Source organism: Crinia signifera, chromosome 8, assembly GCF_055691185.1.
Source record: "Crinia signifera chromosome 8, ASM5569118v1, whole genome shotgun sequence".
NCBI lineage: Eukaryota > Metazoa > Chordata > Amphibia > Anura > Myobatrachidae > Crinia > Crinia signifera.
Genome location: NC_139224.1, coordinates 19,606,619 through 19,715,496, shown reverse-complemented (window position 1 = coordinate 19,715,496; position 108,878 = coordinate 19,606,619). Strand labels below are relative to the sequence as shown.

The window sequence follows — 108,878 nt, the reverse complement described above, 5'->3', positions numbered from 1 at the left end:
TTTCAACCTGGGGGGTATGTAGTGTGTAGTGTTTTTTGTAGTGTGCAGAAAAAAAAAAATACTTTATACAAAAAAAAAAAATGGAGGGGTTAAAAATAAAAAAAAATTGAAGGGGTTAAAAAAAAAATTGAAGGGGTTAAAAAAAAAAAATTGAAGGGGTTAAAAAAAAAAAAAAAAAGGTCCTGCGCCAAAAATTGAGCACAGATGTTGGTCAGTAACGTCTGTCACTGAACAGCGCTCAAAGGCAACAGGAATCTGATCAAAAAAAAAAAAAAAATTGATCAACCCTGTGCCGAAAAAGCTGATCAGTGATGTACGTCACTGATCGGCGCACAGTGGCCACAGGACACCCACAAAATCAGTGTGTGTAAAAAAAAAATTAAAAAAAGACCCCACAGCACTCACAAAAAAAAAAAAAGGTGATCAGTGATGCGACACTGATTACCAGTGAGGGACAGCAGGTGCACAACCTTTGGTGCAACTGACAGTGCAACTGGCAGCAACTGACAGGTATATATATAAAAAAAAAACCTCTGCGCCCCCAAAAAGTTGCTGATCAGCACAGATATACTGATCAGCAAAAAAGGGGGGGTAGCAGACACAAAATATACACTCTCTATCACTCTCTGTCACTATCTCTCACTATCTATCACTATCTATCACTATCTATCACTCTAGGACACTGCAGCAGCAGCACTGACAGTTATATGTATAAAAAAAAACCTGCACCCCCAAAAAGGGGGGGTAGCAGACACAAAATATACACTCTCTATCACTCTCTGTCACTATCTCTCTCTATCTCTCTATCTCTCACTATCTATCACTATCTATCACTCTATGACACTGCAGCAGCAGCACTGACAGTTATATATATAAAATAAAACCCCTGCACCCCCAAAAAGGGGGGGGTAGCAGACACAAATCTCTCTATCTCTCTACCTCTCACTACCTCTCACTATCTATCACTATCTATCACTGTATGACACTGCAGCAGCAGCACTGACAGTTATTTATATATAGAAAACCCCTGCACCCCCAAAAAGGGGGGGTAGCAGACACAAAATATAGCTCTCTCTGTCACTATCTCTCTATCTCTCTCTATCTCTCTCTCTCTATCTCTCTATCTCTCTATCACACTGCAGCAGCAGCAGGAAGTCTCAGGAAGTCAGATCCAGGAAGCGTCCAGCACGCTACAAGCAGTGATAAGGTGATCAGGTAAGGTATTTGCAAGGATCAGGTAAGTATTAGCAAGGATCAGGTCGGTATTCACGGCAGGCAGGCACGGTGACCGTTCTGCACGCTATTCCAGACCGGAATGGCGTCTGCAGCGCAGTCACCGTCAGTTTAAATGTCGCGCCTTGGCTGTGATTGGTCCGTGGGTCCCACGGACCAATCACAGCCTTGGGGGCAGGTGGGGTGAGGGTGGGGTGAGGTGTCATCGTCACCGATGACCCCCTCATGCCCCCTGACGCCCGGCGGTGATTGACACCTGTGTTACCAAGCGTCCGATTCGCTGGTAACACAGGAAAACGCTGTAATTGGCTGTTCACACTGAACAGCCAATCACAGCGATCGCCGACGGGGGGGCGACATCGCAGCCCCCCCTGGGCATGCAGGGACATGTCTGCTGTCAGGGACAGCAGACATCGTCCCTCTGTCACTGCGTCTCGAGACGCAGTGACAGTTTAAACTCATGACGTACATTTATGCCATGTGTCGGGAAGTACATCCCGGCCATGACGTAAATGTACGTCAAATGTCGGGAAGGGGTTAAGGTAATTTTTTTTTTTTTTTTCCTCCTTGCATTCAAATAAGCGTAACTTTTTTAATTTTCCGGCTATATAGACACATGAGGGCTTTTTTTTTGCGGGACAAGTTGTACTTTGTAATGGTACCATTTACTGTACCGTATAATATTCTGGGGAATCAGGAAATAATTCAATGTGGGGTAAAAAAAAAAAAACCGCCATTGCACAATTTTGCGCTGGTTACGTTTTTTTTGGAGTTCATAGTTCGTTTAAAATGATGGGTTATCTTTATTCTATGGGTCGTTACGATTCTGGCGATACCAAACTTATATAGTTTTCGTTATGTTTTACCACTAAAAAAAAAAATCGCAACTTTTACGGTTTTTCTAATTTGCGTTGCGTCGCCATGTTCTGCGGCTTATAACTTTTTTATTTTTCCACCTACGGACCTGGGTGAGGGCTCATTTTTTGCGGGCTGAAGTGTACTTTTTAATTAATACCATTATGGGATATGGGCGACTTTCTGATCTCTTTTAGTTATTTTTTTTTGGGTACGCGATGCGACCAAAAAACGTAGTTTTGGCGTTGGGGATTATTTTCCGTTTACGCCTTTAACCGTGCGGGATAACTAATGTTATATTTTAATAGATCGGACTTTTAGGAACGCGGCGATACCAAATATGTTTATTTTTTTTATTTTTTATTTATTTTTATTTGGGAAATGGGGAAAGGGGGGTGATTTGAACTTTTAATATTTTTTTATTTTTTTTTTTATTTTTAAACTTTATTTTTTTTTTTTTTTTTTTTACTTTTACTACAAGGCCCCCTAGTGTACTTGACCACTAGGGGGCGCGATCGCCTGTACTAGGTTCAGCCATAGAGCTCTATGGCTGAACGTAGTGATTTTATGCACTTCCTATTACATCCTGCCTGAGGCAGGATGTAATAGGTATGCATACACGGCCAGCACAGGGGTCTACATTAGACCCCTGGCTACCATGGCAACCGATCGGCACCCTCCGATCTCGCTGCGGGGGGCCCCGATCGGCGCCGGAGGGGGGCGCCCCCCCTCCGATCAGCTATTTAAGCACTGCGGGCGCTTTGCCCGCGGTACTTAAAGGGTTAAACGGCCACGATCGGCGAACTCGCCGCTCGTGGCCGTGAGAGCAGGGACCTGGCTGTAATATACAGCCATTACCTGCTCTCTTTCAAGCCAGCTCACTCCGTGAGCTGGCTTGATTCCCCCGCAACGGACATATGACGTATATATACGTCATATGTCGTGAAGGGGTTAATGAGATGTTCAATTTAATATGGTTATTTAAATTATAATGAGTTAAGCCTAAAGGCCCATACACACTTGTAGACTTTCATTTCAAAAGACTTTGCCAAAATCTCTGATAGATTTATCTTTCACCAAAGTAGTGCGTACACACTGAACTATTTTCCCCAAAGAGCAAAAGATTTTCAGGAGGCAGAAGACTTTGCTGAAAATCTTTCAGTATAAGACTATTTACATAATGGGTGGGTTTGAATTCCAAGGGTGGGAACAGCGGCCATATTATTCTGTGCATTTCTGTTCTTGAGGCCTGATTCAGAACTGATCGCTGGGCTGCATATTTTCGGAGCCCAGCGATCAGGTAAACGCCACCTCGGTCAGGCAAAATCCCGCCAATGTGTATGGCAACGATTATTTGCAGCCTTGTATATAGGGAGAAATCCATTCGCCTGCGCCAGCAATGAATACGTTACCACCATAACATAATGTATATTGGTGCGCAGCAGTAGCGCACGCAGGGGGGGTTTCTGAGTACCCAGAAACCCCCCCAGGAGTCTAAGGACCCTCAGCTGAAAGCTGAGGGTCCCCTCTTTCCACAGATATAAGAATTGTAAAAATCGGACCTTGGGAACCGGAGATATCTGACTTCAAAGTAGTGGTCCCCATCCAAGCCTGTTAATTGTTATTCCCTGTCAGATATTTCAGGTTCTGTCTGACTTAGCATTTTTCTGAGGGTATATTGCAAAAGCTGTGACTCTCCCCCTTTGAGGGACATAAGTAGCTTGTCTCTACTGTTCCCAGAACCAGAGATATTAGCCGTCAAGCAGCTGGTTACTGCTCCAGCTCCACACACCTGGGGCGGGATGTTATAACATCCGCGGCCCCCCTTCGCCGGACATCGCATTTTTAATAACGGCATATGCTATAACATATGCCGTTATTCATGCAAGGGACAGCTCTTGCGGTAAGAGCTGTCCCTTGCGATGCGGTGCCGGCACTGGACTTCCGGGTCTGTGACCCGGGAGTCCATCTGCGCATGCGCAGACCCCGGCGCCGGCCGCAGGGCACGCTGGGAGGGATCCGTGACGGATCCCTCAAACAGCGCTGCGGTAAGAAGCCCATAGGCTTCTGCAGGGATTCGCCAGCTTTAGCTGGCGATTCCCTCCGCAGCGCTGACACTGCGGAGGCGCCATATAGCATATAGAAATGCGGTAGAAACCCCGAAAACGGGGTTTTTACCGCATTTCTGCTATATAGCATCCCGCCCTTTGTATGTAGTTTTATATACTCGTTGGCAGATTGCTCTGCCTCCTGAACTCTGATCCCCTAGTCCCCAATATCATTTGGTAGGTGGGATTCTCTAGTTTTTCCATTCCAATCTAAGAAATCTATTTCTGGGAACTGGAGATATCTGCAGTCAAGCAAGCTGTCCTCCCACCAGAAAATTATGAATGATGAACCCACTCCACTATACACCCCTCCTCTGCGTATTAAACATCCTCTACCACCCTGGAAGTTATATATCAGAGCCCCTTTATTCAGCCCAATGCCCCCTTCTCCCACCATCTGTACAGTAAAGGTGTAATTATTGGAAATTACTGATCCAGGCCCTACATGCAGAGCGGTTGATATAACACCCCCTACCACCCGCAGGACATCAAATCTTCCCCCACCCCTACCGCTGGATCGTTAGGGGCCCCAATACATTGCTATGCCCAGGGGTCATACACTGCTGTTGACTCCCCTGTATGTATGTATGTATATATATATATATATATATATATTATTTATAAACATTTGGTCTATCTATAATACTTTAACTGACCCGGCATATACTGGGTCACCTAAGTGTCCATCTCCGTGCTTTGCTCCGCCCCTCTGGAAACCCCCTTCTGAAAATCCTGCGTTTGCCACTGCGCAGTGGCGGCTGCAACGTTTACACTGCTGGCAATGTATACATTGTCGCCATAAAAAATACATTGGTGGGCAGTGGCCTGTGCCAGCAATGTATATACAACATACCCTCCAACATTTGAAGGGCCAAAATCAGTACACATTTAAGAAAGGGCGTGGCCATGGGTAACTTGGGTAAAGTGGGCGTGGTTACGTCCCCAGGCATCCTGACCCCAGTCTCAGCACCTGATGGAACTCATGTCACATGGTGGCTTAGTGGGCTGCTGGCATATTAAATCAGCATATATTTAAACTTATTTTTTGTAAGTATATTAAATATAAATATACTGATTTAATATGCCAGCAGCCCACTTATAAAAAACTAAACCAGTCAGACACTGCGCAGGAAAGGTGGAAATATGGCCAGGCTGGATTATTTGTGACAGACTCACAGAGACTCTGGAGGATGATGATCTCTGGTGACTCTCAGGAGGCGTTGCACTGCAGCTTGTCTTGAACAGCGGGGCTGAGCTCCGGGTCACCAGGCTTATTCTGCACTCCCACTCAGATCCCCCCTCATGCGCGCCCCGGCTGGCGGCCACCGCGTATCTGCCAGTCTGCCTCAGATGTTTCGCGCCAATGTCTGTGACAGGGTAGTACACTTGTCTCTCCGTCCCCTGAGCGCACAGATGGTGCGCAGGGTGCGGCGCTGGTGCGGCAGTGACGTCATGACGTCATGCAATGCCCGCCGGCGCCGCAAGGGACACTTGGGAACGGGAGGGGAGACGGCGTCGCAAGGGACACTTGGGAACGGGAGGGGAGAGCTGCCGCCGGGCACCGCACAGACTGCAGAGCTGACACTTGAAAAAAGGGTACATTCAGTACAAAATGATTTTGCCGGTACAGACTTTTAAAAAACGGTACTGTACCGGCAAAATCGGTACAGTTGGAGGGTATGATACAGATGGGGCCGCTGCATCGGAGCGGCTCTCATTGTGCCGTCCCACGTTGTTTGCCAGAATGGGGCGTGCGCGCAGGAGATGCTCAGCAATGAGTCACTCGTTCCACCGTCCACCATCTCCTGCCAGCTACAGCAATATGGCAAGCTGGCGGCAAGGGGAGAGCGGCTCCATCTGTATTACAGCCTTATAAATATCGTTGGTGGGCAGTGGTGACAGAAATATATACATGGCTGGCATGTGCCATCCATGTATATATTACTGACATATATATATCTCATTGGTGGGCAGTGGTGACAGTAATATATACATGACTGGCATGTGCCATCCATGTATATATTACTGACATATATATCTCATTAGTGGGCAGTGGTGACAGTAATATATACATGACTGGCATGTGCCATCCATGTATATATTACTGACATATATATATCTCATTGGTGGTTAGTGGTGACAGAAATATATACATGGCTGGCATGTGTCAGTCATATATATATTACTGCCTTTAGAAAAGTCATTGGTGGGCAGTGTATGGAACAGTGCAGGGGGCGGGGCGTTCCGGTGGGCGGGGCATCACGCAGGGATGTGAGGCCGGGGGAGCAGAGCTGCAGGCCGGAGCCAGCGTGGGAGAAGGTAGAGCGGTGTATGTGGCAGCGGCAGAGCAGCAGGAGCAGGTGAGTATGCTCCATCAACAGCGCAGGGAGCCGGGGGCGGGAGCTGGGGGAGGGCGCAGGGCGGCAGCCGGGCTGAAAGCAGCTCAGCGTTCAGCCCGGCTGCTGTACACACTCAGCGATGATGGCTGAGAAAGCAGCCATCATCGCTGGCATGCTGGTAAAACCAGCAGATGGGAGACTTTGCTAGCGATGATGCGGGAGCGCGCATCATCGCTAGTCTCCCATCGGTGGGCCATACACACTAGGCGATTTTCAGGTGAAAATCGTTAAGTGTGTATGGGCCTTTAGAGTGACTCTTGACTACATAGTTAATTATTTTTGTACTATTATGGAATATTATATATAACTAGTTAAAATCCCATCAAAATGAAGGCTTCGGCAATGTACTTCCACTTTGAGCTGTGACAGTTTTTACTTTGAGCTGTGACAGTTTTTAGCCTACAAACTCTTCACCCCAAGTTACTATCTGCTCTTACCTCCAATCTCTGTAATCATAGCTCCCTCTCTCCATACCCAGCAAGTTTGAAACATATCAGTGTCCCTGCAAAAATTGCTTTCACTTTCTGTTATGACGTCTTTTAGCACACACAGGAGTCATTTGGTCGGTTGAGTGACCTCTAGTGGTCAGTGGTAGTACTTCACCTCATAGAGGCGAGAAGTAGTTAGCTTTTTTATGTATATAACCATAATTGTATTACGAAACATTAGTTTCTACAGAATGTTATGTAAAATAGCTTTATAGCCCTTAGGGGTACATAGAAACATAGAAACATAGAATTTGACGGCAGATAAGAACCACTTGGCCCATCTAGTCTGCCCCTTTTTTAAACATGTTACCTCAAACCATATTTGATCCTTATTTTTTTTGTAAGGATATCAATATGCCTATCCCAAGCATGTTTAAATTGTACTACTGTATTTGCCTCTACCACCTCTGATGGGAGGCTATTCCACTTATCTACTACTCTTTCTTAAGCTCATTTATTAAGCTCGGTGAAGTGATAAAGTCTGGTTTTTATCACCGGCCAATCAGCTCCTACCTGTTATTTTTCAAACCAAGTATGTAACTTCACAGTTACAAGCTTCCTAATTGCTGATGGTACTCACAGTCGGCGTTAAGGGCCCTACATACGCAGAGATTTGTGGCAGAGATTCATAATTGGAGATTCAGCATGAGAGATTTCCTTTAAACTGTATCTCTCAGATAATGAGCCCACACACACACACACACACAGATTTGTGACAGAGATTCATAATGGAGATTCAGCATGAGAGATTTCCCTTAAACTGAATCTCTCAGATAATGAGCCCACACACACAGAGAGATTTGTGCCAGAGATTCATAACGGGAGATTCAGCATGAGAGATTTCAAATCTCTAACAGAAAGTGTTTAGGTGACTTCAGGGGAATAAAAAAATATTCAAATTTAAATAATGGGTTGGAATAAAGCCTGGGGGAGTGTCATCTTCAATTGTCTATAATAGAGAAATAAAGGTAAAAAAATGGCGTGGGTTCACGAGCATGACCAGCCCCAGGCTCTTGGACCGGTCCTGGTCCCCAAAATCGCTGGGGACAATGTGAGTGAGGGTCCCCATATTTTAGGGACCAGCCCCGGGTTTTTGAGCTGGTCTTGGCTCCCAAAATATGGGGGACAATGTGAGTTGGGGGTCCCCGTATTTTAGGGACCAGCCCCGGCTCTTGAGCTGGTCTTGGTTCCCAAAATATGGGGGACAAAGTGAGTGGGGGTCCCCTGAATTTTAGGGACCAGCCCCGGGCTCATGAGCTGGACCTAATTCCCAAAATACGGGGGACAATATGAGTAGGTGTCCCCCATATGTTGGGGACCGGCACCAGGCTCCACTTGCAGGGGGTGTAATGCCATAGCCGGGGGACACGCTTGATGGGGTCCTGTGGCCAAAGCATTGCCCACCCTAACTAGTCAGCCCAGGCCACGAGTGTATGGCCAGCTTTAGGTAAAATAAACTGACGGTTAATTTGCATAATTAAGACAAAAGATTTAAACTAAGGTACATTGGAATAGGAGAAATATATTCACCTACTTTCCAGCCCTCCAATTTGATGGAACAGTAATATCAGCGCCAGCGGCTGTGTGCTCCCAAAAGGAGCAACACTTGAATCGCTCCTTGAAGCGGCTGACGGCAGGCAAAACACTTGAATTCCCCCCATAGAGGTGAGGAGCAGCATCTGCCTTTTCTTATAGAGGATAATTAACCTTCACATTATTTGTGTCGTTCCACTTTAAGGACTAAATAGCTGTTTCATGTATCTCTAACCCTACAGACTCTCTGTCCTGTAATGAGCAGAGTCAACCTTGACCCGTTTGTATTATTTATTTATTAATTAGCAGTTATTTATATATAGCACAAGTGCTTCATGGGAAATCATTACCATCCACATCAGTCCCTGCTCCAGTGGAGCTCGCCATCTGCATTCCCTGCCTCGCAGACTCGCTAATGGTTACCCCAGAGAGGAATCCGGAGATACCAGCAGGGTCCTGAGGGGCACATGTATGAAGTAGGAATGGCCATCGATGATTCCAATTCATCGATGGTTCAGGGCCAATGTTGAATACTTTTGCCATCGATGGGGGAGAACCAGATGCTTTCCCTCCATCGATGAAATAGCAAAACGGTGTTTTGCTTTTTCTTTTTTTTTTTTTCAAAGTTCCAGGACATGGAGCATAGCTCCGCCCCCGACACCTGCAAAGCCCCACCCCCGTGTTTTGATTGGCCCACAGGCCAATCAATCATACTCAATAGATCCATCGATATGCAAAAATATCTATGGTCATCCATTGCACTGCAGTTAAGCACTATCGATGGCCAGTTGCAGAATTGCCATCGATGGCAACCATCGATGACAATGGCAACGATGGCCATCCCTAGTTTTAAGCAGTGATAACGGAGAAGAAGTGATAAAATGCCTGGTACATTATCACCGGCCAATCAGCTCCTGACTGTTAAGTTACAGGCTGGGTTTAAAAAGAGACAGTCATGAGCTGATTGGCCAGTGATAGTGTATCAGGCACTTTATCACTTCTCCCTGATCACTGCCTCATACATCTACCCCTGTGTCACATAAGCTCTGCGCTACTCCTGCTGCTGCCTCAGAGACCCGACCTAGGGCTGTGGGTGTAGCTCTGTGACAGGCAGGTAAGAGTCATCTCTGGGAGAGGCCAGCTGCCAGGAAATCCACAGACAAATGCATGAGAGAGAGAAAAACAGAGTGGGTGGAAGAAAATGACAGAATGGGAGGTATATCTGAGCCACGAGGCGGTGCTACCTCACAGGGGACAAAACAAGCTCCTGTAGGTTAGCCTGGGATGGAGACATGCGGCAGGTGACAAGCAAAAAAATGTGACCTGGCCGGCTGTGGCACGCCACCCGCAGCGCAGAGCTTTCAGTCACAGGATATGTCAGTGTGCAGCAGCAGCAGCAGCAGCAGCATGGGGTCGGAACTCTACATACAGGTCGGATGAGTTAAGGAATGCTATTAACTTTCTGAATCCATGGGGAGCCTTGGATCTGGTACCTGGCTTCTGATGGTCTTCCCCGCCTTGCATCTACTACTCCTGCCGAGCTTTGTCCGTTGCCAGAATTTATGCGCAAACGGCGAAGAACAAGTGCAAATTCTTCAAAAACGAGTCACCGCAAATTTCGTAAGAATTCCTTTTTCCTTATTGTTATGTTTCACTGAGAGAGGACACGTATATATGTGTAAGGTCATTGATGGGGAGTTTATGTGCGGCTGTTTACATACCTGATCCTTATCTGTGTGTATGCTGTAACTGATATAGAGAATGTCTGGTCACCTTTATAGGTAGCAGAAATGGTCTGTATGAATGTACTTATAATATAGTGCAGTGATGGCTACCCTTGACACGCCAGCTGTTGTTGAACTACACATCCCAGCATGCCCTGCTAACTTTTTACTATTTGGCCATGCTAAAACTGATGCAGGGCATGCTGGGATGGGTAGTTCAACAACAGCTGGCGTGTCAAGGTTAGCCATCACTGATATAGAGTGTGTGTATATGTATGTATATATATATGTATTTATGTAGAATTTATATATATATGTAGAATTTATTTATATATGTTTGCATATATTTATCTATAGACCTCTATATGTTTTTTGATGACTCTTATATGAGGCGGCATGGAAACTTAAGGCTTTAGAAACCAATAGGAAAGAGATTCCTGTTCTGGAGAGCTCGCAATCTAATCAGGCTGTCGGTTTCCAGAGCATGGTGCATTGAAATCTTGTTTTACTGTTGAATGTATGATCGCCGATACCCATAGGCGATCATACATCTTTTTTTTTTATCCATGTGCTGGTTGCTATGGGTTTTCTTGTACATTGACAGTGGTTGCATGTTCGGGTTCTTGGATTACATGCTTGTTGTCAGGGTTTTTTTGCTCATTTACAGAGGTTACATGCTCATTACCAGTGGTTACAGGCTCATTGTCAGGGGTTACATGCTTGATGTCAGGGGTTGCATGCTTATTTCCAGGGGTTACATGCTAATTGCCAGAGGTTACATGCTCATTGCCAGGGGTTACATGCTTGTTTCAATGGGTTGCATGCTTGTTGCCAGGGGTTACATGCTCATTGCCAGTGGTTTAAGGCTCGTTGCCAGGGGTTTCTTGCTCATTGCCATGAGTTACATGCTTGTTGGCAGGTGTTTCATGCTCATTGCCAGGGTTTCTTGCTCATTGTCAGGGCTTAGATGCTCGTTGCCAGGGGTTTAGTGCTCGCGGCACTTCCAGGAAGCACTGTACACCATCTGTCTCCTCCAAGGCACCAACAATTTTTGGAGGGCATCTTTCAGCAGATTTCTGAGGGCGGCCAGACTGCATGAAATCTGCAGAGACTTGGCGCCCCCGGTTTCCCCCTCCACCACTCTGGCTGGGGTGGCATTGGGGTAGATGTATTAAGCCTGGTGAAGAGATAAACTGGAGATAAAGTGGAAGGAGATAACGCACCAGCCAATCAGATCCCAACTGTCATATTTCAAACACAGCTGAAGGCGTGAGCAATCCATACGATAGGCAGGGTTAAGAATACTCGGTGCCCCGTCCAAAATACGCAACCGTCCGACTTAATCAGAATAAGGGCCAATGTGTAAGGAGCATTGCAGTGTGGCATAAAATGTAATAAGTAATACTATATATATTTCATAATGGGTAAATGGCATTACGGTGTGTGGCATAATATGTAAGGGGCATTGTGGGGTGTAGCAGAATATGTAAGGGGTATTACGGTGTGTGGCAGAATGTGTAATGGGCACTATGGGGTGTGGCAGAATACTCAACGGTCATTATAGTGTGTGGCAAAATGTGTAAATGGCATAACAGTATGTGACATAATGTGTAAGGGGCATTGTGGTGTGCGACAGAATGTGTAACAGGAATTATAGGAATGAAATCAGGAATGAAAACATAGTGCTATGTATTGTTGGAGGGAAGAGGGCATTTTTGCCTAGGGCCCCATGAGGTCTAAATCCGCCCCCCCCCCATATAGTTACCCTAACTGTCCCCAACTACAGCCTAACCCTAACTGTCACCCCCAGCGCAGCCTAACCCTAACCGTCCCCCCAGTGTTCTCATTCCTCCAATTAATCTTCATCTACCGAGACAACTGAGTAGGGCCCTCCTTCCTCACGTACTCACCCTACCTCTTAACCTCACCAGTGCTCCTGCCCTGTTCTTCCCTTCCTCTACTTCATCTTCAGCCTCATCGACAATTTTGACACCTACTTCAGAACTGATGCTGATTTTAGTTCTACCCTATTTATGCCGTATTTTATCAACACACCCTGTACATTACCTTAACGTAATTTGTTTTATGTTTGCTATGTACGGCGCTGCGGACACTTTGTGGCGCCTTATAAATAAACAAACTACTACTACTACAATTACTGTATATTCCCGTGAATCGTTTCCTCTCAGCTGAGGCGATTGACTTTTATTAAAAAAATTTTTTTTACTATAAATAACTTTCTGCATTTTTAACATAGTTTCATATACAGTATATGACATTTAAAACGTTGGTTAAAAAAAAAAACAACTGAAAAACTTGTTTTTCTACTGTCTACTGCTGAGTCCCTGCGTCGCCCAGTCCGTTCTTATACGCACTATGTAGTGTTCTTTCCACAAACTATATTAGGATTATTTTTTTCCATTTTATGCTGCTGTCATGATGTTCTAGTTCCTGGAAACGATTGTATTACTGACAGAACTGCTTCTGATTCGACACCTTTAAAGGTGACCTAGTTACAAACCTCAGCATTATTATTTTATTTTTTTGTCAGCGTGACATTCACCCTATATTTATTGCTGAGAAAATGACTCAGATCTCTCATGTGCAGGAGTCAGGTCACACACACACACACACACACACACACACACGGGCGTAACTACCATAGGTGCAGGGGATGCAGCTGCTATGGGACTTATAAGACTGGTTTGTACACAACAGGAGTAATGACTCAGTGGCGTAATAATAGCACCGCGGTGGCAGGAAGGCGCTGAGTAAGTGTGGTCACCTAAATCTGCGGGGTCTTACGCTGCCAGGACCAGCCTTATCCCGCCACTTGCCGCCACATCTGTGGCCGGTAGTCGGGACCCACAGATCTGCTAGTCTGCATCCTGGTGCTCCTCCTGGTGCTCCTCCTGGCACTCCTCCTGGTGCTCCTCCTAGTGCTCCTCCTGGCACTCCTCCTAGCGCTCCTCCTAGTGCTCCTCCTGGCTCTCCTCCTGACGCTCCTCCTGGTGCTCCTCCTGGTGCTCCTCCTGGCGGTCCTCCTGGTGCTCCTCCTGGCGCTCCTCCTGGTGCTCCTCCTGGTGCTCCTCCCGAGTGCTCCTCCTGGCGCTCCTCCTAGCGCTCCTCCTGGCTCCTTATGAAAAATGTCCCTCACACAGTGCATGTTGTGCAGGTCTCACAGAAACACAAGTGAAATAATTAACTCCACCTGTGGATCTCTTCAAATGTGTCTCTAAGTAATGGAAGCACCTGTGCACCTGCCGGGTGACCTGTAAAACATGAACTGTTTGGGGTCCAGAGGACCCAGTGGTAGGGTAATATGATTACATACCTTCTCCATGCAGTCAATGGCGCCAAGAGGATGGGTAGAGTAACAGACCTAGATTTGCCTGAGGGTGGCCAAGCCAGCCATGTAGGAGACGGAATACACCCATTCCAGGCACGTTCTACTATGAAGCATTTTATTTTAAGTCTATTGGGTGTGGCCACATCTCCTCTAGCACCTGAGCCTGCTCTATGTCTCAGTGGCCCTCCCTGCAGCCATGATGAAGTCCCCAAATGCCTTTGATTTATAGTGACAGTCCGGGATCTGTAAAGGCGCATACACACTTTAGCTTTGTATTCTTAAGGATGACCACCAAGGAATACTGTTGTGATTGTCATACCTACCCTACTCACACTCTCACAAGGGTAACTGCCTGTGCATCCCTCTCCTGAAAGTGTAGAAAGTATTGTGGAGTAATTCAGCCCTGATCGTACGGCCATGAAATTGCACGGCTGCTAAAGTGAAATCCCCCTGTGTAAATGATTGTGATCGCTGTGTAAATGGACGTCTATGGATACACATCCATTTGATGCCCAGCAAATCTGTCCAAAACACACTATTATTGTAGCCAGAGGCTTCCTCAGTGACTGCGATGAGCACAGGCATATCCGGCCTGGAGCTGACATCACACACCCTCCCGTGACAGTCTTTGGCGCGTCTGGCATTTTCGCTGTCACTCCCAGCATGCCTTGCATTTTTCTTACCACTCCCAGGAAACAGCTGGTTTTCACCCCCAACTATAAAAGAAGCAGGACGTAGGGCCGCATTTATCAAGCAATATTTGCGGTTAAATGGTTCACCACAAATATTTAGTATCCCCCAAATGTATTAAAGGGGGACCGCAGCAGGGATCTCCGATCCCTGCTGCGATCCTCCCTGCAGCGCCGCCAGCCGCATCCCCCATAGGTTTCTATGGGGGATGCGAAGCTGCTCGATGTATCAACATTGGGCAGCCCGGCATCGCACCCCTTTGCTATCGCCAGTGTAATGTGACGATAGCCCATTGTAGCCTATGACAACACTTGCAGTGCGGTAAGAGGGGTCGGCGGGGGTCAGCGCATAACCGTGCATGCGCTGACCTCCCGGCTTCTGGGTTAGGGCTTTGCAGGGACGGGCTCCTATCGGAGCCCTGTCCCTGTGCCCTTAAAAATGATACATTGCCCCGATATGATCGCATTTTACAATGCGATCCTGGGCGGTAATATTCCACCCAGATCGCATTGTAAAATGTGATCTTGATAAATGCGCCCCTTAATCACTGTCCAGCATCACTCAGGCGCATTCGGGCCCATATGCATGCACAGTGTACCAACAATTGGCCTCTGTGAGAACTCAGGCTGTGCGATCAGGTTTGAATGACCCCCCTTTGTTTCCAAAGCGAGTAAAAGAAAGATGAACATTGTCCTGTATTATTATCACAGTGTGTGCTTTATAACAAAGTACCTTTGTACTTTCTCTAGTTTCACTTCAATAAAATTCCGTTAGAACAAATAACTATTGTTTGGTTAAAGATACTAATTTTACTATATTGATGGATTTGACTGATGCTGCTTTGCTGTGTGCTGGGTTATTCCTCCCACGGGGGGACGAAGTGAAAAGAAGCTCTTCCTTCCCGGTCCTGTAAGACGCTTCTTCCCACGCTCTGACCACTGGCTGGTGTGCAGTTAATTATTGCAAGAGGGGTTCAGATATCAGGACATCATTAAGAAGCTGCACGGTCCATGTAGAAATATTTGTCTAAGGATTCATCCTGCACCATCTTACACAGGTCTTGTCATTCAGACAGCAGCATTTAAGATGGTAGCAATACAGATAACATTCTAGTGACTGATGTACTATACAGAGAGCACCCCAAAGATCATTATACAATACAGAGAGCATCATAGTGTGTAATATGTAAAATAAAGATCGTTCAGTGACATATACAATACATAGAGCTTTCTTGAGACCTCTTCACAAAAAAAAGAGTGCTCTCGTAGGACCTCTATACACAACATATTGCACTCTAGTGACCGACAAGCAATACAGAGTGCACTCTAATGACCTCCAAGCAATACAGAGGGCACTCAAATGGCCTCCAAGCAATACAGAGGGCACTCGAATGGCCTCCAAGCAATACAGAGGGCACTCTAATGACCTCCAAGCAATACAGAGGGCGCTCAAATGGCCTCCAAGCAATACAGAGGGCACTCAAATGGCCTCCAAGCAATACAGAGGACACGCTAATGACCTCCAAGCAATACAGAGGGCACGCTAATGACCTCCAAGCAATACAGAGGACACTCTAATGACCATTATGCAGTGTAGAGTACAATGCAGTGACCAACTGAAAAATAGGTGTAAGGGCACAATAAAAGAGTATGTTTTCCAGATATTATTTATATTATCATTACAATTTTTCCTGTATTTGTATCAAGTAGAACAGCACATAATGGGTTTAATAGAACAAACCTTCACAAGATTAAATATTATACTATTTTATTTTAAATAAAATATTAATATAATTTACCCAAATGATCACAAAATAGTCAGACGGTTCATTCGCTTAACAAAGGCCCTCCAGCTGTTGTGAAACTACAAGTCCCATCATGCCTTGCCACAGTTTTGCTATTTGGGAATGCTAAAACTATGGCAAGGCATGCTGGGATGTGTAGTTTCACAACAGTTGTATTGCCACATGCCTGGCTTAACACCTCTTTGCATGTTCCTCCACATGTACCAATAAACTGTGGAGGAAAAGTCCCACTTGTCTCCACAGCGAAAGGCTGATAAAACAAATGTCTTACCCCCTATTTGTCCTGGCTCTGGAATTGTGATGTAGAGATAAGGAGTTTGTAGGCTTGTGTGATGAGGTCACTCGGTAACAAACAAAATTTGTAAAAACAACTGCAAAATATGGAAGCGTGAGTTTAAAGTCCTACTGTCCTAGAAAGCTGGAAAAAACTTGTTTGAAAGAGGAGAGTTCCTCTTCCTAATGATGTGCCCCCATACTCTCCCATCTTGTGTGTCAAATAAAAAAACAGAGGTCCTCTGCTTTCATTTCATTTCATGGTATGCCTTGTTGGACTTATATTATTCCTACACATAGGGACAGAGTCATGTTTGAAAGAAAAGCGTCAGTGTCCGCATGTTTTTAGGATGGGGTGGTCCAAGAAATAATATCAGTTTGGCACCCCTGGGGGTGGAGCCACTGGGGAGAAGGAGCATGTAGCACCACGGCAAGGAGGTTGCACCACGGAGGAGGCCCTGAGTACTATCTGAATCTCTCAGCCACACCATCATCTCCTCCCAGTGTCTCTCTGCCATGCTATCATCTCCCACCTGCATCGCTCACCATCCCCCTCACTTTGGGGCTGATTTATCACCATCTGGACCCTCAGTTGCAGATGTGATAATATCGTCCAGTTTCGCAATGCGATAATTGACTACATCGCATGGATGTATTGTGACAAGGAATCACATACACTGGATCACGATCAAGTCGTGGTCTTTATTTTTGGAGCAGGTCACAGCATACCAGGTACACAGCATAGACAAGTATAGTTATGGCAAGCAGCATACAGGCAATCACAGCATAGTACTAATTCTCCAGAATGCTCCAGTGGTCCCTACACCCCGACCTATCACTTGGGCAGCTATTACATCATCAGGAACAATGACCTCCTGCCATGGAAACACATTTATTAGGAAGCCACAGGTGCTGCTAATCAGCTCAACCTTGATCACATCAGTTTTCTTGCTGCTGCTTTAAATCCTGGACTGGATCTTCCACATCCCTTTCATATGTAAAGATGGTGTCCTTACCACAGTATCAATCATTAGTTGCAGACAGGGCTGCCATCAGGTATTTTGGGGCTCGGGACTCATTTCCAGTCCAGGTCCCCCCCCCTCCTCACTCGGCTTACTGTAACCCGGCTCCTGCTGCCCCATCTCGTCTTTTGCTGAACTGCATCCTGGAGGGCCCGGAGCACGGGCTTACTCAACTGAGGATGCCAGTGGCCAATTCAAATACCAATCAGAGCTTGCCTACTGGCAGCCGCTCTGATTGGCTGCCGTTATGCCGAACTCTGATTGCCTCAAAAGCCAGTGCAGCCTTTTAATTGGCCGCCTGGGTCAGAACCTTCCCGTGTGATCCAGCTTTTTGCTATTTTAGACAGGTGAAGTAATGCAAAAACAAGATACGATGATTTTCTTTGAGGTTTTTATGTATTTGTAAATCCCGTTTCCTTGAGGTTTGTTGTAGAATGATGATTGGTGTTTTCTTTTAATTCAAAGTCTTCTGGAATAAACAAGGTAGAATTTGCATGGGTACAAACTATTGATGTTGGAATATGACGAGCGCAAACGGCGAACAATGGCCCCAATAGGATAAGCCCCGCAGCAGCTGAGGGCTCACGTTACTTCCATGGTTTATGATATATCCTCCTAAGCCCAGTATGGAATATCATGTTCTCATTAATTCCAGCATTGCATGTGTGTAGCTCGGCCGTACAGAGAATGAATCGTCATTACGCAGAATACAGCAGCCTGGCAATATTATATGGCATACGATCGACCTTATTAATGTTGACATACATTGTGTCGACTATTGAAGCTTGACAGGCCTTATGACGACACCTAAAATAGGTAGGCGTGGCTAACATCGACAGGGTCCTTAGTTGACATAACAATGTACCATTAATTAATTGCACTTGCTTCACTGCTCTGCTGGCCTTTGTGGTGGTTGGATCTGGGGGGGGGTAGGTGTTGGCGAACAGGATTGGAAATTCTCTATTATGTGGAGATTATATAGTATGAAGGGGAAGAGATGATGAAAGAAAGAGGGAGAGGTGGTTGGGGAGAGCTACATAATGGGACTGAAAACCCAGATTCATTTTTTTAGTTATAACCATAACCTTATGTGTGTGGAGTTTGTATGTACTCTCATCCATGGTGTGTGTGTGTGTGGGGGGCAGGGGGTGGGGATGTGCTTCAGTTTCCCCAACATTCAATAATTGAATTAATTGGTTAATTGGCTTCTGACAAAATAATAACCTGGAATATAGATTGTAAGCTCCACTGTCCCTGGGATATAAATGACTAAATATTGACCTCATGGCACTGTGTAATACAGTATGTGTATCCAATATAGGCTAACCATACTGCCCCTTTACATCAGGACACTCATTTTACTCATACTTGCCTACTTTTGAAAACTAGTTTCAGGGAGATTATAGTTGGTAGTAGAATGTTGCACCGCATCCCATTGAGGGGGCGTGTCATGCTCCTCCCCAAAGGGCGTATCTATTTCCATATATGGAGAGATTGTGAACCGAGATGGTGAACGTGGCACCTAGAAGCGTGGGTGTGTACTGCTACATGTGAGAGGAACCTTTTATAATGACTTATATCCAAATGTAGATAAGCCTCAAAGCAGTTAGTAAGAGCTACTATACTTGGTGAAGTGCTGGGAAATGGCGCTGATGATTCAATGTAAATGTATCTATCTCTCATTCCTTTTTACCCCAAAAAATGTAACAGTGTAATGTGGGCTAGGTGACATGAGGGAGATTGCTAGACAAATGAGGGAGAGAGGGAGATTGCTGTTATTTCAGGGAGTCTCCTGCAGAATGCAGGAGGGTAGGCAACTATGATTTTACTTGCGTCCTAGAATGACCTGGAGGCTCACTAAAATCGCTCTCACATGGTTTCCGAACCCCCTTCATCCTCCCGCTTCCCCATTGGCCAATGAGACAAATACCCGAATATGCGACTCTTCAGCGAGGAGCTAAAATTGCACAAATCACATAGGGCCTTATACTGGTTCACTAGAGGCAAATTCCTTCTCAAATGGACAAAACCATGTGCACTGCAGGGGGGGGGGGGGGTCAGATGGAATTAGGTTTGGGTGTGTTATTTTGTTTCTGTGCAGGGAAAATACTGACTGCTTTATTTCTACACTGCAATATAGATCTCACTTTGCAGAAAAACCCCACCCAAATCTAACTCTCTCTGCACATGTTGGGGGAAATTTACTAAAGGAAATTTGTAAAAAATAGGTGTATTTGTATCCAGAAATACACTTATTTTTGACATTTACTATCCCGAAAATATGGCAATTAGTATTCGTATTGATAGCACATCAATCCGAATTGCCGTATTTTCGGGATAGTAAATGTCAAAAATAAGAGTATTTCTGGATACAAAGGGGGAAATTTACTAAAGGAAATTTGTAAAAAATAGGTGTATTTGTATCCAGAAATACACTTATTTTTGACATTTAGGGGGAAATTTACTAAAGGAAATTTGTAAAAAATAGGTGTATTTGTATTTAGAAATACACTTATTTTTGACATTTACTATCCCGAAAATACGGCAATTCGTATTCGTATTGATAGCACATCAATACGAATACAAATTGCCGTATTTTCGGGATAGTAAATGTCAAAAATAAGTGTATTTCTGGATACAAATACATCTATTTTTTTTACAAATTTCCTTTAGTAAATTTCCCCCAAATACACCTATTTTTTTTTTACAAATTTCCTTTAGTAAATTTCCCCCGTTATATCTGCCCCACCTGCAGTGCACATGGTTTTGTCCATTTGAGAAGGGATTTGCCTTTGCAAATGAACCAGAAAAAGGGCCATAGTTTCACATTATTTTAGCCCCGCCCCCTCTCTGTAGACCCGAGAACCGCTGAATTTGGATGGAATGGGGCTTGATTACATCATCCTATGTTACAAACCCTCAACATGTGGACGCCCGTCTGGGAACCAGCAGCAGGGGGAGAGCCGACAGCTGCCAGGGACCCGGAGGTAGCAGGGGAGAGCCGGACGTACCACATGTGGACACCCGGCGGGGATCCAGCAGCAGGGGGGAGAGCAGACAGATGGCAGGGACCCGGCGGTAGCAGGAGAGAGACGGGCGCACCACATGTGGATGCCCGGCGAGGATCCGGCAGCTGACTTCCAGCTCTTAGTCTCTGTTAGCTGGCTCTCACTTGCTCAGGCTGCTGGCGGATGTCAGGCGACTTCCGCAGAGCAGTGATCAGCCAGCCTGGTGAGGGGTGGGAGGACGATGCGCCGCTTCCGCGGCCATGCATACAATAAGGATACCAGGGGCCCACAGCTGCTGCTGCATACAATAAGGGAATACCCCGGGAGGCAATGGAGCCAGTGCCCCTTTAAGGCTGGCGCCCGGCGGCAGATGACTCCATTGCCTCCGGGAGTTCCGCCACTGACTAGGGAAGCCAATCCCGGGGCATTATTTCAATACCGATATTCGGGATTGAAGAAATGCCCAGTCCCAAGATTCCCGGGATTGGCTTCCCTAATATGAAAAACACGCCTCAGTCACCCCACATATTTACTTACTTGCGTGGTGCGGCCGGGAGCCGGGTGGGTGGGTGAGCAGGGGAGATGGAGCTGGGTGGGAGGACGAGCTGTGTTGATGGGGAGCAGGCTGGTCCGCTCCTGGGCGGGTGGGCGCCAGTGGTCTGGTCTGTGACTGGGCAGGTGTACGTGCCGGGGTCAGTCACAGCTCACATCATGGAGACATCCTATGCAGCCTGCACAGTGTGACCTCTGACGTCGGCACGCTGCGCAGAGCCACGCTGCCCGAGAGAAGCCAGGCAGCTGCTGAGCACCTGCTCAGACGCTGCCCGGCATTAGACTGCACATGCGCAGTCTAATCCCGAAATCCCGGGATTGGAAACTCCAATCCCGGGATTGAAATCCCGGCGCTTTGGGGGCCAAATCCCGGGATTGGCCACCCTATATATAACGAACTGTTAGTACACAGAGAAATATATTCACCTAAGGATGCAGAAATGAGTTTAGCCATTGTTTAGCCTGTGACCTATATTACTGTTTACACTTACAGAGCATGAGTCTTCCTGTTCTTAGAGCAATGTTTTCTAAGCTTGGCTCTCAGTGCCCCCGAACACTCCAGTATATCCATGTTCAAGCACAAATCCTCAAACTCTAGGGTGCGCTGAGGACCGAGTTCCGTAAACCCAATCTTACAGTATATAAAGTTTTACTGTTCCGCTACCTTCCATGGGTATGGGCCATTAGGTCGACCAAATGAGGTTGACATACATTGGGTCGACCACTGAAGGTTGACATATAGGCCTTAGGTTGACACAGACAAAAGGTCGACATGCCTAAGGTTGACAGGGTCAAACGGTTGACACGTGCATTTGGTCGACATTGGAAAGGTTGACATGGGCTTTTCCTTTTTGGGGGGTCCGGAATGTCGACATAGACGACATGGACACCGTATAGGTACCGCGTCCCCTGGCATGGCTCGCTGTGCTTAGCATTCTTCGGGCACACTATTCTATTCTCCCTCCATGACCCTAGTGGATGGTAGGGCATGAAACACCGCCCGTCGGCACATTTCAGCTAAAAAAACACACGCGAGAAACCCATGTCGACAATTTGACTGTCGACCTTAGGCATGTCGACCTTTCGCCTGTGTCGACCCAATGCATGTCAACCTTAATTGTGTCGACCTAACGACTGTGTCCTCATTCCTTATTGTGTACCATAACCTCAGTGAAGGGGACTTTAAAATCACTATAGACCTGGCAAGGACTCCTGGGAGTTTAGAGCGACGGGATCGATGATTGTAGACAGACGTCATTATGTAAACGATTTAATCGCCATAGTAATAATATTTACAGTAACATCCACCTACGTCTGAATAACTGAAACATTGATTACAAACAACACATTGCAGTAATGAAACCATCACACACGCCCGCCTGTGTGCGCTACTCATCCTGGGGTATCAGCAACCTTCCCGGCCCCTGCTTTCATTTCAGTCTAAGTTTGTGTCCCTTGCTGTTGTTGTAAAGTTATTTATTAGTTTGTAAATAGAATCCTTTAACTACTGCACTGTTACTGTCTCTGTATAATGAACACCGCTATCCCTCTGTGGCCAGGCTGCGTTTGTCAGGGATTTTCAAGTACTCATCAAATAATTGTTCTTAGAAACGTACTCGCAGATAAAAACTTTTTGGCCCATCTAGTCTGACCTGGAGCCTGTGGTATACAGTTATTTATACCCCGTTCTCACTGCCGCAAAAACCCGGGTATTTGCCAGGGCAAGCAGTAATTTCCCGTGTCCTGTTTCAGTGTGAAAGGGTCTTTGTGAAATTCCCGGGTGTTATGTCCTGGGAATTACACACAGGTTTTTCCTGGGTAATACACGGGTGTATGGCAGTGTGAACAGCACAGACCCAGGTTTTTCTCACAAAATGCAAAAAAGCAAGTTCATTGGGGGACGTAATCATGTGATATGTGACAGCCAGCCAATAAAAGCTGGTTTTTAAACAGCCAATCGCAGCAATTTGTACAAATTTCCCAACACCCAATCAAATTCCACACACTTGTTGGAAGTCAGACAATGGAAAGCAGTGTGAAAGGGGCAGACACAGGAAATTCCCGGGTCTGAAGTGCAGTATGAAGGGGGTCTGTTGAGCTGAGAAGCTCTGTGTCCCGCCAAAAATCCGGAAATAAAAACCCGGGATTTTGCAGGGGCAGCAATGAGAACGCAGCATCAGTCAACTATATTAGGGTCGGAATGCATTGGGTCAACCACTGAAGATCGACACCTGAAATAGGTCGACATGGGTAAGGTCAACAGGGTCGGAAGATCAACACAAGCATTAGGTTGACAATGGGAAGGTCCACGGTCAATAGTTTGACATAGGTTTTATATGGTATATAGGTAGATAGGTTTTTTTTATCCGACATGTGTCGACAGACGGTATTTCATGCCCTACCACCGTCGACATTCGGGACAAAAAATGTGAAAAACTCATGTCAACCTTTTGGCCATTGACCTTCAACATTTGGGACATCTGTGTAAAGGTCTGTACACTCTGTGCGATCCACTATCTCCGGCAGCGGGGACCCAGCGTCGGCAAGTGCTTACACACTTTCTGGTGCTGGTGTGTGGCGAAAAAAGGGTGGACGCAGCCGTGGCAATGCTGCGATGAGCTATATCGCTCATTTTATCACCCATGTTGTATGGGGCTTAAATTCAGTATGAGAAGAGTATAGATTAGGGCAGTATTAGGCCGGATTCTTTCAGTGTGTATTCCGGATATGTGCGCCGTCGCCAGCGATATCTTCTGGATGGCCCTGCTGCACGGTCAGTCAGAAGGCATTGCCAGAGATGCCAAGAAGCTGATTGAAGCATGGCATCCCCCCCATCTCTCCATTGGCCCCCCAGCGTCAGCGAGTGTGAGTGCACTTGACGATGGAGGGTCCCATTGCCCGCTTACACAGCCAATTACCCACAGGTCACTGATCTCAGCAGAGGGGAGGAGGGAAATCCTAACCTGTGGGTCAGTTGTGTTTTCACTATTTACCCAGCATATATGTTCCAGTTCCTTCAAAGGAAAGAAAAGGTGGATAACCGTGACGTGTGACGGTGTGGCTCGAAATGTATGTGACAAAATGCAATTCAGTGGAACAAAACCTACACATTCCTCTCATTCCAATACGCTATCATCTGTTTTCTGGGTGGGGTAATTAGGACCTTTTTTTTAAAGAAAATAATAAAAAATAAATAAACAATGGGGTCTGTGACAGGAATTACTTTACCCATAATCCTTTGTAAACATCACCCTTTTTACCACATTCTTGTTCTTTGTTACCGCTGCTGACAGCTCTGGTGCACCTGCAATCTAAGGCGAGGGTCAGGAGAGTAACTACCACTATGGCTGCTATGGTACCGAGTGGTGTCTGTGTTTGTGTGTGGGGGGGGTGGGGTGGGGTGTAAGTGAGCGTGTTGTAGGGGGCGTGGGCTGGCTACGATACTACCCTTTCCCCCACTTTAATTATAAGTTCAGCAGGATACTGGCACTTTGCAGAGACAGGGGACATTTGATGATTAAGCTATGGGGGGAATCCACTAGCTAGCTTCTGATTGGATGACTTGGAGAGGGAAAAATTATCAACCAATCAGCTCCTAACTGTCATTTAAAAAAACAGCCTGTAAAGTGACAGTAGCTGATTTATATTTGACCTCTCTCCACTTTATCTCTCCCCAAGCTTTGGTGCGTATACGCCCCATTATCACTTTCGAAGCTTCGATACATATGCCGGTGCATGTAGGGATGCCAGGGAATAACCCCAAATTCTGTATTGGCGTGCTATCAGGGTGTATATAAACCCCATTAAAGATGGCTTTATAGGTCTGATACTACACAAGGAAGCAGAGACCTCTGACATGGAGGTTAAAGCCACTGATAGAAGAGGCTTCACCATACCTCCCAACTTTGCCAGTTCAGCAGGCGGGACGCGTGGCCTAATTTGGGGGCGTGGCCTATACTCGCGGCTCCCCGCGAGGCCACACCCCCATTTTGCTGCTATGGGGGCATGACCCAGAGGCTCTGTGATCCTCTAGCCATGCCCGCAGCCCCCTGGTTGCAGGAATAGACGCTGTGCGCGTGTGCACAGCGTTTATTCCCCGCTGCTTAGCAGCTGACAGGGGGGACTCCCAACAGCCCCCCCACACCGCGGGACACTGCTGAGGCTTTATCTCTCTCCATTTAATCCCTCTCCAAGGCTTAGTACATTTGCCCCATTATATAGTATTTGTAATTGATTTTCTGTAAGTTGGTTATTAATCATGGCTGAATCCTATTATTCCGCAGTGCGTGCAAACAAGTCATACCTGCAGCTATTAAATGCTCCCGCGCCACTGTGCCAGCCTGTTTCCTAGGCAGTCATTATTCTCCGAGTGGGGAGGGAAATGCAAAACATCTTCCTGAAATATTTCATGATCCCTATTTCCTGTGTATATAGGGATTCCTCCTAGTTTTTTTTTGCATTAATATGTTTGGGTGACCCCTAGATACTAAGGATATGGACATACTTTCCTACCTGCCGGGGGGCTCCCGAAAATCAGGTAACCCTCCCAGCCCCCCGGGGGTTTGGCAAGTCTCCTGTTTTCCCCCTGCACCCCCCATACCCATGGCACAAAGTCTGGGATTTTGTGGGTCCGCAGCAAAGGGGTGGGGCTAAAATGAAACGAATTGCATCATTTTGCGTAATTTTAGCCCCTCCCCCAATCCACGGATCCACAAATTGCAGCGTTTGATTGGAATGGGGGCGGAGTTTGCTGTCATCAGACAAGACCCGCCCCTCCTGGCAGCAGTATCTGCTATACTCTAGAAAAAAAGTCGGTAAGTATGGGTACGGGTCATTGGGACACGTTACACATTAACTGTGTCCATGTCGACTATGTCTCCTCCCTTATCACTGCTTATACATCTGCCCCTATTTTACCAGTGTGGGGTTTAACCCCTTGAGTGGTGGGTTTTCCTGGGCCACAAGAAGCAGCAACAGCAGTTCATGGGGGAGGGGGGTGCTCAGCAGCGGTGCCTGGCAGCAGCAGCAGTGGCGGCGGGGAGTGCGCTCGGGTGTTCGGGCGCTCGTTTGTTCAAGTGCCTGAACACAGGAACGCCAGAGTGCTCCTGAGAGGCTCCGAACCTCTGGGGGAGTGGTGCTTGGGGGCAGAGGGGAGTGACGAGCGGCAGCTCTGTGCTTCTGGGAGACCCTGCTCTTTCCCCAATATAACTCTCAGTCTACGACTTCCTGCTGCATTTAATTCCCCTCCTCACATCATGTCACTATACCTTTCATATGCAGCCCTGTCCTCACTAACACATCATTTATTTCCTGATATACTCTGTGCTTTTGGGGGACCCTGCTCCTCCCTCTATATAACTCACAGTGGTATTCTGCTGCTTTCATTCCCATCCTCACATCATGACACTGCCCCTGTCACATGCAGCCATGTCTTCAGTAACATTAGCACAGGAGCAGACATATCACCACCTATTAAAATCAGCTCACTTTGCCTCTGAAGCACTCTGTGCTGCTGTGATCACTTCTATAAACTGTTGGGCTATAGGTTGTACCATACTTGCCTACTTTTGAAAACTAGTTTCAGTGAGATTATAGTTGGTAATAGAATTTAGCAAAGCACCCCATTGAGGGGGCCTGTTATGCTCCTCCCAAAGGGCGTGTCTAGTTCCATATATAGAGAGATTGTGAAAAAGAGATTGTGAACGTGGCACCTAGAAGCGTGGGTGTGTACTGCTACATCTGAGAGGAATCTTTCAAAATGACTTATATACAAATGTAGATGAGCCCCAATGCAGTAAGTAAGAGCTACTATACTTGGTAAAGTGCTGAGAAATGTCGCTGATGACACAATGTAAATGTATTTATCGCTCAATCTTTTTCCCCCCCAAAAATGTAACAAGGTGACATGAGGGAGATTGCTAGACTAATGAGGGAGAGAGGGAGATTGCTGTTATTTCAGGGAGTCTCCTGCAGCATGCAGGAGGGGAGGCAGCTATGGGTTGTACTTTTCTTCCCACTTCAATAAAAGCTTACATACAGACGTGAAGGTAGTAAACTGAAGAACAGGAACTTGGGATCTACTAAAATCCTACAGACACATATTTTGTATGTGAAAGGCTGAGGGTCTGGGAAAAAAACTGCAAGTCAACAACAATGACCATATCATGTTTCCAGTAGTACGTATGTCTACTCCAGAGCTGTTCGTGTAGCTTACACAAGGAAATAGTCTTTATAACTGTAATAAAGAGAGAACTAGTTTTTATTACACTATGTTATATATACTGGTATATAATCAAGGTCAAGTGCCTTTTTTATGAAAAATTATGGTGTTTGCACATGAAAATGGTTCCTTCTGTTAGCATGCAATATTTTACAAAATGGCTTCTTCTGTTGACGTGCAGTGTTGTACAATATGGCTGCTTCTGTCAGCGTGCAATATTTCACAAAATGGCTCCTTGTCATTGTGTGACTTTGCGCATTATACCACCCAAATAGCGGATGCATACCTCCCAACATGACCCTCTCCAGGAGGGACACATTGCTCTGTTTCTGGGCTTTCCTCTAAATTTATGATTTCCATCGCCTGTGGTACCTGTGTTCCTAGAGCTGCCTAGTGGTGGCGCCGGCCCTGAATAGAGACAATATACATCTGGCTTGCTGAGAGGTGATACTGAGGTCGCCACAATCTGTATTCTGCAATGGCAGGAAAACAGCCTCTACCTGACACATCGCACAAATTATTTATCACTGTGCTCAGTAGTGAAGCCAGATGCAGCCCGTGTCGAGACTGCACTGACTTCACTGTGACTGGCAGTTACTTCCTATTGGAAGTCTGACCCGCCAGTCACTAAAGACAGTCCCAATGAGTGGTGTTCCCTTCCTCCAGGCTGCTTCTTTGGCTTCTATGGGCTGCTGCGGCTGCAGCCCATAGAACCTGGGGTATGCGTATGCACAGTACCAAGCCGATACTATGCATCTGTGCGGTCTCGGTGCCTGTCATCTGCATTGTATAGGCACTGGGACCTATGGCTTCTATGGGCTGTAGCTAAAGCAGCCCATTGTACAAGCAGCGGGGAGCGACAGGAGGGGGTGCCGGCATAGGGGGCAGTGGAAGCCCCCCTCCTAAAGTCACATACCTCCCAAGTTTTAGTTAAGCCAAGGAGGGACACAGCACGCCCGAAATTAGGGGGCCGTTTCAGTAGCGCATGCAGGGGGGTTTCTGAGTACCCAGAAACCCCCCAGGAGTCTAAGGGCCATAGGCTAAAAGCTGAGGGTCCCCTCTTTCCATGGGTACAATCATTTTAAAAATCGGCCCTTGGGAACCGGAGATATCTGACTTCAAAGCAGTGGTCCCCATCCAAGCCTGTTAATTGCTCTTCCCAGTCAGATATTTCAGGTTCTGTCTGACTTAAGGAGCCCATACACGCTCCGTTTTTTGGCTCCGTTATGTACTTTTACAGTACACATCGTATCGGATCGCATGCCTTGTGCATGCCTTGTGCATGCACTGCGATCCGATACGATGTGTAGCTAGTACAAAAAGTATGTGCAGCACATACTTTTTGTACCGTACTATGTGATGCGCGGGAGCGCACATCGCATAGTACAGAACGGAGCCGGACACAACGGAGCGTGTATGGGCTCCTTTAGAGTTTTTCTGAGGGTATATTCCAAAATCTGGGACTCTCCCCCTTTGATGGACACTAGTAACTTGTCTCTACTGTTCCCAGAACCAGAGATATCAGCCTTCCAGCAGCTGGTTACTGCAGCAGTGACGTGGGAACGTCCCCGAAAACCGGGCCATTCCCATGGTTATCGGGACGGTTGGGAGGTATGCAGTCAGGTAGGAGCCGCCACTGCTTGTACCTCTTTTGCAGTTGAATAGTGCGAGAGCACCATTTTGTTATAGATCTCCAACTTGTTCACAGATGATGATAGGGGGAGGCAGTGGGTGACAGGGAGAGGCAGAGGGTGGCAGGGGGTGACAGGGAGAGGCAGAGGGTGGCAGGGAGAGGCAGAGGGTGGCAGGGGGTGACAGGGAGAGGCAGAGGGTGGCAGGGAGAGGCAGAGTGTGACAGGGGCCCCGGTGCACTGCACTTGCTGCACCAATGGTATTGTAGTTCCATCTCTGTCCTCATTTATGGAGCAGGAAGGACAGAACAGCCTGCGGCCTATCACACCATCAATATATTTTGTTATTATTATGATTATCCGTTATTATTTATGTAGCACCACAGCGCCCAGAGTAAATAAACAATAGATAAGTATCAGGGTGGCAGAGAACCGCAGGACTTGGTTCCATCTATTCCCCGGTGGCAAGCGGGTGGCAGCGGGGACTCCCAACTACCCCCACCATGGGACACTGCTGGCTCAGGGCGGGCTGCGGGAACTTCCCCAAAAACCAGGACATTCCCGCAGTAAACAGGGACAGTTGGACAGTATGAGATAGATCGATCTTTGGTGACATCACCAGGGCCGTAACTAGGGGGGGGGGCTAGGGGGTCACGCGCACCGGGCGCTTGAAGGGGCCCTAGTGTGAGGTCCCAGCAGCGTGGTCCCGGGGATGGGCAGCGGGGGTCCGGGGACTGGTGGGTTAACTCCGGCTCCTAGCGTCATCAGCGCTTCCCGCCGCTACACCAGTCCCCACTGGACGCTGCCTACCCCCGCTGGCAGTGGAGGTCCAGGGACTGGAGTAGCGGCGGCTTTCACATACACAGCCGCTCGCTATTTGCCTGGCGGCGGGAAGCGCTGATGATTTTGAAAAGACTTGCCAGACACTGATTGGCTGAATTGCTTCCCGCCCACCGCCCGGCAGCGCTAGGAGCCGGAGTTAACCTTCTCCAGTCTCCGGACCCCCGCTGCCTGTCCCCAAGGCCCTGACATCACAAGTTGGACAGTTGCTGGTCTGAGTTGGTTAGGTGTGTGGTGATCAGAAGGATGATTGGAGGAACGCCAGTCTGGTGTATGCTAGAATAACTGTTATTTATCTAGCACAGCTGTGCATTGGCAGCTAGAAGCGGATTGGATGGTACTTTATCTTTCTCCACCTTATCTCTCTCCAAGCTTTGATACATCTGCCTTCTGCGTGGAGGTTTTTAGTAAGAAAGCACAGGTCAGCAGAACACTGGTAATAAATTCTACCTCAGTACATCTTTACTTTATAATGAGATTATTTGCACAAGTGCTTTCATTCGTGTGGACGCCCATTTGATTAAACCAACATATGGACTCCATTGTTTTTTGCCAATCTCCTGACGCCCGGAGGAGTCAGAGGTGTGTGCTGCGCATAAGCTGAACGTCAGTTACAGAGCTAATAACAAACAATTGATGTAGTACTGTATATGATTGTGACATCCAAGACAAACAACGAGATCCTGACTATTGTACCTGCTGCAGCTGTCAGGTAGGATCCAGAGGGAACACTGTGTCCTGCTGCTACTGTCAGGTAGGATCCAGCGGGAACACTGTGTCCTGCTGCAGCTGTCAGGTAGGATCCAGCGGGAACACTGTGTCCTGCTGCAGCTGTCAGGTAGGATCCAGCGGGAACACTGTGTCCTGCTGCAGCTTATTTATCAGCCCCTGTCCTGACAGTGTGGCTCATTGTATAAAGTGCATAGTGGCGGCTTTGGTGGATGCCCGGGGAAGGGGGCAGGGCTGCTGACAGGGGGGTGCTGTGGGTACAGCTGTCCTGGGCTCCGGCCCCTGGAAGGGCCCGGGCAGCTCACTTTGCCCACAGCAACCCCCCCGCCGCTGCCCCGCCAAGCACCCCCATTCCCCCGCCGCCCATGCAACCCCCACCCAATACCCTGCAGCCTTACCTATCGCGCTGGTCCCGGCGGCTCCGTTCTTCTGCTGAGGACCACCACAAAATGGCCGCCCCCATACAGCAGACAGTTTCAGAGAACTGTGTGCTATATGGGGGCGGCCATTTTGTGGTGGTCCTCAGCAGAAGAACGGAGCCGCCGGGACCAGCGAGATAGGTAAGTCTGCGGGGGATTGGGTGGGGTGTAACTATAGCACCTCAGCCAGCGGCACCCCCACATGCACCGCGCCCCCCCACGGCAGCGGGGGCTGCGGTGCTATAGTTACGCCGCTGCCCATAGACACATTGGAGACAGCTATTTGCGTGTTGGGTCAATACCAAGTCACAAAGTCATAAGTGGCAACTGTGCCGTATGCACCCTGGGCCCTCCCCAGCACCCATGTCCCTGATGCACTGATGTCATAGGGGTTAATTGACTAAGATGGTAGTTCTATCATAACTCCCAACATGGCAGTGGAGGAGGGACACGGCGCATGGCTGAAATTAGGGGCGTGGGCTCCCGCTCAGGGGGCTGGGCATATGTAGCTTGGCTTAGCAGAGCAGCGGCTAGCAGGGGGGGGGGGGCGGACTCCCAACTTCCTGCCCTCCCCCTCAACACAGGACACTACCGGATCCACGTGGGACGTGAGACCGTCCCACCACCCCCACCCCCCCCCAAAAAAAATAGGGACGGGCCAGCGAATATCAGGGATGTTGCCCATAGCAACCAATCAGAAACTACTTATTTATTTATCACCTTCTAGAAGATAGTAGATAGAATCTGATTGGTTGCCCATAGCAACATCCTATCTTCAATAGAACTCCCATCTTAGTATATAAACCCCATAGTACTACAGAATATAAACTGCCTGACACCGTGCGAGGTGGTGAGGGTCCTCTCATGGCACCATACATGCAGGATCCAGGTGTTGTTGGGGCAGCAAGGGTGTTGCCCCCTCGGGCGGCAGCACTAGCGGCACCACCCTTGTTGCACCCAGGGGTGCCCTCAGTTCCTAATAACCGCTGTCAGGATTAAATGATTTGTTCCTGGAATTGGTATATCTGGAATTGGGTCATCTGTTATTCACAATGTAATAGTGTCTTAATACGATTGCTCTGATTATATAATATCTCGTTATCGTTATCTGTATTTACTGTGCCGCGCTTTTAATATTAGCATTTATAAAAAATAAAAGAGCATTTTACAAATGTAACCAGAACATGTCATAGAAGAGCTGAGGGGGTGTTACATGTATGGTGGAACAAGTCTTCCGCTCAGCTTTGCTGATGTAGAACTTTCAATGCTGCCAAGTATATATAAAGACTATAACTTGTGGTTGACGGGAACAGATGAAAGCAGTTTCAGAATAGAAATGTCTTGGTACTTGTTTCCTAGAATGGCCACAATCGCGGGCATCATGTACCTTAAAGTTAAAGGCAAAATCGGGGGCATCGCGTCGGTCGCGTGCATTAACATGGCCCCCGACGCGATGCCCGCGATTTTGCCATAGGCTTCAATGTTAAAATATTTTTAACATTGAAATCGGGAGCATCGCGTCGGTCTTGTGCCATTATAATGGCACAAGATGAGATGGACTTGATTAAGTCCATCTCACATAGGAAACAATGTGAAATGGTCCAATATGACCCATTTCACATTGTATATGGCCCCGTCGTCACCCCACGATTGACGTCAACCCGAAGCGTGGCGAGCGCAGCGAGCCCGCAAGGGGCGGCGGTGCGCGTCCTCCGACCTTTTCATACCCCTACTATCCACGTTGGCGTGGAGTTGAGAATATAAAGTGTGGCAAGCGCAGTGAGCCACCGAGCCCGAAGTGTGGCGAGCGGACGCGTATACCTGTGAAGTTATATGCGTCCCCTCGCCACGCTTCCGGCTCGGTGGCTCGCTGCGCTCGCCACACTTTATATTCTCAACTCCACGCCGACGTGCATAGTAGGGGTATGAAAAGGTCGGAGGACGCGCACCGCCGCCCCTCGCGGGCTCGCTACGCTCGCCACGCTTCGGGTTGGCGTCAATCGAGGGGTGGCGTTGAGGGGGTAAAATTGGGGGTCTGGGGAATAGTTTACATTGAATCCAATGTAAAATAGGGTCCCAGGGACCCTATTCACATGTGATTCAATGTAAAAATCGGGTCGATCGCGTCGGTCGCATCGCATGCGATTTGGTCGCATGCGATGCGACCGACGAAATTTTTCCGACACGATCACCCCAATGCAAATCGGTGTGGCCGTGCTAGGAAACAAATACCAATGTCTTTAAGTCCTTGAAATGATTTCTTAATGCTGCATACTGTAAACTGTAAAATTAAATCTTCATCTTGCTCGTAAACATATATAAAATCCATATTATTATCATGATGGGAGTTGTAGTGCGTCAAGAGCTGGTTTGTTAAGATGCGGTCAAGATCTCAGCGGTCAGAATTCCGACATATTCTCCCTCTGTGGGTGTCCACAACTGGACACTCAGTGTGGGGAATGCAGCAAGCCCGCAAGGGGTGGTGTTGTGCTCGCCCCCTGTCGGGATTGTGGCGGTTGGGACCTCAGCATCTGTATTTGGACCACCAGGATTCTGACTGGGATTCTGGATCCCATACCGTACCCTAGAGGTCCCTGATTTGCTTTTTAGGGACCTTTAGACGCTAGAGTAGCGTATCCAGACCCCTAACAAAATAGTGTAATGGGGACCCTGCAGACACTCTCCCACCCCTGCTATAACTGATTTATGACTGTACATTACTACATTTTATGGTCCTCCTTACAATGTTTGCATAACACTTTGACACATTCTCGGCTCGGCGGCTGCGAATGCATGTTGTGGCAACAAGGCCGAAATGTTTTTTTTTTTTTCTGCTTGAATCAAGTATTTATTATAATTTTGTATTTCAGCATTTTGGTTAAGTTGCCCGAAATACACCAAGAAGGTGCGAGAGGTCTATAGCCCCAAGACCTGTCACATTTATCATATGTGTATTGTTTTATGGAATTGTCTTCCAACCTATTGTAGACCGGTACAGACATCCTAATCACAAGCTGGCACAAGCAATACCCCGTTCTCACTGCAGGCAAATTCCCGGGTCTAGCATGTCGACCCGGAAATTTGCCTTTTAACAAGGGGTTTTTGTGTGAACGTGTCGCATACCCGGATCTCACACACGGTGTAAAACCCTTCTTTTTACCTGTGTTTGAGATCCGGGTATGCAGACACGGGTTGAAAAAAAACCTGTGTTAAAAGGGGTGAGAACGGGGATCCGTTCCTGCAGTCCCCGGCATTTTAATGCCGGGTAAAAGCTGTGTATTTCGCACTCGCAGTGAGAACACGGTATTAAATGGAATTACCACTGTCCCATGGAAATCAGAACAGTAGGTTGGTCTGTGAGACTTTATGTTTTGCTGTATTTATATTATTAAAGATGGGTGCACACTAGACAATGATTTGGATATTTGTTGTTTAGCGGTGAATTGTAACGGGAAATTGTCCGCATCGACCAATGTGTATGCACTATTGCACGATGAATCATTTGCATCTCTTGCTCGCTCCTACATGCTGTTCAATCTGAAGATGTCGTCAACGTATTTCAGCACATTGGGTATAAAATACTAACATATATACCTGATAATCACACGTCCAAAACGATGGAGGATTTATCAAACGTCATTTGCAAGATCTCACAGTGTGTATGCACCATATCCAGGGCCGGCTCTACCATTAGGCAGCTTGGGTGCCGGGATCTGGGGGGGCGACACCAAGTCCGTCTATCAAAAAAATTAATGATGTCTATGAGGATTCTTGTTGTTAAAGCAGGTGGAGGCAGTGGAACTTCAAACATCTCACTTCCATACTTCCCCTTGAGGCATATTTAACTACACTGCTCAAAAAAATAAAGGGAACACTAACATAACACATCCTAGATCTGAATGAATGAAATATTCTTATGTAATACTTTGTTCGTTACATAGTTGAATGTGCGGACAACAAAATCACACAAAAATTATCAATGGAAATCAAATTTATTAACCCATGGAGGTCTGGATTTGGAGTCCCACTCAAAACTAAAGTGGAAAAACACACTACAGGCTGATCCAACTTTGATGTAATGGTCTTAAAACAAGTCAGAATGAGGCTCAGGATGTGTGTGTGGTCTCCACATGCCTGTATGACCTCCCTACAACGCCTGGGCATGCTCCTGATGAGGTGACGGATGGTCACGGGGCATTGCGCTTTTGGGGGCGGGGCTTAACTGTGACGTCATTAAGCCCCACCCCATTACGACAAATAGCCGAAATAACTGTTATCCATGGAGGGGGCGGGGCTAAAACGTCACGATTGTGCCGTTTTAGCTCCGCCCCCTCCCCTGAGACCCGCGGATTGCGGCATATCAATGCCACGATCGGGGGGCTCAGTGGGGGTCCCCCTGATTCCGGAAGGGTTGCCCACCCTTCCGGGGGCCGGGAGGAAGGACCCGATTTTCGGGAGACTCCCGCAAATTCCGGGAGGGTCGGCAACCCTGCGGATGGTCTCCTGAGGGATCTCCTCCCAGACCTGGACTAAAGCATCCGCCAACTCCTGGACAGTCTGTGGTGCAATGTGCCCTTGGTGGATGGAGCGAGAAATGATGTCCCAGATGTGCTCAATTGGATTCAGGTCTGGGGAACGGGCGTGCCAGTCCATAGCATTAATGCCTTCGTCTTGCAGGAACGGCTGACACACTCCAGCCACATGAGGTCTAGCATTGTCTTGCATTAGGAGGAACCCAGGGCGACCGCACCAGCATATGGTCTCACAAGGGGTCTGAGGATCTCATCTTGGTACCTAATGACAGTCAGGCTACCTCTGGCGAGCACATGGGGGGCTGTGCGGCCCCCCAAAGAAATGCCACCCCACACCATTACTGACCCACTGCCAAACCGGTCATGTTGGAGGATGTTGCAGGCAGCAGAACGTTCTCCTTGGCGTCTCCAGACTCTGTCACATGCTCAGTGTGAACCTGCTTTCATCTGTGAACAGAACAGGGTGCCAGTTGCGAATTTGCCAATCTTGGTGTTCTCTGGAAAATGCCAAACGTCCTGCACGGTGTTGGGCTGTAAGCACAACCCCCACCTGTGGACGTCAGGCCCTCATACCACCCTCATGGAGTCTGTTTCTCACCGTTTGAGTAGACACATGCATATTTGTGGCCTGCTGGAGGTCATTTTGCAGGTCTCTGGCAGTGCTCCTCCTGTTCCTCCTTGCACAAAGGCGGAGGTAGCGGTCCTGCTGCTGGGTTGTGGCCCTCCTACGGTCTCCTCCACATCTCCTGATGTACTGGCCTGTCTCCTGGTAGCGCCTCCATGCTCTGGACACTACACTGACAGACACAGCAATCCTTCTTGCCACAGCTCGCATTGATGTGCCATCCTGGATGAGCTGTAGTTTGAAGTTTTGCCTAGAGTGCTGAGAAGCCTTACACCAGCCCTGACCATATCATTTGTCTGGGAATTCAAGTGAAATCGCTGGAGACATCACATCATTGTCCCGTCGTCTAGTGTGTACCCAGCTGTACTTTTATTGCTGTGACATGTTGCAGGCACTTAGTATACCAACACTGGCACCCCAACTGCCGCCAGAACACCAGCGCCTGGACATTGAAAGAGATCAGAATGCTGACAGCCAGTACAGCCAGGACGGGTTAGGGTCAAGCTGGGGAAGGGGCTGGTTAGGTTTAGACATTTAGCGGGGCCTTAAGGTAATGCTACAGGGGCGAGGCGGGTTAGGGTTAGGCTGTGGGGAGGGGGCACAGGTGTATCCTATGTATCCCATTGTAACACTTGTAATAACATCTTTGAAGCCATAGAACAGCTACAATGCAGCTAGAAATGTTATTGCTTAGAAAAATAATATTCATTCCACTGTAGATTTTATCCAACATGCATTCACTTGCTGGAAAATAATAATTATCCTTCATTTAATAAAAAATGCTTCTACTGACACACAGCAAAGTCTCTTTAATTAATGGTTAATGTAACAATCAGAGATAATAAGACAAGCGCAGATCTGTCCTGTTACTACCAGTTTTGTTTGAGGTTAAATAACACATGGCAACATCATTACCAACCAAGTTATACAGGTGTGTGCCAGAGTATTTGGGTTGTAAAGATGATTTCATGACCCTACATGCTGCAATTAGATCTTACCACACCCTGCGTGTCCCATGTGGCCGTGCATGTTGTCCTCTACACATTGTACCATGTTATTCTCTAAATATGTTCCTTCGGGATACGGTCATTGGGTCTACAGCAAGTTGGTTGACACCGTTAGGTCGACATGGGTCAAGGTCGACATGAGTCTAGGTCGATACGGGTTTAGGTCGACAGGTCATTAGGTCGACACAAGCATTAGGTGCACAGGGTCTAGGTCGACAGTCAAAAGGTCGACATGGGGTTTTTCACTGTTTTTTGAGCCGACATGTGCCGACAGGCGGTATTTCATGCCCTAGCATCCACTAGGGCGTGGTGGGAGAAGAGGGGAAAACTGTGTCCATTTCGGGTAAAAAAACAGTGAAAAACCCCATGTCGACCTGTTGCTTGTGTCAACCTACTTACCTGTCGACCTAAATCCATGTCGACCTAGACCCATGTCAACCTTTCCACGTGTCGACCTAACGCTTGTCGACCAACTTGCTGTAGACCAAACAATCCCAACCCGTTCCTTCGCCATAAAGTTATTTCCATATATGTGTGTGTTTGTGTGTGTGGGTGTGTGTGTGGGTGTGTATTTGTGTGTGTGTGTGTGTGTGTGTGTGTGCGTGCGTGTGTGTGTTTCTGTGTGTGTACTGGGAATTTATATATTTTGCTTTGGTTTTTTTTGCCTTATTGATTATCTAAATTGTCTTCTTTTCATTGTTGCAGGATTACAGACTAGAAGGTATGTACAGTAATTGTATATGTGTATTGATAATTGTAGCTTTGCCACTGAGTTATATACTGTATCCCGTGTACTGTATGGAAGTACAGCCGTCACTTAATTATTCTTACACACTGTTCAGTTATTAGTCAGCTGATAACTGGATAACTCGGGGCCTATGTACTAAGCCTTGGAAAAACAGAGAGAGATAAAGTAGACAGAGATAAAGGGCCTTATTCAGACCTGTTCGCTAGACTGTGAATCATACTTGCCTACCCTCCCGGAATGGCCGGGAGGGTCCCGCAAATCAGGTCCCCCGGGAAGGGGGGCAAGTCTCCCGCATTTCCCTACAGCCACGGCTCCCCCTCTCCCCGCAGTCTAAAAACTATGACTTTCGCGGGTCTGCGGGGAGGGGGCGGGGCTAAATGATGCAATTCGTGGCATTTCGCAGCATTTTTAGCCCCTCCCCCCACCCACGGACCCGCAAATAGAAGGCTTCAGCCCGTCATGGGGGCGGGGCTTGATGACATCACCCGTGCCCCACCCCCAAAACGAAGCCTCTACCCGCCCCCTTTCACTCCTCTCCGGGCTTCTCCCGGAAAGGAGTATGCCAAAGTCGGCAAGTATGCTGTGAATACACGCAGCCTAGCAGACAGGTAAACTCCACTCGCCGCCCTGACACACGCCCAGCCCCTCCCCCTGGCCGACTGCATCCGTTCCCTGGCATGCGAGCGGGTGCATTTGCATACCCATCCGCTCGCAACTGGCCTAGAAATCATTTGATGGTTTCTCACCATCGAATGATTCTTCTATTCCGGCCGCTATCCGCCGAATTTGTGGCGGACGCTGACATCATGTAACGAGCAGGCATCGACGCGTCTGCATTCGTAGGGGTATGCCCAGCGTTTTCATGGGCGCACCCATCGTTTTATTGGGTGCACCCCGGCATCCACCCCCTCCCTTCCCGGAGCGAGTGTGAAACTCGCCGAAGCCGCTTGCTCATGCGCATAATCGCGGATGCGCAAACCCCGAACATCGGGGATGGGGACAAACAGTTCTGAATCGGCACCAAAGTAAAAATGACAGGAGATGATGGACTGGTACCTTGTACATGAACCCCTTTATTTGCTATTGTGTACCCCATATTATTCCTCAGAATGCAATGCCAGCCCACTGATATGCATGATAACGCACAGCAGAGGTATAGAAAAAAGATGGCTGTGCATCTGCATAGGCGTGCGCAGCACATTTTATTAGGGGGTGCACCGTCAAAGGAGTGTGCATAGCTCCACCTATTGGGCGTGTCTAACACCGCCAATCAGGTGTGTCTTCCATCATCTATTGGCACTCGCTGTAATATAAAATGTCTCTCAGCCACACCAAAATCTCCTGCCTATTTCAGTTGTAATATTCTAATTACTCTGTGTAACAGTACATGCAAATACAGTCATAAACGTATATGGATGACGCAGGTATTTAGTGATATGACAATGGTCTAGATCAATTAACAATGCAAACACACATATAATTGATTGATGGGCGCATCTTTAAATGGAATACAGTTCTAAAAAGCAAAAGTCTTTGGTTAAGGGTATTGCTGGTTTTTTTAGCAGCAGAGGTGTTCATAAGGGTGGGGCACAGAATTAGGGGGTGCCTGTGCACCCCTAACACTCAATGTGCGCACACCTATGTGCATCTGCCTGAGTGGCATTTACAGCACGTCAGTGAGGAAATTTCCCACAATGCACCTGTACACAGACACGCCCCTGCTCCCCTGTCAGGCAGATAAGTACAATTGAGGCAGAATTACCTCAGCTGTTGTTAGTGCAAGGCTCCCCCTAATGCATTTAAATTTACCAGGGCATATCGCACCCATTCCGGGTGACCCTCTCTCCCCACAGTTCCCCCGCAAAGCTGGGTACACACTGGAGCTATGGACCCAAAACTGGATTTGCAGTTTTGTAACGACAAAGTGCCACCATCGCTCAGTGTGAACATGGATTGTAAGCTCCTGCGGTCGGTAGCGATGGCCCAGCTGCTGAGGACTACAGTCCCACTTTGCAGTGCCGCTTTTGAGAGCCGCGCATATTATTTTCCATTGTTGTTTTTTCTTCAGAACCCCCCCCCCCCCCATGGCTGTCTCAGCAGCCCTGATTGAGATGCGAAGTGCGGTTCTGGTCTTCAGATGTGGTTCAATGCTTGTCCGACTGTGAAGGGGCGTACACACTGGGTGATCTCAGCCCCATTTCTACATGATCTGACTAGGGGCCAGAGGTATCAAGCTTCAAAAAGTGATAAAATGGAGAGTGATAAACAGCCAGCCAATCAGCTTCTACCTGTCATGTTATAGGCTGGGTTTGAAAAATGACAGGTAGGAGCTGATTGGCTGGCTGTTTATCACTCTCCATTTTATCACTTTTTGAAGCCAGATACATCTGGCCCTCTATCACTAAGGCATGGTGCACTGATTGCTCCGTGTGTATGCCCTGAGGAGGTGGCGTTGTGTGGTCCCGCGATGTGCGGTTTCTGCTAGATCGCTGGGTTTTGCCTATAAACATAGCGATCGCTTAAGCCTAACGATTGTGCTTAAGCCTGTCGCTCAGTACGGAAGCCAACACTTACCTCAGTGTAAGTGTGACCGGCCTAGAATGGTAAACATCGGTACGGCTTTTGTTACGTTGATAATTATTAACTTTCTTTTTCCTCTTCAGAAAATCTTCTCTTTTATGAAAACGAGCCAACAAGAGTAACTCCAGCCTGGACCCTGCCCAATGACTCTCTAGATGTATCCACCATCTCGCTGTGCCCACAGCCCATGGAATGTAGACCGTGCGTACGGGTTGACATTATAGTAAATGCTACAGGTAAGAATGTTGTTTTTTTTTTTTTTTTTAAATTGTGAGAAAAAACCGGAAGAACCTGCTCTGAGTTATAGACCCGGCTCAGCTGCTGTGTCACAGTTTGCATAACTCTGCGAGGGAGCCGAGCATTGCATGGTGCTAGCGATAAATGGTATGACTGAGTAAGATGATGGAATGAGGTAGAGAAAACAGGTCTGATTGGGCAGTAACCATTCCTTAGTGTTTGTATGCACTGCATCCCCAATTGCTGCAACTCCAAGTGCACCCCCCCCCCCCCCAATACACAGTAGTGCAGCCTTATTCACATGACACCACACAATAGTAACCCTTATTCCCATTACTTAGTACCCATTATACACATTATGCCACACAGTAGAGCCCACTATCTCTTATATATTTGGCTACATCTGTCACTCAAAGTGTGTGAGAGTGTGTGTGTGTATAACAGGAGGGACACATTGCTCTGTTTCTGGACTTCTCCCTTAATTAATGATTGCCAGCACCTGTGTTAAAGCACCTTTCTAATCAATTAATACCATGTGTGAAACAGGTGATGGCAATCATACATTATGAGGGAAGTCCAGAAACAGAGCAATGTGTCCCTCCTGGAGAGGGTCATGTTGGGAGGTATGCACATGACTGACTCACATGACAGAGAACCAGCCCAGTGAGCCCACAGTGCCAGACATCTGCCTCCCCATGTTGCCCAGCAAAGACACTGCACCAGGTGAGCGCCCCCCGCCGCCCCATCCACGATTCGCGCCCCCTGTGACCCCCCTCCCGCAATTCGCGGCACCCCCCGCCACCCCCCCCCTCCCGCGATTCGCGGCAAACCCCCCCCCCCCCCGCGCGCGACCCACCCCTCCCGCGATTCGCGGCAACCCCCCGCGCCCTCCTGCCTGCGATTCGCGGCAACCCCCCTGCCCCCGCGACCCCCCTCCTGCAATTCGCTGCAACCACCCGCGCCCCCCCTCCGGCGATTCGCAGCACCCAGCCCCCGCGACCCCCCTCCCGCAATTCGCAACCCCCTTGCGCGATTCACGCCCCACTCCTGTCCTTTGCGGACCCCCGCCCCCTTCCGAGATTCACCGACACCTGCCTCCCCCTCCCGCAATTCTGCCCCCTCCCTCGATTTACGGCACCCCCCGCACCCCTCCCACAATTCACGGCACCCCTGCTCCCCTCTTTAGTCCCCCGTATGCCCACACACCCCTATCACTACCCAGCTTCCTGCTCTCCTGAACCATAACTTTCACCACTGGGGAGTCGCTGACGCTGTGTTGCCCACATACCCCTATCATGCCTCATAGCCCAGCCTCCTGCTCTCATGCACCCTAACTCCCACCCAGTAGGAGGAGACACTGACTCAGGGCCACCGTCCTGTACTCCTGTACTGCCACGCTGGACCCTCACCCACTGGCAGAAGCTGCACTGTGTCTCCCACCCTCCTCTTTAGTCCCCCTTATGCCCACACACCCCTATCACTACCCAGCCTCCTGTTTTCCTGTGTCGTGACCTCCGCCAGTGGGAAACCGCTGACTCAAAAACACCCTACTATACTATTGCACACACACACACCTAAACAATATGCACACACAGCCCCTCCCCCCCCACCCACAAATGTCACTGTACCATCCACACTATCAATGTACATCTTACTCTGTAACCGCTTTTTAATTAAACAAAACAATACACACCCCCTTCCAAATCATATGCTCTCTATTTAACACATTTCACCTATAACTCAAGTTGCAATACAGGCATCTTTCATACAATTCTAACCATATTTCTCACAATACAAACGTTCACAAATTAAGGGGGCGCAGCCCCTTACGACGGTGTGAAGAGCGCCCGTAGGGCGTGATGAATAACCTAGTTCACAATACACCACACAGTACAGTGGTTCCCAAACTGTATGATGTGGCACCCTGGGGTGCCTTGGGGGACTTGAAGGGGTGCCCCTTGAATTTATTTATGGCCAATGTAATAGTCAAATTGTGGACAAGCAGAAGTGAATACTGTCCATCACCACATAACTGCCCCCTTAGGTTTAGATATAAACACAATTTTCTTAACTTACATTTTTTATTCAGACTTCCCAATGAGAAACTTTTGATCTAGGGGTGCTGTGAAAACATTTAAAAAAAGTGTGGGAAGCCCTGACGCAGTAGTAATGTCCTGTATAGCACACAGCAGTACCCCTTATACATGTTACACCACACAGTAGTAATGTCCTGTATAGCACACAGCAGTACCCCTTATACATGTTACTCCACACAGTAGTAATGTCCTGTATAGCACACAGCAGTACCCCTTATACATGTTACACCACAGAGTAGTAATGTCCTGTATAGCACACAGCAGTACCCATTATACATGTTACACCACACAGTAGTAATGTCCTGTATAGCACACAATAGTACCCCTTATACATGTTACACCACACAGAAGTAATGTCCCTAACACATTATGCTACACATTAGTAATGCCCTTACTCACTATGCCACATATTAGTAGTGCCGTTATGCCACACATCATCTACACATTATCTACAACCCCCCCCCCCCTTTCATTAAGGGGAAACAAAAAGACCATGCACTGTAGCCCTCAGGTAACAGGCTGTTGTCTGGAAGCAGGAGAAGGGACAGCCAATATAAGAAGCACTGGAATACCTGAATATAGGACATTGAAAAGAGACCCAGTGATTGTTCAGTGTACACCTGCCAGGAGGCGCAGGAGGCATAGTAAGAACACTACTAATGTGTGGCATAATGTGTATAAGGGTACTACTAATGTGTTGCATAATGTGTATAAGGGTACTACTAATGTGTGGCATAATGTGTATAAGGGTACTACTAATGTGTGGCATAATGTGTATAAGGGTACTACTAATGTGTGAGATAATGTGTATAAGGGTACTACTAATGTGTGGCATAATGTGTATAAGGGTACTACTAATGTGTGGCATAATGTGTATAAGGGTACTACTAATGTGTGGCATAATGTGTATAAGGGTACTACTAATGTGTGAGATAATGTGTATAAGGGTACTACTAATGTGTGGCATAATGTGTATAAGGGTACTACTAATGTGTGGCATAATGTGTATAAGGGTACTACTAATGTGTGGCAAAATGTGAATAAGGGTACTACTAATGTGTGGCAAAATGTGAATAAGGGTACTACTAATGTGACACACACACACGCACCCTGAGGAAGCCTTTCTACAGGTGAAACGATCGTTGGTGGTAAAGTGGAGTGACGCTACTACAGTGCGCACTACCGCAACTAGCAGCAGCACACAGCTGATGGGCAGCTTGACTGACGGTGTCGGGCGCAACGAACGCAGCAGGCGTTCAGGACAGGTATCATCTAGTGCATTCCCGTGACTAGCAGCCGCTAGCGTCTGACGGGCAGACTGACTGACGGTGCCGGGTGCGGGGAGCGCAGCATGCAGTCAGGACAGATATCATCCTATGCATCCCCGTGACTAGCAGCCGCTAGTATCTGAAGGGGAGACTGACTGACGGTGCCGGGTGCAGGGAGCACAGTAAGCGCTCATTACAGGTATCAGTTTAACGATATCCCACATTTGGCACTGACGCTACTTTAGGGCTGAATTGCCACTGACCCCTCCAAAAGTCCTATACTTAGGACATACACTGAGTCATACTGAGTGCATTTAACTCCCTGGCCAGACACTAAAAATTATACCAGCAAGCGTTCATCACAGGTAACTGTTTAACTATTTCCCGTATAAATTACAGACGCTATTTGGGGCTGGACTACCTCTGACCCCTCCAAAAGTCCTACTCTAAGGTCATGCACTGAGCCATATCGAGTGCATTTAACTCCTTGGCCAGACACTTAAACTTATACAATTTTTTTGCAGAGTGTAGGCTATAGTGTCTAGGATTAACCCTAGCACAACTGCCTATCTTTTCTTTTCTCTACCTTTCAAAAGTCATTTTTTTCTGCTGGATTGAAGTACCGCTCACCCTTCACCTCTGTACTAAGTTACAAGTGGAGGACAGCAGCATACTGTCCAGCTCTATCCTTTTCACTTCTGGCTCTCCCACCGCTCCGAGGGTCGCTCACCCAGACGGTGCCCTCGTGGACCACCCTGCACTGGAGATTTATCTAACCAGGGGGACAGAGGGAATCACCTGGGCAGCAGTACCCCCATATACCGGCTCGATAATATAGGAACCCCCTTGATAGGTGCACACAGGCCCGCTCACCCGCAATACCCATAAGGCCCATCAGATTTAACTTGATGGCAGCCGGTCAGGGTGTAGAAAACATCTTCTGAGGGAAGGGCGACCTCCCCCAGAAACTTATGTATTAATTCCACCCTGACTTTTCGGTATATAAAGCTGGGCAGCAGCCGCCTGTCACCCTAGGGCACCCAGAGCCAACTGTACTTTCTCCGACATCCTAAGGGGAAAAGTGTTCTCCTACAATACCCACAAAAGCCCACTAAATTAGTGGCAGCTGATAGGGAGATTAGCGGTCACTGCGGGACAGGAAGGGGACTTCCCTGTCTAACCAGACCCTGCTACCCCTTTTATATCGGGTATATAAAGTCGGTTTGGGAACACCTCTAAGTACCCTTTCAGGAACCTTGGATTCTGATATTCTATTCTATCTCTCCTCTCATACACGTTTCCTGGCCACTGAGTCTTCAGGGAGTGAGTGCGGTGTCCGAGAACAAGGGAGGCACCTTCCATACCTGCATAGACACCTAGGGGGCCAAGAACTGCTAAGAACAAATTTTATAGATCTGATCTGCTTGCTAGCGGTGTAACAAATTATTGTTGAAATTTGCGCACTTGTGTAATGTATGAATACGAGTTGTGACGCACTTTCTAGCTCGTAAATTTTAAAATTTCACATTATGACAGTGATATATGTGGTTTAAAGGTGTACGAGCCCTCCGTGGCGTAGATTAAAAGTGTATGTGCATACTATACTTGTTCCACCAGTGATTATAGGATTTTTTCACTTTGAAAATGTTATGGTGATGTTGACGCCCTTCGTGGCGCATGAAAAAGGTATTGATGCACTGTGACTTTCTATATACACTTGAAACTTGCCCATCCAGGGTTTCCTGGTAATAAGTGTAACTATACAGGGTAAGCATTTAACTGTATGTAACAATCTGTGACACAGTATCTCTTTAGTATCCTTGTTCAGGATTACAAGGTGATACAGTTTCTATCTGGTACACCATCTCACTGTCATATATGTTTATGTGTAATGTGTGTCATTGTTTAAATGTTTTGTCTAGTCTATTATCTTAATTAATAAACGATTAAAAGTTACATTTTAGGGAACCACATTCATCAGGGGAACCCCACTTCAGGGCGGCTCCCCCCACTTTTGTCTAGACTAGTGAAACACTATTAACCCCGGTATAACTGCTACTAGGGTCAACCTACATGGGAGTGGCCCGCCTCAAACTGCGATCACGCCAAATTAAGGGCAAGGGTGATGGTGGGTACCTCATAGCTGATGTAAACTAGGATTAACAACTACCACTAGAAATTTACAGATTACCTTGAGTAATCAGTCTTAAAGAGTGCCCCAAAAAAAGAGAGAGTCTTTTTTCTTCCTTTCTTTACTACTAATGTGTGGCATGATGTGTATAAGGGTACTACTAATGTGTGGCATAATGTGTATAAGGGTACTGCTAATGTGTGGCATAATGTGAATAAGGTTACTACTAATGTGTGGCATAATGTGTATAAGGGTACTACTAATGTGTGGCATAATGTGTATAAGGGTACTGCTAATGTGTGGCATAATGTGAATAAGGTTACTACTAATGTGTGGCATAATGTGTATAAGGGTACTACTAATGTGTGGCATAATGTGTATAAGGGTAATAATAATGTGTAGCATAATGTGTATAAGGGTACTACTAATGTGTGGCATAATGTGAATAGGGGTACTACTAATGTGTGGCATAATGTGTATAAGGGTACTACTAATGTGTGGCATAATGTGTATAAGGGTACTACTAATGTGTGGCATAATGTGAATAGGGGTACTACTAATGTGTGGCATAATGTGTATAAGGGTATTACTAATGTGTGGCATAATGTGTATAAGGGTACTACTAATGTGTGGCATAATGTGTATAAGGGTACTACTAATGTGTGACATAATGTGTATAAGGGTACTACTAATGTGTGGCATAATGTGTATAAGGGTACTACTAATGTGTGGCATAATGTGTATAAGGGTACTACTAATGTGTGGCATAATGTGTATAAGGGTACTACTAATGTGTGGCATAATGTGTATAAGGGTACTACTAATGTGTGGCATAATGTGTATAAGGGTACTACTAATGTGTGGTTAGTCTAAGTTAGCAACATCCGGGAGCAGGAAGAACCCCCAGTCCTGCATCCAGCACTGTATTGGAATCTAAGGCCTGGCCCATTGCAGCAGAGTTACCTTCTATACTGTATGCCTGGGTTCTTAAGTTCCATCAGAGAAGAACATTTTTGGGCACATCCAGGCTGCTAATGATGTCACACACCCTTCCCGGACACTCCCACATTTTTCTTGCCTCTCCCAAAAAAACAGACAGTATCCACCCCCACACGCCCACTCCCTGTCAATCACTTTGCAAACGGGCAGCGCGCAGAAATACTTGCAGAAGTTCATTGCAGCACACGGCCTCGCGCATGCGCACTGCGGACCAGACGCATGAGCAGTCTATCAGTAATCGCCCACTGTGCTAATTCACAGCCGTGCAATCAGGTCTGAATCAGGCCCTTTGTACTGATGCCCAGATGGGTATGGGTCATAGGGTCCTCAGTATGAAGGTTGACAGTCAAAAGGTTGACATGAGTTTTTAAATATTTTGTGTCTCCTAATGTCAACGTAAGTCAACATGGATACCGGATCAATGTACCGCTGCGCTGGCCATGCTTCCACCATTGACGGTTGACCTTCCGCTGCAGGCCCGATTCTTGCCGCTTGCGAGGGATGGCCATTGACCATCGATGATTTGAAATCATCGATGGTTCATGGCCGATCTTGAATACTTTTGCCATCGATGGGGGAGAACCAGATGGTTTCCCTCCATCGATGGAACAGCAAAACGATGTTTTGCTTCTTTTTTTATTGTCAAAGTGCCGGGACACTGAGCATAGCTCCGCCCCCCGACACCCGCGAAGCCCCGCCCCGTGTTTTGATTGTCCCACAGGCCAATCAATGAAACACAATGGATGCCCATCGATATGTAAAAATATCGATGGTCAGCCATTGCATAGTTTAGCACTATCGATGGTCAGTTGCAGAATTGCCATCGATGGCATTGATGGCCATCCCTACCGCTTGCTAGTTTGCCCTCAGTATCCCGTATTATGTACTGCGGTTGTGGCGTGAGAACCCTGGAGGAAATAACCCGACGCAGGACTCCGCCAATTTAAACACAATTAGTTATGCAATATTTGCCTCTGTTATTTGTGCAGTGGAGAGTTCTCGCGAGTTCCTCCTTGGCAGCCCCAGCGCAATGTTACTACTGCCATGGCATCTATGAGGCACAATCCTCATTTAACTGTTTGGGGGACATCCACTTGTCTCTGAAACGTCAACCTTTCTTTTACAACTTAAATTACAGTGAAATGACAATACAGTGAATGACCCTGAATTTATCTAACTTAGATATTTATCATACGTTGTCAAGCATTAAGGCCCCCATACACTAGGGCGACTTCCCCCCGAGCTTCCCCAGCAGCTCCCCGGGGGAGCTTGATAAGATTGGCACTTGATGTGCCATTTTTTACATGTGATAAATCGTCTCGATTTATCACATGTAAACCCGGGGAGCAGGGGGGGGCTGCAGAACAGGGGTGCTGGTGGGGGGCGCTGCTAAGGCAGCGTGCAGGGGACGCTGTGGGGGACAGTGACAGAGCCGGGCAGGGGGAGGCGGGAGCTGTCAGTGCTGGAAAAAAAAGCCCATACAATGAATGGGCAGCCTGTGATTGGCTGAGCGCTCTCTCAGCCAATTGCTGACTGGCTGAGAGAGCGCTCAGCCAATCACAGACTGCCCATTCATTGTATGGGCTTTTTTTCCAGCATTAACAGCTTTTCCTGCCCGGCTCCGTTACTGCCAACTCTGTGTCCTCCGCAGCGTCCCCCTGTCTTACTAGCAGCGCCCCGCGCATTGACGGCTCCCTGCGGAGGTAGTGCAGGCGGGGACCGCAGGCGTCGCAGAGCAGAGACTGTCGGCGCGGCGGGAGAATAGAAAGAAATCCTATTCAAGAGACTGGGCGGCCGCTGATTGGCTGAGAGCTCAGCCAATCAGCGGCCGCCCGGTCTTTTGAATAGGATTTCTTCCTATTCTCCCGACGCGCCGACGGTCTCTGCTCTGCGGTCCCCGCCTGCATTACCTCCGCCGGGAGCCGTCAATGCGCGGGGGGGGGGGGGGGGGCGCTGCTAGTAAGACAGGGGGGCTGTATATAAAGGGGATGCGGTCATTTGATCTACTGCATTATGGTCGACAGTCATTAGGTCGAATCCATTAGGTCGACATGCTAAAAGGTCGACATGACTCTAGGTCGACATGGGAAAAGGTCGACATGATTCTAGTTCGAAAGGTCATTAGTTCGACAAGGTCATTAGTTCGACATTGTCTATGTCGACATTCACAAGGTCGACATGGAGTTTTTCACTGTTTTTTGAGCCAACATGTGCCGACAGGCGGTATTTCATGCCCTACCATCCACTAGGGCGTGGTGGGAGAATAAAATAGTGTGCCGAGCGTAGCGAGGCACCGTGCCCGACGCATTGCGAGCGCAGCGAGCGATGCGAGGGGATGCAGTGCACTTTAAACTGTGTCCATGTCGACTGTGTTGACATTCAGGTAAAAAAAACAGTGAAAAACCACATGTCGACCTTGTGAATGTCGACATAGACAATGTCGAACTAATGACCTTGTCGAACTAATGACCTGTCGAACTAATGACCTTTCGACCTAGAATCATGTCGACCTTTTCCCATGTCGACCTAGAGTCATGTCGACCTTTTAGCATGTCGACCTAATGGATTCGACCTAATGACTTTCGACCATAATGCAATAGACCAAATGATCCCAACCCATATAAAGATATATCGGATCTGAACATCGTGGGTGCTAAAAAGCACCCATGATGGCTCAGATTCCGATATATCTTATGTTCTTCAGGTGGCGATGTCCAAAGGTGGCGATGCCCTGCAATATCGCTGCGAACGGGTTTTAGTACATAGGAAAATGCTGTAAAACGGGGGTTTTACCGCATTTTTCCTTTAGTACATCTCGCCCCTAGTGTGACCAGCTACAAATATTTATCTATTGGCTGATGGTTCTTTCATTGCTGGTGTGGTCAATAGCCTTATCCTGCGCTGAAGGCCCACCTACATATATATATATATAAATCAATAGTGCCAGCAGCGCCCGATATAAAATGGAGGTTATTCCATATTTATAAACAAACAGATTTAAACATTCTTAAAAGATTTATTTATAAATCAAATAAAAAATACAAACACGACGACTCCTTGTAGCTGGACTAGAGCTTGAAATATACCATGGGTCCTCAAACTGCGGCCCTCCAGATGTTGTGAAACTACAAATCCCAGCATGCCTTGCCACAGTTTTAACACTCCCTTATAGCAAAACTGTGGCAAGGCATGCTGGGATTTGTTGTTTCACAACATCTGGAGGGCCGCAGTTTGAGGACCCCTGAAATATACAGTTGTTTGTAATCACAGATGTAGCAACATAACGCGTTTCATCTTACAAAGGCTTCCTCAGGAGTAAAGCGATCTATGATTGTAAAATACATTCATAAGTACAAATATGCATTAAAATAACAGATAATTCCAGAGGTACAAATATACAATAATGAATAAGTTGTATCGTCCAAAAAGTATATACATTACTGTATGAGGAAAAAATGAGAAAAAAACAAGGAAGATTATACCATGAAAGATGTAAGACTACATGGTGTCAGAGGGATGAAATTGGTTTTGTCTTAGAGGTACATACGCCTTATATACGTCTGTAAAAGAGATCACACAAAATCTTCAATGAAAATCGGTGGGAAGGAATTGTATCCCGACGGCTCCTTAATATGAGGAAGCAATTGTTCTTTATAAACTGATTTAGGTCATACACCTTTTAACTGTTATGAGTAAGTAAACAAATGGCATCTTACCCAACTATGAGTTTTGTTGTGGAATTACTTCAGGGATTTTTTATACATATATTCTTTAATATTTGACAGGGATTCCCCTTAATGGGTTGATTTGGAGATTGGTGATACAAGTTGTTACTAGTAGGGAACTAAGGGCCTTATTCTGGTTCACTCTCAGAGAATTAGATTTGGGTGAGTTATTTTGTTTCTGTGCAGGGAAAATACTAACTGCTTTATTTCTACACTGCAATATAGATCTCACTATGAAAAACCCCATACAAATCTAACTCTCTCTGCACAAGTTACATCTGCCCCACCTGCAGTCCATTTGAGAAGGAATTTGCCTCTGGGAGTGTACCAGAATAAGGGCCTAAGTGCTGATAGCGACCAAAATTGGAAAAAACTTTCTAATTTTTAGCGCAATTTTAGATATATGAGCAATAGCTTGCGACTTGAAACGCTGGGCGCTCCCAAATGCTAATGGGGCTGCCCGACGCCCCTCTCTGCCCCCCACCCGCTGTGTTGGGTGAGTGCACCTGGTGGACAGAATGTTCGCCGTGGGTGCACGCACCCGCGTATGCACACGTGCAGAAATGGGCATGTGCACTAACAAAACATCAGTCACTGTGCGAATGCAGGCTAGCTGCGAACGGACCTTTATACCCCTTTCACATCGCCGACACGTTTTAAAAAACGGTATTTTAAAACGGTAATTAAAACGGGTCAGAGCCTTAACATTGCCGCAGATTACCGTTTTAAATACCGGTTAAGTCTCATTCAACATAGCAGTCAAACCGTTTCAACCCGAACACGTTTCAAGCCAGAGTGTCAACATTGCCTGTCATTTTAAAGGGGACAGCCTATCACTGCTCTGTAGCTTGTGTTGTTTGCCTGAAAAACCGTTTCAGACACATTGTACACATTCACATTGCTCAAAAAACGGCAAGGAACCGTGTAGGACTCTGCTTTTTACACGGTTCGAAATACCAGTTAACTTTAAACGGTAAATCGGCTCTGGTGCATTCACAGTGCAGGCTTAAACGTTTTAAAATGAAAAAAAATCGGCAATTTACCGTTTTAAAAGTGCGATGTGAAAGGGGTATAATAAGGTCCATAGTGCACTTAACATGATCATTAGAGACAGGATTATATGCATTTGCATATTTGCATATGCATTTGCATATTTTGCCCATTCTCACTGGTTATTGCATATTTGACCTAAAATCTAGTGATGGTGCATATTTTAGGCCCCGCCCCCCTTCCATCCGCGAGTCACAGCACTGCTTTGCCCTGTTGCTGCTGGTCAGGTAGTGGTAGAGTGTGCAGGCTGGGGCAATATGTGCGCAGTGTGGGGAACCTTGGATGTACGATATGTCTGACACTGCTCTAGGCTGCCAATCCATGTTGATAAAAGTCAGTCAGGGCGGATGCCATTACGAAGCTCCTGAACCTTTGCCTGCCCCTGGCCTGGGACTTTACACCAAGAGACAGACTTCTACAGCAGAGGAGGCGGGCGGAAGGGCTGTGACATCACGCGGCGCAGAGGAAATGCTGTGTCACAGTGAGTATGCGGCGCAGGGAGGAAGTCTTCCACTGCACCGCCCTCACACGCTATGCTGACATCTGAGCCATCGGTGTTGGAGACGAGGGTCCGTGTAGTTGATGCAAGAAGAGCCTAGGATGCTGCAGTCTGCTGTAGCAGCCAGGAAAAAAAAAAATCCTGTGTACAGCACTAGACATCTGCAGATGCTGTGGGCCTATTTTTGAGGTTTATTTGCAACTAATTGTATGCTGATTTTTGAATAAATAAGTTAAAAAGTACTTTTTTTGTTATTTAATGTAGCATATTTTAACACTTTTCATGCATATTTTAAGTATTTTTCATGCATATTTGCATGCATATTTAAAGCTTTTTATGTTGCATATAATCCTGTCTCTAATGATCATAGTAGTGTGCAGTACTGTGTGAGCCAGGGAAACACTGCCATCTAGTGTTTAAGAATATATATATTTTTCTTTTTAATACAGGAAGTGTGGTTTTGTTGATCTTGTCTGTCTGGTTACCTATAAGGAGAAGCAGAGTTGTTCTGGTGTTCTAAGGGCTGATTTATCAGTGAGTTTTATCCTAAGCACAGAGTTTCATAACTCATTGATAAATGGTGCTCCAGCCAATCAGACATACTTTTGAAAACTATAATCATGGAGATTACATTCGTTTTTCCGAATTTTGCTATGGAGGGGGTGTGTCACATTCTCCCCAAAGGGCGTGTCTGTATACACATATGGGCGTGTCTATGCTTAAATGCTTGTTGCAAGATATTTCTATATAACATCAGTAACATTATATTTTGGGAAGCTTTGATACTAACATTGCTGTCTGCAATATGGTATTCCTTGTTGGCAATGTCATATTCATTGTGATATTTACTTTACTTTGCACTTAGCACAGTATGTATTAAATGCAGTAAATTCAAAATGCAATTTGATCTTGTGTGAATTTGCTACTCTCTGCACACTATTTTATTCTCCCACCACACCCTAGTGGATGTCGGCACATGTCGGCTCAAAAAACAGTGAAAAACCCCATGTCGACCTTTTGACTGTCGACCTAGACACTGTCGAACTAATGACCTGTCGAACTAACGACCTGTCGAACTAATGACCTTTTGACCTAGAACAATGTCAACCTTTTCCCATGTCGACCTAGACCCACGTCGACCTTTTCCCATGTCGACCTAATGGTGTCGACCTAATGACTGTCGACCATCATGCTGTAGACCAAATGACCCATCCCTATACATCTTAGTAAATTTCCCCCTCTGTGTGATGGTGTGCTGCTGTCTCACTCCTGTCAGGAGTTCCCACAAGGGGGCGGGGGAGTAATGAGACACACCAGCAAGGACTCCTGAGCAGCCAATCACAGTGATCACTGCAGTGATGAGTTATAAAACTTGTTGCATTTGGTGAACCTCATAAATAAATCAGTCCGTAAATGTTTTAAACTTTTATTGAAATTCTGGACGGCCGGATGAGGCTGAATAGCCATTAAAGATAAAGAACTAGGTGATTCATCGCGCCCTACGGGCGCTCTTCACACCGTCATAAGGGGCTGCGCCTCCTTAATTTGTGAACATTTGTATATGAGAAAGATGGTTAGAATTGTATGAAAGGTGCCCTGTATTGCAACTTGTGTTATAGGTGAAATGTGTTAAATAGAGAGCATATGATGTGGAAGGGGGTGTGTATTGTTTTGTTTAATTAAAAAGCGGTTACAGAGTAAGATGTACATTGATAGTGTGGATGGTACAGTGACATTTGTGGGTGTGGGGGGGGGGGCTGTGTGTGCATGTTGTTTAGGTGTGTGTGTGTGTGCAATAGTATAGTAGGGTGTTTCTGAGTCACTGTCACTGGCGGAGGTCACGACACAGGAAAACAGGAGGCTGGGTAGTGATAGGGGTGTGTGGGCATAAGGGGGACTAAAGAGGAGGGTGGAAGATACTGTGCAGCTTCTGCCAGTGGGTGAGGGTCCAGTGTGGCAGTACAGGAGTACAGGATGGTGGCCCTGAGTCAGTGTCTCCTCCTACTGGGTGGGAGTTCGGGTGCATGAGAGCAGGAGGCTGGGCTATGAGGCATGATAGGGGCATGTGGGCAAAACAGCGTCAGCGACTCCCCAGTGGTGGAAGTTACGGTTGAGGAGAGCAGGAAGCTGGGTAGTGATAGGGGTGTGTGAGTATATGGGGGACTAAAGAGGGGCTTAGGGGTGCCGTGAATTGCGGGAGGGGCGCGGGGGGTGCCGTGAATCAAGGGAGGGAGGGGGCGCAGGTGTCGGCGAATCGCGGGAGAGGGCGGGGGTCCGCAAAGCGTGCGAGGGGGGGTTGCGAATCGCGGGAGGGGGGGTGCACGGGGGGTCCGTGAATTGCGGGAGGGGGGAGGGGGGGGCACGGGGCGCGATGAATCACCTAGTTGGTTATATATTCTTGTAGAAGGATGGTAGGATGTTGCTGTCATTCAGAATGCATTTACATAAACAGTAATAGTAGCAGTAAAAGGTCTGACTTAAAACACCTACAGTAAAACAGAACAGGTGTTATATATTATACTAAGAATTGGTTGATGATGTGTAGGTTGACGTGCACATAGTTCATAGTTGTCACTGGAATAAAATTGCTACAAGAAAAAATCAACACAGAAAGTTCAACACATGTAAATGTTGACATAAGTGTGGCACTTCATCGGTGTCCATGTCGACACATGAGAATGAATATGAAAACATTCAAAAAAAGAAAAATAAATCTTCAAAAACTCATGTCAACCTTTTTTATTGTCGACCATAGCCGTGCCAGTGTTTTGCATGTGCCATTTAATCCTGGGGTTGCCGTGAATCACGCGCGTGGGTGGGGGGGCAGGGAGGAGGTGAGGGGTGTCCGCGAATCACGGGAGGAGGGGTCGTGGGTGGATGCCGTGAATTGCGGGAGGGGGGGTCGCGGGGGGGAGGTGTGGGTGCCGCCAATCGTGGGATGGGGAGGGGGGCGCGGGGGGTTGCAGTGAATCGCGGGAGGGTGGGTCGCGGGGGCGGGGGGTTGCCGCAATGACAGGAGGGGGGGTCAGGGGTGAGGAATCACGGTAGGGGGGGTCGTGGGGGGCACCGTGAACCACGGGAGGGGGGGCCCGGGGGGTTGGCGCAAATCGTGGGAGGGGGGTCGCGGGGTTCCGCGAATTGCAGGAGGGGGGTGTCACGGGGTGGGGCCGTGAATCGCGGGAGTCACCGGGGGTGCCGCGAATTGCGGGGGGTGTGCTGCAAATCGCGGGAGGGGGGTCGCGGGGGGTGCCGCGAATCGCCACAAGAAAAAATCAACACAGAAAGGTCAACACATGTAAATGTTGACATAAGTGTGGCACTTCATTGGTGTCCATGTCGACACATGAGAATGAATATGAAAACATTGAAAAAGTGAAAAATAAATCTTGTCAACCTTTTTCATTGTCGACCATAGCCATGTCAGTGTTTTGCATGTGCCATTTAATCGTGGGGATGCCGTGAATGGGGGAGGGAGGTGCATACCCAACATGACCCTCTCCTGGAGGGACACATTGCTCTGTTTCTGGACTTTCTTCTTAATTTATGGATTACCATCACCTGTGCTTAAACACCTTCCTTATCAATTACCCTGTTTAAAATGACAGGTGATGACAATCATAAATTAAGATGGAAGTCCACAAACAGAGCATTCTGTCCCTCCTGGAGAGGGTCATGTTGGGAGGTATGGAGGTGTGGGGCGCTCACCTGGTGTGTCTGGTGTGTAGCTGTGTCTTTGCTGTGTAACATGGAGAGGCAGAGGGTGTCTGGCACTGTCTGTGGGCTCACTGGGCTGGTTCTCTGTCATGTGAGTCAGTCATGTGAGTCAGAGGCTCCACCCAGCGTTATAGCTCCAGACACACTTTGAGTGACAGATGTAGCCAAATATATAAGAGATGGGAGCCCTGACCAATCCTGGCTTTATGGGAAGGGGCGTGGCCACAAAATAATACCACTTTATATTACGCAGCACAGTTGTCTCCAATATTCAAATTACGGCAGCAGAATCCCCCTTTGTAAACATTACAGCACAATGTAGCGATACACACCATGGCAACAGAGCTCCCTGCTGCTGTCCGCTGCCTCCCCCGCCGATCCCCAACGACCGCCCCCCCAACCCTGCCCATCTCCCTGAAGCAGAGACAGGCAGAGTCCCGCTGCCCAGCCACCGAGAGACTGGGACGCGCATGCGTGTGAGAAGAAGGCATGTCCCGGTTTAATGGAGTCCCTCTCCGCTGGAGCTAGCCAGAGGGGACGTTCTGGCGGGCGCCGGGATTGAATCTGAGGGGCTCCAACTGTAGTCTTAATACTCACATGGCTATACTGTACATCACAGACCAAATGCACAATCCTACCCCAGCGCGGCTGTGAGACACTGCTGATATAGTGAGTGCATATATAGCGATATACAGTATCTCCCGCCGCACTCTGCCCTGTACTTCTGCCCAAGGTGTGAGGTCAGCTCCCTCCCGACATCCCACAGGAGCACCCACGGAATCAGCGCCTATGCCATGAGGTAACTGCTAAAGAAAGGCTGCTTGTATAATATAACTGTGTCTCATTGCAGGACTCCCCAATCTCCATGGTTTTCACGTAGAAGGTCTGGAAGAAAGTAAAAACACATTTCATTCATTTCGTATTTTAATGGAAAAAAGACCAGCAACAAACTTGGTGAGCGCACATAACGTATCTGACAAATGTGTAACGTACGTGTTCTGCAGGTGTCCAGACAAATACACTACTGAGCCGGGACTGAGTTAGGGGCTTATTTATCAACAAGTGACATGATAAATGCTCCAGCCAATCAGCTCCCAGCTGTCATTTTTCAAGCACATGACTGTTAGCAGCTGAATGAGAGAAACATAGAAACATAGAATTTGACGGCAGATAAGAACCACTTGGCCCATCTAGTCTGCCCCTTTTTTAAACATGTTACCTCAAACCATATTTGATCCTTATTTTTTAGTAAGGATATCAATATGCCTATCCCAAGCATGTTTAAATTGTACTACTGTATTTGCCTCTACCACCTCTGATGGGAGGCTATTCCACTTATCTACTACTCTTTCTGTGAAGTAATTCTTCCTCAAATTTCCCCTGAATCTTCCTCCCTCTAGTTTCAGTGCATGTCCTCGTTTTCTGCTGCTCCTCTTCCTGTGAAGAATGTCTCCCACCTGTACCTTGTTAAAACCCTTGATATATTTGAAAGTTTCTATCATGTCCCCCCTTTCCCTTCTCTGCTCTAAAGTATACATATTAAGATATTTTAGTCTTTCCTGGTACGTTTTGTGATGTAGGTCATGCACCATTTTAGTTGCCCTTCTTTGTACAGTCTCTAATGTATTTATATCCTTCTGGAGATATGGCCTCCAGAACTGAACACAATACTCTAGGTGAGGTCGTACCAATGACCTATACAGTGGCATTATTACTTCTTTCTTTCTACTGCTGATACCTCTCCCTATGCAACCAAGCATCTGACTTGCCTTCTTCATTGCTTTGTTACATTGCCTACCTGCTTTTAAGTCCCCTGAAATAGTGACACCTAGATCTCTCTCTTCCTCAGTAGTTTCCATTATAGTGCCATTTATACTATATTGAGTCTTTGGATTTCTGAGACCCAAGTGCATGATTTTGCATTTTTTGGCATTAAACTGTAGTTGCCATTCTCTTGACCATTTCTCTAATCTGCCTAGATCCTCAATCATTTGTTTTACCCCTCCTGGTGTGTCTACCCTGTTGCATACCTTTGTGTCATCTGCAAAAAGGCACATTTTACCCTCAATTCCATTTGCAATATCACCAATAAAGATATTACAAAGAGAGTTTTATCATTTGCAGGATTTATCACTTGTTGATAAATGAGCCATATACATTTATTGGCAGCGCACATAGAAAGGAAGCAGGCATTTTATAGGTTGATGCATTGCACCAATTCACTGTAAACTAATGACAGCACTGAGCATTGAGGCCTCTGTAATATGTCACCAGTGACTAGAGTAACTGACACGCTGTATTCTTAGGACAAAATGTCTGGCAGATCCTTACGCACAGTGGGCAGGAGGTACACTACAACGCTCTCCATCTGCGGAGTGGCATCGCTGTTTAATTGTCACGCTAGATTGGAGCTTTTTGGCTTGTGAATATATTTTTATTTTCCTTTTTAATATTGGTTGAAGCAGCAATTCACCTTGTAATGTAATGGCCTCCTTAGACAATTCTGCATACTGCGGCATTGGGAGCTGCCAAGTTTGTCATTCCCAAAATAGTTTTGGGAATAGGACTCAAGGCGCTTAACGGATAGAATGAATGTAATACAGTACAGGAACAATGAAGTACAGAAAAGCTTTTCGTAAACTATACTTAATGGAATTACGGAAATGCTTGAGTAAACAGGAAAGTCTTGAGTCGGAACCTAGGGGTCATTTAGATGGCCGATGCTGCATTTTCGGACACAGGAGCGGGTCACAGAAGCAGAACTCATCTGTTACCTACACAGTTTTGGGAACGTTGGTCCATGTTCAGTTATTAACCCATTCCTGTTTCTCCTTGTGTAGTGGCAAGTGCAATACGACTGCTGGGAGGTGGCTCCTGGACAATACATCTATGTTACTCTATCAACCAATCCCAACTATGGCGATTCCGTCTCCAAAAAGTACTACATTGCCAGCAATGATGCTGGTAAGATGAATGGTTTTTGGATTGTTGGTTGGCCTGTCATAATGCAAACAATATTGTAATATTTAGCAGCGAGCACACCATAGGGCGGGTTGGGATTGTTTGTTCTACAGCATGTTGGTCAACAAACATTATTTCAACATGGGGGAAGGTCGACATGGTTCTAGGTCGACATGGAACAAGGTCAACATGGGTCTATGTTGACATGGGTGTAGGTCAATAGGTCGACACAAGCATTAGGTCTACCGTTAAAAGGTTGACATGGGGTTTTTCGCTGTTTTTTTTTTACCCGAATGTCGACACAGTCGTCATGGACACAGTTTGAAGTGCACCGCATCCCTTTGCAACGCTCGCGATGCTTCGGGCGCGGTGCCTCGCTGCACTCGGCACACTGTTATTCTCCCACCATGCCCTAGTGAAATACCGCCTGTCGGCACATGTCGGCTCAAAAAAACAGTGAAAAACCCCATGTCGACCTTTTGACTGTCGACCTAGACACTGTCAACCTAATGACCCGACGACCTAAACCCATGTTGACCTATCCCCATGTCGACCTTGACCCATGCCGACCTAGAACCATGTCGACATATCCACATGTTGACATAACTGTGTCGATCCAATGCTTGTAGACCAACATACTGTAGACCCAATGACCGTATCCCTTAGGGCATGGGGGGGGGGGCGTGATTACACCTCCCGATACACTTCAGCCCCTACAGAAGTCCAAACCCAGGCAATCGATAACCACCCTGTGGATTTTCTGTTCGACCTGGAAGAGATCGACAGTCTATAAGTTGACCGTATAGGTCAACATGACAAAAGTAAACACCACAAAAGGTCGTCAGGTACAAACTGTTGACGCAAGCAAGAGGACAACCATGGCAACTAGACTCGCTCTGTAACCGCTGCTGTTGCCATGAGTTACTATTCCCAGTTGTAGTCCATACATGTGGCTTGTCAATGGTGAAAAAGAATAATAAAAAAAACACCTTTTTTTTGAACGTCTGTGCGCCGACCGTTGTCATTTCAAACATTTGAACCTGTCGACCTTTTGGATCTGGTGACCTAATGCATGTTGATCCTATGGGGTTGACCGAATGACTATCGACCCACCATGCTCTGTAGTGGGAAGGTGGGAAATAGCAGATCATACGGCCAGGGCCGCCAACAGGGGGGTGCTGTGGGTACAGCTGTCGCGGGCCCCGGTCTCTGGAATGGCCAGGGCAGCTCATTTTAGTAAGGGAGGGGAGAACGGAGGGGCCCAGACTGTAGTCAGTCACGGGCTCCAAATTTCCTAGTGGCAGCCCTGCATAAGGCTAATGATCCCATTTCCCCCTACCAGAGCCACAGTTCCAGTATCAGCACCTGGCGGAGGAGAAGAGATTCGAGGTGTCAGTACCACCGGGCCCAGATGTCTACACCCGACTATGCCATGAAGCCAACATCTGTGATGACCTGCCCGACAGCCCTAAGCAGCTGGTAAGGGAGCATGGGAGGGTGATTCTACTTCTGCCCAGACATCACATGGATAGAAGCCCCGTCACTTCCCAAATCACCCCCTTACTATCACAGCCTGAGCAGAATTAGGAGCCACCATCTTCCACATGGGCTGGAGAGGTGGAGACGCCGGCATGGAATGCAGTGGTAGAGTCCTATGTCTAAGGGGTGTGGCCAGGTACCACAGGGAGACTTCGCCAATCATTGTATAGAACAAAGCACCTTTATAAAGGAGGGGACAGTAATGTGTCAGGCCCAACCACTGTGATTGGCAGGACAGCAAGAGCTGTCCTTTGCGATACTAATCGTATATGTTAGTACAATGGGATCTGGATGTACCGCAATTGCTTAGTATATCCCGCCCTCAAGCTACTTTGAATGCATTAAGGGTGAAATGTACCGAGCATTGGATCAGGAACCGATTAGGAACTAAAGTTGGCCCCACTCCTTCCCCTGTACAGCCCAGAAACAGCCGCGACATTTTTTTCACCCCCAAGTAGCACCCACTCCTGTCCCATTAACAGATGTTGCAATGGACATAGATGGGCGCCCACCTTAGATGAGTTTTTGCAGCGTCAGATACTCTGCTCTGTGAACTGGCAAATGCTGTATATGAGACAGAAGGGGGCGGGGCCACTACTTTGGGCAGGGCCAGATCATAAAATGAAGCGACTGGCTGATAAGTGGCCTCACTGGTACGTCGGACTACCGAGAAACTTCCCTGTGAGGTCATTGGCCAATCCGCCTTCCAGCCAATCAGCTCCTCGCTGCAATGTTACAGGCTGTGTTTGAGAAATGACAGGAGCTGATTGGTTGATAGTTTATTTTTCTCCACTTCTCTCCAAGGCTTAGTAGATCTGTCCCTAATAATGGTGAATATCCATGCCCAAAACAGCATTATATAAGTTAGGTAATATAATAGTTTTGGCCATGGATTGGACCATTTATAATGCAGGCAAGTAGGCCCAATCCACACCCTACATTCGCAATCTGTCCAATGGCTGACGTCTTATCTTGTTCACCCTGCATATGACTCTCTCGGGTAAATTTCATATTCTATTGAATATAGATGTTGCCCATAGCAACCAATTAGAATGTACCTAGTATTTATTTAGCATCTCCTAGAAGATAATAGATAGAATCTGGTTGGTTGCTCTGGGCAACACCCCATCTATTATAGAACTCCCATCGTAGTAAACTTACCCCTTGTGCGGTAATCTGTGTCCTGCGTGATTGGTCCATGAGCGAAGCTGTCTGTTTCTATCCGTTTACTGTGCGTCATATCATAACTATAGTACTCAATGTTTTTCAGATCAGAGCTTCCCAGAATGCATCTCTCCCATACCAACACCTACTGCCTTGTCTATGTATTGAGGTGAGAATTATTATGGTATAGGCCATATCTCCATTACGCAGCATGAAACCATGGAAACAGCCTGGGGGGGATGAAGTGGAGAGGTTGACAAAACATCCAATCACATTATCACTGCCTTTATTTAGTACAGTCTTTGAAATGACAGTTAGAAGCTGATTGGTTGTTTTCATCAGCTTATGAACATTGGCCTATATTCTGGTTCATTCGCAAAGGAAAATTCCTTCTCAAATGGACAAAACAATGCTGCACTGCAGGGGGGGGGGCAGATGTAACTTATGCAGAGAGAATTAGATTTGGGTGAGTTATTTTTTTTCTGTGCAGGGAAAATACTCACTTCTTTATTTTTACACTGCAATATAGATCTCACTTTGAAGTAAAACCCCACCCAAATCTAATTCTCTCTGCACAAGTTACATCTGCCCCACCTGCAGTGCACATGGTTTTGTCCTTTTGAGAAGGAATTTGCTTTGTGAGTGAACCAGAGTGAACCAGAATAAGGGCCATTATCTCTCTCCAATTCCTGATACATCTCACACTAAGGCCCTTATTCAGATTAGATCGCAGTACAAAGTTGTTGGGAAAATGGGCAAAACCATGTGCACTGCAGGTGGGGCAGATGTAACGTGCGCACGTTAGATTTTGAGTTTTTGTTTAAACTGAAATCTAAATTGCAATGTAAAAATAATGCAGCCAGTATTTACCCTGCACAGAAACAAAATAACTCACACAAGTCTAAAGGCCCCCATACACTAGCCAATTTTGGTCAGATTTCGGACCAAAATCGGCTAGTTTTGATGTCCCCTCAGATCCGATGCGCGGTCCCGTGCGCATCGGATCTGCGTCGGGTGGTCGGACCTGCTGCACGTCCGACCACCCGACTTGGGACCTAGTGGGGCGACGCGGCGGTGGAGGGAGCAGGGGGGGCTGGGGACGCTGCGGGGGACACAGGCGGCATAGAGCCGGGCAGGGGGAGCCGGGAGCTGTCAGTACTGAATAAAAAAAAAAAGCCCATACAATGAATGGGCGGCCTGTGATTGGCTGAGCGCTCTCTGAGCCAGTCAGCAATTGGCTGAGAGAGCGCTCAGCCAATCACAGGCTGCCCATTCATTGTATAGGCTTTTTTTTCTAGCACTGCCACTGACAGCTCCCGGCTCCCTCTGCCCGGCTCTATGCCGCCTGTGTCCCCAGCAGCGTCCCCAGCCCCCCCCCCTGCTCCCACCAGCAGCCCTGCTCTGTAGCCCCCCCCCCCCCCTGCTCCCCGGGTTTTTTACATGTGATAAATCGAGACGATTTATCACATGTAAAAAACGGCACATCAAGTGCCAATCTAATCAAGCTCCCCCGGGGAGCAGCCGGGGAAGCTCAGGGGGAAGTCGGGGGCGACTTGTCCTAAGGACAAGTCGCCCTAGTGTATGGGGGCCTTTACTCTCTCTGCACATGTTACATCTGCCCCCCTGCAGTGCACATGGTTTTGCCCATTTTCCAAACAAATTTGTACAGCGATCAGATCTGAATAGTGGCCAAAGTGAGACTAATTAAAGAAATCAGAGTAACACAATTGCATCTTGTAAAACTTGTAAATTCACAACTTTGTATTAACACAAAAGCAGGTTTTTTTTTTTTTATTACTAAGGGGCCTATATATGAAATAATGGGGCAGATGTATTAATCCTGGTGAAGTGATAAAGTGGCCGGTGATAACGCACCAGCCAATCAGCTTCTGTCATTTTTTTTTAAACCCAGCCTGTAATCTGACAGTTCTAAACTGTTTGTCTCCTGCGTCATCACCTTCCACTTTAACCATGCAGGTATATGCGGTACATTGCGATAAGAAATGGTAGTAACCGGGCGGAAGCACGGGGTATAAAGCAGTCACCACCATGTTATGTATAGGATTCCTATCATGTGACCCTTCTATGCTGAGATCTGAGCCCTGACTGTATCCTTCCCCATGCAGGTGTTTAATACGTGCAGCGACAGCAGGCGGAAGAAAATATGTCCCTTTCAAGACAACCCGGAGCCCTGTAAGAAATACATTCTACGTGCCATGATTTTATTTATGTAACTGAAAAGTCAGTAACCCCTAATATACCATTCACAGCATTAGAGGGGTCTTTAATACCCCCTAGAATGTGCAACCCACCCCTTCAAATAGCAGCAAGTATTCTACCTGGCGCTAATCTGAAAGCAATACGTTTCTGATGTCACCAACAGATGCTGCGGAGCTGCTGATAGTCTCGGTAAAAGAGATACAGCATTACATGAACACAATGATGGTCACATTTATCAATCGTTGTGGGACGGTGCCGGAGGTCTCCTTTTGTGATAAAGAAGGTGGAAATTGTATCACGGTTCCCGATGCCAAGGTTGAAAATGACATGGTAATTAGATGGGGGAGAGGTTTCCCCCCGCCACTGTGTAGTTTTCCTGATGTTCTGACACTGGCTTGACGTTCTCTGACTCCACATTGTTTGCATGCGTGCATCTGGCTGGGCGGTGCCTAGGGAGCATGTCTGAATCACCTCCTAACTCACCGCTCGCAGACATTTAAAGATGGCTAACAAAAGGAATCTTCTAGTTCTGTACATGGTTCCGAGGCTGTAATGCTGATATATATCAGTGGATAATGACTACCGTTCCAATGTCTTTACAATAGTCAGGACTAACTATATGGGGTACTTGTTTCCTAGCACGGTGCCCAGATTTCCTACGTGCGGCACCGTAGGGAAATCGCATCGCATCGCATGGGTCATTATAGCGGCATGCGATGCGATGCGATTTTTTTAATGTCATTTTTTCTATGGTCATCGCATAGCATCGCATGTCCCCGAAAAAAAGTGATAAAATGGAGAGTGATAAACTATCAGCCAATCAGCTCCAAACTGCCATGCCACAGGCTGTGTTTGAAAAATGCCAGGTAGGAGCTGTCTGGTTGGTGGCTTGTCACTCTTCATTTTATCAATTTCATGGCTAAGTACATCTGGCCCTGAGACGGGAGCATTATCAGCCACGCACAGGAAAGCAGCCACTGGCCACTGGCGTGTCTGTGCACTGGTGGTGTGGTAATGAGGGAGGGGGAGACCCGAAACATGGACCAATTCTAGAAGACTATGTTGTGTATTGAAGCGATTACTGATTTACTTTCTTGCCTCTGTCTTCCAGGGATATTACCTCGCCAGTGTGGACAGAGATCCTAACCTGTGTTTTAAGGTAAAGTCACACTTACATTGGGCGAGATTCACCAAACTAAAAATGCTGGTTTTTACCGCATTTCCATATGCAGCAAAGCCCCACCGCCGGGGCTTCGCTGTGGCGGTTACGCCAGTTCTAGATGGCGTAACCCCATGGAAGCCTATGGGCTTCCCTTCGCGTCCCCCACCGCCCCGCGCCGATCCGCGTCGCACCCCCCTCACCTGTGTTCGGGCAGCCTCCTGCTGTGCTGCCCGGACCAGTGACCTCCTCCTGCCTGCACCTCTTCCGAGTGCAGGGAGGAGGAAACGGAGCATATAAAGCTGGGTAAGGGTTCCGGCAGGGAGGGAGGGAGGACCCACAGCACATCGCCGGCCATCGCCTTTGAGTTAATAATCGCATATGTTAGTGCATATGCGATTATTAACAATGCGAATGCCGGCGATGTGCAGCGGGGGTTATTAGTGAATCCCGCCCTTAATCATTTTCAATATTACATTTCCAGATTTTCACAATTGAAAAAAAATCGATTTTCTATGTTACTGTGCGGGGTACAGATTATGAGGACACATCGGCAGGCCAGCCATTGTGCTGACCCTGCGGCCAATCGGGTTGGGATCACTTGGTCTACAGCATGATGGTCGACATTCATTAGGTCGACACCATTAGGTTGACATGGGAAACTGTAGACATGGGCCTAGGTAGAAAGATCATTAGTTCGACAGGTCGTTAGTTCGACAGGGCATTAGTTCGACAATGTCTAGGTCGACAGTGAAAAGGTCGACATGCGGTTTTTCACTGTTTCTTTTACTAGAATGTTAACATAGTCGACATGGACACAGTTTAAAGTGCACCGCATCCCCTCGCATCGCTCGCTGTGCTCGGCACACTATTTTATTCTCCCACCACGCCCTAGTGGATGGTAGGGCATGAAATACCGCCTGTCGGCACATGTCGGCTCAAAAAACAATGAAAAACCCCATGTCGACCTTTTCACTGTCGACCTAGACACTGTTGAACTAATAACCTGTCGAACTAACGACATGTCGAACTAATGACCTGTCGACCTAGAACCATGTCAACCTTTTCCTATGTCGACCTAGACCCATGTCGACCTTTTCCCATGTCGACCTAATGCTGTAGACCAAATGACCGCATCCCGGTCCCGTGCGCATCGGATCGGATCAGGGAGGTCGGGCGGTCAGCACATAAGATCACGTCCGACCTCAGAGAACAGTCAGTCATTTGACAGGTATTTTAAGAATCGCAAGCGATTTATCACATGTGAATTGGCTCATCAAGTGCCAAATTGTATGTGAGCCTCCCGGGGAGCTGCCGTGCGGCTCACAGGAGAATTGGGTCCGACTTGTCCTAAGGACAAGTCGACCTAATGTCAATTAGCATTTCCTGGGGTTAAACGATCCCTACTGTTCTCTCCTGGTATAAATCTGAGGCATAGGTCACTGTTACAGATCCGGACACATCTTGGGACGCATCTAGCATGTCTGGAATTCCAGGTTGTTTTTTTAACAAACGCATTTTACCACGCACTTTCCAATTACAATGCGCAAATGTGATGTTATGATTTCGTTAATGTGTCTTGGCCCCGCAATCTGGCCAGCATGGGACAATGCACATTGTTATCATATCTTGGTTTATGTAAACTGTCTAGGAATGTTGCAAATAAATGAGGGAAATGCAGGGCCATCTCTACCGTTAGGTAGCTGCCTAGGGCGTTGGGATCCTAGGGGGCGCCACCGAGGGACTTGAAGGACTGGACTGTGGGTATTGGTAATAGTATGGGGTTGGGTGGGGGTAAGGGGCAGCAGGTTAAAGTTTTACCTCGGGTGCTGTGAAACATTATACCGGCCCTACGGAAATGTATATTGTTAATCATTTGTTTTTGGTTTGTGTCCACAGTTCACATTATTGAACCACACCCTGATCAAATGCCCCAGTGGAAGAGGTAAGATGGTCATGGAACACGTGTATGATGTCTGGAATGTATGGTGTGTGTATATACATCATGACAGCGTGGTGTGTGGGTGTCGACAGAGCCGCCGGGCCCCAGTAAAAATGGGTGGCAAGACACCTCTCAGGAACGCCCGAGAATAATCATTGTCCGTCAATAACAGTCATCAGAAGGCCCTATAGCACATTACAGCACCATATGTATTCTGTCGCTAGAACTCGGACTTGCACACAGACATTTTCAATTAGTTATATATATATATATGTGTGTATATATATATATATATATATATATATATATAGATCTTGACGTAATAGACTGATTTTCATGTGTTTATAGCTGTTTACTTATCGTAAAATCCTCAGTCATAAACGTTTGTCGGTAATAAAAGGTTTCCCTAGTGCCAGCGCTGCCTCTGCCCTCGTGCCAGGCGTTGTATATAAAGTCACGTAGTTGGAATGTTTCTGGAGGTATGTGGCCATATAAGGAGGATTGTGGCATTTATCTGCTTGTTTTGTGCTGATCTAAAAAGAAAATACGGTACTTGTGTACAATCACGGCTCCCATCGCATGCCATCGCATGCCATATGTAGTGGCATGCGATGGCATGCGATGCGATGCAATTTTACCGAGTTTTTATGCATTTTTGTTAAAAATCGCATGCGATTGCATGAGATCGCATGCGATCTGATGCGATGCGATGTCATTTTTCACAGAAATTATGGACATGAGTTGAAATCATGTAAAATGCACCCCAAATGTCATTTTTCACACTGTACCACCCCCACTATCAACGCCAACCCGAAGCGTGGCGAGCGCAGCGGTACGCGTCCTACGACCTTTTCATACCCCCACTATCCACGTCGGCGTGGAGTTGAGAATAGAAAGTGTGGCGAGCGCAGCGAGCCCCGCGAGGGGACGCGGATACCTTCACAGGTATCCATGTCCCCTCGCGGGCTTCACAGGTATCCGTGTCCCCTCGCGGGCTTCACAGGTATCCGTGTCCCCTCACGGGCTTCACAGGTATCCGCGTCCCTTCGCGGGGCTCGCTCCGCTCGCCATGCTTCGGGCCCGCTGCGCTCGCCACACTTTCTATTCTCAGCTCCAAGCCAACGTGGATAGTGGGGGTAATGAAAAGGTCGTAGGATGCGTACCGCTGCGCTCGCCACGCTTCGGGTTGGCGTTGATAGTGGGGGTGGTACAGTGTGAAAAATGACATTTGGGGTGCATTTTACATGATTTCAAGTCATGTCCATAATTTCAGTGAAAAATGACATCGCATCGCATCAGATCTCATGCGATGCGATGAGATTTTTCCGTATACGATGCCCATCGTGGGAGCCGTGATTCTACACAAGTACCGAAAATACAATAAATTCAAATGATGTATTTTTCCTGTTGTTTCTCATCAGACTGGAACATCGATATGAAGATGCAGCTCTTCGATGTACGGCTCACCCTGTCCTCAGACGTTACAGCCTCTTTCAGTTCTGTGATTTGCCACCGGAACCAAAGCACTGGGCACTGCCATCCTCAGTCGGTCATCTATAACGTGTCAACGGTAAGCGATAATATCATATTTAAATGGTAAAATGATGAATACATACACAGGCTGGCAAGTTACACAGCCCTCTGAGCTTCGTGTTATTTAGCCCCAGTGGTTGTCATGTATTATAGCTGCAATGGCCCTCAAGTCCCCCACCCACTATGGCCATCATGTTTCTCAGTATCAATTACCATCATGTTCCTTAGCACCAATAGCCTTCATGTATTATCGCTGCATGGCACTCATAATCTCCAGCTAGAATGACCACCATGTTCTCCAGCCGCAGTGGTCTTTATGTTCCCCAGCACCAATGACCATCTTGATCCCTGTGCCCAATAGCCATTTTGTGAGACAGCCATGCCTATTAGCGCCAATGCCTGTTATGTTATACAGCCACTATGATCTCCATTTTATTCAGCCTTAATGGCCATCATATCCCCCAGTCCCAATGGGCATCATGTTCCCCAGCCCCAATGGCCATCATGTTCCCCAGCCTCAATGGCCATCATGTTCCCCAGCCTCAATGGCCATCATGTTCCCCAGCTCCAATTGCCATCATGTTCCCCAGCCTCAATGGGCATCAACTTCCCCAGCTCCAATTGCCATCATGTTCCCCCGCCCCAATGGGCATCAAGTTCCCCAGCCCCAATGGCCATCATGTCCCCCAGCCCCAGTGGCCATCATGTTCCCCAGCCTCAATAGGCATCAACTTCCCCAGCTCCAATTGCCATCACGTTCCCCAGCCCCAATGGGCATCAAGTTCCCCAGCCCAAATGGCCATCATAGTTACATAGTTACATAGTAGGTGAGGCTGAATAAAGACTTGCGTCCATCTAGTTCAACCTATGTTTATAGTAGCTAATCCCTTGCTGTATAGTATGTTCTGATATTTTAGTATGTTCTGATATTTTATGCCTCAGTGGGCATCAACTTCCCCAGCTCCAATTGCCATCATGTTCCCCAGCCCCAATGGGCATCAACTTCCCCAGCTCCAATTGCCATCATGTTCCCCAGCCTCAATGGCCATCATGTTTTCCTAGCCCCAAATTGCATCACGTTCCCCAGCTGCAATGGTCATCATGTTCCCAAGCACCAGTGGCCTTCATGTCCCCCAGCCCCAGTGGCCTTCATGTCCCCCAGCCCCAGTGGCCTTCATGTCCCCCAGCCCCAGTGGCCATCATGTACCATTACAGAGGTTATGAAAGAGATTTTGCCTTCATAAAAAGCAGCCAATATATGTATCATAGTAATATTGTATATCCCTGGGTAACGCATAGAAGGAAAGTGTATTGATGGATTATGGTATATAATGATGTCATATTTTATCTTACAGGCGGGTAAAGAGGTGCAATGGTCTCTCCCTAAACCTGACATAGGCAGCTGTATCAAGGTAGGACTTTTCTTAATGCTTCATTGTACATGAGAAAAACATCATACCAAACATCATACCAATACCATACTCAGACCAATGTCACCTTGTTTAAGACTTCATTTGTGTTCACACCAATTCTAAAGACTACTTTTTTGGACTGATTCTGAAGTTTGAAGACATATAAATAAGGTTACATTTGAGTAAAAGATGATTAAACCATATTCAAGCTTAAATAGGTCCAATCCATTATATAGTATGCTAATATTTCTACATGTATGCAACAAAATTAAACTCAAATACAATAATGTTAACTGTCTCAATAAAACAAAAACAAAATAAGAAATATTATCTATCAAATGTAAAGGCCCCCATACACTAACTAGTCTGACTTGTCTGAAGGCCAAGTCGGACCTGATTTCCTTTGAACTCTTACATCCGATTTAGCATTAGATGCGCCATTTTATGCATGGGAGCTGCCGGGGGAGTTCAAAGGAATCGGATGCGAACATCGCAGGTGCCATAAAGCACCAGTAATGAGCCGCTGATTGGGTCAAATGCTGATTTATCTTTTGTGCTGCAGGTCCAACCTTCCGCTAAGACCCGATGTGCACGGGAACACGCATCGGATCTGATCAGACATCAAACTCCTGCGATTTAGCCACTTTTCACCTGATTTTTTGGGCCGCTCCGATGTAAACAGGCCAAATCGGACTGGTGTATGGTTGCCTTTAGTTATTATAAGCTCAAAAAGCTAAAACTTTAGTTTTTTTAATCATCTTTTGTTCTATCTTTGAGCTGCAAACTTCCATTTGAATTCAGTAAAAGTCAAACCCAAGTTGACGCGGCCAAAAAATATCAACCGGTTTGAATCGTTTGAGCATCTCTAGAGATTGTAGCAGTTTAGACCTTTTTTGGCTTTCTAAGTACACTTATGATTGGTGGATGAGATCTGGTGATGTGGGAGAGGGGATTGTATTTCACTGCTTTGCAAGTCTTGTATCGCAGCCGTCCACCCAGCAAAGATCCCCGGCGCACTGCGAATGGGGGATTTGCTTCAACATCCATTCGCCGGCTCGCGCGTGGGCCTGAAATCATCCATCGAATGATTTTTGCAGTGCTCGCAAATCAGTCTCTGCCGACAGATCTGCGGCGTCCTTCTCCGTGAATTGGGCGGGCAGCTGACGTCTGTTGACCCCGCATGGGGATGCCCAGCATTTTCCTGGGTGCATCCAGCATTCCCCCCCCCCCCTTTGCAAGTGCCTCGGAGACTATACAAGTCTCCAAAGGCACCAGCATAGAAGCCCTGCATATGTGAATATGTGAATATACGCATTCACAGAGCTTCAACATCAAACTCCGCGTGCGACCGTACAGGTGAGTTCGCTTATCAGAATCAGGGCATATGTACAGTATTTGACATTCCACCAGTTCCCAGACAGATGCAGGACCGGCAGTACAGGGCTTCCAGAGGTTAAAGCATCTTTAGGGCCCAGCTGTGCGGGGTATCTGCATCTCATGCAAATGGAAGGATGGGTTTCCATGACAATTCTCTTTAATGACGTGCTTTTGTTTTATTGTGTAAGCTGTAACTTTATGTTGTTTTATGGATCACCTATCTATACTTGCAGGTGTGGCGTTCTGACGTCCGTTTCGCCCATAAATATCTCATCTGCTCCTTTGACTGTAAGTACAACTTCTGCTTCTGTCACCCATTGCACTTACCTGAAACGTCTGTCAGTTTTGGATTTATATTGTATTTTTTTTTTAAATTGCAAAAAACTGCTGCACATAATATTGTTCTTTTTGTGTTTCTACGGTATTATTGTATCACAATAATTCGATGGTCAGCGAACGATTTCTCTCCCGTTCGGCCATATGCGAGGGCGATGTGTTGGCATACACACCCCCTTGCATGCTACTGTGGGGATTTCGGTGCCGGGGGGGGGGGGGGGGGTGGCGGCCATGCATCCGGGCGGCATTTTCCTGTTCGCTAGACTGTGCTTATACTCAGCCTAGCGAACAGGGCTGAATAAGGCCCCAAGCCCGCTTATCCTCCTTGGCCTGGTCATTGGAGTGTTGGTATCAGCTGACCCATTAGTCAGGCAAGGCTGGCTCATGCCTAGGAGTAGTTCCTACCAGTGGCGGTTTTTACCTATGGGCTGCAGCCCCCTCATGTAAAATCCGCCACTGTAGTGAAGCCAGATGTGGCCTGTGAGACTGCACTGGCTTCACTGAGACTGGCAGTGACTTCCTATTGGAAGTCTGACCTGCCAGTCACCAAGGCAGTCCCATTGGGAGGTGTTCCCTCTCTCCGGGACGCCACTGTCGAGCAGCAGCCCATAAGATCGGGGGTCTGCGCACGAGCCGGTCCCAATGCCTGTCATCTGTATTTTACAGGCGCAGGGACCGTGATTTCCCTTCTATGGGCTGTTGCCGAAGCAGCCCATAGAAGCTGGCCGCATGCGCAGTACAGATGTTGGTCCAGTCACAGTGCCCATTCATCAGTGTACAAGCGCCGGGAGCGCTGCGCCTGTGGCCGGGACCAGGAGGAGCGGCGGTCGGGGCGAGTGCCGGCATCGCAGCCTGCAGCAACCCCCTGCTGCCGTAAGGTAAGAGTCGCCACTGGTCCCTACCTCAGCAAAGTTGGAGGCCATTTTTGAAATGGATAAGGAATTGGTTCTCACAAATGATTAGAAAATATATACAGCGTTTTTCAGGAGTTTTCCTTTTTTTTTTAAAAATCTGTTTTCCTATTTGTTCTCTGCTTTTATAGTTTCCCACAAACATCTGGGCCTCATTGCTCTCGCTGCTGCGCTGGTGTCCATCACGTTGGTCTTACTCCTGTTCCTGAGCTATCAGCGGATATGGAAGATATTCACAGGTGAGAGAAGGCCCCGCCCATCATGTGACCTTTCATTGCCACTATTAGTAGAGGAACAATCCAGCGCATCGCCTCACCACTTCGCCTCACCTTGCAGGCTGTTTATAGTACAATCTGTATTTATGAGTTATGTTTATTGCTGTAGAGCCCTTGGGCAATGTGTTCTAGGACATTTTAGTGTTTGCAGACAATTATTAACTATATTTTACAGATGCCCCAGTCAGTACCGGATCAAACCTTGTGGTGGCCCCTAGGCAGCTAGGCAATTGAACCCTTGGGGACCCCGTCGCAAATTCTCTCCTAATAAATTTTTAATTTTACCTGCCAACAATTGTAATAAACCAATTTTATTACACAAAACAAACTTTGACTTAATTATTAATGCTATTAAATAAATTAACATATTTAGTTTTTTTGGAGTTGATTATATTTTCTATCTTTTGTCAACAATTTAAGAAAGCTTGATTGGGATTTTCTTTCAAGATAAAAATGTATATTATTTTGATCTGCTGTTGCGGGGCCCCTAAAAGTGTGGGGCCCATAGGCCGGTGCCTACTCTGCCTACATGGTAATAGGACACTGCCTACAGTTTATTATTGAAGTTCTTAATTGCTTATTTTAAAATATAACACTGGCAGCTCAGCATTTAATTAGCTGGACTGTAATATGTTATGGGAACCGGAGGCAGATGGTAGAGACAGCGGGGTCCGGGGGCCACTTGGAAACGCATTCTGATCCAATAATGCTCCCCGGTTAGATATTTTTCACTGGTAACTCCCACAATTCCAGCTGATATCTGTTATTAGCTTCCATAATTGCCTTCCCTCCTGCATTCTTCAGGAGACTCCCTGACATAGCAGCAATCTCCTTCTCTCCCTCATTAGTCCAGCAATCTCCCTCATGTCACCTAGCCCACATTACACTGTTACATCATAGTTACCTCCCCTCCTGCATTCTGCAGGTGACTCCCTGACATAGCAGCAATCTCCCTCTCTCCCTCATTAGTCCAGCAATCTCCCTCATGTCACCTAGCCCACATTACACTGGGGTTTATTCTAGTTCATTCTTTCTGACAAAATCCTTCTTAGATGGACAAAACCATGTGCACTGCAGGGGGGCAGATGTAACATGTGCAGAGAGAATTAGATTTGGGTGAGTTATTTTGTTTCTGTGCAGGGAAAATACTGACTGCTTTATTTTACACTGCAATATAGATCTCACTTTGAAGAAAAACCCCACCCAAATCTAATTCTCTCTGCACAAGTTACATCTGCCCCCCTGCAGTGCACATGGTTTTGTCCATCTAAGAAGGATTTTGTCAGAAAGAATGAACTAGAATAACCCCCACTGTTACATCATAGTTACCTCCCCTCCTGTATTCTGCAGGAGACTTCCTGACATAGCAGCAATCTCCCTCTCTCCCTCATTAGTCTAGCAATCTCCCTCATGTCACCTAGCCCACATTACACTGTTACATCATAGTTACCTCCCCTCCTGCATTCTGCAGGAGACTCCCTGACATAGCAGCAATCTCCCTCTCTCCCTCAGAATTTTGGGGTCTCTGGATAGCTGCTCAGTATGTTAAGATGACCCTGGTCCTATAGTGCACATTACACTAATGGCATTTGTTTGTGTTGATTTGTGTGTACCAACAATGAATACAGACTTGACGTCCTTGTCCCTTTTCATTAATATGCAAATCAAAAAACAGGTTTAGTATTGAAAAAAATATAATAATTACAATGGTTGAATCCTGTGAATACAATTGTTTAGGTGTGTGTGTGTGTGTGTGGGGGGGGAGAATAGATGTTCATTTAATAAGATATATGCACTAAGGGTTGGACAGAGACCTATTCAACCATGTACCGGGACAGATGTAACCATAGTAACCAATCAGCTTCTCAGCTACCAATTATATAATTTAGTTGATTATTGTTAACTGAAAGCAAATTGCAATGGGAAACTTCATTACTTTTCCTTTTTTATAAGGTTTTGTGCATTTTCCCCTTGGAGAGTTATCTGGTGTGTGCAAGATGCGTATATCAGCCATACACAGTTCTATATGGGACCCTTTGATCGGGTGTTGCCCAGTATTTGCGCCCCAACTGACGATGACTTTTGAATTATAAAAACCAGATTAAATATTTACCAAGATGGATAATGTAGTCAGCCAAGGATTAGACTGGTTTACTGGGGTACGGGGGAAAACCCAGTAGGCTCCAACCCTTCCTCTGCGGTCAGGTTCCAGACATACGAGTAATTTAATATACATTGTTACTCTATTAGAGCGTCGGTATCCTGGTAGAGTAGTAACATGGATGAAGATGGCTGCTTGTTTGGCTTCTATAGAAATTACCCTCCTAGCAATCACATTTTATACTGTATAATAACAACATGTGTATATGTGTTTTTTCTCTTCCTAGCTCCCCTTTGGAGGAGGACCATTCTGCTGGTGTATTCCCCAGATTCTGCCGAGTACAGGAATCTCATCTGTGTCTTTGCCGACCTGCTGCAAAGCATCCTGGGTTGCGAGGTCATCTTGGACCTGTGGGACATGAATTCCATCAGCCAGATAGGGATGTTGCCATGGTTTTACCAAAAGAGGGAGCTGGTGACTCAAAGAAAAGGGAAAGTGATGATCGTGTGGAGCAAGCGGAGCAAGACAATGTATGAACAGTGGAGAAGCCGCAAACTGAATAGTGTGTGCTGGAGAGACTCCAATAACCTGTTTGGCGCGGCCATGTCCTGCCTGCAGAAGGACTTTGAAGTTGTCAAGGAAAACAAAAATTTGCAGCAATATATAATGGTCTACTTTGACGGTCTTTGTGAGAAGAAGGATATCCCCAAAAGCCTCAGGAAGATCTCCAGATATCGCCTATTTAAGGACCTCTACAGGCTGGTCAGCAAACTGCAGGACACTACTTGCCTATCCCCTTCTTGCCTGATAAAGGCAGTTGCCAAATACCTCATAAAAAGGCTTATAAGCTCGGAAAAAAGCCAGGGCCTAAAGAAAAACATAGAGCTTTGCAAGCAGAAGCTTCTTGAAGAGGTCACCTAGCGGTGGAAGCGGAGGAGACCCGGTGGCTGGCAAGTTGTCCTAGTCTAAAGACAGGGCAGATACTAATTATGTTATTTCCTATCTGCAAAGGTTATGACCAATCGTGGCTCCAGAGGTGGGTCTGCAGCACAGTTTAAAATTCAAATAGGGGAGCCACTCCCACTGCCAGTGAGTCAGTTTGGAATGGCAGTTGGTGACATTTGGTGTGTCTCCCCTATTTGAATTATAAACTGTGCTTCAGCCCCCCTCTGGATCCGCCACTAGTTATGACAAATGTGTGTGCTCTTGAGTGTCCTCAGGAGAACCTCACCCAGAGGACAGGAGACCACAACATTAGGATTGCCATCCATTAGTAAAAAACAAGATATTTTTAGGAGACTCTCAAGGGGTCATTGAATAATTCTGATGTAACTGAAGATTATTGCAATATTTTGTATTTGAGGAGATAGTATTAACAAGATTGAAGGTCTACATCATAGAATGAACAATCAAAGTGCCACAAATATTGGATGCGTAGGTTCCCCCCTTCATCAGAGAAGTGATGTGAAGCAGGACACAACTTCTCAATGTCCTTGCATTTGTATCAAAGTCCTGACTAAGGTCAGCCACCCAAAATGTAGGGACTGCACCGCCAGAATCTGGAAATTTAGCAGAATATTTCATTCTTTCCTACCTGCTTTTGTAGCTTCTCTGCCTGAGGTTCCTCTTGTCTCCTGTTCAGTTGGTAATTGCCGGCGTCCCGGAATATTGGGACCCTGTTAGTATAAATGCACGAAACATAAACACCCTAACAATGAGTGAATATTCCTGCCCTCAGCAAGCCCAAAGGTTCAATAAATATCAACGAGGTTTAAAAAATAGTTCTCCTTACCTGCAACGAGCCCTAGGGTTCACAATTAGTAAACAGACCCCCCAAAACACTCCTGGCATTAAATAAGTAGTCCTCAAAGTTAACTTAAAAACCTATTTCCAACCAAACTTCCCTGACAGTAGTGTTGCACTCCTCCTCCTCCTCAAATCCAGCCCCACATAATGAATTGCCCCAGGAGCACCCAGAAATCAATACAAAAATCCCATCTTCTCCACCAGAAATAATAGGCACCAACCCTACCTCATTAACTTATATTGCCCCCCCTTAAAAAAATATGTTCCAACAATTAGCAAATGAGCACCACCACACACCACTAAATTTCTGTATACTCCAACCCCTGTCCCTTAAAAGCAATTCCTTATGAGCCTCCCATCTTACACCAAACTTTTTCCCATGGTCCTCTGCTTCTTTCCATTGGAGAAGCTGAGCCTTCTATCTGCCTCTCTTGCTCGCAGACATCCTAGCAACACTATACCCCAGGATGGTGCGCATATGTCAGGTGGTGCCTACCGTTCCACGCATGATACGACCAGCTGATTGGAGTAGGGAGGGGCGGGGGAACTCAGACTGAGGGTGCAGTTAACAGGTCAATGGATCTTAGAGATCTTCTCCGCCCATGGCAACATAACTGGCTGGCACAGCTTAACCACTTTTAGTTAATCCATGCCAGTCTAGGTGCATATGAAGGAAAGCACAGAGTTATGATAAATAGCTGAAAATGACTAACTTGTGCCGTTCCCCTGTCAGCAATTCCCGTTGCGTACAGAGATTTGATTCCTTCTGGGGACTCTGAAAGTGTAAATATGAACAAACTATTTTATTTTTTATACCTATAGGAAGCAATCACTGGATTTGTATCAAATGTGATTAAATTTATATATTGATGATTTTGAGATTATTTTTATGCACATAAAAGTGTACAGCACGATATATGGCCAGTTATATGGTACATTATATGGACCACAGCACAGATGGGGACCTTATAATCAAGAAATCTGACCAAATACTACCTAAAACATGTCTTCCTCATACCTCAGCCAGGAAGTGGCAGCCTCTTTTTAAATCCAAGATGGCTGACTGGAAGCCTCTTTATCAGCCATATTGGATTCAAAACAAGGCTGCCTCTTCATTTGGAATCGGGTGAGAAACATGGAGGAGAAAACAGCAGTAACCAATGCCAGTCCATCCATGTCAGTAACTTATGTCCCTAGTGGGGGAAGGTGTGATAATCTATATCCTGGGGAGCACTAGTTCTATGTTCCAAAGGTGGATGGGGCAGCAGTATGGTGCATATTCTATGGTTCATATCTACGCATGTATATATCTATGCATGTATATATATCCACATGTGTCACCATATCTAGAACATGCAACCATCTCACACACATTGGGGAATGTAATAGGGTGTGAGAATCAGAAGGTGAGAGATTTTGTGAGAGTTCTCTGGGGTTTTTGATGTTTTTTTTTTTTTTTAAAGCGGCAATCATTTAAATGATTGCCGCTTTAACAAAATAAACAACAAAGAACTCCCCTGAAATCTCTCCCTTTCTGATGCGATTATCAGGCAGTTGTTTACCTTAATGGGGTCCGATGTATCAGTGGCAGCTATAATAAACCACCCACTGTGAGTAATTCCAAGATGATTATAACGAATATATCCTATCAAAATATATATATATATTTTAAATGACAATCATCTATATAATCTTATTAATAAAAGACAGGCAAGAGAAACAAATGTAAAAGCCAGTGATTGGCAGGAATCAGCCCGATTCCAGCGAGATAGTCACCGAATTTAAAGCCGTGATTAGTTTAAAGTCAACCAAATTTAGACTTTAATCTAATTGCCACTGTAGTAATTATCTCGCTGGAATCGAGCTGTTTCTTGTAAATTGATGGCTTTTCTGTTTTGTCCTGCATATTATTGCCACGACAATTACCTGGTTTACTAATTACAGTTCTCAATGTCCTTTTTAATTTAAACTAAATTGACAGTAGAGAGAGCACGTAGCATAACTTATGGGGCTTACACACGTAGCGATGAGCGTTCTGAGCGATGCTAGATTGCACAGATCGCTGAGCTCACAGCACTGCACAACGATGAGCCGCTGAGCGATCTGTCAGGGACAGTGTCCTTCGTAAAAACACTGGCCCTGACCCCAGCGACCCCGACAATGAACTAGTTTAACCAGCATGCTGGATATTAATCGCCTGGGCTATAGAGAAGCGAGGGGCCGGACATCGCTATCGCTATGCCCCCACACACGGAGCGATGCAGGGGCATTTTCAAAGTAATCTAGTGAGATCGCTTAGAAAATACCCCTTAATTGTTACGTACGTAGGCCCCATAACACAACGTGGTGTTACAAGCGCAAGCACGATTATCAAAAAGCATCTGAAAAACGCTTCAGAACAAAAGCCTCCAGCAATAACAGTGGCTAGATGTATCGGACAAGCTTTTCACAGGCCACCGCAAGAAAAAGCGCATTTTGTATCCAATATGATCGCCCTTTTAAATCCAGCTGAAGACGCCGGAGGTTTGACAAAGTAAATTTATCGAAGCATGTCAATTGTGACCGATATCTGAACATCACATAAATGTACATACAGTGGGTGAGATTTAATAGAATGAGAGATTCAGAAAGTGAGAGATTTGGTGAGAAATCTCCAGTTTTTTTTTAAATGGCAATCATTTACACTGCAAAATCAAACGGGTTTTGCAGTGTAAATGGTTGCTACTTTAAAAAAACTGGAGATTTCTCACCAAATCTCTCACTTTCTGAATCTCTCATCCTATTAAATTTCACTAACAGGGTGAAATTTAATAGGATGAGAGATTATGGGTGAAATTTAATAGGATGAGAGATTCAGAAAGTGAGAGATATTGGTAAGAAATCTCCAGGTTTTCTAAAAGCGGCAATCATTTACACAGCAAAACCAGTTTGATTTTGCAGTGTACAGTAAATGATTGCCGCTTTAAAAAAACAAAACAAAAAAATGGAGATTTCTTACCACATCTCTCACTTTCTGAGTCTCAGTCTCATCCTATTAAGTTTCATCCTCATTTGTTTCCACACGTTTGTTGTTTGTTGTTTTATGATAAAGCTAATTTGATTGTGTTAAGATACTTCCATGGTCTGTTACATTGTATGTTGTGTCATGTTGTTAAATGTTATATATGCCGGATGCAGAGATTGTGTACAGTTTATATATCGGCGGACTCATTTGTGTGTGAGGAGAATACGTTTTATATAAAGACAAACAAGTAATTTGGGGAAATGTACTAAGATCTGAGATTGACAGAGGTGCGGCGTTTCGGGCGATCTCGCATTTTTTTTTTTTTAAACGACAACTATTTACAACACGGAACCATTTCTTGTAAATGATTGCGGCTTTTAAAAAACCGCCCGCGGTAAGCCGGCATCCTTCTCCATTGGCTATCCGGACCCTGTTACATTTCCCCGATTGATGTTTTATACCGTTCCTGAATTATTCCAATAAAACCGCCTGACACTTATTTGTCTCTGTGTCTACTATTTATGTATTCGCATATTGCTGTTTCCTGTGTAGGGGCTATGACACTTTATTATGGTCAACTGGGGTATGAGTCGACCACTGAAGAGACTGACAGGCCCTTGGGTCGACACCTCAAATAGGCTGACAGGATTGGAAGGTTGACACAAGCATTAGGTCAACAATAGCAATGTTGACAGTCAAAAGGTCGACATGAATTTTTCATGTTTTCATGAGTTTCGGCATAGTCGACACGAGCACCCTCAAAGTGTACCGTGTCCCCTCACTTGGCTTGCCATGATTCGGGCACGGTGTTTCGCGGAGCTTGGCACACTATTTTATTCTCCCACCACGCCGTAATAGGTGGTAGGGCATGAAATACCGCCTGTCGGCACACGTCGGTTAAAAAAAACGTGAAAAACTTATGTCAACATTTTGACGTTCAACCTTGCCATTGTCAAGCTAATGCGTGTTTCGACCTTCCAACCTGTCGACTTTAGCCATGTCGGCCAATTTTAGGTGTCGACCTTCAGTGGTCAACCTAATGTATGTCAACCTAAATAGGATCGACCTAATAACCGTGCCCTGGTCAACTACTGTTGTAGCTACAGCCAGAAGATCATTTACCGTAATTGTCAAATACATTGACTGGAAATTCCGGGAGAACGGAACCGTGGGACCATAAATGGAATGGGATCATTCGTCAGACTGCATTTAGGTCTACAGTCATTAGGTCGACCCCACTAGGTCGACTGGCAGGAAGGTCGACCTGACTTAAGGTCGACATGGGCCAAGGTCGACATGACTTAAGGTCGAATTTGCATAAAGGTCGACATGAGGAAGGTCGACTGGTCATAATGTCGACATGGGTTTTTCACTGTTTTTTTATCCAAATGTCGACACAGTCGACATGGACACAGTTGGCAATGAGAATCGGACCCTCGCATCGCTCGCTTCGCTCGCAATGCTTCGGGCACGGTGCCTCGCTGCGCTCGGCACACTATTTTATTCTCCCACCACGCCCTCGTGGATGGTAGGGCATGAAATACCGCCTGTCGGCACATGTCGGCTCAAAAAACAGTGAAAAACCCATGTCGACCTTATGACCAGTCGACCTTCCTCATGTCGACCTTTATGCAAATTCGACCTTAAGTCAGGTCGACCTTCCTGCCAGTCGACCTAGTGGGGTCGACCTAATGACTGTAGACCTAAATGCAGTCTGACGAATGACCGCATCCCCCATAAATGGCTTCATACAGTTGGATGTAAAAAATATTAATTTTCCCAATCTATAAATCTTTGTGCATTTGAGTTGCCTCCAAAAGATGGCGTCCTGCAGCCCTCAGCCACAGGCAGCTGCAGCCTCACTGCCCTGTATGAAGCAGTGATAAGACGGTTAGGGAATCAACCAATCAGCTTTGAGCAACCATTTATTAAGTGCATTCTGTAAAATGCTACGTAGCAGGTGATTGGTTGCCATGGATTTTTTTTTTACTCGCTCACTTGTCCACTCCACTGCGATGTCACATCGCCGTGTCCTATAGGTCATGGTCCGGCTCACATCTGGCCACCCAGAAGAGCCCAGTGCTGCCTGGGCCCAAAGGGCTGCCATGGCTGATGTTGTGATTTGTTGGTCCACTTGTCTTGATGCTCAGCCCCAGGCCCCAGCATTAGCCACATTGCATCCCCTATATAGAGTAGCACCACCATGCTGCCACCCCACTGGAATGGCCTTCATATCCATCCCTTATAGGAATAATAGCAGTGAATGGAGGAGGACCTGGGCAGATAGGTATTGCTCCTCACCTCAATGCAATGTAATAATAATTATTCATGGAATCATCATTAGGGATTCTTATGCACAAATTACAAAGAGCACAAAGCAATATTACAGATTTCAAATGCAAGCACCTCGTCTCCATTATATTAGCCCATGTTACGCACGTGTCCACACATTCCACAGTATGTAATATACACTGAGTCTATGCCATAAATACAGTCCAACAGTGCGCGGCAGAGTCATTCCAGAACAGTCAGTGCGGTTATCCGGTCAGTGAACTCAAGGTAACACCAAAATAGAAAATGCAGGGGTGGATCTACTATGACACCAGGGTGGATCTACTATGACACCAGGGTGGATTTACTATGACACCAGGGTGGATCTACTATGACACCAGGGTGGATTTACTATGACACCAGGGTGGATTTACTATGACACCAGGGTGGATTTACTATGACACCAGGGTGGATTTACTATGACACCAGGGTGGATTTACTATCACTATCTGTATGTATGTTGTTAGAGGCAGAAGGGAGCCCATATTAGGAGGAGATGTGGGTCCTGATATGCCACATGGAGTAGTCAGGGGTTGCTCCAAGGTAGGTAGCTCTTAGTTTGGATATATCAAGTAAGGAGCCATTATCATGTGGCTCCTTGCTGGTTAATCGTAGACCCAATTTAGGGTAACGGTGGTGTGGGGTGCGGTGCTCCTGGACTGGATGGGCTGGGTGCCTTTAGTGCGGCATGCTCTTACATTCTATTAACACTTTTCCCTCACTAACACTATCTCTATCCTATTTTAATTACATTCATTTATCTCTCCCTTTTATATAGCTTCGGCTTCCTATCACTAATTATTAACACTTAGTATATCACTGGCATGCCGCACTGGGCTTCCCAGCTTATTATGGTTTTTGGGGTGCCGCACCCTGCACCTAGATATAGCGCTAGGGACCCCCAATATACAGAGAAGATTGACGCGGATTGGGGGCATAGCATACACCTGCGCAGGTATATGTTACCAATATCTCTGAATTCTATTATTATGTAGTGTTCTAGATTGGTTACTAGCATTGCTCAGTGTGCTGAGGGAAAAGATGTCTTGTTTTACTTACCCAGTAATTAACCCCTCCCTCATGCACCTGGGAAATGCTACTGAACTAATTGAGCATCTATCACTATCTGTATGGATCTACTATGACACCAGGGTGGATCTACTATGACACCAGGGTGGATCTACTATGACACCAGGGTGGATCTACTATGACACCAGGGTGGATTTACTATGACACCAGGGTGGATTTACTATGACACCAGGGTGGATCTACTATGACATCAGGGTGGATCTACTATGACACCAGGGTGTATTTACTATGACACCAGGGTGGATCTACTATGACACCAGGGTGGATCTACTATGACATCAGGGTGGATCTACTATGACACCAGGGTGGATCTACTATGACACCAGGGTGGATTTACTATGACACCAGGGTGGATCTACTATGACACCAGGGTGGATTTACTATGACACCAGGGTGGATTTACTATGACACCAGGGTGGATTTACTATGACACCAGGGTGGATCTACTATGACATCAGGGTGGATCTACTATGACACCAGGGTGGATCTACTATGACACCAGGGTGGATATACTATGACACCAGGGTGGATCTACTATGACACCAGGGTGGATCTACTATGACACCAGGGTGGATTTACTATGACACCAGGGTGGATGTACTATGACACCAGGGTGGATCTACTATGACACCAGGGTGGATCTACTATGGCACCAGGGTGGATCTACTATGACACCAGGGTGGATCTACTATGACACCAGGGTGGATTTACTATGACACCAGGGTGGATCTACTATGACACCAGGGTGGATCTACTATGACACCAGGGTGGATCTACTATGACACCAGGGTGGATCTACTATGACACCAGGGTGGATCTACTATGACACCAGGGTGGATTTACTATGACACCAGGGTGGATTTACTATGACACCAGGGTGGATCTACTATGACACCAGGCTATGACACCAGGGTGGATCTACTATGACACCAGGGTGGATCTACTATGATACTACTGAAGCTAAGGAACCCTGAAGCTACTTTTGTTTAATGACTTTTGTTTAATGTTTAATCGTGTCAAACCACGGAAAACTCATGACAGACTTTTGACTGTGGACCTTCCCATTGTCGACCTAAGGCTTGTGTCAGCCTTCTGATCCTGTCGACCCTGTCAACCTATTTCATGTGTCAACCTGATAGTGTCGATCCTATGACCCATACCCATTTCATACTGACCCACATTGTGGCTGCTCCCTCTGGGGGGGATTGACGGTAATGCAAAGTGAAGGGCAGGACTAGCCTGCATTATATGGTTCATATACTCTGTCATTGGCGTAACAATAGCTCTGCAGACCCCGGCGGTCGCTTGGAGGCACTAGGTAAGTTTGGGTGCCATGGGGTCTGCAGAAGCTATTGTTAATGGGGACGCCGTTGAATCTCTGCTGTCCGCAGAGTCCTGGTGCTCCTGCTCCTTCTGTAAGAATGTCATTTGTAAAATGGCCGCCCCCTTCACAGCAGACAAGGATGCTAGAGGAGGCGGCGGCAACCTCCTCTTGCATTGTAAATAAAGGTCTGCTGTAAGGCGGCGGATATTTTGTATGTGACATTCTAACAAGAGGATCAGGAGCGCCGGGACTGCAGACAGCAGGTCCAGAAACTCGGGACCACAACGGATCATCAGCGCGACGGAAGATGCAGCGGTGAGGGGGTGAGTGGGGGTGAGTGGAGGTGGAGGCGCAGAAAGTTTAATGGCGGGGGGGTGCCCCAATTGTAGTTACGCCACTTTACACTGTATACACACAGCCTGAAGATAATTTTATAAAACATTTTAATCATTTTGTGCATGAAATACAGTTTTTGGACACTGAACTCCCAGGAAGAAAAGGTATCAACATCTCAGTCGTTCAAAAAAAAAAAAATCTGTTTTACTTAATTTTCCTTATTTTGGATACAGGAGACTCAGCCAGTATATCGGGATAACTATTATATGTGGTTCTTATCTTGTAGGGATGTGGTCTTGTTTAAACTGGAACTGTTCTTCAACTGCCATGTTTAGTATGTCAAACTGTCCTGAGAGTAGGGTTGGCCATTGACCGTTGATCGTTAGCAACCACCAATGGTGTCTACCAAGTTAGGTCACTCCAGGTTGGATATCCAGGAAATAGATCATCCAACCTTACGCCCAGGTTCAGGACCCAGCGACGGTTCTGCACATGCAGTGTCATCGGTCTGTGAATGAGAGGGCAGCCATTGCCAGCGGCTACAATGGATAGCACCAATTTGAAGATCTGAAGATGGCATTAGATACCCGGGCCAAGGTTGGTAAACCTGAATTTAGCAGCCCACATAGAAACTTACGGGGCTGCTTTTGTGGTCAAAACTGATGCATTGCTGCAGATATCTCAGATTTCCAACATTCTGATCCCTCTGGGATGCAGCGGCCTGGAGAGGGGCATAGCATCATACACGGTGGGCAGTGTGAGGGCATGGATGCCTGATCGTATCATCACAGTCATGCCCAAACCTCTGCAATTCCTAGATTACTGGCATTGTTGGCCAGGTGCAGGGGGTACATACTTGTGCATCAAGGGGATCCAAGAGGAAGCGGACACTCTCAGTCTCAGAGAAACCATTCTTATTGATGGTCTTCAGAAAGATGGAGAACCTTGGATTCTCTATTGGAATTTTAAAAGAGGGACGCAGCTTGCTGGAAACTTCCAAGGAGCGGTTCAGCAATCAGATGATGTGCTGTAATACTGTTTATGTTATGCACAAGTGTATTTTTAAGATATTAAAGTAATCCTTACAGGGAATCTGCAGCCAGCGTTAACCTTGGACCAAAGGGTTCTTCCAGGAGTTTTCGAGAAGGATTCTCCTAAGATCGGGGGTGTAACAAGGGAGGCTCCAGTGGAGCACACGCTTTCGATGGCACCATGCAGGCTGCTGTGGGGACCCTTAACCACAGCAAAGCTCCTTTGTGGCATGGCCCAGCCAGAGTTGGACTCTTCCAGTGTGTGGCCCAGGCTGAGCATGCACCTACAGTTGGTAGCGTAGCGGAATGACCCCACAGGTCACATGACTGCACATCATCGCATCTGTGCTGAGGCAGGCTGCAATGAAAGGTGATGGGCCTGGGGGGGGGGGGGGGGGGGGCTGTGGTAGGTGATGGGCCTGAGGAAGGTGTTGGGGCCTGTGGCTGAGTGAGAAACATCATGGGGTCTGTGAATGGTGATGGGGGCTATGGCTGAGGATATTGAAGGTGGCTGAGGAAATGGATGGGGGCTGTGGTTGAGGTAGGGGATGGGGCCTGTGGTTAAGGATAGGGATGGGTGCTATGCCTCAGGAAGGTGAGTAAGGACACTGTTGAGGGGATGAGGAAGGTGATGAGATGCTGAGGTGATGAGGGCAGAAGACGGTGATGAGGTGCTGAGGGCCTGAGGCTGGTAGGGCATGGGACCAAGTTTCGACTAACTGGCTTGGTCTGGAGGAAGGCACTCATGAGAATTTCTGGAGCGACTGCAGGCTGATCTAATGTGACTCTGCTGCTATCTGTGACAGCTCCACAGGTGATGTCAATCATCTGTAGGGGCTGGTGGAATCAATGTTTTGTTTTTTTCTGACTGTGGAGGCAATGAAACAATATGTGTAATTTTTTCCAGTGGGAGCAATCAGTGATTCAAGGTGTCTCTTTTTATGTATAGGCCATCAATATGTATGTTTTTCCCTGTGGGAGAAAATGTGTGTGTTTTTTTCCTGTGGGGAGCATTGTGTCCATGTGTTTTCCCCTGTGGGAGCTATTGGGTACCTGTGAATATATGGGGCGGTGGCGGGTAGGGGCAGGCAGAGTGACGCAAGCTTGCTCTGGGTGCCATTGTTCTATGCTAAGCACCAAAGACCACCTTCTAGTGTGGATTTGTTAAATAAATAATGTGGCAAAGAGGGCATTTTGCAACGTTCTGATGCTCAGACAAGGGGCCGATAGGGTTAAGAATCCTGCACCTTGCTACAGTAAGGTCATACATACAGCTGAACTACCTGGGTGTGACTAATTCATTGTGTGAAGGGATGCAGGTTTGTGGGAACCAGGGGGCGGGGCATATGGCAGAGAGGGCTGGCTATTTGCACATACAATAACGAAAAAATGAAAGTAACATTTTATGGGATGGCTTTCTTATGCATAGTATAGAGTGCGGCCAGTTTGATGTCTAACAATACATATGCATTCCTTCTATGGAACACGCAACGCTGGAAATTCTCGTCTTGGTCACATGACCCTAAGCCTAACCTTAGATAAACTCTCCATTTAGTGATATTCTATAGAACACACGGTATCCGGACTATTTGTCTACAACAGGCATGTCCAACGTTGGCCCTCCAGATGTTTTGAAACTACACATCCCAGCATGCTTTGCCACAGTTTTGCTATTAGAGAATGCTAAAACTATTGCAAAGCATGCTGGGATGTGTAGTTTCAAAACATCTGGAGGGCCAACGTTGGACATGCCTGGTCTACAACAAGAAGATAGACAGCCATTAGGTCGACACCATTAGTTCGACAACTCAATAGGTCGACATGCCATTAGGTCAACATACCATTAGGTCGACATGGTCATTAGGTCGACATGCCATTAGGTCGACACTGCCATTAGGTCGACACCATTAGTTCGATAACTCAATAGGTCGACATGCCATTAGGTCAACATGTCATTAGGTCGACATGCCATTAGGTCGACACTGCCATTAGGTCAACATGTCATTAGGTCGACATGCCATTAGGTCGACACTGCCATTAGGTCGACAGTGTCTAGGTTGACAGTCAAAAGGTCGACATGGTTTTTTTACTGTTTTTTTTGAGCCGACATGTGCCGACAGGCGGTATTTCATGCCCTACCATCCACTACGGCGTGGAGTTAGATTATAATAGTGTGCCCGAAGCATTGCAAACGAAGCACTCCTTAATTGTTAATTGTTCTTAGGAGAGACTTAATTACTGATTATTAAATATATTGTTAATTAAACAAAGCTTTTATTAGGTAATTGGGGCAGCGCGGATGGTGTAATGGTTAGCATTACTGCCTCACCGCGCTGAGGTCATGGGTTCTATCACCACCATGGCTCTAACTGTGCGGAGTTTGTATATTCTCACCGTACTTGCGTGGGTTTCCTCTGGATACTCCAGTTTCCTCCCACAATCCAAACATATACTGGTAGGCTAATTGGCGAATTAACCCTAGAATATCTGTGTGTGTACATGTGGTAGGGAATATAGATTGTAAGCTCCACTGGGGCAGGGACTGATGTGAATGTTCCAATATTCTCTGTACAGCGCTGCTGAATATGTGTGCGCTATATAAGAAACTGTTAATAAATAAATAATAAAGATAAAAAAGACACGTTTGAATAATTTAGTGTACCAAAAATAACACATAAGCCCATTTGTGTGTGTGTTTTATTTTAACATTCTTTTTACAGGTGGACTACAAGTCCCAGCGGGCCCATTAATGCCCCGCATGCTGGGACTTGTAGTTGCTCCCCCAGCATGTGGGGGAGGTCTGTTGGCACTTGTAGTTCTCCTGTATTAAGCAATGTTAGGAATGTGAATTTAACCCTATCTGGCCGGCGTCCAATGGCCAGGGACGCCGGTGACAGCCCCGGGCTTCAGCCCCGGACAGGTGAAGCCTGGGGGGGGGGGGGGGACTCCTTTATTGGGGGGTCCCCAATCCTCCAGGTACCCCGTCCAAGGCTGACCAGCCACGTTGCTCATGGTACGGCCGGGGGACCTTATGTAAAAAGTGTCCCCCGGCTGTGGCATGACACTGCGGGCTGTTGGAGCCCGGTGCTGGTTTCAAAATACAGGGGGCCCCCAGATTTTTTGTCCCCCGTATTTTTGGAACCAGGACCGGTCCAAGAGTCCGGGGCTGGTTTCAGAAATACGGGGGACCCCTACGCTTTTTGTCCCCCGTATTTTTGGAACCAGGTCCGGCTCAATGAGCCCGGGGCTGGTTATGTACAGGAGGGGGGACCTCTCGCCATTTAAAAAAAAAAATACACACCTCATTAAATATGCGAATTCGCGGCAAAAATTAGATTAAAGAAAAACGGCGATATAGGGCGATTTGAGAAAAAAATCGCATTTTCTCAAAAGCGGTCAAACCACTAAATCTCGCCCATGGTGTGTAAAGAAAGATGGAGGGTGAAATTTAATAGGATGAGAGATTCAGAAAGTGAGAGATTTGTTTTTTTTAAAGCGGCAATCATTTACACCGCAAAACCAGTTTGATTGTGCAGTGTAAGTGATTGCCGCTTTAAAAAAAAACTGGAGATCTCTTACCAAATCTCTCACTATCTGAATCTCTCATCCTTTTAATTTCACCCCATATTTCCTATATAAAAGGTAAACATCGCAGGTCATTATGATAAATAGAAAGGTTTGCTTGGCAATTTTTACACCTATTTTGACAAATTCACTTGGCACTCAAAGGGTTAATCAATTTGCGGACGGATAGCAGCGATGTAACATGTCAGCAATACTGTACTTTTAGTAAGGATATTAGCCCCAGAATGAAAAAAAAAACCATGCCATTATACAGTGAGAGGGTATTGTAATCAGTACAGGAAAGAGTGTCTATAATCTTATAAGAAGAAACTAAAATTGTGGCTCCTGGCGAAACCTTTGCTACATTGATGGTAACATTAACACATACTTGCCGACTTTTCGGATAGCCGGATCTTCAGGTCAGGGGGCGGGGCTGATGACTGAAAGCCCCGCCCCCAACCCAGGCAAACGCAGCGATTCGTGGGTCCGCGAGTAGGGGGTGGGGCTAAAATGAAGCAAAATTGCCTGATTTGCGTCATTTTAGTCCCACCCGTGAAAAAATGGTAATTAGTGCGGTAAGGAAGGGGGGGTGCGGGGGCTGCCAGGAAAAAGCGGGAGGATTGCCGACCTTCCCGGGGGCCGGGAGGCAGACCCCAATTTCGGGAGCCTCCCGGCAATTCGGGAGGGTAGGCAAGCCTGCATTAACATAATTCATCAGTTATGTGACAGATCTACTTGGCTTTAGTTTCATGTTTCATACGGGTCTCTTATAACAGCAGACAAACAAGATTTGGCCCTTATTCTGGCCGTATTTGTACGCAGAGCGTTTCTGAGCTCACTGCTCATGCGTATCACCTGCAAAGCACATGTGCAGGCTTTTGCACGCCATGCAAGCTCCTGGTCTTCCGAGTAGAAATGGCCCAGCGAAGGAACTCGTGTAGATTAGGCGTAATGTGGGCGTATTGATGGGCGTGGCAAAAAACTGGGTGGTAACCGGGGCGTATACAAGGGTAGTGACTACAAGTGCGGGGCGGTGGCTTCACTCCACTGTGCGAGTGCTCCGACAGATCGAGCTCAAAAACACTCGGCCTGTAAAAGTAAGTTTCACGGCTCTCAGCGCAGCCGCTTCTCCCGCCAGCATTCGAACGGGCGAGCAACACGCACCATTGATAAACGACATGCACCTGCACCCAATGCGCACAGGGTTACTGTACTTAGGAAAGTGGCACATTCAGAACCCAAGAACTACACATGTAATAAGGGTTAATTTGTAGTGTAATTGTAGGGGTCAGTTAGTTAATGGTATCCAATAAACAACATCATTTTAAACTAATTGCTTAAAGGGAAGAAAAATGACTTCCGAGCGAATATGTGCTGTGGCGTGTGAAACATCCGCAGGGTCTGTCCGCTCGGCCGCACGCTGGATGTCGGAGCTGACAGGGCGACCTCCGTAGGAACACGTTACCGTACGTGCGGTCACCTGCAACTCCCCTTTGCCTTTAGGTGCGAACGACCGAGTTTGGACGTCTTTATGGGCGTGCATTCGCTGTCCGTGTCCGTGTGCGGTCCGTACGTCAGGCTACGTGCGAACACGTGCCCGAACGTATCAACCAGAATAACCTCCCTTATGTACTAGTAAGCCCACTCAAAGCAAAAGTTTCAAAAGCTAGTCTGCTACCTTCTGTATTTGTGCATGTGTGAGAAAGAGATGTAGTTTCACTTTCTGCCAGCAGATGTTTCGGAGACTCACGGACACTAGACATATATATATCGATCACATTGTCGATCACATAGCATTTGACCGTGCAACTACACTGTCGCATACACGACTGCTACCAGGCCCTACCACCACTCCAATGAAAGCATTAGGCCCCTGGAAAGTCCAGAAGGGCTCATTAGGTTGAGTCAATAAACCAGCTGGCTGTATAAAGTCAATGACAACCAATGAAAACAGTGCACCAGCAACTGCGATACTGTAATTACTACACAGCCTTCGCCCTGTGGTGTCAGCCAAAGATGCAGAAAACACATCAGACATAGCAGGGAAGCAGCAAAGGTCATGGTACTGGCACACATCTCGCAATGTATGATAAAATACACAGATAAATCACCGAAATGTAAGCGCTCACATAGTACAGCCAGGAACCGCAGCCCTCCATTAATCCAAAATAAACAAGACTAGATACCAGCAAACAAGTATCTACTTCCTCTGGGCAGCGGCCCCGTTACTCACAGACGTCAGCAATCACACACAAACAATGCATCAATTCTATTTTTTTCATTAATGTAGCGGTTGTCCCATCCACCAATATGTAGCCGTACATTGCACAATGGGCCTGATTCAGACGAGTTCGCTAGGCTGCGTGTATGCCAGGATTTAAATTCCCAGGATAAGAGATTCCGGGATTAGCCTGCGCATGTGCAATTTAATGGCGGACTGCGTCTGAGCACCTGGTTTGATGCTGCTCCTGCCCCTCGGCTGTGCCGCTGTGTGCAGTGGTCATACTGCACCTACACTCCTGCTGCACCGCCCGCCACACCAATTACCTCCCACCTGCCCGATCCTGCCTCTGCCTGCCACCACCGGCCAGCCCCATGTATGTAACACTATGTGGCAGACAGATTGGGGGGTTAATCCCAGGTAATCCCAGAATCCCAGGATTGAGCATTCTTCAAACCTGAATCCTGGGATTAAAAACAATGCCTCAGGATTGGTCGCCTCTAGTCACACCCCCTAACCTTGGGCCTTATTCTAGTTCACTCTTAGAGGCAAATTCCTTCTCAGAGGGACAAAACCATGTGCACTGCAGGTGGGGCAGATGTAACAGGTGCAGAGAGAATTAGATTTGGGTGAGTTATTTTGTTTCTGTGCACAGAAAATACTGGCTGCTTTATTTTTACACTGCAATATAGATCTCACTTTGAAGAAAAAATCCACCCAAATCTAACTCTCTCTGCACATGTTACATCTGCCCCACCTGCAGTGCACATGGTTTTGAGAAGGAATTTGCCTCTAAGAGTGAACTAGAATACGGACCCTTGTTTGTAGCTGAGTGAAAAAGAAAATTAAAGAGATTTCTGGCACTTAACTTTGTAATACCACAATACCACTTTTACATCAAAACTGCCGCGTCGCACCTGGGTTTTTGGACCCGGATGCGACCCAGCTGTTGTTCCCTTTTACACCATCATTATGCCGGGTGGGCGACGCCAGTGAAGTCACCCCACAATGCCGACCGACACGGTGGGGGCAAGCCCAGCACCCAGGTAAACTGCTGGGCTGCCCCCAGCCTCTGTGTGCCCCCAGCCTCCATCCATGAGGTTAGTGGATGCCACACACAGTCATCCATTCACCTCTGCCCAGCCTCCGCTGCTGTCTGCATAGTACGCAGCCCCTGCCCAACCTCCAAACTGACTGCAGGGCACAGTGGTCCACAGGTTGGGGCTCCCTGATTATTGGAAATGAGTCCCTGGGGTTACCCATTTACACGGCTTCTGACACTGGGAAAGCCCCGTGTCCGACCCTGAAGATTTGCCGGGTGGGACACCGGGAAACAGGACCCAGGTAAAAAAATTTTTACCCCTTTTACACCAAGCCCCGGCCCAAACTGGAGCAGCAATAACGCGTGTTGAGGCTCTGATGTAAAAGGGGTATAAGAAAGTGAAATTGTGAGCAGGGTAATGTTACACGGTACTTCCCTCAGTGCTGGACTTTTGCACATGAATATGAAGGATGGATTACAGACAGCACAGAGGGACAGCACAGAGGGACAGCACAGAGGGAAGTATCACCTAACATTACCACATTAAAAACGTCCAAGTCGCATGTGATTGACATCAGGTCTGATGTGATGCGCAGTTCCATGCACATCGCATCTGAGCCTGCGAGTCACAGCATCAACAGGAGAGATATATCGGATCTCAGCCAAGCCAGGCAGGCTTAGTTGGGATCGCTTGTTATATATCGTATGCAAAAGGACCGCATACGATACAGTATATCGCATGCAATCCCACATCCTGGGGGGCACAAGAGAGGGTCCTGCTCGACTTCAACAAGGGGAGAAGTTGCAGAAGTGTATGGCCAGTTTTAGAGTGATAGAGTGGTTATCCCAGGAACACCGGAATTGAGCATTTTTCAATTCCAAATCCTGGTATTGAAAAAAAATGCCCTAGGATTGGCATCCCTAGGCAAGAGGCATGCCGTCAAAACCTCTGACAGCTGGGCATGCCCTCACAGTGATGGAAACTGCGAGGTGCGGCTCGCAGGCATGGCAGAACCGCAAAGCCATACCCCCTTTTGCCAGGACCACACACCCTTTTTGGGATGACATCCCAAGTTCATGATGGAGAACGATGGAGGTAGAGTATGCAATATATAATGGAAATGTGTGCTCAGAGAGGATTTGAACCACACAGCACCTCATTTCAAGAAGGACGAAAATGACCCAGCAGGAGTCACCACCATCTGGATGCGCTAAGCCTGTGAGACCAGGGCCCTTATTCTGATCGGTGCGTTCGGCCCGCCGATGTTTTGTGTCTGCGCATGTGCAGAGGCGTCTCTGCGCATGTGCGAGCGGGGCGTACGGCCAAATCCCGCATGAAATGAGAACACTCCGAACAGGGGGTGGAGAGGGGCGTGAAGGGCTATTTGGGCTCATTACCATATGCATACGCCCCACGTTTCATGGGCGTTCCCATGAAAACGCTGGGCGTACGTATGGTAATGCGGCCGTGACGCACGTGTAGGGGGCGGACATATGACATCGCCGGCTGTCAGCTGCCCGCCCAGATCCCTGCTTTTGCACGGAAAAATGTCCGTGTGGTCTGAGGTTGCGGGAGCTGGTGGACCACTCGGTCCTGCATTCGATGGTCTGCGACCATCGAATGATGGGGGAGGTTCCCTTAGATGGAGGAGGCGTATTCCGTGAAAAATACACGTGCGGTCCGTTCGGACAGCTTCTTACCGCATACGGACGGAGGTGGCAATCCGTATGGAAGGCGGGGTTTCGCACGCACGGTCCTGGCCGCATAATCGGCTCCGGCCGCACCGATCAGAATAAGGGCCCAGGTGACAGTGTTATGGGTGCACGGTAAGACACATGAGCAGGGAAATGTGCGGCGCTGTGTTCCGTGCTCTTAAATAAATGTGAAACTGATCCAAAATCTTTTCTTTTAAATCGGTATCACCAATTGCGTTAGGACATGGCAGATGATGAACAATGATTAACAAAAGGTGTAATTTGCTCTTTGTGAATTAATTGAATTGCTTAATATCTCATACACAATATACAACCTGTAATTCCAGCACGTCCACAACTCTCGCTCTATGGTAACATGCTATATTTAGAAAGATTAGTCACATTCTCATTGTTTACCCGCTGTTAATAAAACAGGTAATTCCATATGCAGGTTTATGGGCACAGTACATTATGTTATTATTCACAGGGTTATGTAATACAGAGAAATGACGGCTTCTGCAATGTGCTTCCACTTTAAGCTGTGACCGTTTTTACTTTCACTTTGAGCTGTGACAGTTTTTAGCCCACAAACTCTCCACCCAACCCCCAGTTCCTGTCTGTTCCTACCTCCAATCTCTGTCTGCACTGCTCCCTCTCTCCATATCCAGCAAGATTTAAACAGATCAGAGTCCCTGCAAAAAAAGCTTTCACTTTCTGCTATGATGTCTTTTAGCACACAAAGGAAAAACTAAGCCAGGTGGCCTCTAGTGGCCAATGGCGGTACCTCACCTCATAGAGGTGAGGAGTTGTTAGCCTTTTATATATAGAGAGATATTATTGGCTCAATGGTGAAAAGAGAAAATCCAAACATGTATCCTCATATTGGGGCAGATGTATTAAGCCTGATGAAGATATAAATGGGGGGATGCTCTAACATCCGCGCCCCCTTACCGCCGCCCAATGTCGGCTACCGCAAACATAATTATCGCATATGATCTACCATATACGATAATTATCACAAAAGACAGCTCTTGCGTTAAGAGCTGTGTTTTGCGGTGACCCGGCGATGAGCGGTGGGTCCCGGCGATGAGCGGTGGGTCCCGGCGGCTCCCCCCTCCCTCTCTTACCCGGCTGCTGCTGCTGCAGGGGGGGCTGACTCTCCTCCTTCCTGCACCCAGAAGAGGATGTAAAGTGCAGGGAGGAGGAGGTCACAGGTCCGGGCAGCACAGCTCTGTGCTGCCCGGACACAGGTGAGGGGGGGTCGGTGCGGGGCGGCGGGGCTCAGCACGGGCCAGCTGTGTGTCGGTACTGGGTGGCGAGGGGTCATGTTAGAAGCCCGTAGGCTTCTATGGGGCATCGCCCCCCGCCGCAGTAACCCGGTAGGGGATGCTTAGAGCATCCCAAAATGCGGTAAAAACCCAGATAACAGGGTTTTTACCGCATTTTTAGTTTAGAGAATCTCCTCCAAAGTGGAGATAAAGTAGAAGGTGATTACACACCAGCCAATCAGCTATGTTTGAAAAATGACTAGTGTGTTATCACCTTCCACTTTATCTTTTCACCAGGCTTAATGAATCTGCCCATTATGATGCCCTGCCCTCATCACTTAAAAATGCCGTAAATCACAGGCCCATGGGGAAGGGGCAGGGCCAGTGGTGTAACATCAAAATTTTGACAGGAAACCCCCTCCTTCCCCCCAGTAAACTTAAACCTCCCAAACCCTGCCTTGCTCCTCCACTTGACACTCGCTGCCACCGCCGCCTGGTCTTTGGTCCTGGCACTCCTCCTGGCTCCTGCTGCTAATGAAACTAACCCTCACAAAATGGCTGCCCCTAACAGCAGACCATTTTTAAGGATCTCTAGCATCCTTAAAAATGGTCTGCTGTTAGGGGCAGCCATTTTGTGAGGGTTAGTTTCATTACTCAGCTCCTCCCTGCCACCGCGGGGCAATTGTTACGCCACTGGGCAGTGCTCTACTAGTGATTAACATCAATTTGACCCCACCCCTCCATACTGACCTGCAATTACCAGTATTAGATGATGCGAGGCATACGGCACAATGTTGGTGCAAGAACACTGCAAGCCAAATACAGTAGCCAATGGCTACCGCCAATGTTGCTCTCAGGAACTATTCCCCCTATGCATACCTTCCTACTTCTTATCACTCCTCTCCAGGAGAAGCCTGGAGAGGAGTGAAAGGTGGGGCGGGATGAGGCTACGTGTCGCGGGTGGGACGAGGCAGACGTCAATAAGCCCCTCCCCTATAACAATCAGCCGCGTTAATTTGCAGACGTCAATAAGCCCCTCCCCTATAACAATCAGCCGTGTTAATTTGCAGGTCCGCGGGTTGGGGAAGGGGCTAAAATTACTTGAAATTATGCGATGCGCATCATATTAGCAGGGAAGGGGGGAGCGGGGGCTGCAGCGGTGATGCGGGAGACTTTGCCCACCTTCCCTTACCCGATATTTATCAGTCATTTCAGAAGCCTAACTTACTGTATGTAAGTATCTGAAATGCTAACAAGACTAGGGCATGTATTCAATTTTATAATACCATAATTGCTTTCCCAGAATTCTGTGTAAGCAAACACGGGGTTAATACATTTTTATGAAGGATAAAGACATATTTCATACAGTATTTCAGCCTGATTGCTGTTTGCCTTGATGTTATCTTGGATGTTTTATTGCCCATGTTGGAGTCCCAGGGACCATAAAGGTTAGAAAGAATAACCTTTGTGTCACTCCAAGGTCAGTGAATTCTGGGAGTTTAGCAAGACAACACTACACAGTGATCCATGTTTGAGAAGACCTCTGTATATTCTGGATCTTGCTAGTTGAAATAGGGGCAATTTATTCTCAGAATGGCACATCGTGCAACATTCCGAGTTTTACCACGCACACCATTTATGGAGTACAGATATGATTCTCACCTTTATATACACATATAGGGCGGTATTCAATGAGGCTGATTTTGTGCTGTAAGGCGAATTTGTGACTAAAACGGTGAATCACCCTATTCAATGAGCAGATGGCGAATACATTTCAAGGTTTTTTTTCGCCATGATTCACCGAGTAGCAATCGCTATCTTTTTATGGTGAAGTGGAATGTGAACTTTTAAAATAAAGTGTTTTGTTTTTTACAATTGGTGTCAAAAAATCTGGAATTTTATTCTGAGGGGGGGCATGCTATTTTTATTCATGTGCTGTAAGCACATGAATATATATTTAATTTAAAAAAAATTTTTTTTTTACACAGAGCAGCCAGCAGGGGGCCGGAGCCGAGCCGCTCATTAGATATTCATATATTCACTTCACCCGATCATTACATATTCATGATCGGGTGTAGTGAATATACGCGGTCCCCTGCTGGCACCCCAGGGGGGCAGCCTGTGCTACCTGGCACCCGGGGAGCCCACCTCCCCCCCACAAACGTTCTGGGGCAGGCAGGGAGACTTCCATCTCTCTGCCTGCCACCGTCCTCAGGCTCCCTGCGGCGTTCGCCGCAGAAGCTCAAATTCGCCAGTCAGGGGCAGCGAGCCCCTGACTCGTTGAATACCGGAGCCGGCGAGGCTCCGGAACGCGGTGACCAGTGGCGAATGTGCAGCGAATCCTAAACAGGATTCGCTGCACGTCGCCGGTATTCACACTGATTTAGGGATGAGGGCGCCCCTAGGCACAACAATAATGTTTACTAAGTATGACCGTTTATAGGGGCAGTATCTGCATGTCCTATCCATTTACACTCTATTTAAGATGGAATATAGTACAGTACAGTGGATATTTTGCAGTTATTGGTACATTTTGGGCTGACAGTACTATCAAAGGCATCCAAGTGCCGCCCCCAAACATGTGCCGCCCCTAGGCCGGTGCCTCACGTGCCTAATGGGAAATTCGGCTCTGCCCATACTGTATGTATCGGTATAAGGTTTGATATGGTATTCCGTTTTAGCATTAATGCATCACTGTTTCTTAAAATTATATATTCCTTAAAATGCTTCTAACAGAATAGTTTATTGCAGTGTGGCTGAGATGTAAAAGTTCGAAATGATATCATGAGATGCTACCAGTTCCTCCACTTGTTCCCAAGGCCAGCAGTACAATGAGCTAAGGCCAGAAGATGGTCAGACAAGATACTAGACCTGTGAAAGATAATGTAGTAGGAACTAGAAGGAGGATGATCGATGTTATGGGAACCAGAAAGATATATTATTGATTTACTGCTTGATGCAATTATTTCTATAATCAACAAACTTTTGTTTAGACTGCTACCAAATTTATTAGTTCTAGCTTAGAACTTCAAAATAAATATTGGGTACTTGTTTCCTAGCACGGCGCCCACGATATTCAGTCGTATGGCATTGTATTCAATTTAAAATTGTATACCATTGAATATGGCATACAATGGCATACAATGCAATGCGATGCGATTTTAAATTGTATATACAATTTTTAATTGCATAAGCACCTTAATAGGTGCTTACAATGTTAAATGCACCCCCACGCCACTGCCACTATCAACGCCAACCCGAAGCGTTGCGAGCTTAGCAAGCGGCGGCGGTACGCGTCCTCTGACCTTTTCATACCCCCACTAACCATGTCGGCGTGGAGTTGATTTTATATAGTGTGGCGAGCGCAGCGAGCCCCGTGAGGGGATGCGCATTACTTCACATGTATTCCGCGTCCGCTCGCCACGCTTCGGGCTCGGTGGCTCGCTGCGCTCGCCACACTATATAAAATCAACTCCACGCCGACGTGGATAGTGGGGGTATGAAAAGGTCGGAGGACGCGTACCACTGCCCATCACGGGCTCGCTGCGCTCGCCACGCTTCGGGTTGGCATTGATAGTACGGGTGGCGTGTGGGTGCTTTTAACATTGTAAGCACCCATTACGCTGCTTATACAATTATTCATCTTATAGGGGGCACATTTAACATTGAAAACACCCATTAGGGTGCTTATACAATTTAAAATCGTATACCATTGTATATGCCATACAATGGCATACAATTCGATGGTATACAATTTAAAATTGTATAACATCGGCTAACATCGTATCACATCGCATCGGTACCATCGTATGCCTTATGGTATGCGATGTGATGGGCGCCGTGCTAGGAAACAAGTACCAAATATTTTAATGAGCACTGACATGGACTGCGTTCCACATTTTGGGTATAACTGTGAGCACATTGGATAATAAACTTCAGATCAGAAAGGTCCGCTGAGTTTGACCATACTGTGTGTGCGTTATCTCTTCATCTCTGGTCTCCAGCCGGCTGTCAATCACAGAACCTCTGACTGAACATTGAAGACCCTGTGTCATCTCTCAGGGACCCTATTACCATAGACGGGCACATAGACTTGCAATATTCAGAGTACCGTATATTGCGAATATGTGCGCAGCTGAATATCGCACATACAGTAGGGGCCAATTTATATTACTGCCCAGAATCGCATTGTAATATGCGGTCCTACCGCAGGGATATATCATACTGCACATGCAGGTACAAGGGCTCCGAATGGATCGTATCCCTGTCAGTGGCGTAACTAGAATTTTTGCACACACACCCCCCCCCCCCCCCGCCGATGCACTTCCCAAGTGAAGTTAAAACCCCCCTTAACCCTCTGCATGCCGCCGCTGCCGCCACCGCATTCAGTGTCCCGCAGCGCATTTCTTCTCCCGGCTCCGTCTCCTCCTGCAGTTCTATAAAAACCATCAGAAAATGGCTGCCCCCTAACAGCAGACAGTTTTTAAGGATGCTAGATGAGGCCCGCACCTCCTCTAGCATCCCAAGAAACTGTCTGCTGTTAGGGGGCAGCCATTTTCTGATGGTCATTATAGAACTGCAGGAGGAGACGGAGCCGGGAGAAGATATGCGCTGCGGCCGGGACCCTGAATGCGGCGGCGGCATGCGGAGGGGTAAGGGGGGGTGTAAGTTTACTTGGGTGGGTGGGAGGGCTAGTAACTATAGCCCCGCAGATCGGCGCCCACAGTCCCTCAGCGCTTCCCCGCCACCGCGGGGGCTGCGGGGCTATAGTTACGCCCAGTGCCGTCTTTCCCATTGGGCACGATGGGCAGTTACCCGGGGGCCCTAGGACCTAGGGGCCCCCGGCCCAGCCCAATGGGAAAGATGGTGGCCGGGGTCCGGGAATCCGCTCACCCTCGCTGGGGGATCCGGGCAGGGGGATCAGGGCGGTGGCGGCAGAGGCGTAGCGAGGGCGGTGCCGGCGGAGCACCAGCTCCGGGCGATGGAAGCTATCCTGGCGCCGGAGCCGTCCCAGCACCGCCAGCTCGCCCGCTCCATCTCCCCCGCTAGCTCCCACCGCGGCTCGCTGTGTGCGGGAGACGTGATGCTATTTAAAATTCACGTCTCCCTCTGGACCGCCAGCCAATAGGCGCTTGCGGTCCAGCAGCCAATCAACTGGTGGCTGCTGGACCGCGAGCACCTATTGGCTAGCGCGGTCCAGCGGGATATGTGAATCTTAAATAGCAGGCGCAGCAGCACACACTAGTGCACTGTTACAGCGGGGACTGGGAGCGCCTGGGCAGCGGACAGCTGGGGGGTCCCCACTGTCAGATGTCGCGCGCAGGGGCGATCCGTGGCACTGCTCCCCTCTCGTGACAGCCATCACAGCCGCCGCAGCTAACATCATCATCCCGCCCACCCGGCTCCCAATGTGCTGGTAAGTTGTGGCCATCAGAAGGGGGACCATGCTCGAGCTCCAGTATAACAAACCTAAAAGAGGTCCAGACTCACCACCCTGGTGTTGGATGGTATGGGTATGTTGGGGATAGTGAAAGAGTAGGGTGTGTAATTGCGAGTGGTGTAGAGGAATAGGGAGTGAATGTGGAACAAACAGGGGGACTAGGGTGTATATGTGAGTAAAGCTTTATAGGGGGTCTGTGGGTGGAACAGGGTGTTTGTGGTGGGGATAGAGGGTTATGGGGTGTATGTTGGGGGACAGGGTGTTTGTGGTGGGGATAGAGGGACGTGGCAATGAGGTCTCTCCTCTTATATGGTATCAGTATGGGAATTCTGTAAGGGGCAGTAATATGGGCAATGTTTAAGGGGCACTACGAGGGGAATTATGTGTAAGGGACATTACGCCGGAAGCTGACTGGCTGCCGCACGGAGCCAGAGAGGTGAGGGTTGGGGAGGTGACTGTGGGCTCCTGGGCAAACTAATTTGGGGGGGGGGGTCCAGTGAACTAGGTTGCCCAGGGGCCCTTCCTAATGTTAAGACGGCCCTGGTTACGCCACTGATCCCTGTGATATGCTGAGCCGGGCACAGGGGTTCTGTGCATGTGCGGTTAGCGCTGACCCCCAGGCACAATCGGGGCACTTCCAGTGACACATTGGGGCAGATGTATTAACATACCTCACAACTGTCCATGCGTGTTTGAAAAATAACAGTTAGAAGTTGACTGATGCGTTTTCACTAGGGTGGCCAATCCCGGGATCAGAATCCTGGGGTTTGGCCCCCAAAATGACGGGATTTCAATCCCGGGATTGGAGATTCCAATCCCGTGCCGCACAGCCCACCTCCGTCCTGGCCCTACCCACCCACCAGCGGACCCACCCGCCGACCAGGCTCGCTCACCCGCCCGGCTCCACCTCCCGGCCGCACCACGAGGCGGGGTTTTTTTACATGATGATTTGGGGACAGTGAGTATAATGGAGGGGCAGGGCCACTGGCGTTACTACAAAATCCCCCCCCCCCCCAGTGCCTCTCCCCTTCCTTGGGTCTGGGGGAGAAATAATTTGATGGTCAGCGACCATCGAATTAATCCTCCAGCGCTTGCAGATGAGACACCTCTGTGGGGTCTCAGATATCCGAGCACCCTGTGCAGTAAACCAGCGGGCAGCTGACATCAGCTGATCAGCAGCCCGCCCCCGCACCCGCGTCACTGGGCAATTACCATGGGAACGCCAAGCATTTTTCATAGAAAGGCCCATGAAATGCTCTGCATTCACATAGGCTGTGCCCCCCGCCACCGCCCCCCGCCCGCACTGCTAGCTCCGAGTGGGACGGGGAACATGCAGTTTGCCGTGCCCACTCCCACCAAGCGTCTGCACATGACTGCGCAGATGCTAAACATCGGCGAACAAGCAAGGGACCGATTACACTAGAATAACCCCCCATAGATTGTAAGCTCCACTGGGGCAGGGACTGATGTGAATGTTTAAATATTCTCTGTACAGCGCTGCAGCATATGTGTGCGCTATGGGATGCAGTCATTTGGTCTACAGCATTATGGTCGACAGTCGTTAGGTCGACATGGGAAAATGGCAACATGGGTCTAGGTCGACATGGGAAAAGGTCAACATGGTTCTAGGTCGAAAGGTCATTAGTTCGACAGGTCGTTAGTTCGACATTGTCTAGGTCGACAGTCAAAAGGTCGACATGCCAGCAGCAGGGTGTTACACAGTGTAGCAGATGGAGGTGTCCCTATAGCCAGCACTGCAGCAGGGTGTTACACAGTGTAGCAGATGGAGGTGTCCCTATAGCCAGCACTGCAGCAGGGTGTTACACAGTGTAACAGATGGAGGTGTACCTATAGCCAGCAGCAGGGTGTTACACAGTGTAGCAGATGGAGGTGTGCCTATATAGCCAGCAGCAGGGAGTTACACAGTGTAACAGATGGAGGTGTACCTATAGCCAGCAGCAGGGTGTTACACAGTGTAGCAGATGGAGGTGTACCTATAGCGAGCAGCCGGGTGTTACACAGTGTAACAGATGGAGGAGTACCTATAGCCAGCAGCAGCAGGGTGTTACACAGTGTAACAGATGGAGGTGTCCCTACAGCCAGCAGCAGGGTGTTACACAGTGTAACAGATGGAGGTGTACCTATAGCCAGCAGCAGGGTGTTACACAGTGTAACAGATGGAGGTGTACCTATAGCCAGCAGCAGGGTGTTACACAGTGTAGCAGATGGAGGTGTCCCTATAGCCAGCAGCAGGGTGTTACACAGTGTAGCAGATGGAGGTGTACCTATAGCCAGCAGCAGGGTGTTACACAGTGTAACAGATGGAGGTGTACCTATAGCCAGCAGCAGGGTGTTACACAGTGTAGCAGATGGAGGTGTCCCTATAGCCAGCAGCAGGGTGTTACACAGTGTAGCAGATGGAGGTTTCCCTATAGCCAGCAGCAGGGTGTTACACAGTGTAGCAGATGGAGGTGTACCTATAGCCAGCAGCAGCAGGGTGTTACACAGTGTAGCAGATGAAGGTGTACCTATAGCCAGCAGCAGCAGGGTGTTACACAGTGTAACAGATGGAGGTGTACCTATAGCCAGCAGCAGCAGGGTGTTACACAGTGTAGCAGATGAAGGTGTACCTATAGCCAGCAGCAGCAGGGTGTTACACAGTGTAACAGATGGAGGTGTCCCTATAGCCAGCAGCAGGGTGTTACACAGTGTAGCAGATGGAGGTGTACCTATAGCCAGCAGCAGCAGGGTGTTACACAGTGTAGCAGATGGAGGTGTACCTATAGCCAGCAGCAGCAGGGTGTTACACAGTGTAGCAGATGGAGGTGTCCCTATAGCCAGCAGCAGCAGGGTGTTACACAGTGTAGCAGATGGAGGTGTACCTATAGCCAGCAGCAGCAGGCTGTTACACAGTGTAGCAGATGGAGGTGTCCCTATAGCCAGCAGCAGCAGGGTGTTACACAGTGTAGCAGATGGAGGTGTCCCTATAGCCAGCAGCAGGGTGTTACACAGTGTAGCAGATGGAGGTGTCCCTATAGCCAGCAGCAGCAGGGTGTTACACAGTGTAGCAGATGGAGGTGTCCCTATAGCCAGCAGCAGGGTGTTACACAGTGTAACAGATGGAGGTGTACCTATAGCCAGCAGCAGGGTGTTACACAGTGTAGCAGATGGAGGTGTCCCTATAGCCAGCAGCAGGGTGTTACACAGTGTAGCAGATGGAGGTGTACCTATAGCCAGCAGCAGGGTGTTACACAGTGTAACAGATGGAGGTGTACCTATAGCCAGCAGCAGGGTGTTACACAGTGTAGCAGATGGAGGTTTCCCTATAGCCAGCAGCAGGGTGTTACACAGTGTAGCAGATGGAGGTGTACCTATAGCCAGCAGCAGCAGGGTGTTACACAGTGTAGCAGATGAAGGTGTACCTATAGCCAGCAGCAGCAGCAGGGTGTTACACAGTGTAGCAGATGGAGGTGTCCCTATAGCCAGCAGCAGCAGCAGGGTGTTACACAGTGTAGCAGATGAAGGTGTACCTATAGCCAGCAGCAGCAGGGTGTTACACAGTGTAGCAGATGGAGGTGTCCCTATAGCCAGCAGCAGCAGGGTGTTACACAGTGTAGCAGATGGAGGTGTCCCTATAGCCAGCAGCAGGGTGTTACACAGTGTAGCAGATGGAGGTGTCCCTATAGCCAGCAGCAGCAGGGTGTTACACAGTGTAGCAGATGGAGGTGTCCCTATAGCCAGCAGCAGGGTGTTACACAGTGTAGCAGATGGAGGTGTACCTATAGCCAGCAGCAGCAGGGTGTTACACAGTGTAGCAGATGGAGGTGTACCTATAGCCAGCAGCAGGGTGTTACACAGTGTAGCAGATGGAGGTGTCCCTATAGCCAGCAGCAGGGTGTTACACAGTGTAGCAGATGGAGGTGTCCCTATAGCCAGCAGCAGCAGCAGGGTGTTACACAGTGTAGCAGATGGAGGTGTCCCTATAGCCAGCAGCAGGGTGTTACACAGTGTAGCAGATTAAGGTGTACCTATAGCCAGCAGCAGGGTGTTACACAGTGTAGTAGATGGAGGTGTACCTATAGCCAGCAGCAGCAGGGTGTTACACAGTGTAACAGATGGAGGTGTACCTATAGCCAGCAGCAGGGTGTTACACAGTGTAGCAGATGGAGGTGTCCCTATAGCCAGCAGCAGCAGGGTGTTACACAGTGTAGCAGATGGAGGTGTACCTATAGCCAGCAGCAGGGTGTTACACAGTGTAGCGGATTAAGGTGTACCTATAGCCAGCAGCAGGGTGTTACACAGTGTAACAGATGGAGGTGTACCTATAGCCAGCAGCAGGGTGTTACACAGTGTAGCAGATGGAGGTGTCCCTATAGCCAGCAGCAGCAGGGTGTTACACAGTGTAGCAGATGGAGGTGTCCCTATAGCCAGCAGCAGCAGGGTGTTACACAGTGTAGCAGATGGAGGTGTCCCTATAGCCAGCAGCAGGGTGTTACACAGTGTAGCAGATGGAGGTGTCCCTATAGCCAGCAGCAGCAGGGTGTTACACAGTGTAGCAGATGGAGGTGTACCTATAGCCAGCAGCAGGGTGTTACACAGTGTAACAGATGGAGGTGTACCTATAGCCAGCAGCAGGGTGTTACACAGTGTAGCAGATGGAGGTGTCCCTATAGCCAGCAGCAGCAGGGTGTTACACAGTGTAGCAGATGGAGGTGTCCCTATAGCCAGCAGCAGGGTGTTACACAGTGTAGCAGATGGAGGTGTCCCTATAGCCAGCAGCAGCAGGGTGTTACACAGTGTAGCAGATGGAGGTGTCCCTATAGCCAGCAGCAGGGTGTTACACAGTGTAACAGATGGAGGTGTACCTATAGCCAGCAGCAGGGTGTTACACAGTGTAGCAGATGGAGGTGTCCCTATAGCCAGCAGCAGGGTGTTACACAGTGTAGCAGATGGAGGTGTACCTATAGCCAGCAGCAGGGTGTTACACAGTGTAACAGATGGAGGTGTACCTATAGCCAGCAGCAGCAGGGTGTTACACAGTGTAGCAGATGGAGGTTTCCCTATAGCCAGCAGCAGGGTGTTACACAGTGTAGCAGATGGAGGTGTACCTATAGCCAGCAGCAGCAGGGTGTTACACAGTGTAACAGATGGAGGTGTACCTATAGCCAGCAGCAGGGTGTTACACAGTGTAACAGATGGAGGTGTCCCTACAGCCAGCAGCAGGGTGTTACACAGTGTAACAGATGGAGGTGTACCTATAGCCAGCAGCAGGGTGTTACACAGTGTAACAGATGGAGGTGTACCTATAGCCAGCAGCAGGGTGTTACACAGTGTAGCAGATGGAGGTGTCCCTATAGCCAGCAGCAGGGTGTTACACAGTGTAGCAGATGGAGGTGTACCTATAGCCAGCAGCAGGGTGTTACACAGTGTAACAGATGGAGGTGTACCTATAGCCAGCAGCAGGGTGTTACACAGTGTAGCAGATGGAGGTGTCCCTATAGCCAGCAGCAGGGTGTTACACAGTGTAGCAGATGGAGGTTTCCCTATAGCCAGCAGCAGGGTGTTACACAGTGTAGCAGATGGAGGTGTACCTATAGCCAGCAGCAGCAGGGTGTTACACAGTGTAGCAGATGAAGGTGTACCTATAGCCAGCAGCAGCAGGGTGTTACACAGTGTAACAGATGGAGGTGTACCTATAGCCAGCAGCAGCAGGGTGTTACACAGTGTAGCAGATGAAGGTGTACCTATAGCCAGCAGCAGCAGGGTGTTACACAGTGTAACAGATGGAGGTGTCCCTATAGCCAGCAGCAGGGTGTTACACAGTGTAGCAGATGGAGGTGTACCTATAGCCAGCAGCAGCAGGGTGTTACACAGTGTAGCAGATGGAGGTGTACCTATAGCCAGCAGCAGCAGGGTGTTACACAGTGTAGCAGATGGAGGTGTCCCTATAGCCAGCAGCAGCAGGGTGTTACACAGTGTAGCAGATGGAGGTGTACCTATAGCCAGCAGCAGCAGGCTGTTACACAGTGTAGCAGATGGAGGTGTCCCTATAGCCAGCAGCAGCAGGGTGTTACACAGTGTAGCAGATGGAGGTGTCCCTATAGCCAGCAGCAGGGTGTTACACAGTGTAGCAGATGGAGGTGTCCCTATAGCCAGCAGCAGCAGGGTGTTACACAGTGTAGCAGATGGAGGTGTCCCTATAGCCAGCAGCAGGGTGTTACACAGTGTAACAGATGGAGGTGTACCTATAGCCAGCAGCAGGGTGTTACACAGTGTAGCAGATGGAGGTGTCCCTATAGCCAGCAGCAGGGTGTTACACAGTGTAGCAGATGGAGGTGTACCTATAGCCAGCAGCAGGGTGTTACACAGTGTAACAGATGGAGGTGTACCTATAGCCAGCAGCAGGGTGTTACACAGTGTAGCAGATGGAGGTTTCCCTATAGCCAGCAGCAGGGTGTTACACAGTGTAGCAGATGGAGGTGTACCTATAGCCAGCAGCAGCAGGGTGTTACACAGTGTAGCAGATGAAGGTGTACCTATAGCCAGCAGCAGCAGCAGGGTGTTACACAGTGTAGCAGATGGAGGTGTCCCTATAGCCAGCAGCAGCAGGGTGTTACACAGTGTAGCAGATGAAGGTGTACCTATAGCCAGCAGCAGGGTGTTACACAGTGTAGCAGATGGAGGTGTCCCTATAGCCAGCAGCAGCAGGGTGTTACACAGTGTAGCAGATGGAGGTGTCCCTATAGCCAGCAGCAGGGTGTTACACAGTGTAGCAGATGGAGGTGTCCCTATAGCCAGCAGCAGCAGGGTGTTACACAGTGTAGCAGATGGAGGTGTCCCTATAGCCAGCAGCAGGGTGTTACACAGTGTAGCAGATGGAGGTGTACCTATAGCCAGCAGCAGCAGGGTGTTACACAGTGTAGCAGATGGAGGTGTACCTATAGCCAGCAGCAGGGTGTTACACAGTGTAGCAGATGGAGGTGTCCCTATAGCCAGCAGCAGGGTGTTACACAGTGTAGCAGATGGAGGTGTCCCTATAGCCAGCAGCAGCAGGGTGTTACACAGTGTAGCAGATGGAGGTGTCCCTATAGCCAGCAGCAGGGTGTTACACAGTGTAGCAGATTAAGGTGTACCTATAGCCAGCAGCAGGGTGTTACACAGTGTAGCAGATGGAGGTGTACCTATAGCCAGCAGCAGCAGGGTGTTACACAGTGTAACAGATGGAGGTGTACCTATAGCCAGCAGCAGGGTGTTACACAGTGTAGCAGATGGAGGTGTCCCTATAGCCAGCAGCAGCAGGGTGTTACACAGTGTAGCAGATGGAGGTGTACCTATAGCCAGCAGCAGGGTGTTACACAGTGTAGCAGATTAAGGTGTACCTATAGCCAACAGCAGGGTGTTACACAGTGTAACAGATGGAGGTGTACCTATAGCCAGCAGCAGGGTGTTACACAGTGTAGCAGATGGAGGTGTCCCTATAGCCAGCAGCAGCAGGGTGTTACACAGTGTAGCAGATGGAGGTGTACCTATAGCCAGCAGCAGCAGGGTGTTACACAGTGTAGCAGATGGAGGTGTCCCTATAGCCAGCAGCAGCAGGGTGTTACACAGTGTAGCAGATGGAGGTGTCCCTATAGCCAGCAGCAGGGTGTTACACAGTGTAGCAGATGGAGGTGTCCCTATAGCCAGCAGCAGCAGGGTGTTACACAGTG

At 47.5% G+C, this 108,878-nt stretch overlaps 1 protein-coding gene across 1 annotated transcript; it reads left to right on the top strand.

Annotated features, from left to right (window-relative positions):
* Positions 1-9,647: 9,647 nt before the first annotated feature.
* On the top strand, positions 9,648-79,485 carry IL17RE (interleukin 17 receptor E). The gene is made up of 16 exons (XM_083155918.1): positions 9,648-10,236; positions 37,747-37,762; positions 40,453-40,605; positions 56,939-57,042; positions 58,929-59,052; positions 60,392-60,528; positions 61,859-61,921; positions 63,879-63,945; positions 64,136-64,302; positions 65,084-65,131; positions 67,031-67,076; positions 68,495-68,643; positions 69,962-70,018; positions 71,629-71,683; positions 72,774-72,881; positions 75,305-79,485. Exons 1-16 carry the CDS (start codon positions 10,087-10,089, stop codon positions 75,937-75,939), a joined length of 2,079 nt encoding a protein of 692 aa, XP_083012044.1. The 5' UTR covers positions 9,648-10,086; the 3' UTR covers positions 75,940-79,485.
* Positions 79,486-108,878: the final 29,393 nt, after the last annotated feature.

Bases quoted from the DNA above. Each gene is read 5' to 3' on its own strand.
- IL17RE (XM_083155918.1), top strand. From the start codon at position 10,087: ATGGGGAGCCTTGGATCTGGTACCTGGCTTCTGATGGTCTTCCCCGCC. The intron at 67,077-68,494 runs GTAAGATGGTCA...GTTTCTCATCAG, and splicing joins CAAATGCCCCAGTGGAAGAG to ACTGGAACATCGATATGAAG. The intron at 70,019-71,628 runs GTAGGACTTTTC...CTATACTTGCAG, and splicing joins ACATAGGCAGCTGTATCAAG to GTGTGGCGTTCTGACGTCCG.